This window comes from Schistocerca nitens, chromosome 12 (genome assembly GCF_023898315.1).
Source record: "Schistocerca nitens isolate TAMUIC-IGC-003100 chromosome 12, iqSchNite1.1, whole genome shotgun sequence".
Classification (NCBI taxonomy): domain Eukaryota; kingdom Metazoa; phylum Arthropoda; class Insecta; order Orthoptera; family Acrididae; genus Schistocerca; species Schistocerca nitens.
In genome coordinates, this window is record NC_064625.1 from 191,561,761 (window position 1) to 191,705,939 (window position 144,179).

Below are 144,179 nucleotides of genomic sequence, written 5' to 3' on the forward strand. Positions count from 1 at the left end.
CCAATAGATTGTGGTCAGAGTCCACATCTGCCCCTGGAAATGTCTTACAATTAAAACCTGGTTCTTAAATCTCTGTCTTACCATTATATAATCTATCCGAAATCTGTCAGTATCTCCAGGCTTCTTCCATGTATACAACTTTCTTTCATCATTCTTGAACCAAGTGGTGGCTATGATTAATTTATGATCTGTGCAAAATTATACCAGACGGCTTCCTCTTTCATTTCTTACCCCCAATCCATATTCACCTAGTATGTTTCCTTCTCTCGCTTTTCCTAAATGGAATATAAATTCACGAAAAGAACTCGCTACAATCACGTCTGATGCTCTGCATTCGCAGCAGAGCGCTCACAATGCTACTGGACGCTCATCGGCTGTCGGAACATATGTGACGAGCCTAAACTTGAGCGCCATCGTGCGTGACTCCACCCGTAACGTAGCGTGGGTGTCTTGCGACACGATATTGGGGTAAACTGTGGCTCTGTCTGGAGGAGAAACAAAACACTATTTCAGGACGTGGCCCTGTGGGGGTCATTGAGTGAAGACCGAACATAAATGTACATGCGAAAGTGAAGTATCTGAAACAGAAGACCTCTAGTGGTCACAGACTCATTAGTCTTTCGTGATAAATCGCATATACACTGTCACATCTTGTAATCAATGATGGCGTCTCGAAACTAATAGGTGCAAAGACCACGTAGCAAAGTAAAAACATTATTTCAGAGCAACTCTTAAAGCATAGTAAACGAATTCTTTTCTGTTATTTTCAAGCAGTTTTAAGTTTGAACACATTTATGTAATCAGGTGTGCATAAATGTGCACAAAGTACAGGGTGTAGACAAAGTCCGTTTACAACCTGCACCACGCAAGTAACGACCAGCCCCTTGCCCCTAGTGGCTCGCCATCACAGATTTTTTATCTTAAATATCTTTGTGACTAATGCCCTTTTGGCATATGTTTTATTTCATAAATGACATATATGTACTGCCAGTTTTTCACAATAATATCGTACTTACAATTTGTATCATACGTTTTAGTCATAATTCTATGACCATCCTTTGGTTCAAATTCTGAGGAAGACACTCCTAGCACTGTTGAAACCCGGTTAATTCGTTAAAAATTCGTGACGGAGGGCTGTTTTCTTTTAATTGTAAGAATTCTAAAACCATTCACGAGTGATGCAAATGCCCGTAACAGGAAAACGTGATGGTGAAGCCATAAAATCTGGATTGTGGGGCAATAGCGGAAAATCATGAGGCTGGATGAATCTCATTTCACACTATTTACTACTTCTGGCCGGGTTTGCGTTGTAAGAGTGAAACATCGCGTGCGTTCGGTTATTATTTTGGCGGGCATGTCGCGGTATTCCAGAGGCCTCGCGGTTACTCTGCAGGGTGGCGTTACCCCCAAGGTCTGCCCCGTGGCCCGGTGTTCGTTCCCCAATGGTGGTGCTGTTTTCCAAGAAGACAACGCCCCTGTTCGCGTTGTCCAGCACTTGTTTTATTAGCAAGAGGATGAACTGCCGCCTGTCCCCTGGCCAACGCCGCCACCTGATCTCGATAACACTCAGCTTTTGCGCTGCACTTTGAAGGGTGTGGTGCGTGGTCGTTATCCATATGCAACCTCACGTTCTGAACTTGCCACTATTTCACACGAAGTGAAACGGAACTTGTTGTACCGTTCCAATGTTTTATTACATTGCTAGCACGCAGAAATTATTAGCAAGAGTTTCTTCTCTTGCAGGTAATACCTCAGCTGGTGTCCACAAGGAGAGAATGGACTAAACAGGGTTATTTATTGAATTTTTTTCTGTTTTGTACCACGTTTCCCATTTTCCTTTCCTTTGTGCGGCCTAGACGGTATAAATGAGCGAGGGTGTGAACTAGCAGAAAGCTTTAGGCACAGATTGTAACACTGCACGAATGGTCGTTCTGGGGTAGGGTAGTACCAACCCCCCAAGCGTGAACAAGCTTAGCAGAGACCAAGTTTGCAGGTCAGGGCAAAGATGACACGTAGGCGCGCGTATTGGCTCTGTCAGGTTGGCGCGCCACCCCCACCACGTTTGTAAGCGCAACGGTCAGGCGAATTCGGTTAGAGGAGCACTTGTTCCTGGGTCGTGGTGCTGGACAGACATGGAGACGCAGCTCTCGTTTTGGTAATGTTAACATAGGTATTAGATTGCCTGAAATCTCCTCTGTAATGAAGTCCAGATGTTGAAATCAGGCGCGAAATTACCACTGAACCCCATAAGGGAATGGATTTTCTTAATTTACTCGAATTTCAGTAGACCTTGCGTTAGTGGCTTGTTCAGGCAACGCACCACGTGCCTTAAGCTCACGGTCACGTAACTGCTCTGTGATTAACGGAAATTCACTCATTCAATGTATTTTAATCTGCTCTTCCATTTAAATATTTTGGAGATTTTTATTTGTGTTCCATATGTTTTCTTTGTGAACTTGCTTTCGCGCCACGTGGTCGGTTGGAGCAACCGCCGCATTGACAAATTGTAGTTTCGCTCTGTACACGGTGAATAATCATACGATAGTGAACGAGTGTAAAATAGGGAAGGAATAATCGTGTGTGTCCATATTTTTCTGGGTTTCTGTTGGCTACTGAAACTTGGCCATGCGGGTTTAACAGCACTGAAGTGATGTTTCTTGTGCACCCCCATAACGAGTTGATTTGATGGCGATGTTGTGCGTTAAGTAAAATGCCAGTAGGAAAAGTATCGGATTTTAATGCCCATTGATTTGATAAAGATTTGCGAAATACTCTTCCACCCTGACCTAGTTTTGCTTGTAGTGTCTTTGCGGAACTTGTTCTGAGTAATCTATAGCAACTGAATGTAATAACCGTGGGTTTACGTATAATTGTGCGGTTGTATAGAATTACATTGAAGCCAGGTCTGCGCTCCTCTGTCCCATTCCATAATTACGTGGCGAAACTGAACCATCTTAACTAGAGACCGGTTTTCTACATCTACATCCATACTCCGCAAGCCATCTGACGGTGTGTGGCGGAGGGTACCTTGAGTACCTCTATCGGTTCTCCCTTCTATTCCAGTCTCGTATTGTTCGTGGAAAGAAGGATTGTCGGTATCCCTCTGTGTGGGCTCTAATCTCTCTGATTTTATCCTCACGGTCTCTTCGCGAGATATACGTAGGAGGGAGCAATATACTGCTTGACTCCTCAGTGACGGTATGTTCTCGAAACTTCCACAAAAGCCCGTACCGAGCTACTGAGCGTCTCTCCTGCAGAGTCTTCCACTGGAGTTTATCTATCATCTCCGTAACGCTTTCGCGATTACTAAATGTTCCTGTAACGAAGCGCGCTGGTCTCCGTTGGATCTTCACTATCTCTTCTATCAACCCTATCTGGTACGGATCCCACACTGCTGAGCAGTATTCAAGCAGTGGCCGAACAAGCGTACTGTAACCTACTTCCTTTGTTTTCGGATTGCATCTCCTTAGGATTCTTCCAGTGAATCTCAGTCTGGCATCTGCGTTACCGACGATCATCTTCATATGATCATTCCATTTTAAATCACTCCTAATGCGTATTCCCAGATAATTTATGGAATTAACTGCTTCCAGTTGCCGACCTGCTATTTTGTAGCTAAATGATTCCGTAGAAATATTGGAACACAAGAGGCAATACTGACCCTACGACTTATCTTAGAAAATAGATTAAGAAAGGGTAAACCTACGTTTCTAGCATTTAGACTTAGAGAAAGCTTTTGACCATGTTGACTGGAATACTCTCTTTCAAATGCTGAAGGTGGCAGGGGTAAAATACAGGGAGCAAAAGGCTATTTACAATTTTTATAGAAAGCAGATGGCAGTTATAAGAGTCGAGGGACATGAAAGGGAAGCAGTTGTTATTCAATCTGTGTACTGAGCAAGCAATAGAGGATTCAAAAGAAAAATTCGGAGTAAGTATTAAAATCCATGGAGAAGAAATAAAGACTTTAGGTTCGCCGATGACACTGTAATTCTGTCAGAGACAGCAAAGGACTTGGAAGAGCAGTTGAACGGAATGGACAGTGTCTTGAAAGGAGGATATGAGATGTACATCAACAAAAGCAAAACGAGAATAATGGAATGTAGTCGAATTCAATCGGGTGATGTTGAGGGTATTAGATTAGGAAATGAGACACTTAAAGTAGTAAAGGAGTTTTGCTATTTGGGGAGTAAAATAATTGATGATGGTCGAAGTAGAGAGGATATAAAATGTAGACTGGCAATGGCACGGAAAGCGTTTGTGAAGAAGAGAAATTTGTTAACATCGAGTATAGATTTAAGTGGCAGAAAGAGTTTCTGAAAGTAGTTGTATGGAGTGTAGCCATGTATGGAAGTGAAACAAGGACGGTAAATAGTTCGGACAATAAGAGAACAGAAGCTTTCGAAATGTGGTGCTACAGAAGAATGATGAAGATTAGATGGGCAGATCACATAACTAATGAGGAGGTATTGAACAGAATTGGGGAGAAGAGGAATTTGTGGCACAACTTGACTAGAAGAAGGGATCGGTTGGTAGGACATGTTCTGAGGCATCAAGGGATCACAAATTTAGTACTGGAGGGCAGCGTGGAGGGTAAAAATTGGAGACCAAGAGATGAATACACTAAGCAGATTCAGAAGGATGTAGGTTGCAGTAGGTACTGGGAGATGAGGAAGCTTGCACAGGATAGAGTAGCATGGAGAGCTGCATCAAACCAGTCTCTGGACTTAAGACCACAACAACAACAATGTGATTTCCGTCGCCTATATTATATGATGAAATTTCTTCCTTTTCTTTAAGCATGGCGTAAAAAAATTGTTAACTTTTAAGCATTTCTGTAAACAGTGTTGTTATCGTAAAAATTTTGTATCATAGTAATGAGTTCCTTATTATTTTCAGTGAAGAAAATGCATGTATGTGAAACGGTAAACCAAAAAGAGTATAAAACTTAAAATAACAATTCCAAACATAAAATAACTCTGCTTATAAGTACAACAAGTAATTGCAACAATAAAGAATGTTTGGATATATAAGCTAGATATGACGTAAATACTCCAACAGCACACTGTGTACAGCTTATTCAGGAAATACTAGAATTTTCGAATCACCTTCATTAGACATGGTTGTAAGTGGCTTGAAAGCTTCTTTAATTTATGTTGCGAAAACATTTTCATTTTTCAAAATTAATTAATGATTGTGTGGTATTTTTCAAAATTAAATGTTATTAGAAAATTTTTTATCTGTCATCGACCCGATGTTTCCTCTGAACCTGGTGCACCATATCACCTGGGCGCAAACAAAGAAATATTTATTGCCTTATTTTACCCCTCTACACATGCGATATGGTTCATAAAGCTCGTTTATTTACACTTGGAAATTTCCCTTGCGAATTGAAGTTGACGCTCATTTTCCCCTGTTTCCATATTGATGATAATACTGCGTACGAATATTTATTGAATATTTCTGTTTATGTAATTGATTTTATGATGTACTGTGAATATGTATCACAGGGCTACGTATGAATAAAACCATTGAGAGCCTATATAGCTACTTGACTGTATTTCTGGCTGGAGTCCGCTAATGACCCTGTCGTTTAGCACACTAACATTATTTTACAGCCGCACTTCTAAGAGTTGAAGAGAAGGGAATGTGACAAAGTGCTTGAATGAACTTTATTAAGCTCTCTGAGTTCATGCAGAAAATTATCTGTCAAAATAGTAACTGCTCGTTATTTAACGGAGGCGCTTTCTGGATTTTCGAGGAAAAGCTTTTCTGCAGGACCTTCGACGGCAATCTGTGTCGGCGTCCTCTTTCTATGCATTCGCACTTGTGTACATTGAGATTCAATTGCCATTCCCTGCACCGTGCGTCAATTCGCTGCAGATCCTCCTGCATTTCAGTACAATTTTCCATTGTTACAACCTCTCGACATACCACGCCATCATCCGCAAAAAGCCTCAGGGAACTTCCGATGTCATCCACAAGGTCATTTATGTATATTGTGAATAGCAACGGTCCTACGACACTCCCCTGCGGCACACCTGAAATCACTCTTACTTCGGAAGACTTCTCTCCATTGAGAATGATATGCTGCGTTCTGTTATCTAGGAACTCTTCAATCCAATCACACACTTGGTCTGATAGTCCATATGCTCTTACTTTGTTCATTAAACGACTGTGGGGAACTGTATCGAAGTCAAGAAACACGGCATCTACCTGTGAACCCGTGTCTATGGCCCTCTGAGTCTCGTGGACGAATAGCGCGAGCTGGGTTTCACACGACCGTCTTTTTCGAAACCCGTGCTGATTCCTACAGAGTAAATTTCTAGTCTCCAGAAAAGTCATTATACTCGAACATAATACGTGTTCCAAAATTCTACAACTGATCGACGTTATAGATATAGCTCTATAGTTCTGCACATCTGTTCGACGTCCCTTCTTGAAAACGGGGATGACCTGTGCCCTTTTCCAATCCTTTGGAACGCTACGCTCTTCTAGAGACCTACGGTACACCGCTGCAAGAAGGGGGCGCAAGTCTCTTCGCGTACTCTGTGTAAAATCGAACTGGTATCCCATCAGGTCCAGCGGCCTTTCCTCTTTTGAGCGAGTTTAATTGTTTCTCTATCCCTCTGTCGTCTATTTCGATATCTACCATTTTGTCATCTGTGCGACAATCTAGAGAAGGAACTACAGTGCAGTCTTCCTTTGTGAAACAGCTTTGGAAAAAGACATTTAGTATTTCGGCCTTTAGTCTGTCATCCTCTGTTTCAGTACCATTTTGGTCACAGAGTGTCTGGGCACTTTGTTTTGATCCACCTACCGCTTTGACATAAGACCAAAATTTCTTAGGATTTTCTGCCAAGTTTTGATGATGTACATTGCAAGAGAAACACGACTAGTTATTGAAATACCATCGGTATTGAATAAATATCAATTAATCTGTACCCCCGACTGATTATTTACGCCGTCCATCATAAGGAATTGGTGGCAGTCAGTACCACAGTCGAATTCTTGTCATGAAAGAAAATAAAAGCTATATACTGCCTATTAAGCCCTGTATAGGTGCCTTCTGTAGTGGTTCAATAAAAAATGCGTTATCCGTTGCGTTCAAATTTTTACCGGTTCGTTAAAACCCTCCGCTAGAAATTATTAATACCCAGCAATAACTCGCAGGGGCCAGTAATGTCGTGGACCACACGGATTTGAGAAACCATTTACTACAGACGGTAGCTTGCAGGAGCGGTGGGACATGTCAAAGCGACGGTGATCTACCAACTTAGGTAGACTTTTACCACCACCAGTACTGGAAGGCTACGTTGCAGAAGAATGATACGAAATTCCGTTGAAAATCATGCATGACCTGAATTTGTTCATTCCGAGCCGACTGGAAGCTGTTTTGAGTGCTACCGTTGTTTCCTGCAGCGCATTAGGCACGTTAATGAGCAACGTTTTTGGTGTTTTCATACTTCTCTCTCCTCCTTGTATTTCTCGCACTAATAGCACGTTATTGCGAGAACCGAAACGAAATCGTGCGCCAGAAGCGTACGTAGAGTGTCTAAAATCATCACAAAACAAATGCCCACAACCGGTCATAATTTGACAAAATAAAGAGCAACCTACGCGTTTGACTGTTTTTTTCAAAATTGTTCAAACGTGTGTGAAATCTTATGGGACTTAACTGCTGAGGTCATCAGTCCCTAAGCTTACACACTACTTAACCTAAATTATCCTAAGGACAAACACACACACCCATGCCCGAGGGAGGACTCGAACCTCCGCCGGGATCAGGCGCACAGTGACTGGTTTAATCTTCCTCTACAAACTCCCGAGAAAAATGTATGTGTGTGTGTGTGTGTGTGTGTGTGTGTGTGTGTGTGTGTGTGTGTGTGCGTGCGCGCGCGCGCTTGTGTGCGTTGAGTGTGGGGTGGTGCGGGTGAAGGGGTAGGTGGGGTGACCGTCTTCTTATTACTATCGAGCTTATAATTAATGGCGACGGAATGCGCCAGATGTTACATCAGAATGTATCACGTAAGGATCGTGAGGTAGAAAGGAGGGGGAGAAAGAATTGTAGGCGTGACCATCGCACTCGTAACACGGTCGTAAATTAACTAGCGTTCATAAGGCAGACGCCTCGCATCGGACGGAATATTCTATTGCTGCTCAACGATTTACACTGTCCTCCATTCCTGCGCAACGCACAGGCGTGACGCACGCTTAATTAATGCGTATTGTAATCAGCTTAGCCAAGTAATTAAAAATGACGCGTGCCTACTTAAGCTACTTTCGTTCACCGGTCAGTCCTTTTGGTAGGACATGGTAACTGTAGGACGACATCAGACCGATAAACGATAAGGAGGCCACGTCTTAGATAGCGAGCTGTGCTCCGGTAGCAGGTAGGAATCTGCGTTTCAGCTCCGGAGTTCAGTCCTGAGACGTGGGGCATTCTGAGATTCCAGGGCAACCACTGCCCGTGCTCACCCTCGATGCTTTAGTACAGAACACCTTCAAAAGCTGACTCCTTTACAATTAAGTCAATGTGTCAAACATTTCACTATAAGCCCGTAAACGGGAAGAAGTTTAGGAAAGCTTCGAAAGAACGCCTCAAGTTTGAGCGCTACTGCTAGGTAGCTGCTCGAGTTAGTAGCGTTTTTGTTTTGCATGGCCGGCCGGTGTAGCCGAGCTGTTCCAGGCGCTTCAGTCTGGACCCGCCCGACCGCTACCGTCGCAGCTTCGAATCCTGCCTCGGGCATGGATGTGTGTGATGTCCTTAGATTAGTTAGGTTTAAGTAGTTCGAAGTTCTAGGGGACTGATGACCACAGAAGTTGAGTCCCATAGTGCTCAGAGCCATTTGAACCATTTTTGTGTTTGTTTACGTTGTAAGGTGGCATCATTTTGAGACACATTACAACTACCACTCTGGAAAGAGGACCCTTTAATAGTATAAACATCGAGACAGGAAACCATTAACGATACTGACATCGGGTAGGGATGTTAATTTGTAGCAGAATATCTGCACGTTGTGCGATAGTGAAGCGGACGGAGACGGGAGGCTGGCAGGAGAACGGGACTGACACGAGCGTGGCAGGCAGGCCTGAGAGCTGAAGGCAGCAGCGAACGTGAGCTCCTGGAAAACCCAGGCGGGTGGACCGCGGCTTAGCGGGAGCCACGTGGCCGAGGACAAGAAGACACGGGGGAGCGCTCACAAAACGCGTGGCGGTGTGTAGGTGGTTTTCCCAACAGCCGGAGCGGAAGCTTCTGGAACAGTCTGGAAGCTTCTAGAAGCTTCGGTCCGTTGCAAAACTGAGATCTACATCTACATCCATACTCCGCAAACCACCTGACGGTGTGTGGCGGAGGGTACCCTGAGTACCTCTATCGCTTCTCCCTTCTATTCCAGTCTCGTATTGTTCGTAGAAAGAAGGATTGTCGGTATGCCTCTGTGTGGGCTCTAATCTCTCTGATTTTATCCTCACGGTCTCTTCGCGAAATATACGTAGGAGGGAGCAATATACTGCTTGACTCTTCGGTGAAGGTGTGTTCTCGAAACTTTAACAAAAGCCCGTACCGAGCTACTGAGCGTCTCTCCTGCAGAGTCTTCCACTGGAGTTTATCTGTCATCTCCGTAACGCTTTCGCGATTACTAAATGATCCTGTAACGAAGCGCGCTGCTCTCCGTTGGATCTTCTCTATATCTTCTATCAACCCTATCTGGTACGGATCCCACACTGCTGAGCAGTATTCAAGCAGTGGGCGAACAAGCGTACTGTAACCTACTTCCTTTGTTTTCGGATTGCATTTCCTTAGGATTCTTCCTATGAATCTCAGTCTGGCATCCGCTTTACCGACGATCAACTTTATATGATCATTCCATTTTAAATCACTCCAAATGCGTACTCCCAGATAATTTACGGAATTAACTGCTTCCAGTTCCTGACCTGCTATTTTATAGCTAAATGATAAGGGATCTATCTTTCTATGTATTCGCAGCACATTACACTTGTCTACATTGAGATTCAATTGCCATTCCCTGCACCGTGCGTCAATTCGCTGCAGATCCTCCTGCATTTCAGTGCAATTTTCCATTGTTACTACCTCTCGATACACCACAGCATCATCTGCAAAAAGCCTGAGTGAACTTCCGATGTAATCCACCAGGTCATTTATGTATATTGTGAATAGCAACGGTCCTATGCCACTCCCCTGCGGCACACCTGAAATCACTCTTACTTCGGAAGACTTCTCTCCATTGAGAATGACATGCTGCGTTCTGTTATCTAGGAACTCTTCAATCCAATCACACAATTGATCTGACAGTCCATATGCTCTTACTCTGTTCATTAAACGACTGTGGGGAACTGTATCGAAGTCAAGAAACACGGCATCTACCTGTGAACCCGTGTCTATGGCCCTCTGAGTCTCGTGGACGAATAGCGCGAGCTGGGTTTCACACGACCGTCTTTTTCGAAACCCATGCTGATTCCTACAGAGTAGATTTCTAGTCTCCAGAAAAGTCATTATACTCGAACATAATACGTCTTCCAAAATTCTACAACTGATCGACGTTAGAGATATAGGTCTATAGTTCTGCACATCTGTTCGACGTCCCTTCTTGAAAACGGGCATGACCTGTGGCCTTTTCCAATCCTTTGGAACGCTACGCTCTTCTAGAGACCTACGGTACACCGCTGCAAGAAGGGGGGCAAGTTCCTTCGCGTACGCTGTGTAAAATCGAACTGGTATCCCATCAGGTCCAGCGGCCTTTCCTGTTTTGAGCGATTTTAATTGTTTCTCTATCCCTCTGTCGTCTATTTCGATATCTACCATTTTGTCATCTGTACGACAATCTAGAGAAGGAACTACAGTGCAGTCTTCCTTTGTGAAACAGCTTTGGAAAAAGACATTTAGTATTTCGGCCTTTAGTCTGTCATTCTCTGTTTCAGTACCATGTTGGTCACAGAGTGTCTGGACATTTTGTTTTGATCAACCTACCGCTTTGTCATAAGACCAAATTTTCTTAGGATTTTCTGCCAAGTCAGTACATAGAACTATACTTTCGAATTCATTGTACGCCTCTCGCATAGCCCTCCTCACACTACATTTCGCTTCGCGTAATTTTTGTTTGTCTGCAAGGCTTTGGCTATGTTTATGTTTGCTGTGAAGTTCCCTTTGCTTCCGCAGCAGTTTTCTAACTCGGTTGTTGTACCACGGTGGCTCTTTTCCATCTCTTACGATCTTGCTTGGCACATACTCATCTAACGAATATTGTACGATGGTTTTGAACTTTGTCCACTGATCCTCAACACTATCTGTACTTGAGACAAAACTTTTGTGTTGAGCCGTCAGGTACTCTGTAATCTGCTTTTTGTCACTTTTTCTAAACAGAAAAATCTTCCTACCTTTTTTAATATTTCTATTTACGACTGAAATCATCGATGCCGTAACCGCTTTATGATCGCTGATTCCCTGTTCTGCGTTAACTGTTTCAAATAGTTCGGCTCTGTTTGTCACCACAAGGTCTAATATGTTATCGCCACGAGTCGGTTCTCTGTTTAACTGCTCAAGGTAGTTTTCAGATAAAGCACTTTAAAAAATTTCACTGGATTCTTTGTCCGTGCCACCCGTTATGAACGTTTGAGTCTCCCAGTCTATATGCGGCAAATTAAAATCTCCACCCAGAACTATAACATGGCGGGGAAATCTACTCGAAATATTTTCCAAATTATCCTTCAGGTGCTCAGCCACAACAGCTGCTGAGCCAGGGGGCCAATAGACACATCCAATTACCATGTCTGAGCCTGCTTTAACCGTGACCTTCACCCAAATCATTTCACATTTCGGATCTCCGTCAATTTCCTTCGATACTATTGCACTTCTTATCACGCCACCCCCTTCACTGTCCAGCCTGTCTCTGCGGTACACATTACAATCTGAGTTTAGGATTTCATTACTGTTTACGTCTGGTTTCAGCCAACTTTCTGTCCCTAGTACTATATGGGCGTTGTGGCCGTTTATTAATGAGAGCAGTTCTTGGACCTTTCTATAGACGCTCCTGCAGTTTACTATTAGCACATTAATATTGTTATTCCCTGTTGCATTTTGCCTACTCCTACCTTGCTGCGTCTCAGGAGGCGTCTTGTCGGGCCTAGGGAGGGAATTCTCTAACCTAAAAAACCCCCATGTGCACTCCACACGTACTCCGCTACCCTTGTAGCCGCTTCCGGCGTGTAGTGCACGCCTGACCTATTCAGGGGGACCCTACATTTCTCCACCCGATAGCGGAGGTCGAGAAATTTGCACCCCAGATCTCCGTAGAATCGTCTGAGCCTCTGGTTTAAGCCTTCCACTCGGCTCCAAATCAGAGGACCGCGATCGGTTCTGGGAACGATACTACAAATAGTTAGCTCTGATTCCACCCCGCGAGCGAGGCTTTCCGCCAATTCCGCCAACCGCCTGTACGAACTGAGGATGACCTCTGAACCCAGACGGCAGGAGTCATTGGTGCCGACATGAGCAACAATTTGCAGTCGGGTGCACCCAGTGCTCTCTATCGCCGCCGGCAGCGCCTCCTCCACACCTCGGATGAGACCCCCCGGCAAGCAGACAGAGTGAACACTGGCCTTCTTCCCCGACCTTTCCGCTATTCCCCTAACGGGCTCCATCACCCGCCTAACGTCGGAGCTCCCAATAACTAATAAACCCCTCCCCCCGTGTGCCTGCTCGGACCTTGCTGAAGGAGCAGCCACATGTCCACTCACAGGCAGAGCGGGCGATGCCACACGGCCAGCCTCCACAATTACCCTCCGCCTCGTGCGCCGCGAACACCGCTGAACCCGCCACTCCCCTTGGGGAGAGGGTGGCCCAACCGCGCCCGGTACCCGCGAAGATGTCTCGAGAGCAGGGAAAGTGGGTGAAGCATGTAACACCTGGGGTGTACCTTGCGACGCACCATACGCCCCACTGCCGCTACAGTCCGAGGCAGCAGCCTGAAGACGGCTGACTGCGGCCAGATTGGTCGGCGCTCGGAAACGAACGCCTTCCAGCAACACGATTGGCCACGCATATTGAAGGGGGGAAGAAAAAAGGAACAGGAGCTACGAAAAAGCGTAGCGACTGTGAAACACTTGTTCCTGGGGCGTGGAGGATAGAGGTTGGTCCTGGCGAGGTGTGCGACCTCGTTACTGGGACAGAGGACTCGTAGCGAGAGCCTGGGGATCGTTTGGTGCCCACGGAAGCTTTTGGTGAGGTAGAGTTTACGTCATCTCGCTGAGGCGACGACCTTTGCAGCGATAAGCGTTAGATCACTGTAGTGGTCGTGCGTTCGCAACGGTGGTGAGGGAAGTAAAGTAAATTGCCGATCACGTGTCTTTTTCGTTCTAAGCTGAGGCTTCACGTTGCTAGTCGCGAGTATAGTTCTAAATATAATTGCAATTGCCATAGCTGATGTCAGTATTCCGCGCTCGAATTAACGACCGCGAATATATCACAGGACAGAGGAATATATCACAGACAGAGCGATTAGCAAATGTGAATAGGCAGAACTAAAATGTTGCTCGTACTGTGTAATCTTGTATAGAGTAATCTGCAGAAGAGTAAAGAATTTAACGCTACTGGATGTATCATTTGATGGCTAGTACTTTACTTGGTCATTTTATTATCTCCTTATTTGTGTATTTCATGTTTGCAACCACCTGGTGGAGGCAGTGTTTGTAGGTCAGCACATCTGAACATTCTAGCATCTACTGAGGATATGGCTAGAAACCAACAAGACTTGCATACGACTAGTTGACGTCACAGATAGAGCAGAGGATAAGCTTACCCTCCTGGAGAGCGTATAAGTGTCAGGGCGACAAATTAGCGGTATAAAATACGTTGTGCAAAATTTTTCACTTACACGTTCGGCTCGGAGGCTTACTCATCAGCAGAAAAGAGCAAAACAGAAGCGGTAGCTCACAATGTCTGGCTCGGTGTTACGATGAAAGGAGTAGGAGTAGAGTTCCCACTGTGAAAGCAGGCAGGCGCTGGCGTGTGGCGCCCTCGTCTTCTTCTTCTTCTTGTGTTACGGCGTCTATAGGACCATGGGTAGCCCCTTCGTGGACTGCATGTCCCTCTTCTTCTCCCAGAACCTCTTCATTCTTTCTCTTCTTCTCTCCCGCTCTTCTTCCGAGATCTTCAGTTTCCGTTTCTTCTGTCGGCTCCACTGGTAACACTCTAATCTTTTCCTGTATTCCTCTCTGTCATTGATCTCCGGTATATTTGTCGGTGTATATTTGTTCCTCCAATTTTCCTTTCCTTCGACCTCGATCCCCAATTCCAACCAGTCCTTCCGAAGTTCAACAACCCACTCGGTTCCTGTCTTTCCCCTCGTCCTCCCTGTTGTTTCCCACACTATCTTCGTCATTCTGTCCATACTCATCCTAACTACACGCCCAGCAAACCTCGCCCTTTTGAGTCCGATTTCCCCGGATATTGTTCTCATGTTCCGGTACAATCCTTCCCAAGGTCTTCGCATCCACCTCTTTTGTGACCTAGTATTTTTCTCAGCATTTTTCTCTCTTCTTTCTCTAGTTGTTCTGCCCCATTTCTTCCTAGTGTCATCGTCTCAGCAGCGTACAATACTGCATTCCTCACGGTTGCCTTGTAGTGGCTTATCTTTGCGTCTGTGGACATATTCTTTTTACTGTGTACCTCTCTCGTCATGCAGAAGGCGTCTGTGTGTGTACCGCGGAGCGCCGGCGGACGCAGCAGCAGCCCGGCAGCAGCAGGCAGGACAGCGGCCACGCCAGCACGTGCCGCGTGCGGGGGCGGATGTCCACGGCGGACTGCCGCCGACTCCCCCTGCTGCCGCATCCCGAGCGTCGCCGCCTCTGACGCCTCCTGACGCCTCACAGACGTTAAACGTGGCGGCGCGGCGCGGTGGCTAAAAATGACTCCCTCTTCTCCCTGCGCGTCCGTCGCTGTCCGCCGAGTCCCGCTCGGCGATTTACGATCCTCCGGTAGCGCTGCGCGGGCTAGCGTGTGTGCGTGTGTGTGTCACGTATGACGGGCCTGGGCCGCATAAGTGATGGCCGCGCCGTTCGGGGAACAAAACACACACACACGGTAGCCGGGAGTACTATGAAGCTGCAGAGACCCGGTACACTACAGTACAGTGTAGGGTTGTCATAATTTCTGTCTGACAAACCGGAACGGTTCTCTTAACGACTAAAAATGTGCGTAGTTTGGGTAACACGAGCCGCGACTAACAGGGACACTTCTCTTACGCTTAAGACGCCAGTTAACTAACGTGAACATTTTCTCGTCTTGCTAAAAAAACACTACCGTCCACACGAGACCTTCGAAAGATCACCTCATACACCACCGGCAACTAAAATAGCTGCACCGAGAAGAAATGCAAATGATAAACAGGAATTCATTGGACAAATATATTGTAGAACTGACATGTGATAACATTTTCACGCAATTTGGGTGCATAGATCCTGAGAAATCAGTACCCAGACCAACCACTTCTGCCCGTAATGACGGCCTCGATACGCCTGGGCATTGAGTCAAACAGACCTTGGATGTCGTGTACAGGTACACCTGCCCATGCAGCTTGAACAAGATACCACAGTTCATCAAGAGTAGTGACTGCCGTATTGTGACGAGGCAGTTGCTCGGACACCATTGACCAGACGTTTTCAGTTGGTGATAGATCTGGAGAATGTGCTGGCCAGGGCAGCAGTCGAACATTTCCTGTATCCAGAAAGGCCCGTACAGGACCTGCAACATGTGGTCGTCCATTATCCTGCCGAAATGTAGGGTTTCGCAGGGATCGAATGAAGGGTAGAGCCACGGGTCGTAACGCATCTGAAATGTAACGTCCACTGTTCAAAGTGCCGTTAATGCGAACAAGAGGTGACCGATATTTGTAACCAATGGCACCGCATACCATCACGCCAGGTGATACGCCAGTATGACGATGACGAATACACGCTTCCAACGTGCGTTCACTGCGATGTCGCCAAACACGGATGCGACCATCATGATGCTGTAAACAGAACCTGGATTCATCCGAAAAAATGTTTTGCCATTCTGTACCCAGGATCGTCGTTGAGTACACCGTCGCAGGCGCTCCTGTCTGTGATGCAGCGTCAAGGGTAACCGCAGCCGTGGTCTCCGAGCTGATAGTCCATGCAGCTGCAGACGTCGTCGAACTGTTCGTGCAGATGGTTGATGTCTTGCAAACGTCCCCATCTGTTGACTCAGGGATCGAGACGTGGCTGCACGATCCGTTACAGCCATGCGGATAAGATGCCTGTCATCTCGACTGCTAGTGATACGAGGCCGTTGGGATCCAGCACGGCGTTCCGTATTACCAACCCACAGATTCCATATTCTGCTAACAGTCATTGGATGTCGACCAACGCGAGCAGCAATGTCGCGATACGATAAACCGCAATCGCGATAGGCTACAATCCGACCTTTATCAAAGTCGGAAACGTGATGGTACGCATTTCTCCTCCTTACACGAGGCATCACAACAACGTTTCACCAGACAATGCCGGTCAACTGCTGTTTGTGTGTGAGTTGGAAACTTTCCTCATGTCAGCACGTTGTAGGTGTCGCTCCCAGGGACAACCTTGTGTGAATGCTCTGAAAAGCTAATCATTTGCATATCACAGCATCTTCTTCCTGTCGGTTAAATTTCGCGTCTGTAGCACGTGATCTCTCGTGGTGTAGCAATTTTAATGGGCAGTAGTGTGTTTGATACTGTCACTGTTCATTTTGTTCTGCCCAACGTGACATTATTTCGCACCTTCGGATTCTTTAAAAGCTCAGAGCTTAGCTCGGAAGTAGAATCCACAGCACTGATTTCAAGGACATTTAATTCTTAATGGTGTGTCAGCACATAGCTGCTGCTGCTGCTGCTGCTACTGTGCCGGCGGAAGCTGTCGGTGTGGTCGGCGAAGACGTAGCGCGGAGAGCGATCGGTAGGTGCTGGATTGGGCGCGCCTATCGCGAGAGAGGCCAGAGACACACCGACAAGCAACGCGCCGCCAACGCCCTCTGGACAGCATGTGTGTAGGCCGCCGCCGGTGATCGGGGAGCGCGCGCTCTGACTCTACTCCCTACTCCAGGTTGGCGTCTGTCATTCACTCGCCAAGCGGGATAGTTCACCACAGGCTACGCCAGTACATAGCATACAGCTTCATGTCTACTGCACGATTACCGATATTGTCTGCAAGAGGAGTATTACTGATGAGCTTGTACCACAAAACATGGACTCTGTTCCAGTTAAGTAAACAGTTACAGTAGACTATATTGTAACAAATAAGCCCTCGGTCACAAATATTAACTCAAAATTGACCTGGTTTCGACGCTACTATGAGCGTCGTCTTCAGAATTAGAGTAACTGTACTAAACATTAGGTATATAGTACATTAATAAAATTAAAGTTTGTACTGACTCGAAAAGATGCATCTTTTTTTCTCAGAACTTACTTATTGGTAAGAGTCAGAATTTGATGACAATACATATCGAGATGTCTTGTCCATGCCCTTTTTTTCTACATAGTACCCATCACGTTGTGTGGCCATGCGCCTGCGTTGTGGAAGAGTATGCACTTCTTGCTGGCAGAACCTCTTGTCTTGTACGCGTAGCCATATTTCCGGCGTCTAAAGTGGTGCTCCAAGCTTTCGTCCCCCTTAACGACCCGTGACACAAACGCCTCTCCGTCGGTCGCAAAACGCTCCAACAATACAGATGAAATGGCCTTTCTTTGAACCTCGTGGTCCGCTGTGAGCATTCCTGGAACCCACCGTGAGCACCTCTCGATCAATGCAGACGTACACTTCTGATGCTGACCGACAACTGTAGGGCCAGCTGCCGAGCTGTGATGCGCCGGTCGGCACGGATAACGGCAGCCGCACGACTCGGCACGCCTGGAGCAGTGGCTGTGGCAGGCAGGGCGTGCCGAGCGTGGCTGGCCGCGGAGCTCTGCTTCTGCGTTCCTGGCGCTGTGACTTTCTCTACCCGACGTCCAACTGTACTCCTACCAACTGCAGCATCAACATACACTGTAAACAGACGTTTATGTATGTTCGCCACGTTTTGTTTTTCTGCGTACAACAATTCAATGAAAGTAGGCTGGATGTAGCGAGAGTCGTATGTAGACGCCATTTTGATGCTGTACTACGACTGTGCCATCTGCCAGAAAGATTCGAACTTCACCGGCGCACACAACAACCATCAGACGTTAATCAGCAACAAGGACATTTGTCTATGTATATTAATGGCTTTAAAAAAAATTGGGGCATTACTTACTGAACGACCCTAGTAGTCGATGTGTGCATTTGTGATGTAGAAAGAGGACAGCCATCACCCATGACAACATCCTCTCCCTTGCTTCCTTGCAGACGATGCAGGTGGGGTTTGCCTTACATGTGCACTGCAATGGACTTGAGCGCTCGGCATCTTTGACATTCGGCGTGGTGATTTCATGTAATTCAAGAATGCCGTTAAGCGGCAAAGACGCCATTATGAACACCTCACTGAGTTTGAACAAGGTCGTGTAATGGGGCTAGCAGAAGCTGGGTGTACCTTCTGCAGTACTACATCTACATCTACATACATACCCTGCAATCCACCATACGGTGCGTGGCGGAGGGTACCTCGTCCCACAATTAGCATCTTCTCTCCCTGTTCCACTCCCAAACAGAACGAGGGAAAAATGACTGCCTATATGCCTCTGTACGAGCCCTAATCTCTCTTATGTTTGTGGTCTTTCCGCGAAATGTAAGTTGGCTGTAGTAAAAATGTACTGCAGTCAAATGCTGGTTCTCTAAATTTCCTCAGTACCGATTCACGAAAGTAACGCCTCCTTTCCTCCAGAGACTCCCACCCGACTTCCTGAAGCATTTCCGTAACACTCCCGTGATGACCAACATGGCACTACCGGGAGTAGATGGCTCTGACAAATTGTACCGCATTTACAGAAGCAATTTCAGCAGCAGTTGCCGCGAACTGTTACAAATTGGTTGCTTCGACGAGAGCTTTCAGCCAGACGCCCTGTATAGTGCATTCCACTGGCCACATACGACCGCCATTTGCGACTTCGCTGGTGTCACGCGAGAGCTAATTAGAAGGCAGCCCGCAGGTTTGTTGTGTTTTCTGATGAAAGTTGGTTCGTTAGGAGGGCAGTTGGGGGCCTGCGACCAACTTCCCTGTGTGCTGGGCGCACTGGAGCCACGGCCTGGGAGGCGACTTCGTGTGATGGCAGGAGCGCTCTGGTGGTCACCCCACGTAGCCCCAGTGCGAGACTCTTGTGCTGCCAATCAGGAGCGGCACTGCAGCTGACGTTTTCCAACAGGATAACGCTCGACAGCCTACCGCTGCTCTAACACACTCTACAGAGTGACGACATGTCGCCTTGGCCTGCTCCATCAACAGGTAGGTTTCACGTCGAGACCATCAGACGACAACTCCTGCGTCATCCCCACACACACACACATTATATATATATATATATATATATATATATATATATATATATATAGGGTGTTACAAAAAGGTACGGCCAAACTTTCAGGAAACATTCCTCACACACAAAGAAAGAAAATATGTTATGTGGACATGTGTCCGGAAACGCTTACTTCCCATGTAAGAGCTCATTTTATTACTTCTCTTCAAATCTCATATTACTCATGGAATGGAAACACACAGCAACAGAACGTACCAGCGTGACTTCAAACACTGTGTTACAGGAAATGTTCAAAATGTCCTCCGTTAGCGAGGATACATGCGTCCACCCTCCGTCGGACGGAATCCCTGATGCGCTGATGCAGCCCTGGAGAATAGCGTATTGTATCACAGCCGTCCACAATACGAGCACGAAGAGTCTCTACATTTGGTATCGGGGTTGCGTAGACAAGAGCTTTCAAATGCCCCCCATAAATGAAAGTCAAGAGGGTTGAGGTCAGGAGAGCGTGGAGGTCACGGAATTGGCCCGTTCCGTGCTCCCTAAGACGCCGATCAATTGCTTGGAACGTCTTCCTGTCGGGTCACCTCCGTTCTGGAAATCTGTCTCGATACAAACGTACCGCGCCACGGCTATTGCCCCGTGCTAATCCGTACATCAAATGGGCATCTGCCAACTCCGCATTTGTAAACATTGCACTGACTGCAAAACCACGTTCGTGATGAACACTAACCTGTTGCTGCTACGTACTGATGTGCTTGATGCTAGTACTGTAGAGCAATGAGTCGCATGTCAACACAAGCACCGAAGTCAACATTACCTTCCTTCAATTGGGCCAACTGGCGGTGAATCGAGGAAGTACAGTACATACTGACGAAACTAAAATGAGCTCTAACATGGAAATTAAGCGTTTCCAGACACATGTCCACATAACATCTTTTCTTTATTTGTGTGTCAGGAATGTTTCCTGAAAGTTTGGCCGTACCTTTTTGTAGCACCCTGTATATGCGGTAACCGTTCCATCTGCAGGGAGAGGGAGGACACACTAGACTAGAGCAGAACGTACCTTTACCAAAATTTCTGTCTGACAGAACTGGGTTATTTCTCTTAACTGACTGAAAATGACGTAGTTTGGGAAGCAGAAAGCGGAACAAACCGGTCACTTCCCGTAAAAACTGATTCAATTAATGAAACTATTTTCTCGGCTTTGTAAATACTACTGTCCGTAGCTGTACCAAAATAACGGGCTTTTGAAAAATCATCGGACACTCTTCTGGCAATCTCGTCCGCTAGCACATATTTCAGAACGAATCTATGAAAATCGCGCCCAGTGAGGTTCGCGCGCAACACCAGCTCCCTTTGTGCCGGGCTGTCCTAATCACCCTAAACTACCTGCTCACCTGCTCACCTGCTCCTCGGACACAGGGACCTGCCCCCCTCCGCCGGTACTGGGCACAGCCGCCGACTGTCTGATACACAAACACAGCCGTACTGCCGCTCTGCCTGTGGCTGTCGAAGACTTTAGACACAGTAGTTCAGATGTGTAATGTTCAACTACTAATCACGGTAAGCCATGTTGCCACTACGAAGAGAACTAGAGAAGATGGAACAGTAACGTGGCGCTGTTCAAAACAGAGAGCAAACCACTGCCGGGGAAAGCTGAAAACGAAGGATTCGACAGTGCTTTCTTCATTCGAGCATCAATGTGGACCTCCGGATGTCGCTCGGTTGGAAGTAAGGAAGACTTTGAACCACGCAAAGAAGGGGGCGAGAGACGAAGAGACGTCTATTTCAAAAATACATTCACAGCAGCTGGGTTGCCTGCATAATCGAGGCTATGATTTTGTCACTGAAATGCCACAGCAGCAAACGACGAAGAGAGCTTTGTACTACCAGCAGCAAAATCACAGGGAAACGAGAGAGATCCACCGACAAGAGAAGAAATTGACGTAAAGGCAGATTTACTAGCTATGAACGACGGCAGCAGTTTTCTGTTGAGCGACGACAAACTAGGAGAGAGGATAATAGTTTTAAGCGGAAGGGCAGGAAGAGAGGCTCTAAGGAGTAAACATGACTTCTTATGGATGGTACGTTCAAGTGCTGCAGCAAACAGTATCGCAAATATACACCATTCACGCCGACTTTGGGAGTACAAATAATGAGACAAACATCTATCCAGTTGCCTTTGCACTACAGCCAAACAAAAGAAAAGAGACGAACGTCCGTCTTTTCCGAAATTTGATGGAAAAAAATTCCAGAATGGAAACCTGCAAACGTGACCGTAGACTTCGAATCAGCTGCGATTTCAGCAATTGAAGTTGTATTTCCGACAGCTGAAGTGCACGGATGTTATTTCCATATGAAAAAGTGTCTCTGGAGAAAAGTTCAAGAGCTAAGACTTACTCGTGAATACGAACAAAACGAAGAAGTGAGACAACATGTTCGCACGTGTGCTGCGCTGGCGTTTCTACGGCCAGAAGATGTATGTGATGGTCGGCTGGAGATACATTCACATGCACCGGACATCCCCAAACACTCTGAATTTTTTTGACTACTTCGTAGATAGCTGGTTGGAGAATGAAGAAACCCCTTCCAACCTCTGGAGGTGCTACAAACGGCGCCACCCAACAACCGACGCTCTAGAAGGTTGGAACCACGAAATTAATAACAAGCTTGCTAAACCGAATCCGAAAATTAATGAACTTCGAAATCATTCTCGCCACAGCTGCATTAGTCAACGGACCTTTACCCGTTCGAATTCCCTTCCTATGGCGATAGAATTGTAACGCTGAACTAGCACATTCGCCATTCTCATAATACAGCTTCACTAAAAGCGCCTTTTCAGGTAACGTCAACATGCTACGACTGCTGGCGCATCTGATTCTCTCTCTCATTACAGCTCCTCTTATACACGATTGTCATGCGCAGTCACTGACGTTTTGCTGTCCAGCGCCATCTGTCGGACGTTTTGTGAACTTTGATTATTTTTTTTTTGTGCTAATAAAACCCCATGTCATTCCAAGCATGTGTGTAAATTTTTACCTCTCTATCTACATTATTCCGTGCTTTGTTAAGTTTTCAAATTTATACTGACTTTTTGATCACCCGGTATATTGACAGCGTAAGATCTAGTTTTACGCTTCCTTGACGCACGCCTGCCCTTGCTTTCGTTTCTGCGGAGCGTTCACCGTCCAGCACAACGTACTGCTTTCTGTTGGTCAATTATCCATCAAGTCAGTCACATAATTTTGCAACAACATTGATTGTATCTTGCTTTGTAGTCGATAATGTAGTACGATGTCTAACTCCTGTAGGAAATCTACCAAGTCAGACTGTGTAGTATTCCACTTTTGATAGTTACTATCCGAAAGTTCTGACACTGTAATGCCCTGAAGAAGTGCTATGTTGCCTTCCTGAGTCGATGATTAATTGATTAATATTACCAGCTGTGCTTATAGTCAAGAGAATTACGCAATAGCCGGCCGGGGTGGCAGCGCGGTTCTAGGTGCTACAGTCTGGAACCACTCCACCGCTACGGTCGCACGTTCGAATCCTGCCTCGGGCATGTATGTGTGTGATGTCCTTAGGTTAGTTAGGTTTAAGTAGTTCTAAGTTGTAGGGGACTGATGACCTCAGCAGTTGAGTCCCATAGTGCTCAGAGCCATTTGAACCATTTGAATTACGCAATAACAGCCACGATAACAAATGTTTAGTACATGTTTTGAATGCCATTTCTCTTCTACTCATTCCGATCCACACTGAAGCGCCAAAGAAACGGATACAGGCATACGCACTCAAATACACACGTATGTAAACAGGCAGAATACGGCGCTGCGGTCGGTAACACAAGTGTCTGGCGCAGTTGTTAGATCGGTTACTGCTGCTGCAATGGCAGGTCATCAAGATTTAAGTGAGTTTGAACGTGGTGTTACAGCGATGAGACACAGCATCTCCGAGATAGCGATGAAATAAGGATTCTCCGGTACGACCATTTCACGGGTGTATGTACCGTGATTATCAAGAATCCGGTGAAACACCACATCTCCGACAGTGCTGTGGCCGGAGAAAGATCCTGCAAGAACGGGAGCGACGACGACTAAGGAGAGTCGTCCGACGTGACAGAAGTGCGACCCTTCCGCAACTCTGACAGCTGGTCCTGTCCGATCACCTGCACCCAGCGTGCATTCTGACGGACAGTGCGACACACCACACGTCCAGAATTTTTCCAGGAATGCTCTCCTGACTTTAAACACTTCCGCTGCCCATCAAGTTCCCCAGATGTGAATATTATTGACCATATCTGGGGCGTCTTGCAACGTGGTGTTCAGAAGAGATTCGCACCCCTTCGTACTCTTACGGAATTACGGACAGCCCTGCAGGATTAATGGTGCCAATTGCCTGCAGCAGTACTTCGGACATTACTCTGTACCACTTTCCTTGGCTCTTCAGTGCATCACACATTACTTGCTGCAAATAAATGCCGCTTGCGAAAGTGACCGTCTCTACAATGCACAGTCCACGGATCTATGTGCCTTTCCTGCCAAAATTTATACTGCAACTACTGATAGGTACGAGAAACGCACCCTGTGACTTCTCAGTTCTGTACGACAAACAGTAAAACATCCCTCCTCTCACTTCCTCTAAGCCCGCAGTGGGTGGTTACTCAACTCTCTGCTCGTAAGATCGCGGCCGAATTCACTAACGTCAACTAAAATTATGAACGTCTTACATTAAAGTGTCTGTAAGTACTTTTCCACTCTTCAGAAGCTATTAGCCTTAGCAGATGTTTTTGGATTCGGCTGCAAGTTGCTGTATGCAAATTATCTCTTAACGCACAAAGTGTGGTCTCTCAGACCGTGCGAAAATTTTCGATCTCGCTTTGCAATGTCAGTTCTAGCGGAATGCTTCTATACTCCTGCCACCCCGTTAAACAGCCAACCTTATAATGTTTTGCTGTCGGTTGCTGTATGGCCTTCTTTGTTCCTTGCTGACAAGTGTTACTGGCACGTGATCGGATCTCCTAGGCCACCCCTCGTGCACTACGTATCTGCTTTCTTCAGTATGGTACAGAATACGTTCGCAGTAACGTGACGTTCTAATCATCCCAAGTTTGGTGAAAGAGTCAGTCGGTGGATGAAAAAGATGTCAGTCCGTAGATCAAATGGTTCAAATGGCTCTGAGCACTATGGGACTTAACATCTGAGGTCATCAGTCCCCTACAACTTAGAACTACTTAAACCTAACTAACCTTGGGACATCAGACACATCCATGCCCGAGGCAGGATTCGAACCTGCGACCGTAGCGGTCGAGTGGTTCCAGACTGTAGCACCTACAAACGCTCGGCCACAGCGGCCGGCACCGCACAGTGGAACGAGACGTATTGCCACGGAATGTGCGATCAGCCAGACGACAGAATTTCAATCGCTGTCATCTGTCACACAATCAGGCACTCGGCGAGCATGATTTAGAACGTCGTACAGAATTTTGTCGGTTTGACCTTCAGCAGCTGAGAGATGACTCCACGTTTTTCCAGTAAGTGTTCTTCACCGATGAAGTAGCGTTTACCAAACTTGCAGTAATGGGCAGCTAACTCTAAATGTAGATATATGTAAATTAATGCAGATGAATAGGAAAAAGAATCCCGTAATGTCTCAGTACAACATTACTAGTGTAGCGCTTGAGACAGTCACGACGATTATATATTTGGGCGTAACATTGAGGAGCGATATGAAGTGGGACAAGCATGTAATGGCAGTTGTGGGGAAGGCGGATGGTCGTCTTCGGTTCATTGGTTGAATTTTGGGAAGATGTGGTTCATCTGTAAAGGAGACCGCTTATAAAACACTAATACGACCTATTGCTGAGTACTGCTCGGGCGTTTGGGATCCCTCTCAGGTCGGATTGAGGGAGGACATGGAAGCAGTTCAGAGGCGGGCAGCTAGATTTGTTACTGGTAGGTTTGATCATCACGCGAGTGTTACCGAAGTGCTTCAGGAACTCGGGTGGGAGTCTCTAGAGGAAAGGAGGCGTTCTTTTCGTGAATCGCTACTGAGGAAGTTTAGAAAACATTTCAGGCTGATTGCAGTACAATTCTACTGCCGCCAATTTACATTTCGCGGAAAGACCACAAAGATAACATAAGAGAGATTAGGGCTCGTACAGAGGCATAGAGGCAGTCATTTTTCCCTCGTTCTGTTTGTGGGTGGAACAGGGAGAGAAGATGCTAGTTGTGGTACGAGGCACCCTCCGCCACGCACCGTATGGTGGATTGCGGAGTATGTAGATGTAGATGTAGATGAAATCTGTTGACACAGCGTAGCACGAGACCTCTGCTTGGCGATGTTTGCACCGCCGATGCGTTCTGCCCACTAGGTCTCTTATTAATTTGTCGATATCAGTTCATTAAAATATCGACGCATATATAAAATAATCGATGTATCAATGTAAAATCGATTTGTTACTATCGAAATAGCTATATTTTTATTTCATATTACATTTTTTTCGCAGTTTGCGGTAAATACCTGCTTTTTTCAAATGTTAGTGGAACACAATTTTACTTTCATTGTGTGAAGCAGTGTTACTACTTGTTGAGCTTTCATCACGTGCAGTCTCTGGCTGCGACTGTGTGAAGCAGGTACAGGCAGCACAGAGGACAATTCCGACTCCACTAGGGGGTGGCGGTGGGAATGTGAAGAAACGCAGCTAGTGTGTTATTTCTTCATATCGGCATTCTTCAAAAACAGTTGCTAAAAATGAACGAAGATCTAAATGACGATATTCGTCTTTGCGGTGCGCGGAGACGTGTGAGAGGAAATGCGGCGCTACCTACACAAATTGCAGCGTTCAGCTTCACCACGCAATTTAGACACTACAGCTGCTAGGTCGCTGGCATTTGCAGAAATAAAAAAAAAAAACAGCCAAGTCGACATGAAGTGTTCCGGACTAACCTAAGGACATCACTCACATCCATGCCCGAGGCAGCGTTCGAATCTGCGACCGTAACGGCCCGCGGTTCCATAATGAAGCGCCTAGAACCGCTCGGCCACAGCGGCCGGTAAGAAAATTCACAATAATGTTAGTTCTGAGATACTGATCGATGACTGGATACTGGCAAACGTGAATACCAAGATAAACATGTAATCTGTTAATTATTTTACTGCAAACCTGCACTACAAATGCAATGAATATCCCATAACAATGGAACATGGGTGCCGAATGTATTACGATTTCCTACAACGTGTGGCAAAGGGCTCTGTACCACTTACAATAATGGTATCGATTCCTTTTCACCTGATGCATCAAGCCACACGGTCGCCTTGGACAATTACGTAATTGGAGAGAGTAGTACATCAGTAAAAATAGAAGATTAAACATTCTGTTTTCAGTAAGTACTGGTCTAAAACCAATTTATGGATAGTGTGACAAAGAGTCAGCAGTAGCACATTATTTTCTTATTATATATCGGGCAAATTTACATGTACAACTACGGAGAACAACCATCAAATTAATTGCACGCATAAAGGGAAATGCGTATGACCGCCATTACTTTGTTTTATACAATACAACAAATTTTGCTGTGTCGCAAAAGCACTTTACCAACTTCAAATTCAAAATAATTCGAAATTACATCTCTATTATCGTGGGCACATTTATTCTTCAAATGGTCCAAATGGCTCTGAGCACTATGGGACTCAACTGCTATGGTCATAAGTCCCCTAGAACTTAGAACTACTTAAACCTAACTAACCTAAGGACATCACACACATTCATCCCCGAGGTAGGATTCGAACCTGCGACCGTAGCGGTCGTGCGGTTCCAGACTGTAGCGCAGGGCTTCACAACATACGTGCTCGGGGAGCAAGCTGTGAGCAGCAAGGCGTGAGCACGGAGCAGAGCGGAGAGTGGGGAGAGTCAGGTGGGGCACACAACAGCTGCCGCCAGTCGATGTAAATCCGCGGCCACCTGCATGGATATCACTCACGAATTATTACTGCGACAAATAAAACAAATAAAGGAGAATGTACACATGCCACATAATTTTATTAGCTTAGTGTATGCCTCTAAATTCGCATTAATTTGTGAACTGTTACACAATAAAAGGTGTCACTGAAGTGTGGGATTCTCGGTTAACTTGTACTTTTTGCCCTTTACAATTGTGTGTATGTTCGGAGTAATTGTTCCTGTGCATTTTAAGCGCAGCGTGCAGTTTAAATTTCGATCAGACTATGCGTTTCTCAGGCGCGTCTTGTTACATTTCATTGCAGAGAACAGTTGTTCACAAACATACGTGGAACCGAACATTGATATTATTGTAGCAGCCAGTTTGCGCAAACGAGGAAATCTATCCTGAGGGAAGTGTCTGTAGAATTCCAAAATTTTTTTCTTGTTCTGAAATTTGTCTCTGTATTCTCTGTCACACTGCAGGTCAATAATTTCTTGCTGCAGCTCAGGACGAATCTCTTAAATATTCGCTGATCAACTAAACTATGTGAATGACGTTCACAGTATTTTTGAACATCTTGCATGGATGATAATTTAGGAAAATGAGCTAGGTTTCCTGTTTCCTGCTGACTCACCCAAAGTGTCAATTTCATTTTAAAAGCTCGTATTCGATCTATGAAATGAGTAATTAGCAGATCTTTACCTTGTAGTAAAATGTTCAAAGCATTCAGATGGCTAGTTAAATCTGCTAAGAACGCGAGATCACATTCAAACGTGCGCGCGGATTTCCCCTCCCTCCCTACTCCGCGACCTTGCACCTGCTCGCGAGCACGTGCATGAGCAGACGCGAGTACTCGCGCTCGAAACCGGCCAGTTGTTAAGCCCTGCTGTAGCGCCTTTAACCGCTCGGCCACTCCGGCCGGCATTTATTCTTCTTTTAGCCAAGTTAGTGCCAGAGTCAAATCCTTTCACAGTAAATGCGTCCTCAGTTTGATACCCATGCAGAACAAAACAAAGTTTTGTTATGTCGATAGCAAAATAGAATTTCGCGTTCACTGATAGCTGAAACACGCGGCGTTTATTTGAAAACATATCCGAAGTAACATGAACGGGCCATTGACAAACGGTAGATGAAGTTCTTTTCTCACGCGACAATGTGATCGTAGAACGTGCTCTGAGGCCAAATGGTTCCTCACCAACGTACTCATTCGGCGTAACTAACTGACTGGCATTTGACAAGCCCCTGGTTTTATAACATGTAATTTCGTTCAGACGGTTCCACAACACAGTCTCAATCTTCTGCATACGTGCCAATGTCGAGGAAAATAAATTTGTAATCTGAATTGGCCAGTGCTGGAAAAACAGTGGAGAAGGAGTCCTTTTTTTTCCTGTCATGAGTCTTCTGACGGTTTCATGCAGCCGGGCAGGAATTCCTCTCCCGTGCCAACCTCTTTTCTCAGAGTAGCACTTGCAACCTACGTCCTGTATTATCTGCCGGATGTATTCCAGCTGCTGTCTTCCTCTACAGTTTTTATCCTGTAGTACAGTGGAAGTTATTCCACGTTGTCTTAACAGCTGTTCAACCATCCTGTTCTCCTTGTCAGTGTTTTCCACATACCGTACAGCTTTCCTCGCCGATTCCGCGCAAAATCTCCTCATTCCTTACCTTATCAGTCCACCTAATTTTCAACGTTCATCCACCTCATCTGAAACATTTCGAAGCTCTTCTGTTGCGGTTTTCCCCATAGTCCATGTTTCAGTACCATACAATGCTGTGCCCCAAACGTACATCCTCAGAAATGTCTTCCTCCAATTCAGGCCTATGTTTGGTACTGGTAGACTTCTCTTGGCCGGGAATGCTAGTCTGCTCCTGATATCGTCCTTTCTCCGACTGTCACTGGTTATTTTGCTGCCTCGATAGCAGAATTCCTTAATTTCATGTGCTTCGGCATTACCAATCCTTATGTTAAATTTCACACTGTTCTCACTTCTGCTACATCTCATTTGTTCTTACTCCATATTCTGTACTCATTAGACTCTCCATTCCATTCAACATATCCTCTAATTGTTCTTCAGTGTCACTGAGGACAGCAGCTTCGTCAGCGAATCTTATAATTAATAACAACGCTTCACCTTGAATTTTAATGGTACTCTTCAACTTTTCTTTTATTTCCGTCATTGTTTTTTTGATGCAAGGATTGAACAGAAGCGGAAAAAGATTACATCCGTATCTTACACCCTTTTTAAAGAGAGCACTTCGTTCGTGGTTTTGTACTCTGTAGTGTTTCCTTTCCTCGGGGTTCTGCCGTGAAAATACAAAATAGAAAATCTGATGGTGTGGTGTCACCGCTAGACACCACACTTGCTAGGTGGTAACTTAAATCGGCCGCGGTCCTGTAGTACATGTCGGACCCGCGTGTCGCCACTGTGTATTCGCAAACGTAGCGCCACCACAGGGCAGGTCACAAGACACGGACATGACCTCGCCCAGTTGTACGGACGACATAGCTTGCGACTAGACCTACCAAGTATTCCTCTCAATTGCCGAGAGACAGATGAAATAGCCTTCAGCTAGTCTATCGCTACTACCTAGCAAGGCGCCATGTGTATCATTGCTAATTGCTGACTACTATGCAAAAGATGTATTTCAACAAGAACAAGACTACATTAAAGTTAAGTAGATGACAATCTCTCTTCTTTCTTTATAGTTTTTCATCCAGTCTCCTGTTTCAGAATTTACGCCCGTCTGCGTTAGTTTCGCGTGCACCTAGCCACTCATTGTGTCGAGACCTTAGGGAATCGACACAACAGATGGGGGTTTGAATTTTGATGCAGTAAGTTACGGATAAGGCGCACTTCGTATTACTGATTGAGATAGTGCTGTAATTTGAACGTGAATGACAGACCGGGTCGGCAACACTACAAAAAGCGACTGTAAGGAAATAGCATCAGAAATAAGTTGTAATTTACCTTATAATTCTGTCAGAAACGTAGTATCTATTATAATATAGTCGGCGTGGCTACATTTGGAATATTTCTTTATTTTCTTGTAGGATGTCCTTTTTATTGGGGCCGGCCGTTGTGGCCGTGCGGTTCTAGGAGCTTCAGTCTGGAGCCGCGTGACCGCTACGGTCGCAGGTTCCAATCCTGCCTGGGGCATGGATGTGTCTGATGTCCTTAGGTTAGTTAGGTTTAAGTAGTTCAAAGTTCTAGGCGACTGACGACCTCGGAAGTTAAGTCGCATAGTGCTCAGAGCCATTTGAATCTTTTTTTTTTTTTTTTTTTTTTTTTTTTATTGTTCGCTGGTCCTCTTGTTCTCCGTCTGATGAAAATTTCTTGAAGTTCTCACTGTCTGGATTAATTTATAAATTTGGCGATAACCATTGCGAATCACTACTGAAATAACTTGAAGACGCCGTGTGTTAGTTTCATAATATAGTTTTAATTTCCACTTAAAATCATTCTTTAACATCAGCGCCAAAAAATACTCGTTTTAAACGTATGAAGACAAGATAACAAGAGAGTAATGAACTAGCTGTTGAAACAAGCACCTACGCAAAAGTAAAAGAAGATCAAAATTACTTATGTAAATCTGTTGCTGGCGCAGCGCTCTTCGCCATGCGCGGTCGTAAACCACACCTTTGCTCTGGAGGAGGGTCGGCACTCACACCAAAGTGCCCTTACAGCTCTTACTGCCCCTCGTACATATTGTATGTACATTACCCGTCTTTCCCTACAGCGTACTCCGAAATTTCTCAGCATTTCGAACATCTAGCACCATTTTACGTCGTAAAATCCTGCGATCGGTCTTGATTTTTATGTAATCTTGTTCCCATTCTCAACGGCTAGGTCCTAACTGCCTGTCTGGTGACTTTATCTTTCCTAGAGTGAAACCGATCGTCATCTAACACATCCTGATTTCGATTTTCCTTATAATTGTAAATCAGTGAGCCACTTGTCTTTGGGTTCAGCAGCCGTATTCGATTAGTGCTACGCAGTTCGTGACATTTGCTGGGTTTGGAATGCGTCTGGAATGTCGGCTGTGGCAGACACTTTCCACGCCTACAGTCAGAATCGCACAGCACACAGTTCCCACTCTCTCACTGTTAACTTACCATTTCTCTACGTACTGTGCAGCTCAGCCAAGTAAGGACAAGTAGCCAAATAAGAGAGATATAAAAATATTATTAGCCATTAATTATGTAAAAGATTTCGAAGTTAATTTCAATTTTCTGCTTCGGTTTTTTTTTCCTCTCTTGTAGGGCAGACAGCTGACCGAAAGTGGAAAGCATTAGTAAATAATGTCGGAATTTGAGAAACAAAGTGAAAATACTTGGTACAGAAGCAGTGTAAAGATTAAAGTACGTGCATACTGTCTAACTGCGGTTGTTTTAGAAGCAAGAGATTGAGTTAGAAAGGCGGAATAAAAGACGGGGTACGGCTTTTGGAATGATCTCTGCCAGAAGCCAACACCGACAATCAAGTAACTTCAAAAAAATTGCTCTGAGCACTATGGGACTTAACTGCTGAGGTCATCAGTCCCCTAGAACTTAGAATTACTTAAGCCTAACTAACCTAAGGACAGCACATATATCCATGCCCGAAGCAGGATTCGAACCTGCGACCGGAGCGGTCGTGCGGTTCCAGACTGTAGCGCCTAGAACCGCTCGGCCACTCCGGCCGGCCCACTTTTTGGATCTGACTACAAGGTAATGCAGATTAGTACAGCCATTCACCCTCGTGGGACCCCACCTGGCAGTAACTGACGAAAAACCGATTTTGGAATTCTGTATGACACTCAACAGCGTTACAAAAAAGTCCCGCTGCATAGCGTGGATATGTGGTATAATTGGTAGGATAACGTATTCACATGTAGCAGGTTGCGGGTTCAAACCCTGTCAGGAGTACTTAACTTTTTCATTTTTAAATCTTTATCGAAATTACTTCGATCATTACTTTAATGAGTAAATTGCTCTAAACGAAATTTCTATTTCTATTCCTGTGTCACATCATTTTAATCACCATACGAACTTTTTCATTTGCTTCATTTTTCTTTATGTCATTCTTTTGCCAATCGCGATTTTTGTAAATATGGATTTAATTGTATTCACCTATTATATTATTCAGTCATTTGAAAATTCCGATCTACGAGATAAAAAAACAAAAAACGAAGTAATCTATTTATATTCATTATGCACTTGTGTGAAAAACGTATTTTTCCTTGCCTGATATGCAATTTTTTGCACAGTAATCGTCATTTAAAAAATAACCTAAATACACGTTGCACTAGGGACAAAAATAACGGCCCGCCGGAGTGGCCGAGCGGTTCTAGGCGCTACAGTGTGGAACCACGCGACCGCTACGGTCGCAGGTTCGAATCCTGCCTCGGGCATGGATCGGTGTGATGTCCTTAGGTTAGTTAGGTTTAAGTAGTTCTGAGTTCTAGGGGACTGATGACCTCAGAAGTTAATTCCCATAGTGCTCAGAGCCATTTGAACCAAAAATAACGCAGATGAAATTTTAAATGAAAGACAGGGTTCTAAGTAAAACGAAATTGAAGCAAAATGAGAAATAGATATAACGAGCGCAATAATGTGGACGAAAAAAAAAACAGGCTGATAAGACAAGATAAATTAAATCGAAATTAATACCTAAAATTAATTAAAAACACGTGAACTAAGATTTCGGGTGGAGAAACAAAATCATGGGAAGAAAAATGAGGGCAAACGATGAAGTTAGGATTATGATTAAAATTATGTGACAAAGGAATGGAATTAAAAAAAATAGATTTAAATCAATTATTTTTGGACAACGAGGTTGTGGAGAGAAGCAGCGATTAGTATGATTAATCAATAATTCAAGAACAGTCTTAATCTCATTTATTATTGTTGTAATACCGCGAACCGGTTTCAACCCGACGTAGGGGTCATTATCAAAGTATCGTCGTTTCGTGCCGTTATGTAGACAGGAGTGGCACCACCAGCAGTCGAACAGTGGTGTAAACGCCCATAAGATGACCCCCACGTCGGGTTGAAAGCGGTTGGGGGTATTGTAACAATAATAAATGCGATTAAGACTGTTCTCGAATTATTGATTAAATCAATTAGTTGAATACAAATGATGATCAAAGTCTTTTTGGTAAAGACCTGAAAATAAAAAATACGTGACTGCACCTAACTAGATTCGAGCGCACAACTCCCTGCACGCCAAAATGTTATCCTATCCATAATAGCGTGCAACCGGGCTGCATAATCCCGTTTCTATTGTCGCTATTGAGTGTCATACAAAACTCCAAACATTTTTTTCGTCAATTACTCTCAAACGAGGGTCGACCCGTGATTTAACCTACATCACCGTGCAGACAGCTTCAGAAAGTCGACCTTTCCGTGGCTGGGGGGGGGGGGGGGGCAAGGGGGCGAGGGGGGTGGCGGGCGTCCCTGTCTCTCGTTAGGCCGGTTTTACACTATCAAATTTGTTTGTCAAATATCTTTGTCCAAAACCTTTGTCCAAAATCTTTGTCAAAGATATTTGATGGTGTAATAGGAACTGTCAAGTGTCGTCCAATATTTGATCGAATCTAGGGCCTCGCTGTAGATTTGATCAAAGAAGTCGCTTGTCTTCTGTTCACTGCAGTGTGACATGTTACCACGTGGAGCGAGCGTTAGCATCGCCGCAGCGTTCTGCCGTCTGTAGTGTTTTTATAAACATTGCCGGTAAATACAATTGGTGTGTGCCGACAAGTACAAAATTAATAGAGATGTATGTAGCTGATGAGGCGCTTTACAACGTGGGGCACCGTGAATACAAAAATAGATTAAGAAGATTGGAGACCTGACCTAACCCAACCCTCTCCTGTAGCAAGGAATCGGAGTGTTACAGTGAGCCTGTCTTCTGAAGATGTAGCAGTTCTTAAGTGAACATTGTGCTTTGTGATATGGGGATACACTTCACTGAGCACATACAGGAATGTATGCTCATCCATTCCTAAGTAATTGATGTACGACTTGACGTCTTCCACTGTAAGCTGACGTAACAAGTATTGTCGAATGCTTTTATCGTGTCGTCGTAAAACCCACGGCTTCACCCAGATTAGATTAGTTTTTCGTTCCATAGATCCGTGCTGAGGAGATCCTCGTGAATGTGGAACATGTCAATTTTTTTTAAGCTGAAATAACAATACTAATCGTATGAATAAATACAATACATCATTTGTTTCTATTAAAAATTTCGTCAATGGAGTACAAGGAGTTGGCCACTAGTAAGTCTTTCAGGCTCCTTTAAAACTGATCTTTATTTGTAACTAAAATTTTTTATGTTTGCTGGCAAATTATTGAAAATAAGTGTTCCTGAGTAGTGGACCCCTTTTTGAACTAAAGTAAATGCTTTTAAGTCCTTGTGCAGATCATTTTTGTTCCTGGTATTGTATGTATGAACTGAGTTGTTTGTTGGAAAAAGAGATATATTATTTAGGACAAATTTCATTAAGGAGTAAATATACTGAGAGGCAGTAGTTAGTATACCCAGTTCTTTGAAGAGGTTTCTGCAGGACGTCCGTGAATTTACTCCACAAATAATACGTATTACACGCTTTTGGACTCTGAAAACTTTTGTTTGACTTGAAGAGTTACCCCAAAATATTATACCATATGGCATAATGGTATGAAAGTAGGCAAAGTATGCAAGCTTTTTCATTTTTATGTTGTCTATGTCTGCTAACACTCGAATTGCAAATACAGATTTGTTAAGGCGTTTCTGAAGTTCTGTGGTGTGCTCCTCCCAACTGAATTTATTATCAAGTTGTAATCCCAGGAATTTAAGACTGTCAACCTCGTATGTATGGTTCCTTTTTTTCCCCACTTCTTTTCCGCATGTGCACGCAATGCAATTGCGGTACGTGCAACTGCTGCGGTTAATAACAAGTTGTTGTCAGCCATCTTGAACTTTGACGAAAAATTTGATGACAGAGCTACGTCAAAGATCTTTGTCAAATATATTTGACGGAATATTTGATCACATCTTTGATCAAATCTCTGACAAAGAAATTTGATAGTGTAATACCGGCCTAACACCGGCCTTATCAACGCCTCGCCGCCCACCGCCGACACACTCCCCTTTAGCGTGCCACCCCCCCCCCCCCTCAGCCACGCTTCCCACACCGCCGCACCCGCGCGAACACCTGCGCCAGCATCGGTGGTCCCCATTCGACCAGTGCACTGCCCTCGTCCCTGTCTATGAAACACTCGCCACCACACTGCGAGCTGCGAGCAAAACTACTCTGCAGCCGACAGTTCGCCGAGCGGCCGCTGCAGTGCCGATCGTAACTTAAGCTGGGCCGGTGGGAAGCAGCACAGAAACACCGCTGCTTACGGTTACATTTTCGTCTTGTGCCATGAATTTCGTAACAAATCATAAAACTCAAAATACCCAGACAACGAAACCACCACCAAAAGATACAAATTTTGTTGCAGCTTACCCATCACTCTGCGTGTTCTGCGTCCGACAGCTGGGAAACGCCGCTTGTACCTCTGTCGCTGGAACTTTCAGATGACTTCGCAACGGCAGTAATTCGGAAACTCTGTCTTCCAATACGCATTCGTTCTTCCACGCTCTCTGAATAACACCTCGCGTATGTGCTACAATACTGCTCCCGTTTTCCACAGTTACTTCGGAAACAGCTTAATGAAACGTCCTTCCACTTGTGAGAGCTTGTACTTCTTGTTTTCATGTGCTATGTGCCCCTAGATTTGGGCCCATACGAGCTCTAGAGCATTAAAATGACAATGGCAGGGCGGTAAATTTAACTACAAAATGTCGACGCTTGTTGGCAACTTGGCCCACGACGTACGCCGACTGTCGTGGCTCATATCGTGCCGGAACTTCTGATAGTTCCACTTTCTTCATCTATTCATCGAATTTCGTATTCTTTCGTCGTAACAACTGTGTGATTTCTTCTTCCTTTGAAGATGTCGTTGTGGCTTCGTGCGGTATGGCGCATTCTCAACAATAATGTACGACGGTTTCTCCAAATTCGGTAACACCAAATTTTCAAACCACAGTAAATAGGTGGTAAGGTTCACTTTCTGATGAAAATCCTATGTTTCCTTTGACCAGAAAACGTGTAAACAGCCAGAAGCAAGCCAAAGGGCTGCACCTGCATGAACAATAATTCTGCTTTTTTGCCAAAAGGTATTGCCATTCCTTCTTGTGATCCGTCAGACCAACCGGTCTTCAGCATATGACCGAAATTCACAAAATCATACAAATCAATGTCCTTGACCTGCCGCAAAATTCGGCACCACCATGCACCAATATCGTGTCGTTCCAACAGTACCTTACGACCAGATACTTTTTCGTAATTAAACACCAGGATCCGTAATAGACGGTTCGAATCCTGCCTCGAGCATGGATGTGTGTGATGCCCTTAGGTTGGTTAGGTTTAACTAGTTCTGAGTTCTAGGGGACTAATGACCACAGAAGTTAAGTCTCATAGTGCTCAGAGCCATTTGAACCATTTCTTGATCAAGGAATACCAGCCTAAGAGATGACTTAGAGCCAATAAAAAGACCAGCTTCTTTCACCGGTACACGCAGCTTTCGTAACGTTTGATGCTCTCTACGGTGAAAATATGCATACAAATGTCTGCGAATCGCACGCTGTTCAAAAGAAGCCAGATTTGGCACACGTTTCTCGACGCATCTTTTTTTCCGGAGTTGCCAGACATAAGATTTGATGGTCCGATTCAGTTTTTCTCTTCGTTCCTTGCCTGCATTTATAACGGCTGCTTCTCACTCTTAATGTCGCCGACTTCCTCACTAATGCAAATAAGAGGCCCTACATCCTCTCTTTGCATCTGAAAATATCATCTTACGTTGCAGACGTATTCACGCGATTGTCCTCCCAACGGATTGCCTTGTCAGGCTTTCTTCAAAGCTGACTTCGGACTGCGGATTCCAAGACGAACCCGCGTTTTATTTTCGGACACGTCACACACACGCAACGGAAACAGACGAAAAGTACACGCTACGATAACGAAGTTCACACCACACGACGCGCACGGAACCAGGGGTTAGCAGCTACTGTCTGCTAAGCTGCGTGAGGGGTGCTGAAACCCAGCGTGTGATTGGCCAGCGCTTTCTCAAGGTCACGCGTTCGGGTAGCTGGCGAGTGCAAAGTAGCTCTAATCGCACTACACAGTACGCTTGCCAACGCCACACACACACACACACACACACACACACACACACACACACACACGAAAATTTGGACGACAAGTTTGGACGACAAATTCCATCAACATTAAACGAATACGGCTCTATTTACACTGCTGTTTGGAAATACTAAAGCACCAAGAACGAAAGATGTGATCGCAATGAAATTCATTCCACATAAATGATTTTCGGTACAGACCTGTGACTGGAAACTCAGTACGGGGCAGCGCCAGCCACTGCATGCCGCAACACATCAGGACGTGGAATCAAAGAGTGGCTGAATACGCTGCGGGGGAAGGCGGTTAGGGCGCGTCCAGAGAGCGAGGACCCGAACGAGCAAGTTGCCGATCGGCCAGATGTCACACATGTTGGATGCGCGACATGTCAGGCGAACGGGCGGCCCGGGACAGCGGCGGCACTAGAGATGGGCAAACTCGTTCATCCTTAGGAACTAGTTCACTGCTGATCGTTCTTTTTTGGGAACCGTTCATTTTTACTCGTTCACCGTTCATTTGTGCACGGTATATGGTTCTTATGAAAAGCTGAAAACTAGTAGTGTAGGTGACTGAAGGACGGAGGGCACCAAGAGGGGGCACTTGCCTCCCCCCTGGAGTATAGAGTTTTTATTCATTACAGAATTCTTACACACTTTTAGACGTAATTTCTGCGATTCTGCAGAACCTTTTGTTTAGTCAACCGTAGCCTTGTGTGGCTGATCGCAGGGAAATAATATAGGGTGGCGCACGGAAAACAGGCCCCGAGTACAGACTGCTCACCAATTACGGACGATGTGTTGCCCGTTACGAGTAGATACAACAAACAGACAAACATGTAACAATTTAAGGCAGTGAAGAAATAAGCTAATGCAAGCAACAATGGCGAAACAATCGATGACGATGTGTAGAGAGCTGGAGAAGGCAACATGAAAATCTCACGCGACGCGCATGGGCTATAGCTCATGTAGTCTTGTAAAGCTGTTGGTGGCTGTTTCCCAACTTAACAGACCACAAGTGTCTTGTATAAAATTCTTCGTTTCGACTTACACTACATAGCTATGCTACGTTGTAAACAATAATCGTTTACACCCTGTATATACTTCACGTTGTCTCTGAGTTGGTAGGCGAAGTAGAGACTTTATGGAAGCATAAAATAAAATGTGGTTTTCTCATACTTGCGTCACACGCTTAGTAAAAATTAGGTTTTTATGTTGCATTATTAAAGTTAATGCAGCAGTAATAATAATAACTAAGTTCGCTGTAATAAAGTTTTTGGTTTGAAATCTCCTTCTGAACAAATGTTTTTGAGATAATAAGTAAATACGATATTATGGCAATCTATGTCTTTTCAAATGGAGAGGCACCGCTTTTCCTACTGAGCCAAAATGACCCACAACCCACTGTTTTTTTTTCAAAGAAACCAAACTAGCACGCATTGCAAATTGGAAACAACGAAACTTAAAAATTAGAGCCTTCCTAAATGTAATGTCTTGTATATGAAAGATACACGAAAATCGTTTTATATGAATTTTCTTACACTAACAATTAAGCAAATTATTGAAAGTTAGCTGCAAAATCAAGTCGATAAAACCAAAAAATATATGAATAACAAAAAAAAATCTTGCCTTGTTATAAGTATGTCTTCTGCTGTTTTTCGATATAATGAAGTGAACTGATATGCCCTTTTGTTACCTGAAAAGACGTACCTATTACAAACAACGTAATTTTTATGTAATTTACGTAACTATAAAATACTTTTTGATTACCGGTCGTGGACGAAAGTATAAGAACAGTTTGGAACACATGTAAAATGGCCGAGCGCAGTGAACGAAACGAACAACTGGATTCTGAACTAACTAGGAGCAGTCGGCAGTGGAACTGAGACAGGTGGTCATGCGAAGAACGACGAGTGCGGCCGAGGGAGGCCGAGACTGAGAGGAGCACGCGACCGAGGCTGGAACGAGAACCGCCGCGATCGAAGTGAACTATTGAACTATGAACCTATCGTTCCTCGTTCCCGGGAACTATAAGTAGACCGCCGCAACCGAAGTGAACTATGAACCCATTGTTACTTGGAATTCGTTCCTCGTTCCTTTCGTTCATCTTGGTGAACCGTTCCTTTGGACCCGTTCGTTCGCGAACTACCCATGTCTAGGCGGTACCCGTCGTCGAAGAGGGCTCGTACATCGTTCGCCACATACGGCCGGGAGTTGTCCTGCTGAAAGATGGCGTGTGGGACAGCCTGCAGGGGGAGCAGTGCCTCGGGCTGTGGAACGTCCCTGACGTAGCGGCAGCTATTCAGACTGCCCTCAACACGTCGCAGGCGAGATCCCGTGTTACAGGCAATGACGTCCCAAACCGTCACAGTTGGCTAATGGGCGGTGGTTCACGTATGAAACTTTCTCCTAAAGTTTCCTCTTCGACTGCAGGGGACGTCTTCAGAGGTAAAGTGACGAACTGCAACCAGAACCCGAGGGAGCGCCGAATATATGGCCAGTGTAGAGGGCACCACTGTCCATTACGTGACGTCGGCTACGAGATTATCTCCGGTCAAGCCAACATTTTCGATTGACAGTAATCATTCTTATGTTGCAATGTTCACTCGCAATTTTTATCTAATGTAACATCTTCCTCTTTCCTGTTAAATTTATTAAGGTGTTAATACATCTCAATAGCCTCTCTGTACATACGTGCACGATAATGCGATGTTTTCGATGTGATAATCAATTTCATTTCGTGATCGCCCTCTTGGTAAAGATGTTCCGCTGCAGCCGATTTATCCCAGGCGGCGATTCCTCTCGCGTTCAGCGACAAGCGTTTTAACACCTCTTTTTTGCGGTACCATTACAAACCAGTCCACAATTACGACAAATTTCATATACATCCGTTGTAGCCAAAGGATGTAGTATATTTTTCGCCGACCATAAACATTATTGTTTCTTCCATACCCGCTCATCACTTCCCCAGTGAGGTCTGCAGCCGTACAGATCAACAGAAGGAGAACTTTCCCTTTGGGCGGACGACGTTCGTCGTTGATCCTGATTCTCTTCCTACGGCCAAGTGCTCGGTCTATCTCCTTATTCAAATAACCATTCTTGTTGCATGTCGATAGTAGTCGTTCAAGCTCATATTTGAAATAAGTCGGTTCACAAATTTTGTGCTCCCTATCCACCAAGCTTTCAATCACACCTCATTCTTGTCTGGGCTGATGGTTACATTCTTTGTGCAAGTAACGGTTACTATGTCTGACTTTTCTGTATACCCTATGACCGAACGTCCCGCCCCCTCGCTTTATGACAGACACATGCAAGAATTTCAGTTGGTCGTTATTCTTCGTCTCGACAATACCAGGTGTACCGGTATGAAATGAGCGTTAAGATACAAATATGTCGATAGGGAACATTTGTTGTGAACGAGCCTTAATTTTTTTTTGTTTCGTTCGTATGACATACTTCAAAGATAATTAGTGTACATCAAGTCTTGGCACAAACAACATCATGTTTTCATCGTGTTAACAATGTCGAATTTTGTACCAAAAATTGATGATTTGCGGAAAGCATTAATTATTTGTTTTCATTCGAAAAAAAGTGCTGCAGAGTCGCATCGAATGCTTGTTGAGACATATGGTGATCATGCTCTATCAGAAGCAACATGCAGAAGATGGTTTCAAACGGTTCAGAAATGATGATTTTGATGACCACCAAAAAAGTTCGAAGACGCCGAATTGCAAGCAATATTGGATCAAGATGATGGTTTGACTCACAAGCAAATGGCAGAAATGCTAAATGTTGCACAACAAACAATTTCTGGCCGTTTGAAAACTATGGGTAAGATCCAAAAGTGTGGAAAATGGGAGCCACACGAAATGAATGAAAGAGATATGGAAAACCCAAAAACCATTTCTCAAATTTTGCATCAAAGACATGAAAGAAAATCAATTTTGCATCGAATTGCTACTGGCGATGAAAAATGGATTTATTTTAAAAATCTTAACCGGGAAAAATCATGGGTTAATCCGGGACAACCATCAACATCGACTGCAAAACCAGATCGATTCGGCAAGAAGACAATTCTCTGTGTTCGGTGGGATGAGAAAGGTGTGGTGTATCATGAGCTTCTAAAACCCGATGAAACTGTGAAAACTAATCGCTACAGACAACGAATGATCAATTTGAACTATGCATTGATCGAAAAAAAACCAGAATGGGTCAGAAGACATAGCAAAGTAATTTTTTTTACACGACAATGCACCTGCACATGAAGCAAAACTGGTTCAGGATACAATAAAAACACTTGGCTGGGAGCTGCTACCCCACCCGCCGTATTCACCAGACTTGGCCCCTTCTGACTACGATTTGTTTTCATCAGTGGGACACGCATTGGCTGAGGAACACTTCGATTCCTATGAAGAAGTCGAAAATTAGGTGTCTGATTGGTTTGCTTCAAAAGGCGAACATTTCTATTGGCGTGGTGTCCACAGATTGCCAGAAAGGCGGTCAAAATGTATAGAAAGCAATAGTCAGTGCTTTGAATAAAATGTTATTACTTTTCAATTCAAAATTAGTGTTTCATTTTCACAAAAAAACGCTCGCTTCATACCGGTGCACCTGGTAAATTGTACTTTCGGACTGATACTGTGGAGGTGCATTCAGTTGGTGTGCACCGTGTGATAGCGGTACCAGCTGGCTGTAAGGCCCGTTGTTGAACAAACTGGTCACAGCCTGAGTACGAGGCCTGACCGAGGCCGGCCCACCCCGTCTATCTATTCATAAAAACCAGTACTGTATTGAACACAGGTCTCCGTGAGGCAGTGTCTGGGTAATTCCACAATGTTGTTGTTGTGGTCTTCAGTCGAAAGATTGGTTTGATGCAGCTCTCCATGCTACTCGATCCCGTGCGAGCCTCTTCATCTCCCAGTACCTACTGCAACCTACATCCTTCTGAATCTGCCTACTGTATTGATCATTCAGTCTCCCTCCACGGTTTTTACCCCCACGCTTCCCTCCAGTACTAAGCTGCTGATTCCTTGATGCCTTGAGAACGTGTCCTACCAATCGATCCCTTCTTTTACTCAGGTTGCGCCACAAATTCCTCCTCCCCAAATCTGTTCAGTACCTCCTCATTAGTTACGTGATCCGCCCCTCTAATCTTCAGCATTCTTCTGTAGCACCACATTTCGTAAGCTTCTATTCTCTTCTTGTCTAAACTATTTATCGTCCACGTTTCACTTCAATACAAATACTTTCAGAAATGACTTCCTCACACTTAAATCTTTACTCGATGTTAACAAATTTCTCTTCTTCAGAAACGCTTTCCTTGCCATTGCCAGTCTACATTTTATATCCTCTCTACTTCGACCATGATCAGTTATTTTGCTCCCCAAATAGCAAAACTCCTTTACTGCTTTAAGTGTCTCATTTCCTAATCTAAATCCCTCAGCATCACCCGACTTCATTCGACTACGTTCCATTAACCTCGTTTTGCTTTTGTTGATGTTCATCTTGTATCCTCCTTTCAAGACACTGTCCATACCATTCAACTGCTCTTCCAAGTCCTTTGCTGCCTCTGACAGAATTACAATTTCATCGGCGAACCTTAAAGTTTTTATTTTTTCTCCATGGATTTTAATGCCTACTCCGAACTTTTCTTTTGTTTCCTTTACTGCTTGCTCAATATATAGATTGAATAGCATCGGGGAGAGGCTACAACCCTGTCTCACTCCCTTCCCAACCACTGCTTCCGTTTCGTGCCCCTCGACTCTTATAACTGCCACCTGGTTTCTGTACAAACTGTAAGTAGCCTTTCGCTCCCCGTATTTTACACCTCGCACCATCAGAATTTGAAAGAGAGTATGCCAGTCAACATTGTCAAAAGCTTTCTCTAGGTCTACGAATGCTATAAACGTAAGTTTGTCTTCCCTTACCCGCGAATTTCTATGAGAAATAGTAGTGTCAGTATTGCGTCGCGTGTTCCTACATTTCCCCGGAATCCAAATTAATCTTCCCCAAGGTCGGCATTACCACTTTTTCCATTCGTCTGTAAGAGATTCGTGATAGTATTTTGCAGCGGTGACTTAATGAACTGACAGTTCGGTAATTTTCACATCCGTCTGCACTTGGTGTCTTTGGAATTGGGATTATTATATTCCTCTCGAAGTTTGAAGGTATTTTGCCTCTCTGATACATCTTGCTGCTGGAAAAATAACCACTGTACATGAGATAGTTTCGTTCACTGGAATCAACGTAAATAACGACACGAAATCAAAACGTATGGAATATCGTCTCAGTTATGTGACTGGATTCGTGGTTTCCTTTCTGAGAGGTCACGGTTCGTAGTAGTCCACGGAAAGTCATCGAGTTAAACAGCGGTGATTTCTGCGTTCCCCAAGGTAGTGTTACGGGTCCTATGCTGCTGCTTGTGTACATAAACGATTTCGGAGACAATCTGAGCAGCCGTCTTAGGTTGTCTGCAGATGACGCTGCCCTTTATCGTCTAGTAAAATCATCAGAAGTTCAGAATAAATTACCAGTTAAAAATGATACCTGTATGGTGCGCTTGCTCCTAAAGAATGGTGGTGGTGGTGGTTAGTGTTTAACGTCCCGTTGACAACGAGGTCATTAGAGACGGAGCGCAAGCTCGGGTTAGGGAAGGATTGGGAAGGAAATCGGCCGTGCCCTTTCAAAGGAACCATCCCGGCATTTGCCTGAAATGATTTAGCGAAATCACGGAAAACCTAAATCAGGATGGCCGGAGACGGGACTGAACCGTCGTCCTCCCGAATGCGAGTCTCCTAAAGAACAAAAGTGTGAGGTCCTCCACATGAGTGCTAAAAGGAATCTGTTAAACTTCGGTTACACGATAAATGAGTCAAATCTAAAGGCCGTAAATTCAACTAAATACCTAGGAATTACAATTAGGAACTACATAAATTGGAAGGAGCACATAGAAAATTGTGTGTGGAACGCTAACGAAAGACTGCGTTTTATTGGCAGGAGACTTAGGAAATGTAACAGACCTATTAAGGAGACTGCCTGCTCTACGCTTGTCCGTCCTGTTTTTAGAATACTGCTGCGCGGTGTCGGATCCTTACCAGATGGGATTGGCGGAGTACATCGAAAAAGTTCAAAGAAGGGCTGCACGTTTCGTATTGCCGCGAAAGAGGTGGGAGAGTGTCACTGACATGATACAGGATTTTGGGTGGACTTTATTAAAACAAAGGCGTTTTTCTTTGCTTTCTCCTCCCAATACGAAAATATTTTGTTGATGCCGACCTATATAGGAAGAAAGGATCATCGAAATAATATAAGGGAAATCAGAGATCGTCCGGAAAGATAGAGGAATTCGTTTTTTCCGCGCCCTATGCGACACTGGAATAATAGGGAATTGTTGTGCAGGTGGTTCGAAAATGTTTAAAATGTGTGTCAAATATTATGGGGCTTAACTGCTAAGGTCTCAGTCCCTAAGCTTACACACTACTTAACCTTAGAAATTATCCTAAGGACGAACACACACACCCATGCCCGAGGGATCGAACATCCGCCGGGATCAGCCGCACAGTCCTACTGCAGCGCCTGACACCGCTCGGCTAATCCCGCGCGGCTCAGGTGGTTCGATGAAGTCTCTACCAGGCCGTTAAATGTGATTTGCAGAGTATCCATGTAGATGTAGATGTTGATTCCGCCACGTTTGAACACAGAGGCCGGTATTCCAGGCCGGTATGTCGCCGTGGCAGAGTGGCGCCCAGTTAGAGGTTACCCCATTTGGTACGACGGCAAGGCACACGACTCAGCCGTGCGTAAAAGTGTCTCCGAAAGCGACAGAAGCAGTCTACATTGCGGTCACTGTGGTAGAGCGTGATCCTAAGTGCGGCCTAATAGCCTGTATGGAAATTATGAACGTCCTCCAGCTTGAGACAGGATGAGGATATTCCACAAGCAGGCGAAAACCGAAAGGCGTACCGAGCGGACAGAGCAGCGGATAGGAGGTACTCGCTAAGAAGCCCGCAGCTCCACCACGGCCATCGCGAACGCGGAGGAGGACCACCTGTTGCCTCTGGAAGGACTGCCGCGTGATCCAGGTATCGCTGACGACAAAAAAAAGTTAACCCAGAATTTAGACGCGTTTACCTCGAAAAATTTCTTCCATATTGGCGGGAAACGTAACTTGAGAAGTGCGAAACTCAGCTTGCGCTTTTCTCACATGATTTACTGCGAACTATGCAGGAAGGCCAACAGACGGACGCAATATGGCTGTTGTTGTTGTGGTCTTCAGTCCTGAGACTGGTTTGATGCAGCTCTCCATGCTACTCTATCCTGCGCAAGCTTCTTCATCTCCCAGCACCTATTGCAACCTACATCCTTCTGAATCTGCTTAGTGTATTCATCTCTTGGTCTCCCTCTGCGATTTTTACCCTCCACGCTGCCCTCCAATGCTAAATTTGTGATCCCTTGATGCCTCAGAACATGTCCTACCAACCGATCCCTTCTTCTAGTCAACTGGTGCTACAAACTCCTCTTCTCCCCAATTCTATTCAATACCTCCTCATTAGTTATGTGATCTACCCATCTAATCTTCAGCATTCTTCTGTAGCACCACATTTCGAAAGCTTCTATTCTCTTCTTGCCTAAACTATTTATCGTCCACGTTTCACTTCCATACATGGCTACACTCCATACAAATACTTTCAGAAACAACTTTCTGACACTTAAATCTATACTCGATGTTAACAAATTTCTCTTGTTCAGAAACGCTTTCCTTGCCATTGCCAGTCTACATTTTATATCCTCTCTACTTCGACCATGAGCAGTTATTTTGCTCCCCAAATAGCAGAACTCCTTTACTACTTTAAGTGTCTCATTTCCTAATCTAATTGCCTCAGCATCACCCGACTTAATTCGACTACATTCCATTATCCTCGTTTTGCTTTTGTTGATGTTCATCTTATATCTTCCTTTCAAGACACTGTCCATTCCGTTCAACTGGTCTTCCAAGTCCTTTGATGCCTCTGACAGAATTACAATTTCATCGGCGAACCTTAAAGTTTTTATTTTTTCTCCATGGATTTTAATGCCTACTCCGAACTTTTCTTTTGTTTCCTTTACTGCTTGCTCAATATATAGATTGAATAACATCGGGGAGAGGCTACAACCCTGTCTCACTCCCTTCCCAACCACTGCTTCCCTTTCATGTCCCTCGACTCTTATAACTGCCATCTGGTTTCTGTACAAATTGTAAATAGCCTTTAGCTCCCTGTATTTTACTCCTGACACCTTTCTCTAAGTCTACAAATGCTAGAAACGTAGGTTTGCGTTTCCTTAACCTTTCTTCTAAGGTAAGTCGTATGGTCAGTATTGCCTCACGTGTTCCAACATTTCTACGGAATCCAAACTGATCTTCCCCGAGGTCAGCTTCTACCAGTTTTTCCATTCGTCTGTAAAGAATTCGACTTAGTTTTTTGTCGCTGTGACTTATTAAACTGATAGTTCGATAATTTTCACATCTGTCAACACCTGCTTTCTTTGGGATTGGAATTATTGTATTCTTCTTGAAGTGTGAGGGTGTTTCGCCTGTCTCATATATCTTGCTCACCAGATGGTAGAGTTTTGGCAGGTCTGGCTCTCCCAAGGCTGCCAGTAGTTCTAATGGAATGTTGTCAACTCCCAGGGCCTTGTATCGACTCAGGTCTTTCACTGCTCTGTCAAAACCTTCACGCAGTATCATATCTCCCATTTCATCTTCATCTACCTCCTCTTCCATTTCCATAATATGGTCCTCAAGAACATCGCCCCTGTATAGACCCTCTATATACTCCTTCCACCTTTCTGCTTTCCCTTCTTTGCTTAGAACTGGGTTTCCATCGGAGCTCTTGATATTCATACAAGTAGTTATGTTTTCTCCAAAGATCTCTTTAATTTTCCTGTAGGCAGTATCTATCTTACCCCTCGTGAGATAAGCATCTACATCCTTACATTTGTCCTCTAGCCATCCCTGCTTAGCCATTTTGCACTTCCTGTCGATCTCATTTTTGACACTTTTGTACTCCTTTTTGCCTGCTTCACTTACTGCATTTTTTTTATTTTCGCCTTTCATCAATTAAATTCATTGTTTACCATTAGTAGAAATTCAGATTCTGCAGTAGTAGTCTAATCATAAAGGAATAATCCTTGAATACAATTTTTCTGTTTGCTAACGTTTTACTACCGGTATTGTGTATTTTATGTATATATTTAAATATTAAACGTATATAGTATATATGCGTCTAAACGTTTATTGCACTAACGTATAAAAATTTGAAGTAAATCGGAAGGTACATTTTGAAATTTTTGGTAAAATTAGGTATCTGAAAGCACGCCCTATTAGAATTCAACGTTGTGTCAAAATTTCAAAGCAGTGGGTATGACTTCTTGCTGTCACTATCAATAAGAATGTCTCAGACCGCTACATCCCTTGTTTTCTCAGAAATTAAGACTCTCTCAAAATGCTACACCTCTTCTTTTCATCAAAATAATAAGCAACTTTCTGAGATAACGATTTTGAACGAACGAACATTTATATTTTTATTTACACAGATTTCAAACCTTTTACTGAACTGTTTCTCGCTTACGACCCCTACAAAATGATCAAAGGAAAAAATGGGTATCCGTCAGTACTTTTCCGCTGTTCCTGCAATTAATGAGGCATGGCACTGTGATTTGTTAGTGGCAGACGGCTACTGACTGGTGTGAATACAACCGAACCTTCAGTTTGGTAAGTCGTGGTTACTGTACTCTGACATGAATGGAAGAAAGTGGAAGAAGCCAATCTTGGCAAAGAACGGTTGGAGTCGTGGAAAAATGTGGGAACACACGAGGCAATACTGAAAGCAAGGCTTATCCCAGAAGGTAGGTTGAAGAAATGCAGATATGCGCTTACTTTACTTATGGAGTTAGAGAAATCTTCTGTAATGTTGACAGAAATAACACTGTTTGACGTTTCGAAAGGAGCAGGGGTAAAACACAGGGAGCGAAAGGCTATTTACAGTTTTTACACAGACCAGACGGCAGTTATAATAGTCGAGGGGCATGAAAGGAATGCAGTGCTTGAGAAGGAAATTAGACAGTTGTAGCCTATCCAGGATGTTGTTCAGCCTGTACATTGACCAAGCAGCAAAGGAACTGGAAGAAAAATTTGGAGAAGGAATTCACGGAGAAGAAATGAAAGTTTTGAGTTTTGCCTGCGACAGAGTTACTCTGTCACAGACGACAAGGAACTAAGAGAAGCAGGGAAACGTAACGGATAGTGTCTTGAAAACTGGTTACAACACGGACATCAAAAAGTACAACTAGGATAATGGAATCCTTTCTTTCCCCCACATTGCTCTCATTTTATCTACTTGGGCTGTGCTCCTTTCCTCGGTCCATTTCTTGCCTGCTTTCTTCGGAGCTTCGGCCTCTGACTTTTGTCAACTTTCTGCTTAAATACCTTTCTGTCTAAAATATCTGAATAATTTATCCCAGCGTTTTGTAGGTCCTTTTTGACTTCTTGTATCCAGGGTATAATTTTCAATCCTATATATTTAAGAATTTTGTGCGTGAGTCTTGTTTTCGGAAGCCTAGAGGAGTGCCCATAAAATTTTAATAGTCTTTTTCTAATGTCTGCTGCAGGGTTGGACAATTTCTCAGTTCTTTGTAGCGTATAGCCCTCTTCTGTTTTCTTTGGCCCTAGTATCTTTCTGACGATTTTACGTTCTTCCTTCAATAAATCGTGACAGTCCACATAAAAGGTGACCCACATATATTCTTTCAATTCTTGCTACTGTCTTGTTGATGTACAGAACATCTAGTAATAAATCAGTACTTAAACATACAGATCTAAAGCTAATAGTAAATTTACAATATGCAGCCGATACTGTTATACGCCAGTACGTCGAGATTTCTATATCTACATCTGCATACATAGTCCGCAATCCACCATACGGTGCGTGGCGGAGTGCACCTCGTACCACAACTAGCATCTTCTCTCCCTGTTCCACTCCCAAACAGACCGAGGGAAAAATGACTGCCTATATGCCTCTGTACGAGCCCTAATCTCTCTTATCTTATCTTTATGGTTGGCGATGGTAAAATTGTACTGCAGTCAGCCTCAAATGCTGCTTCTCTAAATTTCCTCAGTAGCGATTCACGAAAAGAACGCCTCCTTTCCTCTAGAGACTCCCACCCGAGTTCCTGAAGCATTTACGTAACACTCGCGTGATGATCAAACCTACCAGTAACAAATCTAGCAGCCCGCCTCTGAATTGCTTCTATGTCCTCCCTCAATCCGTCCTGATAGGGATCCCAAACGCTAGAGCAGTACTCAAGAATAGGTCGTATTAGTGTTTTATAAGCGGTCTCCTTTACAGATGAACCACATCTTCCCAAAATTCTACCAATGAACCGAAGACGACTATCCGCCTTCGCCACAACTGCCATTACATGCTTGTCCCACTTCATATCGCTCCTCAATGTTACGCCCAAATATTTAATCGACGTGACTGTGTCAAGCGCTACACTACTAATAAAGTATTCAAACATTACCGGATTCTTTTTCCTATTCATCTGCATTAGTTTACATTTATCTGTATTTAGAGTTAGCTGCCGACGATGTATCGATGTATCTAAACGTTGTCGACAAATCGTGTGCTGATAATCATACTTGTTGAAACCTGTCTAGTTAAATGTGGGGTGTCTAGGAAAGCTGCTTTCTGGGATAGCTAGACAAACAGCTCAAACAAATCGTATTAATGAGTTTTATTGCGAAAAATAAATGACAATACTTAACTCTGAGAATTACGCAGATGTGTCGCAAGCAAAGGGCTACATAAACAACAAGCAAGTTTGTTCGGTACGGACGATTCTACACAGTACACGCGAAGTGGCTGGTGTGGAAGCCGCGGCCAGCCTCTTCGCATAGGGGCCACTGCCGTCGCTTTGTCGTCCTGGAGAGGGGTCGGTCATCGTGCTATTGGCTGACGTTATCTTCACAGCCTTCTCTTTCCGATCGGCGTTCTGGCTCTCTACTTCACGCCTTAGCAATACTTTTTTTTTTTAAATATCCACAGTCCCAGGTGGAACCAGCGAGGTTGTTTACACCCTCAGTTCCGTGCGCAGGTGTCAACAGCTCGCGCTACCTGACCTGGAGTCGTGTGAAGTTAGCACCCCTTTTTCGAGAAATATACTTTTTTCACAGTTCTTGTTAGATGTGCCATAGTTCTAGAGTTCTTTGCACAAAATTTCGTTAGTTCTGCAAAATGTAACGAAGAAAACAACAATACTCGAAAAAATTTTCGTATCGAAAACATTCTCTGACAATTTCCGCAAAATGTAAACAAGTACAAGAGTTCTGAGCACAGTTCGGAACAGAGCTCCAAGAGCTCTTTCGAAAACCCAAGTAACATTTTTTTGTGCAGCTAATAGTTTACGAGATAATTGCAATTTAAGGAGAAAATCTTTTCACTTACTGTGAAGTTGGCACCCTTTTTTTCAGAAATGTATATTATTTTCAGAGTTCTTGATAGATATGCCATAGTTCTAGAGTTCTTTGTACAAAATTATAATAGTTCTGCAGAATTTAGCGACGAAAACAATATTCGAAAAAATTTTCGTATCGAAAACATTCTTCGTCAATTTTCGCAAATTGTAAATAAGTACAACAGTTCTGAGCACAGTTCTGAACAGAACTCCAAGAGTTCTATCGAAAACACAAGTAACATTTTTTTGTGCAGCTAATAGTTTACGAGGTAATTGCAATTTAACGAGAAAATCTTTTCACTTACTGTGTAGTTGGCACCCTTTTTTTCAGAAATGTATATTTCTTTCACAGTTCTTGACAGGTATGCCATAGTTCTAGAGTTCTTTGTACAAAATTTCAATAGTTCTGCAGAATTTAGCGAAGAAAACAACAATACTCGAAAAAATGTTTCTATCGAAAACATTTTTTGTCAATTTTCGCAAAAATTAAACTTGTACAACAGTTCTGAGGACAGTTCTGAACAGAACCCCAAGAGCTCTATCGAAAATCCTAATAACATTTTTCTATGGCGATAATAGTTTGTGATAAATTGATTTAATGTGGGACACACTTTCTCTACAGAAAATATAAATATATTCGTACAACAGTTCTGATGACAGTTCTGGACACCACGTGAAGAGTTCTATCGAAATTCCTAGTAGTAATTTTTAGTGCAGGTAATAGTTTAAGAGGTAATTGCAACTTAATTAAGAACCCCATAAGAGCTCCTACTGTGAAGCTGGCACCCTTTTTTTCAGAAATATATATTTTTTTCAGAGTTCTTGATAGATAAGTCATAGTTATAAAGTTCTCTGTACAAAATTTCAATAGTTATGCAGAATTTAACGAAGAAAACAACATTGTATAACATAGCTGATTCAGGAACCCTTTCCTTCTGATACAATTCTTACTGTTGCCACAATAAATCACTTGTGGATAGATTCCAACTGTACTGATCATTACAAAAATACAACCATTGACCAGCGGCGCACATTTCTTGCACCGTTGTACAAAGCATTCGGCTAATGAGCTGTGAAAATACCACACTTAACGCTATTTTAAAATTTACGGTGGATGGCTTACGTTTATCTACAATGTCAGCATCTATCGAATTATCTTCATGCAAACGTGATGCCTGGATCACTCACGTCCCCTTTTTAGGTACGGAGGAAACTAGAGTTCAGTATTGTGGAAGCCAAAAAAGGAAATGTGGGCAGCCCTTCTTTTACTGATAGCAAACTCTAGAGGAATCTCACGCTTGTTTTTCTTCGTCATACCAACAAAAGAAAAATTCTCCCTTCATAGCTCTATTATCATTCCAGTACTAGTAAACCAGTTGTCCGCTTTCACATTTCGACCTGACTGATATATATAGGTTTACACAGTCACGGAACAACATCAAAATGTTTATTGTTCAGTTGGCAAATCCTTCTGGTTGCAACACAGCGTATATTTCCAAATTGTACAGGTAAATAACTTAAGAATCCACACTTAAGAATCCATACTCGTTTGTATTGATTGATACATATTGGCGAAAACTGTACCTTCCACAGAATCCTTCCACCTTCTTGTCTACTGTAACATTTTCTCCAAGGGTGTAAGATCTGTGGTAGTTGCGTACAAACACAGTAAATATTTCCCGAATAGCTGTTAGCTTGTCTAATTGTCTCCTTTCATCAGGAATAGCGCGACTGTAAAATCTAAGGCTCTCCAGAATAAATTTGAAACGTTTTATGTTCATTTGCGGGGAGAAATTTTTCAATGCCATCACCATCAGTTCCACACAGATCTTCCAGGCTTTATCTGTTACTTTTGTTAACAACAATTAAAAACAAGAGACTGATGAAGGCTTTCAATTCAATATCATCTATTGATTTTACCCCTCTCTCACGCTGAAATGAGGCTTTGATGCTCTCAAAATTCTGATTGGAATACAAAACTACAATAGACAAATATCGTTATCTATGAGGTAATTACAGCATCACAAATGCTGCTTTGGCTGCACCTATTAATACAGGTAAATTTCGAATAATATTATGCTCTTCGAACAATATGCTTTGGATTTCTTCAACATTATCTAGTACTTCCCACTTACAATAATAAAGTTCCTATAAAATAACGCAACCAGGCGCAGTGTATTAATCTGAAATTTGACGTTCAGACAGCGGACACTGACTATTAAACAGTTCAAACAGAATTTAAGTGCAGTTTACATTCTGGATTAGCTTTGTACTACTTACTACGTTGATAAACAAATAAATTAATCGCTGAAATGAAATACGAAAGGGCACAGTGGATAAAAACGAGCAATCGGCTCATATTTCATCAAGAGAGCATTAGTGTCGATACTGAATCATACAACAATGAAAGGCACACATGAAGTGTATATTTTTAGAATCAGGAAGAACCAGATGAATTTTATTCCGTAAAACAGTAATTGTTTTGAGCTCTCATGACATCCAGGACCCACTAACAGCTAAAAATATGCCCAGGACCCTCATGGATGAAAGTTATGAGGCAACATCACCAGCCGCTAGGATACATAAAAACATGTGCTGTGTGTAACGAATAAATTTGAAATTGCTGTCGTTAATATTGTTGCAAACATTTGTTCTAGTTAGAAAGGAAGTGTGAAAGTTTGATGAGTTACACTACAGCGAGAGTTAAAAGTCTTTACAATGTATAGAAATGTAAGTATATTTACTGAATATATCGTACAAACGAACTAAGTAGTATGTTTAAATCCACCACAGCTCATTGTACCTCTGGTGCGATTCTCGACAGGTGTGACACCATCTGGTTAGTGGCGCGTGTGAATGTATCTGCTCTCTCAGCCATCTGTTTGTTTTGCACTGACGAGCCTTCTCTCCTTGAATCATCTAAGCGTGCACATCCCACGCTTCCACCTACAGTTACTACAGTCAGTCTTAAGAAGGTGTACTGGCATTTGTATAGTGCTGAACATTTAGACTTTTTGTATTTAGTAGAATATACATCCGGGTTTTCGATTTTCGGTTTTCCAAAATAAAAGTGAGAATTTACGATCGTACTCATAGCTGTACTTCCAGCAGTACTTTATCTCCTGCGTTCCCAATTTCGAAGAAGTTGTCCTACGAAAATTGCAGAAGAAGCACTCCTGGACGAAAGGATATTGTGACGATATTCTTTCGTCACAGCCTGGGGTTAGAGACCCGGTCCGGCACACTCTTTTTATCTGCCAGTAAGTTTCACATCGGCGCACACCCACTGCAGACTGAACACACAATCTATTTCATAATCTACTGGCACCATAAAACTGTTGCGAGGGTTTTTAAAAGAACTCTTTCGGTGCTATCCAGAACTGTCAGCAAAAGGGTTGTGCCAATTTATTATAATGTAGACCAAGTGGGTCTCTCGAAAATGCTATTATCTCATTAACTGTTATCCCCACAAAAAATGTTATTACAGTTGTCGGTAGAACTCTTAGGGTCGTATTAAGAAATGCCATCAGATCTTTTGTACGAGTTAATTGCTTTTACATGACAAAAGTGAGTCCCACATTAATTATCTCATATAATGTCATCGTCACAAATAATGTTATTATAGTTTTTGGTAGAACTCTGTGGGTGATATTCAGAACTGTCATCAGAACTATTCTACGAATTTTGCTATATTAGATAAAGTGAGTATCAGATTAAAACAATTATTGTATAAACTATTATCGCCACAAAAATGTTCTTATCATTTTCAATGCAACTCTTCCGGTGCTATCCAGAACTGCCAACAGAACTGTTATAAAAATTTATTTTTTCCAAACTGACAAATAATTTTTTACCATACCAAAATTTTGCCGGGTTGTTGTTTTCTTCCCGAAATTCTGTAGAACTATTCGTGTTTTGAGCAGGGAAATCTAGAACTATTGCATATATATCAAGAACTGTGAAAAAAATTTATATTTATCGTAAAAGGGCTTCAAACTTCACGGGAAATGCTCATAAGCATTCCTTAATAAAGGCAGTTACTATGTAAACAATTACCTGCACAGAATATGTTACTAGTATTTTCGATAGAACTCTTACAATGCTATCCAGAGCTGGCATCAGAGCATACGAACATACATAATTTTTTTTTTTTTTTTGAGTAAGAGTGCCCCACAATTAATCAATTACCATACAAACTATTATAACCACAAAAAATGTTATTATGATTATCGACAGAAGTCTTGAGGTGTTAACCAGAACTGTTCATCAAAACTGTTGAACGAATTTACTTTTTCTGTGGAGAAAGTGGGTCTAACATCAAAGCAGTTACCGTATAAACTATCATCGCCACAAAAAGATATTATTAGGATTTTCGATAGAGCTCTTGGTGCTCTGTTCAGAACTGTTGTACGAATTTACTTTTTGCGAAAATTGACAAAGAATGTATTCGATACGCAAAATTTTTCGAGTATTATTGTTTTTTTCGCTAAATTCTGCAGGACTATTCAAATTTTGTACAAATAACTCTAGAACTATGACATTTCTATCAAGAACTCTGAAAAAATATATATTTCTGAAGAAAAGGATTCCAACTTCACAGTAAATTGCAATTATCTCGTAACGTGTTAGCTGCACAAAAAATTGTAATTAGGATATTCGATAGAACTATTGGGGGTTCTGTTCAGAACTGCCCTCAGAACTGTTGTCCGAATTTACTTTTTGCGAAAATTAATAACGAATGTTTGCTATACGAAATTTTTTTCGAGTATTGTTGTTTTCTTCTTTAAATTCTGCAGAACTATTCAAATTTTGTACAAAGAACTCTAGAACTATGCCATATCTATCAAGAACTCTGAAAAAAATATATATTTCTGAAAAAAATGGTGCCAACTTCACAGTAAGTGAAAAGATTTTCTCATTAAAATGCAATCATCTCGTAAAATATTAGCTGCAGTAAAAAATGTTACTTGGATTTTCGAAAGAACTCTTGAAGCTCTGTTCAGAACTGTGCTCAGAACTCTTGTACTTATTTACATTTTGCGGAAATTGCCAAGGAACGTTCTAATTACGAAAATTTTTTCGAGTATTGTTGTATTCGTCGCTAAATTCTGCAGAACTATTGAAATTTTGTACAAAGAACTCTAGAAGTATGCTACATCTATCAAGAACTGTGAAAAAAATGTATATTTCTCGAGAAAGGGGTGCTAACTCCACACGACTCTGACCTGGCCGTCCCGTGCCCATAAACACGTCTTCGTTCCCAGCAGCGGGGCGTGTCCACCCCGAGGGGCAGTCAGCTGGGCTGTCAGCTCCGTCTATCAGCAGAGGCGTCTTCTCAGCCATTCACGTAATTTCTTCATGTGCGGGTTACAACGAATGTGTACCGCAGGGACTTGTGTTGAATAGTAGATTACGATAACAACCGCGATTCACGACATTTACAATTCCATTCCATTCCTTTTTTTTTTTTTTTTTTTTTTTCAACTTCGCTTTTTCGAAAAATACAGATACTTATGTTCAAAAAGGAAGCCTTTGGGATCGATCAATTATATCAGCACATTTTTTCATTTTCATTTTTTCCAAGTTTTATGTAATATTTTCGAAATCCCTTTTTAGGTTTCCTTGCCTCAAATTACAAAAATGAAGCCTGTGTAGGATCGCATTGTTGTCCGTACGTTTGTCTACCTGTCAGACTGCTAAAAACGCTTTTCCTCAGCTTCAGGTTCAAATGGCTCTGAGCACTATGGGACTAAACATCTGAGGTCATCAGTCCCCAAGAACTTAGAACTACTTATACCTAACTAACCTAAGGACATCACTCACTCACACACACACACACACACACACACACACACACACACACGCACACACACACACACACACACACACACACACACACACACACACACACACACACACACATGCCCGAGGTAGGATTCGAACCTGCGACGTAGCGGCCGCGCGGTTCCACACTGTAACGCCTAGAGCCGCTCGTCTACACCGGCCGGCTCAGCAGCAGGCAGACGTGTCGAGTAGAGATGGGCAAAACTGTTCTTTTCACAGATTGGATCAGAACTGTTCACTCCCTGAAATGAATTAGCTCTTTTTCATGACTCGCCACTCATTTACAATAGAAAATAAATGGAAGGCACATTGCCCTTTAAACTTGGTTTATTCCAGTACTATACCTGTATTTTGATCTTATTTGATATTATTTTGAAGTAACACACATAATGAGTAAGAATTTTGTATTGTTTATTGAAATTTCCACGATATGACAAAGTTTTTGATTATTGATGTATTTTGCACTATCGTGCTTTTTGGGTGATCGGAAAATGTTGTAACTTGAGATTTACATTAACAATATATTTGGCTATAATGTATTAAAATTTCATTAACCTCATACAAATACATCGCAAGCCATATATTTTTAAAGTGAACGTTTCCTTCCGAAGACGCCTAAAATCGCAAAATCCGTACCAGAATAAGAAAAAAAAATATAAATTTGACTGTAAAACGAAAGTGCTGCATATAGCCTTACGCAGAATAAAACAAGGAAAATATTGGTGTATCACATTTTGCGATACGTTTATCGGTTCGCTCGTAATTAAAGCGTAAATTCGAGTGTCCATAATAAAAATCCTATGGTAAGAGGAGTCATCAGGAACCTAATCTAATCAGTTTAAACAAATAAAAATAAAATAAAAACGATTGATGTATACATAACATAATAATGTAATATACATAGCGGTATTACTACGAAGAACAATATCCAGTGGGGACGAACTCCGATGCAGAGGCGCTGAGTCGAGCAGGTCGAGCCGCGAGCTGTATTACTGCGTGAGCTGAGACCGCAGAGACCAGAGTGACACCAGAGTCGCTTTGCTCAACGCTCTGGCTAGAGTCGAGACGGTGGGGTGAGCGTTGAGCGGGCGAGTTCCGAGGCTGGGGGAAGCGGTGAACTCACCCGCTCGGAGCCAAATCGTCCATTCCCTTGCGAGCAGGTTTTTGCAAGTAGTTCCTATGTTATCCGCTAGGTGGCTCTCTGTCCTGTTGCTCGCATCAACTGCCCAGAGGGCAGGACGTGCGACTGAAACGATCGCCGACAGAGTGCGATGCGAAGTTAACCTGCGCCAGACACTGCACACGGCAGACGACGCACAGAGACGGCACGGCATATGTGAAACACAAAATCCAATGGGGCACTGCACAATGCAGGCAGCCAAGGTAGAAGCAGGGCAGAGGCCGGCGCTGGCTGTGTTGTGTGGCGTGCACTGTGCTCTGACCAGCAGAGGCGCTGCTGATATGCTCCGTCTCTCTCTCTCTCTCTCTCTCTCTCTCTCTCTCTCTGCCGTGGGAAACGTTTGGAGCTACCGTTCTTTTTTTCTGAATCACTGATTGTTCATTCCTTTGAAAGATTCAACTCTATGAATTAGTTCAAGAGCGGATCCCCCATCTCTAGTGTCGAGTGGAAATTTATATCAAAAACAGAGTTCTATGCGGTGTACAACATTGAAGCTTCTAAGTCAGTGCTTCTAAAAGATATGGCCACCTTCGTCACATACTTTGATACTAACGAACACTCTCATCGAACCGGCTGGTGTGACCGCGCGGTTCTAGGCGCATCAGTCTGGAACCGTGCGACCGCTAAGGTCGCAGGTTCGAATCCTGCCTCTGGCATGGATGTGTGTGATGTCCTTAGGTTAGTTAGGTTTAAGTAGTTCTAAGTCTAGGGGTCTGCTGACCTCAGATGTTAACTCCCATAGTGCTCAGAGCCATTTGAACAATTTTTTTGAACTTTCATCTAAATGTATAAGCCAGTTCCCGTTGATCAACAGTAACGAAATTTGCTAAGAAGTAAGGTTTCACGGTACAAATAAAGATCCGAAGATCATTAATTTGTAATTATATCACACGAAAAAATATTTCTTTTATCATTTATCGTCGATGCCAAACTTGAAATGAAAATAGTCACAAATTCCGCATTCAGGCTGATTGGGTGGCGGCCGACTTCATTGCTCATATGACACAACAGTCTGCGAATGTTTTGCTTCACGTACAACCTGGAATGCGATATCTACGTGCAGTAATCGCTCCTCGATATGTGATGATGGATACATTCCGAAACGCGTCATATGAGCAATAAAGCCATTCCTTGCCTGATCTCTGGAGAACTACTGATCATTATACGTAATAATGGTCGCCTGCCTCCCGCACGACTTTATGTCACAGCTATATTACCGAGAGTAATACATTCTTGAAAATCTAGAAATACCAGCGACCGACACGTAGCCAGTAGCAGTGTCGGAAACAGGCGAAATGGACGAGTTCGTCGATTCCCGGAACGGACGAACTGTCTGTAGGCACAGTCACGTTTGAACGGAACCCCTCACTCCCACTAGCACGTGGCCAAATTTTTTTATCTCTCACTCTAAAGAAGCTAATTGTCCTGTAAATTCCATTTGTTTTCTTTCGTCCATCGCCGGCAGGTATCTCGTGTTCTGCAATGTCTGGTCACGGAAATTCCATTTCATAGAGAAAAAAACAAAAACATGTACGTCTACATGATTTATTTATTTATTTATTGATTTATTTAACCTGGCAAGATTAGGGCCATCAGGCCCTCTCTTACATCTAACCAGGCATTCTACTTATTTTACATTCATATGTTTTAGTAGGCATGTTAAACTACATCTAGTACAAAAAGTGAAATAAACAATTTGAAAGGTACACCTGGAAAAATACATACATATAGAGTTTATAATCTTGGATCACAAGTACTGTTATAATTAGACATTATTGAACAGACAGATTTGAGATAGGAGTGCTGGCAGCAGGGAGTATGAGGGAGACTCATGGTGAAGGGAGGAGAAGAATAGAGAGACATGATGAAACATAATTAAGGAAATATAAAGGAAAAGAATATTGCGTGGCTAATAGAGATAGATGAAGAGGAAGGCATCTCAGGAGCAACATAGGAGACGCTAGCTTTGCTATTTGACAGATGAGGGGATTGTCCTTGTACATTAATTTTGTGGAGAACTTTATGAGGATGATAGTAGGAAATGCTTCAACTTCTTCTTAAAAGCAGCAGGAGATTGAATTTTGCGCAAGGTAAGGGGCAGTTTGTTCCAGAGGCGGACAGCGGCAACTGAGAAGGAGTTTGCAAAAGTTTTTGTTTTGTGAGTGGGCACAGTTAGGATACCAAATAAGAGTGACCTCGTGTTTCGATTGTGATGACATGACAGGTTTTTAATCTCTGAAGCAAGGTACTGGGGTGTTTGCGCCTCGAGGAGTCGGTGGAGTAGACATATAGTGTGGTAGTCGCGCAATTTGTCCGGCCGCAGCCACCCTAGCTGGGAGTATGAAGCACTAACATGATCGTATCGGCGAATGTTGCAGGTGTAACGCACACAGGCATTCATGGTTAGCTCTAGCCGTCTTTTGTTTTCACTGCTCATGCCTTGTTGAATCACATCACAATAGTGGAGGTTCGGTAGAACGAGTGCTTGCACGAGCTGGCGTTTCAAGTCCTGTGGAAATATGTTCCGAAACTTTTTGAGAGCATAGAGACAAGCAGACGTCTTTCGGCACACTGCGACTGTATTCTCCGCCCAGTTGAGATGCTCATCCAAAGTTACACCCAAGTTCTTCACTGTTTTCTGATATGGTATTGGAGTACCGTCGAGCAGAATAGGAGGTAGCCGTTCGCGGAAATCTGAACTTATTAATTTCTGATGGGCTATTAAGATTACTTGCGTCTTTTTTGCATTTAGTTTAAGCCCCAGGTTTTTCGCCCATGTCACTACTGAAGACAGATCATCGTTCATCTGAGCGATTGCAGTGTTTACATCTTCAGGTCTGACGCTTAGGTAGAGCTGGAGGTCGTCGGCATAGAAATGATATTTACAGGAGGACAGAACCGATGAAATATCGTTGACATATAAAGAAAACAAAAGTGGTCCTAAAACTGATCCTTGTGGCACTCCCGAGGAAACATGTTTCCAGGAAGATTTTTCATTTACGCAGACAACACATTGCTGTCTGTCTTTTAAGTAGCTTTCAAACCATCTCATTGCACTTTCAGAGAAATTAAGCTGTTGCATTTTGCTTACACGATAGTTTTGGAAAGATACAGACATTAACGCCGTAAAAATGTATCGCTGGTGCGTTGCAACGCAGCGTTGTCGTATGTTCGCAAAGTTTTTTGTGTAATAGACTCTTTCTGCAGCTTTCCGGGAGAACAATTTACTGTTGACGAACTCTGTGTGTGCCGCGCGGGATTAGCCGAGCAGTCTGAGGCGCTGCAGTCGTGGACTGTGCGGCTGGTCCCGGCGGAGCTTCGAGTCCACCCTCGGGCATGGGTGTGTGTGTTTGTCCTTAGGATAATTGAGGTTAAGTAGTGTGTGAGCTTAGGTACTGATGAGCTTGGCAGTTAAGTCCCATAAGATTTCACACACAATTGAACATTTCTGAATTCTGTGTGTAAAGTGTATGTAATTCTACAACTACAAATGAATGATGGAAGTGAAGCACTATGCAGTCTCGAATTATGAATCACTTTTTATTTCACTGTGACACTCCATAGCGAAGTTCATGAAGCTGAAAACGTGAAGTTAATTCTTGGAGGTATGTACCATTTACGCGGCCAGTTGAAGGCAGTTTATTGCCATACGTGTTTCGCTTGATTTATTTGCTAACCATTATCAGTGACCTGTAATACATGTCTCCTTTTTTTATATACAGTAAACGTATTATGTGGTAGATATGCTGCTATATTACATTTTGTCGTGTCTCTGGCATGTTTTTAGATTAAAATGAACTTTTGTAGCACAAACTTCGTAATGTGAACTCATCGTACGGTGTTACTTACACAGACACATGAGTTAACAGCGCTAGAAATCGTAAGTAACACCGGATGATAACGTCACTTTGCGAACTTTGTGCTACAAAAGTTCATTTTCACCTAAAAAACTAGAGAAAGACACGACAAAATGTAATATAGCAGCGAATTATGTCTACCACATAATACGTTTATTGTATATAAAAAAAGGAAACATGTATAAAAGGCCACTGATGATGCTTCGCTGCCTTCAATTGGTTCCATAGACGGTACAAACCACCAAGAATTTAAAGCAACTAAGGGAATGATGGAAAACAGAAAAAAAACTGTAGTTAATTAGTTGAAATGTTGGATTCTGAAACAAACCGTGATGTCATTACGTACACCGGATTTAATGTCTTCACTGATTCTTTAAGAAACTCAGATTTAAATAATCGTCCTTTAAGATACATCAAGAAGGCGAGGTGAGATGCAAGTACTTCCAAAAATCAAGATGAGCAGTAAAAATCTTTTTGGACAGTGCAACAACAATTATTGGAACTGAGATTCGACAGTGCTGTTTCCCATCTAATTCCATTCAGCATTTACAAATCAGGCAGTTCTGATATCAAAGTGCTAGGTATTTCTTTTACGTTGTGCAAAATAGTCTTGCTGATTGGACCTAGAGAACGGTACAGTTGAACGGTAGACAGCGTTAGTGTACCGTCTAAACGAGGGAGTCATCTTAACGACCGTAGGCTGTCAGTTTTATTCCCATAATGGAGCATCCATATACGAGGGTTGGAACTGAAATAGCGGCAACTATTTATTCACAACCGATACAAAAGAGTTACACGTTTGCACCTGTTAGGCCGGCCGTAGTGGTCGAGCGGTTCTAGGCGCTTCAGTGTCGAAGCGCGCGACCACTGCGGTCGCAGGTTCGAATCCTGCCTCGGGCATGGATATGTGTGTCGTCCTTAGGTTGGTTAGGTTTAAGTAGCTCTAAGTTCTAGGAGACTGATGACCTCAGATGTTAAGTCCCATAGTGCTCAGAGCCATTTTAACCATTTGCCCCTGTTACTGTCCTTCAAGGTAGTCACCAGCGTTGTGTAGAACCCGTTGCCAGCGATGTGGAGGGCGTAGTATACCGTTAGCAGAGCCTGTTCTGTTGATGGTGCGAATGGAGCGGTCTAAAGTTACGGTGATTCTCGTGTACGACTGTGATGGTGTTATCGTAACGCATTACGTTCCTCCACGGCAGACCGTCAATGCACAGTATTACTGTTCGTTTATGGAGCATCACCTGCGACCAGCTCTGCGAAAGAAGCGGCGACACTTTCTGCGCAACCCACCCATCATTTTGCACGACAACGCGCGGGCGCGTACAGCGCAAGCTGTGGCTGCTCTGTTCGGTCGATAGGACTGGCAAGTACTGTACCATCCACCGTACTCCCCGGGCTTAAGTCCTTTGTGACTTTGATTTGATTTCGAAGACGAAGGAACCACTTCGTGGCATTCGCTTCAGAACTGTTCCAGAGATTCGACAGGCAGTAGACCGCTCCATTCGCACCGTCATGCTAACGGTATATCCTCGTAAATTACATTAGTGGCCAATTTCGGATTACACAATTATGAGACGTCTGCAGCATAATACCAAAGGTACAGAAAACAGGTAAGGCACGTTAGTCAACAACATTATACTTCCGTGTTACCAATGTTATTTGAATTACTTACATGATGTTGGTGATGTGCGTGTCACATTTAAAAACTTATTTCGCGTTATGTCGGGATAGCCATTGGTTCCCAAACATACGAGGGCTGTTCAAAAAATTCCGGAACATTCGTAATTTCGAGCCACTGGTGTGGCATTCCTGCACACGCCTTTGTTTTACATGCAACAGGCGGAAGGTTCAATGTCGTATGTCAGTTATTGTTCAGTGCTGTATTGAGGAGAAGTTTGCGAATTTCGAGATGGCAGAATTAAAGTAGCAACGCGTCTGCATTAAATTTTGCGTGAAACTCGAGAAACGCTTTATAGAGACACACAGAACGATGCAGGAAGTCTACGGCGATGAGCGCTTAAGCCGCACTCGGTGCCACGAGCGGTTCACGCGGTTTAGAAGTGGCCGGACGGAAGCTGGAGGCGACCCTCGTCCAGGCCGCCCTCCTACGTCCACCGACGACGGCCACGCCAGGAGCAACAAAATCGTGCGGGCCGATCGCCACTGGCACTCACAGTGCCAGCCCTCCTCCCGACACGAGGTCTGTTCACAAAGTAACCGAACTGCGTTCTCTAAAGCTCACTTCGAGAGTACTCCCTCCCCTGTTCTTTCTACTTAGCGAAGCAGTCGACGGTAGCTTCATTTGGGACGGACTGCGATGAATTTGTTTTGACTTCATCACTACTCTGAAACCGGCGTCCTTTCAGCACCGATCTTAATTTCGCAAGCCAGAAGAAACGGCAAACAGCCACGTGTAGCGCGTAAGGAGGCTGCGACAGAACAGACACCTCACTTCTGGCTGAACTCGCGGGCACGTTGTCGTGCTGAAACATCTCTCGCCACATTTCTTCATTAGTTTTTTTTTTCGCAAAACAGTTACAAAACCTCTGAATAGTTCACGCAGTATCCTGTTTCGTCTCGAGACAGGAATCCAAAATGGACGATTGCACTGAATAATTCGAAAAAAAAAAAAACAGTAAGCGTCATGGGATTGAGACTGGCGTCCTCTCCTGCGGCGTGACGATGCCCTGCCAATCGACTGTGGTGACTCAGCTTTTGCCTGAATGTCGCAGCCGTGAACCCAGCTTTCGTCTCCCGTTACGATCCTTTGCACGAATGTTTCAAAAAATGTTCAAAATGTGTGTGAAATCTTATGGGACTTAGCTGCTAAGGTCATCAGTCCCTAAGCTTACTCACTACTTGACCTACATTATCCTAAGGACAAACACACACACACACACACACACACACATGCCCGAGGGAGGACTGAAACCTCCGCCGGGACCAGCCGCACAGCCCATGACTGCAGCGCCTCAGACCGCTCTGCTAATCCCGCGCGGCACGCATGTTTCACCGTCGCTGGCTCGGTCAGGCAGTTCCCGACAAACGTCCACTTGATCTTCTTTCCGTTGTTCTGTCATCGGACGAGGAATAACTTTTGCCGCAACTACACGCACGGTCAGTTCCTCCGTGAAAATTTAGTGGCACGACTCAGTTGATGTGGTAGCCTGTTCTGAAATTTTTCTGAGTTCCTGAACTGAGAGATGTTAGCTGTAAAGCGGAAGGCTATCGTGGTCGAGCATCATCTTCAACTGACCGGCGACCACTTTCAAATCGCGAAAACCGCATTCAACAGTGCGTACGACCCAGAGCATCGTCTCTGCAAGGTTGTACAAAAGCTGAATGTCCAATTGCATTCTTCTGATCGCTTTTATGTACAAATACAATGGATCTGAAGACTGGAATTTTCCACGGTTTGACGCAAAATTTTTACTTTGCTCTAGAAAATGAAACGTTTCAAAAACCGCCACTAACAGAGACACACGTTGTACTATAAGTTTATCACGAAAACTAAAAGAGGTACAGGGTGATAATTGTTGAAGTGTATGAAATGAAATCGTCAAATTCTGAACGGTTTGCTTGGGGACGCTCAGGCTGCACGGTTGGCCGCGGGGCATGACGGGAAATAGCCTGCACGTGGTCTCGCACCTCTCTGCTGTCAGCCACTTTCTTTCGGACGGGTCCGCGAGTAAACAAAATGGGAGCATTTGCCGGGCTGAGAATCCGCATTTCGCGATCCAGAAGTCTCTTCACTCTCAACGGCTGACTGTGTGGTGTGCAGTGTGCAGTGACGGAATAACCGGTTCAAAAAATGGTTCAAATGGCTCTGAGCACTACGGGACAACATCTACGGTCATCAGTCCCCTAGAACTTAAGAGCTACTTAAACGTAACTAACCTAAGGACAGCACACAGCACCCAGTCATCACGAGGGGAATAACCGGTCCGATATTCCTCGATGGCACGGTCGCTACCGAACGGTACGTGAAGGTTTTCGTGGACGATTTCATTCCCGTCATCCGAGTGACCGCGATTTCCGCAAGACGCGCTTCATGCTGCGTCGAAGCAGGAGAGTGTGTGAGGACTTTGGTTCTGGGGTAGCCAGAGGCCACAGGCGTGGGCCCCGACGGGTCGCCATATTCTCCGGATCTGACCACATGCGGCTCCTTTCAGGAGGTCACCGGCAGCATCGCTGTCCCGACACCTCAGCGCGTCGTGCAGAATGTCGGCGTTGGACTGCGGCACATCATCGCCAGTGAGGGCAGGCGTATCGAACCTGTCACAGCCTGCATCCGAATAGCTGTGCTGACTTTAACATGCTGAACAAAGTGTGTGCACGCCGTAGTTTGTAGCTAATGTATGGTTTATTTTCATATACAGGGTGTGCGAAAAGTCTTTTCCTGATTACGTAAATTGATAACTCGGGCTAGAAGTAACATACAAATATGAAACTTGTGTCGAATTGTTTACAACTATCAAAGTTTATTCTCGTTTAGGTTCGCAGTACGTAAGTAGTGGACGAGGTGCAGTGCCCAAGAAGCCGTGTTAACCAATCAGGAGAAGGCACGGTATGTACCACGAGACACAATCACCAACCACAGTGCAGAGACACTTCCAGACCACATTTGGAAGGAATCCATCTGATGTCGAGAGCATTGAAGCCCGGTATGAGAAGTTCAAGAACACAGGATCGGTTGCTGACCTTCCGAGGTCTGGTCGACCGAGAACCTCAGCAGACAGGGTGGAAGCTGTAAGGCAGTCTTTCCTGCCGAGTCCGAAGAAATCGGTGCGCAGGGCCTCACGTGAATTACAGATCGCAAAAAGCGCTCTCCATGACATTTCAGACAAAGTTTTATTGTTTCGTGCATACAAAGTGCAAATCGTTCAGGCCTTGTTGCCCAACGACAGTACACGTCGATATGACTTTGAGGACGAAGTGCTGTCACGTATTGAGGACGATGATGGTTATCTCAGACGAATTGCCTTTTCCGACGAAGCGACCTTTTTTGTCAGTGGAGTAGTGAATCGCCATGATGTGCGCATTTGGGGTTCACAACCCCCTGGCGAGGTGACGGAGTGCACCAGTGGCAGTCCAAAGGTGAACGTTTGGTGTGCGCTATTGCACGATCGAATTATCGGGCCATTCTTCTTCGCTCAGGCTATCGTCACACCTGCAGTGTATCTGGACATGTTGCAACTGTACGCTGTTCCTCAGCTGCTTCAGTATCACCCCGATGTCTTGTTTCAGCAAGACGGTGCACGCCTCATTGGGGTTTGGACCTTTCCTGGGCGACGGATTGGTCGTGATGGGCCATCGGTTTGGCCTCCACGCTCTCCTGACATAACCCCATTAGACTTCTTTTTATGGGGGTCATGTGAAGGACGAGGTCTACCGAACACGTGTACAACATCTTGAAACCCTGCGGCAACGGATAACCACAGTCGTCGAATCGATCCGTCCAGTGATGTTGGCTAATGTGTGGGCGGAAATTGAATATCGCCTAGATGTGCTACGTGCTACCGAGGGTGCTCATGTGGAAGTTTACTCATGTGTGAAAAAACTTTGATAGTTTGTAAACAATTAGACACCAGTTTCATATTTGTATCTTACTTCTTGCCCGAGTTATCAATTTATGTAATCAGAGAAAGACTTTTCGGATACGCTGTAGTTCAGTATTTGCCACCCTATATCACCCCTCCGGAAGCACGTGGCTGCAGAGGACGTAATGTGCAAGGAGTCGCTGCCGGCCGCGTGGGAGAACGAACGAAATGTGCGGCGCTGTGCTGAAACTTCGTAGCTCCGTCAGCAGAGCACTTGGCCGCGAAAGACAAAGGTCTCGAGGTTCGAATCTCGGTCGACAAGCTGTTTCACTCCGCCAGGAATTTTCAACCCCATACCAGTCAACGTCTCCGATGGCGTGTAACCGAAAACGTTCGATATTATTTTCTGAAGGAAGGTCGCAGCGGCGGGCGTAGATGGCGGTGCTTCCGGCTCCAAGGCCGGCGTCTTCTGCACCTCCCCCCCCCCTCTCTCTCTCTCTCTCTCTTTCAGTAGGCCGTGAAAGCAGCGTCCGCCAGCGTCGCAGCTCTGGTCACCTCTACGCGCCGTCGCTGTGAATACAGATGACCCCACGCGGCCAGCATCGGAAGCAGCCGCGTATTAACATCCACACCGCAACCGCCACAACGCCACGCTGGACAACATATTCTCGTAAACGTCTCGCTAAGGCGGCAGGCGAGCCAAGACGGCAGCCTTAAGTAAACAAGCGTGCCGTGTGTGTGTGTGTGTGTGCGTCCTCCAGAAACCGACCACGCGCCGCGCCTCTCCACGAGCAGAGACGCCTGGTGGGAGCGGTTGCACTCACAGGCGCTCTTCAGCGTGTCCGAGGAGCCGTGGTCAGTACAGGGACTGTCATCCGAACCAGAAACCTCCAGCAAACACGGGCTTTAGGGTAGGTAGGGGTAAAGCCTTGTGTGGGGTAAAGCCTTGTGTGGCGTAAAAACCCCACCAGACTGCTATTGACTCACAAGGTAGCGGGCTAGTGTCATTATGAGTCCCGGCTCGTCACTCCAGACGTGACAAAATAAGGGCAGCCTGTTTTTTTACTACTTACATCTGCATGTCAAGAGCTCAGATGGAAACCCAGTTCTAAGCAAAGAAGGAAAAGCAGAAACGTGGAAGGAGTATATAGAGGGTCTATACAGGGGCGATGCACTTGAGGACAATATAATGGAAATGGAAGAGGAGGTAGATGAAGATGAAATAGGAGATGCAGATGTGCGTGAAGAGTTTGACAGAGCACTGGAAGGCCTGAATCGAAACAAGGCCCCGGCAGTAGATAACATTCCATTAGAAATACTGACGGCCGTCGGAGAGCCAGTCCTGACAAAACTCTACCATCTGGTGAAATGATTCAAACGACTCTGAGCTCTATTTGAGGTCATCAGTCGCCTAGAACGTAGAAATAATTAAACCTAACTAACCTAAGGACATCACACACATCCATGCTCGAGGCAGGATTCGAACCTGCGACCGTAGCGGTCGCTCGGCACCAGACTGTAGCGCCTCCATCTGGTGGGCAAGATGTACGAGACAGATGAAATACCCTCAGACTTCAAGAAGAATATAATAATTCCAATCCCAAAGAAAGCAGGTGTTGACAAATGTGAAAATTACCGAACTATCAGTTTAATAAGCCACGGCTGCAAAATACTAACGCGAATTCTTTACAGACGACTGCAAAAACTGATAGAAGCCGACCTCGGGGAAGATCAGTTTGGAGTCCGTGGAAATGTTGGAACACGTGAGCCAATACTGACCCTACGACTTATCTTAGAAGAAAGATTAAGGAATTTGTAGACTTAGAGAAAGCTTTTGACAATGACGACTGGAATACTCTCTTTCAAATTCTGAAGATGACAGGGGTAAAATACAGGGATCGAAAGACTATTTACAATTTGTACAAAAACCAGATGGCAGTTATAAGAGTCGAAGGCCATGAAAGGGAAACGGTGGTTGGGAAGGGAGTGAGACAGGGCTGTAGGCGCTCCCCGATGTTATTCAATCTCTATATTGAGCAGGCAGTGAAGGAAAGAAAAGAAAAATTCGGAGTAGGTATTAAAATGCATGGAGAAGAAATAAAAACTTTGTGGTTCGCCAATGACATTGTAATTCTGCCAGAGACAGCAAAGGACTTGGAAGACCAGTTGAACGGAATGGACAGTGTCTTGAAAGGAGGATATAAGATGAACATCAACAAAACCAAAACGTGGATAATGGAATGTAGTCGAATTAACTCGGGTGATGCTGAGGGTATTAGATTAGGAAATGAGACACTTAAAGTAGTAAAGGAGTTTTGCTATTTGGGGAGCAAAATAACATGATGTTCGAAGTAGAGAGGATATAAAATGTAGACTGGCAATGTCAAGGAAAGCGTTTCTGAAGAAGAGAAATTTGTTAACATCGAGTATAGATTTTAGTGTCAGCAAGTCGTTCCTGGAAGTATTTGTATGGACTGTAGCCATGTATGGAAACGAAACATGGACGACAAATAGTTTAGACAAGGAGAGAATAGAAGCTTTCGAAATGTGGTGTTACAGAAGAATGCTGAAGATTAGATGGGTAGATCACATAATTAATGAGGATGTATTTAGTAGAATTGGGAAGAAGAGAAGTTTGTGGCACAACTTCAGTAGAAGAAGGAATCTGTTGGTAGGACTTGTTCTGAGGCATCAAGGGATCACCAATTTAGTATTGGAGTGCAGCGTGGAGGGTAAAAATTGTAGAGGGAGACCAAGAGATGAATACACCAATCAGATGCAGAAGGATGTAGGCTGCAGTAGGTACTGGGAGATGAAGAAGCTTGCACAGGATAGGGTAGCATGGAGAGCTGCATCAAACCAGTCTCAGGACTGAAGACCACAACAACAACAACAACAACAACAACAACATCTGCATTGCATAATGTAGGGTCCCAAAAGAAGAATCGACGAATTACTCGTTGACACTGCTGCATTTAAGCTTCACTTTTGCGTGGAAAAATTTGTTTCAGTCGATCCCCAAAGCCAACAATTTCGCATTTGTCAGAGAATGAGGCAACGATGTATCTTCGATTGGCTTGTTAACCATTTGTAACTTTCACAGGAGCCTCATCAGTCGCGAATTTTGAGTAAAACCTACACGTTTCTCTGGTTGCCGTCTCAAAATTTGCAGACACAATTGCGAGAGAATTCTGAAAGAGCGGTTTGTTAAGGGAGGTATTGAGGAAAAGTGAAGTCAGTAGCTTATGAAAAAGCACATCAAATGGCTCTAGGAATGACGGGACTTAACATCTGATGTCATCAGTCCCCTAGACTTAGAACTACTTACAGCTAACTAACCTAAGGACATCACACACATCCATGCCCGAGGCAGGATCCGAACCTGCGACCGTAGCGGTCGCGTGGCGCCACACTGAAGCGCCTAGAACCGCTCGCCCAAAAAGGAAATCGGCACTACAAAAAAAAGTGTAACGTCTTCATAGACATTGTTCCAAATCCCATAGCATTTCTCGTTTTACCAGCTATCGATGGCCCTTAACAATTATACTTTCATCGAAAAAGTCTGTAGTTAGTGAAATAACACAGTACGTAATGAATTTTTGCATGGGAAAAAACTTTCCTCTTTGCGCGCTACCATTTGCCAAAATCTCATTTGGACGTCTCAAACCGTTTATGAAATAGGAGGAATAGTGCGGGTATTCATTCTGGCTTTACCGCTGCCATGGCGCCATCGAAAATGATTGCGCTACATCAGGTCAATTTTCTCTAGGCTGGTGATTTCCACCAAAGTCTAAAGAAAAATTCAATGTGTTAGCTGAATTTCATACGCAGCAATATGTAATATGCACATGGAACAAAATCATAGCGACCCCTAGTTTTCATTGCAAACTTTTTCGAATTTCTTCCTTCCATGTATTTATCACGATAAAAAAATGGCTCTGAGCACTATGGGACTTAACATCTATGGTCATCAGTCCCCTAGAACTTAGAACTACTTAAACAGCACACAACACCCAGTCGTCATTATCACGATAACTATGACCATTGAAATGATGGACCTGACATATAAAGCTACAAGAAACGCAAAAATGAAATTTTTCAACGAGTAGTTTCTGTGTAATTGTTAGTGCAAGATTGCAGTGTGCGCGCCTGCCCTTCCAAGCAAACGAATGACGTCGGCCATCGCTTTGGACGGAAACTGTCCGCTGCGCATCGCCCACCGAACCCTGCACAAGCTGTACATTCATACCTATCAGAGCTGAGGTGAGTTTGAGGAATAAATTTCAATATTTGAGAGCTCTACTTTGTCATGGAATATAAATACAGGGCGTTCACTTTATCGGAAGGAACTTAAATATCTCGAGAAGCACACGTCCGATCCAAACAACTGACAGTTGTTCGACTTGGAGGGGAGGACATCAAATAATAAAGTCAACCGCCCTCCCAAACCATGTGTGAGGGGGGGAGGGGGACAACTCTGAAATCCTAAATGGGAACCTCCATTTCTTATGCAGATTTGAAGTCTATACACAAAAATACATGTTTCGCCTGAAAAAAAATATTTTTTTTTTAGTTTCGCGAGAGATGACACTGTATTCGGAAATATCAAAATGGGTAGAAAACTGTACGTTTCAAAATGCTATCCAATTTCACTTTCATTAAGCGCTACATCCAAGTTGCGAGGGTAGGACAGGCAATTATTTCGCAACTTGTAATGAAGAACCGCATTCTCAACGCTGTACTCCTCTGACAAAAAGAAAAGGGGACTGGTGTGGCCGAGTAGCCAACTACGACCTACTCTAACGGGTACTGCAGTCGCATTAACAGTTATGAAGTAACTGCTTGTCCGGACGTCACACAGTGGATGTGGCGGTTCATTCAAGTGTCACGGGTTAGCACTTTCAAACATACCGTTTTCCACCTACCGTGATTTTTCCTATTACAGCCCCATCTGTCATGTAACGAAAAAAAATGTTTCAGACCACATTTATGTACACTACTGGCCATTAAAATTGCTACACCAAGAAGAAATGCAGATGATAAACGGGTATTAATTGGACAAATATATGATACTAGAACTGACATGTGATTACATTTTCACGCAGTTAGGGTGCATAGATCCTGAGAAATCAGTACCCAGAACAACCATCTCTGGCCGTAATAACGGCCTCGACACGCTTCGGCATTGAGTCAAACAGAGCTTGGATGGCTTGTACAGGTACAGCTGCCCATGCAGCTTCAACACGATACCACAGTTCATCAAGAGTAGTGACTGGCGTATTGTGACGAGCCAGTTGCTCGACCAGCAATGACCATACGTTTTCAATTGGTCAGAGATCTGGAGAATGTGCTGGCCAGGGCAGCAGTCGAACATTTTCTGTATCCCGAAAGGCCCGTACAGGACCTGCGACATGCGGTCGTGCATTATCCTGTTGAAATGTAGCGTTCCGCAGGGATCGAATGAAGGGTAGAGCCACGGGTCGTAACACATCTGAAATGTCCACTGTTCAAAGTGCCGTCAATGCGAGTAAGAGGTGACCGAGACGTGTAACCAGTGGCACCCCATACCATATCGCCGGGTGATACGCCAGTATGGCGATGACGAATACACGTTTCCAATTTGCGTTCACCGCGATGTCGCCAAACACGGATGCGACCATCATGATGCTGTAAACAGAACCTGGATTCATCCGAAAAAATGACGTTTTGCCATTCGTGCACCCAGGTTCGTCGCTGAGTACACCATCGCAGGCGCTCCTGTCTGTGATGCAGCGTCAAGGGTAGCCGCAGCCACGGTCTCCGAGCTGATAGTCCATGCTGCTGTAAACGCCGTCGAACTGTTCGTGCAGATGGTTGTTGTTGCCTTGCGAACGTCCCCATCTTTTGATTCAGGGATCGAGACGTGGCTGCACGATCCGTTACAGCCATGCGGATAAGATGCCTGTCATCTCGACTGCTAGTGATACGAGGCCGTTGGGATCCAGCACCGCGTTCGGTATTACCCTCCTGAACCCACAGATTCCATATTCTGCTGAGAGTCATTGGATCTCGACGAACGCGAGCAGAAATGTTGCGATACGATAAACCGCAATCGCGATAGTCTACAATCCGTCCTTTATCAAAGTCGGAAACATGATGGTACGCATTTCTTCTCCTTACACGAGGCATCACAACAACGTTTCACGAGGCAACGCCGGTCAAGTGCTGTTTGTGTACGAGAAATCGGTTGGAAACTTTCCTCATGTCAGCACGTTGTAGGTGTCGCCACCGGCGCCAACCTTGTGTGAATGCTCTGGACAGCTAATCATTTGCGTATCACAGAATATTCTTCCTGTCGATGTCGCGTCTGTAGCACATCTTCGTGGTGTAGCAATTTTAATGGCCAGTAGTGTATTTTTCCATAGAATCCGAATCTGCGATAAAAAGGGGGCTTTCTGTTCAAGATTCTACAGTTGCACCCCACACAGGGTGGTGTGGCGTGTTGAGTTTGGTATCGTTGCATGTCCGTCTTCGAGACGAACAAATTTTAACTGTACATTTTTTTGGATCCAATGTGATGTTTTCGAGATATTTCAGTGTCTTCCGTTAAAATGAAATCCCTCTACGCATGAGGCGAAGACGGGTCCGTGACGGAAATGACAACGACAGTGTATGACTTCTCCTAGTCGTCATTCTAAAAGTCTACACGGGAATCACGACACGCACGAGCGCGGGCGAATGAAATAACAAGCTGGGAGAAGACACAGGCAGATGTGTGACATGTGGGGGGGGGGGGGGGGGAGATTGGGTCCGTCCGAGGAGCTTGTTCGGGTGGCACTGGTGGTAGGACGACCTCTGCCGATAACCTGGAAGTCGGGGTTCGAGTCCTGGTGCGACAAAAAAATTCTCATGTGTCACTTTAGATGGTACACCTACAGCTAATGCAGTTAAGCTGAAGTTAACGAATAAAGGTGACGTAATTCCTTGGCAGCAATGCGCCCCTGCAGAGTAGCCATGGGGCGCACAGAGTACCCAGGTGTGGCTGGCTGCCAAAGGCACCGCCGAACCCTCGCCATGTTCCACTCTTGGGACGCAAAACTCGGCAAGGAGGCGGAAGCAGTGCGCTATTAGACTCTTCCATCCCTCATCAGTCCAGGATTTACGCTACGTCACCACCTTTCCCTGTTACGGTCATCTGCTTCAATGATCACACGTTTCGGAATTCCAGCTACCTCCCTACGGAGCTCCCTTATTTATTTATTTATTTCTCAGCTCGAGTGAAGACCTGCTGCCCGTTCTTATATAGCAGGTCTACAGTGTTTGATTTTACAGTTATATCATACACATTCGGCTTTATTACTAGTACTTTTTACGAGAATTTACAAAAGGTTAAAAAAGTGTGTGTGTTACAAAACGACAAAAAGATTATAACAAATGAAAAATACGTAAAAAAAGTACTACAAAAGGCTAAGAAGTGTGTGTGTTACAAAAGGATAAAAAGATTATAACAAATGAATAATATGTAAAAAGTATATATACACACACACTTTCTTCTTTTTTACATATCTCTTATGTGTTATAATCTTTTTATTCTTTTGTAACACACACACACACACACACACACACACATATATATATATATATATATAAACCATGGACCTTGCCGTTTGTGGGGAGGCTTGCGTGCCTCAACGATACAGATGGCCGTACCGTAGGTGCAACCACAACGGAGGGGTATCTGTTGAGAGGCCAGACAAACGTGTGGTTCCTGAAGAGGGGCAGCAGCCTTTTCAGTAGTTGCAGGGACAACAGTCTGGATGATTGACTGATCTGGCCTTGTAACATTAACCAAAACAGCCTTGCTGTGCTGGTACAGCGAACGGCTGAAAGCAAGGGGAAACTACAGCCGTAATTTTTCCCGAGGACATGCAGCTTTACTGTATGATTAAATGATGATGGCGTCCTCTTGGGTAAAATATTCCGGAGGTAAAATAGTCCCCCATTCGGATCTCCGGGCGGGGACTACACAAGAGGACGTCGTTATCAGGAGAAAGAAAACTGGCATCTACGGATCGGAGTGTGGAATGTCAGATCCCTTAATCGGGCAGGTACGTTAGAAAATTTGGAAAGGGAAATGGATAGGTTAAAGTTAGATATAGTGGGAATTAGTGAAGTTCGGTGGCAGGAGGAACAAGACTTTTGGTCAGGTGATTACAGGGTTATAAATACAAAATCAAATAGGGGTAATGCAGGAGTGGGTTTAATAATGAATAAAAAAATAGGAGTGCGGGTTAGCTACTACAAACAGCATAGTGAACGCATTATTGTGGCCAAGATAGACACAAAGCCCATGCATACTACAGTAGTACAAGTTCATATAACAACTGGCTCTGCAGTTGATGAACAAATTGATGAAATGTATGACGAGATAAAAGAAATTATTCAGGTAGTGAAGGGAGACGAAAATTTAATAGTCATAGGTGACTGGAATTCGTCAGTAGGAAAAGGGAGAGAAGGAAACATAGTAGGTGAATATGGATTGGGGGAAAGAAATGAAAGAGGAGGCCGCCTTGTAGAATTTTGCACAGAGCATAACTTAATCATAGCTAACACTTGGTTCAAGAATCATAAAAGAAGGTTGTATACCTGGAAGAATCCTGGAGATACTAATAGGTATCAGATAGATTATATAATGGTAAGACAGAGATTTAGGAACCAGGTTTTAAATTGTAAGACATTTCCAGGGGCAGATGTGGATTCTGACCACAATCTATTGGTTATGAACTGCAGATTGAAACTGAAGAAACTGCAAAAAGGTGGGAATTTAAGGAGATGGGACCTGGATAAACTGAAAGAACCAGAGGTTGTAGAGAGTTTCAGGGAGAGCATAAGGGAACAATTGACAGGAATGGGGGAAAGAAATACAGTAGAAGAAGAATGGGTAGCTCTGAGGGATGAAGTAGTGAAGGCAGCAGAGGATCAAGTAGGTAAAAAGACGAGGGCTAATAGAAATTCTTGGGTAACAGAAGAAATATTGAATTTAATTGATGAATGGAGAAAATATAAAAATGCAGTAAATGGAGCAGGCAAAAGGGAATACAAACGTCTCAAAAATGCGATCGACAGAAAGTGCAAAATGGCTAAGCAGGGATGGCTAGAGGACAAATGTAAAGATGTAGAGGCTTGTCTCACTAGGGGTAAGATAGATACTGCCTACAGGAAAATTAAAGAGACCTTTGGAGAGAAGAGAACCGCTTGTATGAATATCAAGAGCTCAGGTGGCAACCCAGTTCTAAGCAAAGAAGGGAAGGCAGAAAGGTGGAAGGAGTATATAGAGGGTCTATACAAGGGCGATGTACTTGAGGACAATATTATGGAAATGGAAGAGGATGTAGATGAAGATGAAATGGGAGATAAGGTACTGCGTGAAGAGTTTGACAGAGCAGTGAAAGACCTGAGTCGAAACAAGGCCCCGGGAGTAGACAACATTCCATTAGAACTACTGATGGCCTTGGGAGAGCCAGTCATGACAAAACTCTACCATCTGGTGAGCAAGATGTATGAGACAGGCGAAATACCCACAGACTTCAAGAAGAATATAATAACTCCAATCCCAAAGAAAGCAGGTGTTGACAGATGTGAAAATTACCGAACTATCAGTTTAATAAGTCACAGCTGCAAAATACTAACGCGAATTCTTTACAGATGAATGGAAAAACTGGTAGATGCGGACCTCGGGGAAGATCAGTTTGGATTCCGTAGAAATGTTGGAACACGTGAGGCAATACTGACCTTACGGCTTATCTTAGAAGAAAGATTAAGGAAAGGCAAATCTACGTTTCTAGCATTTGTAGACTTAGAGAAAGCTTTTGACAATGTTGACTGGAATACTCTCTTTCAAATTCTAAAGGTGGCAGGGGTAAAATACAGGGAGCGAAAGGCTATTTACAATTTGTACAGAAACCAGATGGCAGTTATAAGAGTCGAGGGACATGAAAGGGAAGCAGTGGTTGCGAAGGGAGTAAGACAGGGTTGTAGCCTCTCCCCGATGTTATTCAATCTGTATATTGAGCAAGCACTAAAGGAAACAAAAGAAAAATTCGGAGTAGGTATTAAAATCCATGGAGAAGAAGTAAAAACTTTGAGGTACGCCGATGACATTGTAATTCTGTCAGAGACAGCAAAGGACTTGGAAGAGCAGTTGAACGGAATGGAAAGTGTCTTGAAAGGAGGATATAAGATGAACATCAACAAAAGCAAAACGAGGATAATGGAATGTAGTCAAATTAAATCGGGTGATGCTGAGGGGATTAGATTAGGAAATGAGACACTTAAAGTAGTAAAGGAGTTTTGCTATTTAGGGAGTAAAATAACTGATGATGGTCGAAGTAGAGAGGATATAAAATGTACAGTGGCAATGGCAAGGAAATCGTTTCTGATGAAGAGAAATTTGTTAACATCGAGTATAGATTTAAGTGTCAGGAAGTCGTTTCCGAAAGTACTTGTACTGCGTGTAGCGATGTATGGAAGTTAAACATGGACGACAAATAGTTTGGACAAGAAGAGAATAGAAGCTTTCGAAAATGTGGTGCTACAGAAGAATGCTGAAGATAAGGTGGGTAGATCACGTAACTAATGAGGAGGTATTGAATAGGATTGGGGAGAAGAGAAGTTTGTGGCACAACTTGACTAGAAGAAGGGATCGGTTGGTAGGACATGTTTTGAGGCATCAAGGGATCACAAATTTAGCATTGGAGGGCAGCGTGGAGGGTAAAAATCGTAGAGGGAGACCAAGAGATCAATAACCTAAGCAGATTCAGAAGGATGTAGGTTGCAGTAGGTACTGGGAGATGAAGAAGCTTGCACAGGATAGAGTAGCATGGAGAGCTGCATCAAACCAGTCTCAGAACTGAAGAGCACAAATATATATATATATATATATATATATATATATATATATATATATATATATATATATATATATATATATGTGTGTGTGTGTGTGTGTGTGTGTGTGTGTGTGTGCGCGCGCTTTTTTTACGTATTTTTGTTATGTTTTTTATTCATTTTGTAAAATTCTCAAAACATCTACTAGCAGTAAAAGAGTTCGTTCGATATAACACGTAAAATCACACATTGTAGACCTCCTATATAGCAACAGCCAGTAGGTCTTTAGTTGACAAATAAATAAATATTAAATAAATAAATGTACTCTTAGTATCGTACTTGAACGGCGTTTAGCTGTCAGTAGTGTCGGAGAGGGTGGACGCCCCTGGGCCCATGTTACTGTGTTCTTTGCGCACCCCCCCCTCTCCCCCGCCCCCCTCTCCGGCAGAACACGCCCACTCTCACGTGCGTCTGTCCCGGGCGACACGTGTTCGAAACCCGACGGCTCGGCCGCGGAAGGCGCGCCGGCCGCCGTCTTTTTCCGGGCGCGGACGGATATTCTGGGACGCATTTACGGCTCGTATTTACGTCAGCCGGAGAGATAAATTCTCCTCGCTTTGTCAGAGACAGCGCCCTCTTGTCCCTCTCACCGGAGACTGCCGGCCAGAGATATTATTTCCGTGGGACCGCCCCGCTACATCGTAATAAAAAGGAGGCGAGAGACTATCGCGGGTGCCCTTTGTCTCCAGATACTGATAGTTTGATTTATGTGCGCGACGCCGCCAGGCCTCTCGTGTACTTTTCCTTTTTCGAGGCGGACGCGCTCATACGAGCGAGATGACGCAGTAAATGAGGGCGCGGGTATTCACGGACGTGGTGGGGCATAAGCCGAAATAACGGCCGCTCAGTCGCTACTGGGCGCGCCTCGCTGCAGCGGTGGCGGCCTTCCGCAATGAGACGGAGGGAGGGAGGGAGGGAGAGAACAGCCCACTGCGCGGTGTAAGCGTAAGCGGTGCGGCGATGAAAGCGGTGGACGCGAATGGTCAGCGGACGCAGTCTGTGGCGGGGAGAAACGAGAAAAGCACGCTCTTTACCTGCTGGGTCGACGTCGACTACGCCGACAAAACACTGGAGGTTCTCCTGGGATACTTCCCGAGAACTTTGTTTTAGGTGACCAGTCGTTTGCAGTGGCTCCTTACAGAGCAGTAGTGCAACTACGACAGTTACTGTTTTCCTCACTTGTTCCACAGATCGTATTCACTGTAAACACAGTGATGTTTCTATGTGAAACACATTCTCAAAATTCTTTCTGCCACATTTTTTCAGTGCGGGTGCCTACATCAGGGGCAGAAATGCAAACCTACTGTTCTCAGGGGTAGAAATGCACTCAGGGGCAAACCTATTGTTCTCCTTTAATTGACAGGTACTTAACCTATTGTTCTCCTGTGACTGACAGCTGCTTAACCTATTGTTCTGTTAAGTGCTTTTCCATGTCACCCCACTTCCTTTTGACTAACAGGCACTTAACCTTACATCGCCCCACCCCCTCCCCCTCTCCAACCCCCTCCCCCCTCGCTGCTACAGGTACACTTTCAGGTCTGAGTTACTGAAATGGGCCGTCCTCTCACTCTTATCAATTTGATTGACTACTTAATTAAATTCATCAATTAATTAACCAATCTTGTGGGAAACAACCCCCCCTGGCAGGAAGTTCAAATTCCATCAGGACAATACAACCCTAACAAAATGGCAGGAAAATAGGTCACTAACCTAAATCATCCGACCGCCACCTCACCCTAGGAACTGGTGGGAGTTTGAATTTTCGAGAGAAGATGGGTCGATTCGACTATCTCTACTAACCTAAGAAAATGGCGGGAAAGAAAGGGCACTTGGGCTACCTCCTCTTAACCTAACCCATCTGACCACCGCCTCTTCCTACGAAATGGTGGCAAGAGGATCTGTGCTGGACATAAGTCTTAATTTTGCAAGCACTATTTATTTAAACAAACAGAGGCATAACCTCCATTCAGTGTGTTAGTCAAGAGGGCAGAAGTCCAACTGATCTAGTACAAAGTACTGCCACCAGAGGGTGCTGTCGTCCCTTCCGTGACGTAATCCGATATGGCGGTCAGGTGGGGGAGAGGAAGGGTCTCGTAACAGGAAATTGAAGGGTATACTGTTTATTTATAAAAAAATCAGTTTGTGGAGGTTGGACATTTCTTGCTCATCATTCTCTTCTGTTTGGAAACATGTAGGTCTTGTAACAAGTAGTTACATGGAGCAAACATGTCGCATAACCTAATGTTCAGAACTGTATCTTGGGTGCTTATGCTAATGTTTGGCCCTTTGTCGGCACTTAACCTATTGTTCTGTTAAGCGGTTTTCCACATAATCCACATTTCCTCAAACTATTCTACCGCCTTTAATACCAAATTAAGTAATTAGTTATGTCCTCCCACCATTTCCTGGTACGCTTTTCGATTTTCACATGCTTTTTAACGCCATTTATTCTTTCTTCTTTGTCACCCAAATCCTTAAACTATTGCACTGCGTTTTACATAAAAATTATGCATATTAACCTAGTGTTCTGTGCTTAACCTGCTGTTCTGGTCCATGTCACTCACTCACACACACACTCCCCTTGTACCGCAAACACCAGGTAGATATAAAAAATTTATACAAATTAATTAAGTCGATATTTTTCACATGTATGGGGGAGTTTTTTCAATTCACATCATCCTTTTGGTCGGTGAAATCGACAGAACACAGTTTAAACAAAAGATAGCTACTAAAAAACACATCCCTGCACTCGACGCCCAATGCCGCCGCCACCCCCGCCGCTGCCCCCCGGACTCGGCCCTAGCCCGGCTGCGGCAGTCACAGAATCGCTCTGGCGTCCACGGGACGCCCTCCCTCAGGCTAGCAGGTTAGGGCTGCAGCAACCAGGCTGATCGCAGCAGTCCGATTCTGCAGCGTCCCCTCCTCCGCCGTCACGTCCTCCACATCACACGAGCTACAGCACACACCCCTGTCCACCTCGCCACAGAACTCAGAGGCGCGCTCACACCCATCCCATTCACAAAACGCCTCTGGGCAGCACGTGTGTTTACCGTTGCTGATGCTATACCTGTGGACACTGATGTCACACATTGCGGTATAGAAATCTGTTCCAGAATAGCACAGGCTGCCTTCTGCCTAGCTATGCGAACAGGACATACAAGCTGCGTCCAGCCACGCTTACCTATCCCAGTGCGACTGACGCTGTGACGCGTTACGTCTGCATGGCAACTCACCATCAAAAAGGTTCTCAATATTATATTGACGTCACATGGCTATGTAAAATAAGAGCCAAGTCGACCTCTCGGAAATCGTATACTGTCCCAGAAATACTTAATGGTCACTTTTGTAGGAGCTTTTATGATGTCTCAATTTGTCCGCATGGAAATTCTTGTCCTAACAGAGCCTGTTTACGAAAATAACGCGGAATAACGCCGAATGCATTCTTCCTGATGGTCCTAACATGGCACCCCATCCATCACGCCTTACCCTTCATGCTTTCAACATACACAAACGTTCACACTGCTGTGTAGAGACTCCTACATCCCAGCACAAAGGATGTCTTGGGAATGAATGGGGACTATGATTGGTTCTTATCGAATTTACCTGCCGAATTACTGATGCTGCCAGTGTGGAAGAATGGTCCGCCTATTTCCCTTCTGTCTGCAGACGAGACTATCAGACACAAAATCTATATTATACAGATAACCATAATGCACCCACAATTAATCCTTGCAAAGTACCCTACATTTCGTCAAATATGGAAATACTCTTACTTAATTACACTGCACTCCCACCAAGGACAGGAGCTCGAATATTAGAACTTGAAACCGATCTCCGACCCATGAATAATCACCATGTACCGTGTCGATCTACTAAACATACAATGCGTATCCTGCGCCATATGAAATCAGGCCTTTTACATCATCCGTACACTTACCGCAGAGACAGACAGCACTGTATACACTCCAACCGGCACTACATATTTCACTGCGAGGTCAGCGGTCATCCACACCCGGTGGGTGACCGGAGCACCCTCAGTGAATGGAAGTCACTCTCAGAACAGTCCTACAAATTCAGTTCTTGCTTGCTTTTCTACACCCATCTCCAGACTCTGGGATTACAAGAACACGTGTATTGTCGCATGGTCTACCATAATATTATCCGATTTTCGCGCTGCTTCTCGACACCAAGCGCACATCAGTATCATATGGATCGCTGCATAATTCCGAAGATATAGACTGGAAATTATTTCTCTACAAACCTAAAACTTTAGCTAAGTGCGGTGTGCTGTAAATCACTAACTAGAAACTTGTCATTCCTGTGAAGACATTTACGTGGAAACTCGGAAAGAAAAATAGAGAAAACTGATTTCCACTTGCGAATACTGATGTCAGAGATGTAGCAGATTCCAATTCATCCCTATAATTTACACGGTCAACTAAGGTGTTTCGCATGTCTAGAGAACCACATGCTAGATGAATGCACTGCAATCGATCTTCTCTCAACTAAATAAGGCGCGAAAAGTGCAGAAGCAGTCAACAATTTACAAGGGAGGGAATAACGGTCCAGTGCAAACACACCTCCATATTCAATCTTCTCCAATTTCCACACAATCACGAAAGCTATCCAACACATACTAAGTATTAGTTCGCTATTCGGTCGTCTAGAGGACAGTACTGTTAAGTCCTACACTCCAACAGGCCTCTCCATTCGGACAGCTCCTACAGTTAACATGAAACGTGAACCATCCGCACACAGGTCACCGGCGCTGCATGCAGAGCACGTACAGGTAGAATCAATCATCCTAAGAAATCAGTCACATATATATTTTATCCCTGTACCTACAACTAAATGTTACAGTTGCGGTCTGAGTTGAACGACATTCGACAACGATCGAGGTAGCGGAAATACACCCAGTTGCCGTCTATGGCTCTGGAAATAGAAATATCAGTACCAGTCTTATGGCTTGGCATACTCTTCCCTTTGCTGTCTCAGTACTCGACGTCAAATCCATACCTTCCTTATGAATGGACATAGTCATTTCCTTTGCACATATCAGCACACAAACACACACTTTATAAGCCTGATGCTCAAGGCAAACTTATCACGCACCCCCTACTACTAAGTATAATACTCCTTGAATAACTGATCGCTGGCGATACGAGATAAAACTGACCGAAAATCAACTATGGGTGGACATGTCTGATACGTTTTTCTCGGAAATGCCACCAACGTGTCTCAGAAAGAGATGTTTAATTGTCTTACAAACCACCAGAGGTTAAAAAATCCCGATCCCAACAACTACAGGGTGTTACTCTCACAAGCCGCCTTGGTTCTATATGTGCACACAAGCACCCATGTTAAAAGCTATTCTGGCTTTATAAATGTATGTATGGCATTACCTACAAATCGTGTGCTTTTTCCAGACAAATACGGATGTGGTAATCGCCGCAGTGTATAGTATCAGACCAATACTTCGCCGATGGTGCAACCTCATGGTAAAAGTACCGCATTTTGAAAGTGGTACGGCTAAGAAGTGTGGTATGAAACCGGTATTTGCAACTACCTCACGCCACTGCCGCTAGATATTTCTCCTGTATTTGTAATGCATTCTGTCTCAACGCCATGTCAGAGTTATCAGTGAGGATTGATTGCGAAGCATCACAAACAGTAGTAGATGGTGTGATGATTGAGGTCGCAAGAAATATACACACTAGCTTTTCAGATCTGTAGTGATACACTTTCGGTAGAAGTGACGTCTATGATTTCGAATCAAGTCTTTCCATTCAATCACATACCTGAATTGGATCCTATTGAGAAGCCCATTAATGATTACAGCCACTAGTGAATCATATTTCTGGATCACTCATATGTCGAAACAAGTCACCTCTCTCGAATCCATCTGCTACAGTAAAATTCCAACATGGTTTTAGGTAGCCCCTATGCATCTTGCAACTACCCCTCAGACTCCGCGCTACCGTCCCCGCAGCTATTCGCATGTGATTTTCCAATCTAAGTCGGAACTGAGCAGAAGTCGGTGGAAGCTATATCTACCACCCTCTGCAACCCGTGTAGAAACAGGCGAAGCTCGGTTACTGCGACAGAACTGTGTTTGGACCATTCGTCAGAAACAAAAACTGCTCCTGCACCACAAGGTAATATAAAAGTAGTTTGGGAACTGGGGGAAGGATGTGGATTTTGTTACTGCATTGTGGTGCTTCTCGAAACTACGAGCAGATCCACATCCCTCAGCGTCCATTAATGTCCATCACCCCAACATTCTATCATCGTTATTCTGTACACTGCACCAGAGAAAAATTACGAACTATAAAAGCTCCGCTAACTTCATCCGATAGAGAACTCGATAAGATTTTTACCACCTCTTTGTCCTCCAATATACCAAAAACAAATACCGCATGTGTGCTGCTTCGAGCACAAGTGACAGATCCTATTAAAGATGCTGGTACTGATCCACTGCACAGGCCAGTGTAAAGTTCCATCACCCATACCTTGGGAGGATGACCATATAGCACAGACCAAGTCGCAAGAGTCGTTCCCTGTGATCCTGTGTCATTGTTTGAAACATTGCTCTCTTTCTGCTCTAACACGCTTTGTACACTTCCATTAATTTTGTTTTTCCGCCAAGAGTTCGTGGTCTGTGTCAGGTTCTAAACTGGCATTAACACGTTCTGATCCATTGCCTCTCGCAGAAAACTAGGTGTCGCACAGTGTAAACGATGTTGTTACTGTGCCTACCATAACATTCCGCACACACTGGATTATTTAAAAAATAAAAGACAGTTACAACATTAGGAAACTGGACTACCTCTACATTTAAGTTCATGTGTCAATGTGACAGAATAGCTGATAGCTACGTGTTCCTGTTCGACTGATTCCTCATGAACGCGATCTCTGCTTCAGTTCTATCCGTCCCCAGGAGGTGTTGTCCCTCCACCAAAACTCTTTCTCCAACTCAAACAAGCGATGTCAGTCAGCCATTATGTGATAACCAACAGCGTACCAGTGGATGGATGGCATGGAAAAGGCACCCACGATGTAGTCACATAACAAGCATTGCCATGATCGTGAGAAAAATTTTACGAATTTTAAAGTAATTTCGAGACCAACCAATGATGGGACAGCATGTTTCCCAATTTCAATATCATAGCTACCTCAGCACTACCCCACTTCGCTATTATCATTGCAAACGTGGATAGATGACTGTGCAGTCTGTCCATGCATTGTTAATTCTCGAACACATGCACCGTCAAAGTATATCAGACAGCGCTCCACATATTTCTGAGACTTCGAACATAGTGCTCAATTTATGATCTATCTCTATTCTGATGGGAGTCATAGAGCATTCTCACAGTCTTGGGATAAAATTAGGTACTGAAAGGTCCCCTGGACTGTCATTGACCAACCCACCCCCCCCAGTACCGTTACCAAATTAACCTGCAATCAACCAGAAGCAGACCACGCTACATTCCACGTCTCGTGAATGAGTGGAGCTTGCCGAGTCCTTTCCCATCCAAGAGCACAAGATTTCTCGAGATGCGCCCATGTTGAGGAGGATAGCACGCCTTATCAGAGTATAGCATTAGATTTGAAAGTGTTGTGATGTAATAGCAGACAGTGAATAAGAACAAGAAAGGGGTGATTTTTATGCGCAGTGGAGCTCCAGACGGATGGAGTTCTAAGCACCGTAAATCAACGAAGCAATCAGTTTTAAAGTATTATTGCGGAGTCTAAGATCAGTGCATGGAAGGTATTGGTAAGAGAGAACATAAACACACGCACTCCTAAGGCTAAAATGTTCTGCACTTAATACGACTATAACGTAAGATCGCTTGTGTTTCCGACCTATCAGACGTATGGAATGTAGCGCTATTAATATTTCAATGTAAGAAATATATTTCAAGCACATGACATACATCCTTCTTCCCGGTTTGTGCACGATAAACTATGTTACAGAAGCGTAAAACGAAAACCCCACTTCCAGAAAACATTTGCTCTGCATTATACAAGCACAATATAGCTATCATTAATGGACTTCTCAGTAGGATCCAATGCAGGTATGTGGTTGAATAGAAAGACTTGATTCGAAATCATAGACATCACTTCTACCGAAAGTGTATCACTACAGATCTGAAAAGCTAGTGTGTATATTTCTTGCGACCTCAATCATCACACCATCTACTACTGTTTGTGATGCTTCGCAATCAATCCTCACTGATAACTCTGACATGGCGTTGAGACAGAATGCATTACAAATACAGGAGAAATATCTAGCGGCAGTGGCGTGAGGTAGTTGCAAATACCGGTTTCATACCACACTTCTTAGCCGTACCACTTTCAAAATGCGGTACTTTTACCATGAGGTTGCACCATCGGCGAAGTATTGGTCTGATACTATACACTGCGGCGATTACCACATCCGTATTTGTCTGGAAAAAGCACACGATTTGTAGGTAATGCCATACATACATTTATAAAGCCAGAATAGCTTTTAACATGGGTGCTTGTGTGCACATATAGAACCAAGGCGGCTTGTGAGAGTAACACCCTGTAGTTGTTGGGATCGGGATTTTTTAACCTCTGGTGGTTTGTAAGACAATTAAACATCTCTTTCTGAGACACGTTGGTGGCATTTCCGAGAAAAACGTATCAGACATGTCCACCCATAGTTGATTTTCGGTCAGTTTTATCTCGTATCGCCAGCGATCAGTTATTCAAGGAGTATTATACTTAGTAGTAGGGGGTGCGTGATAAGTTTGCCTTGAGCATCAGGCTTATAAAGTGTGTGTTTGTGTGCTGATATGTGCAAAGGAAATGACTATGTCCATTCATAAGGAAGGTATGGATTTGACGTCGAGTACTGAGACAGCAAAGGGAAGAGTATGCCAAGCCATAAGACTGGTACTGATATTTCTATTTCCAGAGCCATAGACGGCAACTGGGTGTATTTCCGCTACCTCGATCGTTGTCGAATGTCGTTCAACTCAGACCGCAACTGTAACATTTAGTTGTAGGTACAAGGATAAAATATATATGTGACTGATTTCTTAGGATGATTGATTCTACCTGTACGTGCTCTGCATGCAGCGCCGGTGACCTGTGTGCGGATGGTTCACGTTTCATGTTAACTGTAGGAGCTGTCCGAATGGAGAGGCCTGTTGGAGTGTAGGACTTAACAGTACTGTCCTCTAGACGACCGAATAGCGAACTAATACTTAGTATGTGTTAGGTAGCTTTCGTGATTGTGTGGAAATTGGAGAAGATTGAATATGGAGGTGTGTTTGCACTGGACTGTTATTCCCTCCCATGTAAATTGTTCAGTTGACTGCTTCTGCATATTTCGTGTCTTTATTTAATTGAGAGAAGATCGATTGTGGTGCGTGCATCTAGCATATGGAAGACACATTTGCTGGTTCTCTAGTCATGAGAAACACCTTAGTTGACCTTGTAAATTATGGGGATGATTTGGAATCTGTTACATCTCTGACATCGGTATTCGCGTGTGGAAATCAGTTCTCTCTATTCTTTTCGAGTTTCCACGTCAATGTCTTCACAGGTGTGACAAGTTTCTAGTTAGTCAGTGATTTACAGCACACCGCACTTAGCTAAAGTTTTAGGTTTGTAGAGAAATAATTTCCAGTCTGTCTCTTCGGAATTGTGCAGCGATCCATATGATACTGGTGTGTGCTTAATACCGAGAATTAGTGCGAAACTGGTATAATATTATGGTAAACCATGTGACAATATATGTGTTCTTGTAATCCCAGAGGCTGGAGATGGGTGTAGAAAAGCAAGTAATTTGTAGAACAGTTCTGAGAGTGACTTCCATTCGCTGAGGGTGCTCTGGTCACCCATTGGGTGTGGATGACCACCGAACTCGCAGTGAAATATCTAGTGCCGGTAGGAGTGTATACAGTGCTGTCTGTCTTTGCAGTAAGTGTACGAATGATGTAAAAGGCCTAATTTTATATGGTCTAGGATACACATTGTATGTTTAGTAGAACGGCATGCTACACGGTGGTTATTCATGGGTCGGAGATCGGTCTCACGTTCTAATATTCGAGCTCCTGTCCTTGGAGGGAGGGCAGTGTAATTAAGTAGGAGTCTTTCCGTATTTTACAATATGCAGGGTACTTTGGACAGTTTAATTGTGGGCGCAATATGGCTATCTCTACAAAAACGTTTTTTGTGTCTGAAAGGTCTGCAGAGAGAAAAGAAAACGGCAGACCATGCTTTCACACTGGCAGGGTCAATAATTCAGCGAGTAAATTCAATAAGAACCAATAATAATCCCCATTCATTCCCAAGACATCCTTTGTGCTGGGATGTAGGAGTCTCTACACAGCAGTGTGAACGTTTGTGTATGTTGAAAGCATGAAGGGTAAGGCGTGATGAATGGGGTGCCACATTAGGGCCATCAGGAGGAATGCATTCGGCGTTATTCCGCATTATTTTCGTAAACAGGCTCTGTTAGGACAAGAATTTCCATGCGGACAAATTGAGACATCATAAAAGCTCCTACAAAAGTGACCGTTAACTATTTCTGGGACAGTGTACAATTTCCGAGAGGTCGACTTGGCTCTTATTTTACATAGTCATGTGACGTCAATATAATATTGAGGACCTTTTAGATGGTTAGTCGCCACGTATACATATCACAGTGATGCGTCATTCACACTGGGGCAGGTAAGCACAGCTGGACACAGCTAGTAAGTCCCATTAGGACAGCTAGGGAGAAGGCAGCCTGTGCTATTCTGGAACAGATTTCTACACCGCAATGTGTGACGTCAGAAGCAACAGGTATAACGTCAGCAACGGTAAACACACGTGCTACCCAGAGGCATTTCGCATATGGGATCGGTGTGAATGCGCCTTGCAGTTCTGTGGCGAGGTGGACAGGGGTGTGTGCTGTACCTCATGTGACGGGGAGGACGTAACGGCGAAGGGGGAGACGCTGCAGAATCGGGCTGCTGCAGCCCTACCGTGCTGGCCTGAGGGAGGGCGACCTATGGACGCCGGAGTGATTCTGTGGCTGCCGCAGTTGGGGTGGGGTCGAGTCTGGAGGCAGCGGCGGGGCTGGCGGCGGCATTGTGCGTCGAGTGGCGGGATGTGTTTTGGCAGGATGTGTTTTTTAGTAGCGATCTTTTGTTTACACTGTGTTCGTCGATTTCACCGACCAATAGGATGATGTGAATTGAAAAATCTCCCCCATACATGTGAAAAATATCGACTTAATTTGCATATTTTTTTATATCAACGTGGTGTTAGCGGCACAAGGGGTGTGTGTGTGTGAGTGAGTGACATGGAGCAGAACAGGAGGTTAAGCACAGAACACTAGGATAATTTGCATAATTTTTATGTAAAACGCAGTACAACAGTTTAAGGGTGTGGGTGACAAAGAAGAGAATGCGCCAGAAATGGCGTTCAAAAGCATGTGAAAATCGAAAAGTGTACCAGAAAATGGTGGGAGAACTGGCCGGCCGCTGGTGGCCGAGCGGTTCTGGCGCTACAGTCTAGAACCACGCGACCGCTACGGTCGCAGGTTCGAATCCTGCCTCGGGCATTGATGTGTGTGTTGTCCTTAGGTTAGTTAGGTTTAAGTAGTTCTAAGTTATAGGGGACTTATGACCTCAGCAGTTGAGTCCCATAGTGCTCAGAGCCATTTGAACCATTTGGTGGGAGAACTAATTACTTAATTTGGTATTAAAGGCGGTAGAATAGTTTAAGATAATCGGGATGATGTGGAAAACCACTTAACAGAACAACAGGTTAAGTGTCAACAAAGGGCCAAACATCAGGTTAAGGCACCCGGGGTACAGTGCTGAACATTAGGTTATGCAACATGTTTGCTCCATGTAACTACTTCTTACAATACCTACATGTTTCCAAACAGCAGAGAGTGATGAGCAAGAAATGTCCAACCCTCACACACTGATGTTTTTATGAATAAACAATATACCCGTGAATTTCCTGTTACGAGACCCTTCCTCTCCCCCACCTGACCGCCATCTTGGATTACGTCACGGAAAGGACGACAGCACCCTCTGGTGGTGATACTGTGTACTAGGTGAGTTGGACTCCGGGTCCCATGGCGACCACACTGTTTACCACCATTTTCCCTACCATCTCGGATTACGTCACAGAACAGACGGCAGCAGTCTCTGGTGGCAGTAGTTTGTACTAGGTCAGTCAAACTCCAGACCTCTTGGTTAACGCACTGCATGGAGGTACTGCCTCTATTTGTTTAAATAAATAGTGCATGCAAAATGAAGACTTATGTCCAGCACAGGTAGAGTGCTATTACAACTGTTTCCTGGGAAGAGTGGCGGTCGGATGGCTTAGGTTAGAGGAGGTAGCCCAAGTGCCCTTTATTTCCCACCATTTTCTTAGGTTAGCAGAGATAGTCGAATTGATTTATCTGCCCACCAAAATTCAAACTTCCCGCCAGTTCCTAGGGAGAGGTGGCGGTCGGATGACTCAGGTTAGTGGAGGTAGCCCAAGTCAGGTACCTTCCCGCCTTTTTGTTAGATTAGTAGAGGTCGCATTGTCCTGATGGAATTTGATCTGCACGCCAGGTTAGCCTGCAGGAGGGCATGGCACTTTCCCACCACAGAGGCTAATTAATTGATCAATTTAATTAAGTTCAAAATTGGCTCTGAGCACTATGGGACTTAACATCTGAGGTCATCAGTCCCCTAGAACTTAGAAATACTTAAACCTAACTAACCTAAGGACATCACACACATCCGTGCCCGAAGCAGGATTCGAACCTGCGACCGTAGCGGTCGCGAGGTTGCAAACTGAAGCGCCTACAATTGCTCAGCCACACTGGCCGGCTTTAATTAAGTAGTCAATCAAATTGATAAGAGTGAGAGGAAGGCCTATTCCAGTAACTTAGACCTGAAAGTGTACCTGTAGCAGCGAGGGGGGAGGGGGTTTGGGGAGGGAGAGGGGGCGGTGGGGACAATAGGTTAAGTGCCTGTCAATCGAAAGGAAATGGGGGTGACATGGAAAAGCACTGAACAGAACAATAGGTTAAGTACCTGTCAATCAGAGGAGAACAATAGGTTTGCCCCTGAGTGCATACCTGCCCCTGATGTAGGCAACGCACACTGACAGAATGTGCCAGAGAGAAGGTAGCCCCCCTGCTAGAGCAGAGCGCCCCTCTCACCAGCTGTTTGGCAGGCCTCTGGGCGTCTCAGCGAGGCAGGCACCCTCGCACCTCAGAAGACTGACAGTGGAAGACCCCGCACGGTCCGTACGCCTAACACGGAGAGGTGTGTGCAGCTATTGGCAGCAGCAGAAGGCATGTCTCTCAGTCTCATCTGTGCATGTGCTTCCGCGTGGGGGGGGGGGGGCAGTACTTCATGAACAGTTGCTGTACCCATATCATCTGCAGTGCGATCAGGCTAAGGCCACAGTATCATCATGGCAAACAGCAGATTTGTCAATGGCTGTTACAGAATTCTGCTGCAGACCCATTGTCCACATCGAAGAGTTTATTTACTAATGAGGCAGGTTTCACAAGATATGGAGTGAATTTCCGTAACCAGTATTTATGGGCAGATGTAAATCCCTAAGCAACTCACGAAAGAGGGCATCAAAACCGATTCACAATCAACGTATGGGAGGGCGTACTTCCTGATAAATTAGAAGTGTCGTACGTGCTACCACAAACGTTAACTGTGGCGCGTTATCTGGAATTTCTCATTGATGTACTGGCTGGAGACTGTGGTTCTCGCACGATGGGGCTCCAGCACACTTTCGTCACAATGTGCGCGAAAACCTGACACAGACAGTTCAGGACTGCTGGACTGGTCGGGGGCCCCCCCCCCATACCTTGGCCTGCTAGTACCCCAGACCTCAGTCCCCTAGACTTCTGGTTATGGGGACACTTGAAGGAATTTATCTACGCCACACCAGTCAGCGGTTTGTGGACACTATAGGGTTGCGTGTTCAATGTGTGCCATCAGGTACAACAATAGCTGGTTATATGTCCAAGGGTGCTTCATTCCTTACATTGGATGGGCAGGAGGGTGTATTGTTATGAATGGGCGCCACGTTGAACACCTCCTGTAAAGACCTGTTTATCGCAGAAAGTATGGACTTTTGTCAGCAAGTATGCATCTGCAGACCTCTGTTTATTGGGCTTGATTTTCTTGTCTCAATGAGTACTGCCACATCTCAAAGTACTCGACATTTTTTTGTTGAAAACCCCGTATAATTTTGCACAAATATTGTGTACACAATAACATACTGTTTTGTTTTCTTCTCCGCAGTCTGCTTAAGAGGAAATAGGTAAGTTGTATTTGTCGTTAACTTCGTAATACTATCCCTTCATAGGGATTTGAATTCGCATTTAAAATTTCCTTTGCAATAACAATATACAAAGCTCACGATCAGAGAGAGAGAGAGAGAGAGAGAGAGAGAGAGAGACTGAAGATATAGACAGAGAGGGGAGCAGGAAATGGAGAGGGGAAAGGAGGATGTGAACAGAGAGAGGGGCAGCAGATGGAGTGACGGTAGGGAGGAGGGGGGTGGGAGGAGGTGATGGACAGAGACAGGGTAGGAGAAGGTGACTAAAACGTGTACACACTTAGCAGTTATCGGGCATTGCTGGGCTCGTTAGTTTCAATAAAACTTCACGAGATATATGCTAATTAACAGATATATAACTGCAATTTTAATGAAATGCGTATCTTCTTATTTATAATTGCGTATTGCACAAAAAATCCATTTTTCACAGCAAATACAAGTTCTTAATTACCAATTTTTTATAGAAGATTATTAATAAAGAGACACGAAGTGCAAATTGGCTAAGCAGGGATAGCTAGAGGACAAATGTAAGGACGTAGAGGCTTATCTCACTAGGGGTAAGATAGATACTGCCTACAGGAAAATTATAGAGACCTTTGGAGAAAACAGAACTACTTGTATGAACATCAAGAGCTCCAATGGAAACCCAGTTCTAAGCAAAGAGGGGAAAGCAGAAAGGTGAAAGGAGTATATAGAGGGCCTATACAAGGGCGATGTAGTTGAGGACAATATTATGGAAATGGAACCGGATGTAGATGAACATGAAATGGGAGATACGATACTGCGTGAAGAGATTGACAGAGCACTGAAAGACCTGATTCGAAACAAGGCCCCGGCAGTAGACAACATTCCATTAGAACTACTGACGGCCTTGGGAGAGCCAGTCCTGACATAATGCTACCATCTGGTGAGCAAGATGTATGAAACAGGCGAAATACCCTCAGACTTCAAGAAGAATATAATAATTCCAATCCCAAAGAAGGCAGGTGTTGACAGATGTGAGAATTACCGAACAATCAGTTTAATAAGCCACAGCTGCAAAATACGAATTCTTTACAGACGAATGGAAAAACTAGTAGAAGCCGACCTCGGGGAAGATCAGTTTGGATTCCGTAGAAATACTGGAACACGTGAGGCAATACTGACTCTACGACTTATCTTAGAAGAAAGATTAAGGGAAGGCAAACGTAAGTTTCTAGCATTTGTAGACTTAGAGAAAGCTTATGACAATATTTACTGGAATACTCTCTTTCAAATTCTAAAGGTGGCAGGGGTAAAATACAGGGAGCGAAAGGCTATTTACAATTTGTACAGAAACCAGATGGCAGTTATAAGAGTCGAGGGGCACGAAAGGGAAGCAGTGGTTGGGAAGGGAGCGAGACAGGATTGTAGCCGCTCCCCGATGTTATTCAATCTGTACATTGACCAAACAGTAAAGGAAACAAAAGAAAAATTTGGAATAGGTATTAAAATCCATGGAGAAGAAATAAAAACTTTGAGGTTCGCTGATGACATTGTAATTCTGTCAGAGACAGCAAAGGACTTGGAAGAACAGTTGAACGGAATGGACAGTGTCCTGAGAGGAGGATAAAAGATGAAAATCAACAAAAGCAAAACGAGGATAATGGAACGTAGTCAAATTAAATCGGGTGATGCTGAGGGGATTAGATTAGGAAATGAGACACTTAAACTAGTAAAAGAGTTTTGCTGTTTGGGGAGCAAAATACTGACGACGGTCGAAGCAGAGAGCATATAAAATGTAGGCTCGCAATGGCAAGTAAAGCGTTTCTGAAGAAGAGAAATTTGTTAACATCGAGTATAGATTTAAGTGTCAGAAAGTTGTTTGTGAAAGTATTTGTATGGAGTGTAGCCATGTATGGAAGTGAAACATGGACGATAAACAGTTTGGACAAGAAGAGAATAGAAGCTTTCGAAATGTGGTGCTACAGAAGAATGCTGTAGATGGGTAGATCACATAACTAATGAGGAAGTATTGAATAGAATTGGGGAGAAGAGGAGTTTGTGGTACAACTTGACTAGAAGTAGGGACCAGTTGGTAAGACATGATCTGAGACATCAAGGGATCACAAATTTAGCATTGGAGATCAGCACAGAGGGTAAAAATCGTAGAGGGAGACCGAGAAATGATTACACTAAGGAGATTCAGAAGGATGTAGGTTGCAGTAGGTACTGGGAGATGAAGAAGCTTGCACAGGATAGAGTAGCATGGAGAGCTGCATCAAACCAGTCTCAGGACTGAAGACGACCACAACAACAACAACACAGAAATGCCCGCAGAACAGCTACCTTCATTCAAAAATTTATTACAGTCTGGAGTCGATCCCCTGACACCGCCACGGTAGCCACGTATTGTACCACAGATACACGTGGCCTTTCGGAAAAATGCAAACGTACTTTAGGATTTTGAAGACTCTCGGAAAACTTGAAACTTGATTTTTCTATGTGAGACTGATGTTTGAGTTCCGAACTTCGCGTACCATCTGTATATACAAAAGGCAGCGTCCCGACTGACTGGATGACCCATCAGCGCCCAGACCAAACCGCTAAAGACAGAAACTTGAACTTTGGAGAAGGTGTGGATCTTTTAATGGAGCCGTCGTTTACGAAGGTATTTTTCGAAATTCCAACCCCAACGGGATGAAATAGGAATGATAGTTCTTTTTAATGTCACTATTAAGGGAATTTTGACGCTAGAACTACGAAAACTAGTATTTGGTTACTCGGTCAGAAAAAAAAAGGTGGTTCAAATGGCTCTGAGCACTATGGAACTCAACTGCTGAGGTCATCAGTCCCCTAGAACTTAGAACTACTTAAACCTAACTAACCTAAGGACATCACACACATCCATGCCCGAGGCAGCATTCGAACCTGCGACCGTAGCGGTCTTGCGGTTCCAGACTGCAGCGCCTTTAACCGCACGGCCACTTCGGCCGGCGGTATCCAATCGCTAATGGGTTAAAATACTGGGTGAACGTGTGTTTTTTTAATTAAATAATAAACAACTACTAAAGGAATTTTAAGGCTACATCTGGTATTTGCCTTCTTAGTTAGAAACAAAAATATCTGTTCCAGTGTTTCTGGAGTTCAGCCCTTAAGGTAGTGCAATAGGGGATAAATAATTTTAAGAAACTATTCCGTTACATTAAAAAAATTTTGAAGCTAGATTTACAAAAATTAGATTCCACATCTTTGTTTAATATAAAGAAATAGTCGTTAGGGGACGAAAGTTGCCATGGAAATATGTCCATAAGAACGCGAAAGGCATGAGTAACGAAAACTTTGGACTCCAGCTACCAGAATCCCTTTTTGGTCAGGAGAACATGCGGAAAAGATCACGCTTATGTGGCCTTAATTAGCGTGAGAAGCTTAGAAGATGTTGCAGTTTTGAACAACGGAAAAATTCGATTAAATAAAAACAAAACAATCTCTGCAGGTCATACAGTCTACGCGAGCGAAGCAGCAGGTGCTAAACTAGCATACACCGAAGAGCCAGAGAAACCGGTACGTATACCTGGCTAATACCGTGCAAGGCCGCCACGAGCAACACGACGTGGCACGGACTCGACTGATGTCTGAAGTACCGCTGGAGGGAACTGACACCACGAATCATGCAGGGCTGTCCACCAATCCGTAAGCGTACGAGGGGGTGGAGATCTCTTCTGAACAGCTTGTCTGAAGGCATTCCAGATATACAGGGGAGTTTGGTAGCCAGCGGAGGTGTTTAAGCTCAGGAGAGGCTTCCTGGAGCCATTCCGGACGTGTGGGGTGTCGCATTGTCCTGCTGGAATTGCCGGAGTCCGTCGGAATACACAACAGACGTGAATAGATGCAGGTGATCAGACAGGATGCCTACGTACGTGTCACCTGTCAGAGACATATGTAGACGTATCAGGGGTCCCACATCACTATAACTGCACACGCCGCACACCATTACAGAGCCTCCACCAGTTTGAACAGTCCTCTGCTGACAGGTAGGGTTCGTGGATTCATGCGGTTGTCTCCATACCTGTAGACGTCCATCCGCTCGACGGAATTTGAAAGGAGACTCATCTGACCAGGCAATGGGTTTCCAGTCATCGACAATCCAATCTCGGTGCTGACAGGCCGAGGCGAGGGATAACGTTTTGTGTTGTGCAGTCATCAAGAGTCCACGAGTGGGCCTTCGGCTCTGAAAGCCCTTATCAATGACGTCTCGTTGAATGGTTCGCACGCTGAGACTTTTTGATGGCCCAGCAATGAAATACGCAGCAATTTGCGTAAGGGTGTCAATTCAGTCACACTGAACGATTCTCCTCAGTTATCTTTGGTCCTGTTCTTGCAGGATCTTTTTCTGGCCACAGTATTAGAGATTTGATGTTTTACTGGATTCCTGATATTCACGGTACATTCTTGAAATGATTGCACGGGAAAATCCCCACTTCATCGCTACCTCGGAGATCGCTCGTGAGCCGACTATGACGCCATGTTCAAACTCACTTAAATCTTGATAACCTGCCACTGTAGCAGCAGTAACCGATCTAACAACTGCGCCAGACACCTTGTTGTTTTATACAGGCGTTTCCCACCGCAGCGCCCTATTCTGCCTGTTTACGTATCTCTCTGTTTGACGATGTATGGCTTTGGCGGTTCAGTATATATACCGGGTAATCAAAAAGGCAGTGTAAATTTGAAAACTGAATAAATCACAGAATAATGTAGATAGAGAGGTACAAATTGACACACATGCTTGGAATGACATGGGGTTTTATTAGAACCAAAAAAATACAATAGTTCAAAAATTCTAATAAAACCCCATGTCATTCCAAGTGTGTGTGTCAATTTTTACCTCTCTATCTACATTATTCCGTGGTTTATTCAGTTTTGAAATTTAGACTGACTTTTTGATCACCCGGTACTTAAGCTCCAAAGGAACTGGTACGTACACACACACACACACACACACACACACACACACACACACACACACATCGTGCACTCGCAGAACCGCAGCGAGGGGGCAGGGCAGTGACGTAACGGCGGCGCCTTGACGCCTGGTGTATGCAGCCCCCGACACAGCACTCCTAGTCTTGCTTAGCCCGGTGCCTCTGCTCCCCGGGTCTGCAGGCCTGCTGAGCAGTGTTAGGGACAGAGGGTCAGGCCGCTGTTCAACTCCACAGCTCAGCTCCTCGTAAACAACGGCGGACCCTCGCCCGTTTTTATTATAATTTTAATTTTTTCTCGGCTCTGATTGGTCGCACGTGTCGCCGCCGGGCGGTGATAAGCAGCCGTTCTGATTTATCGCCGGAACGCTGCGCCCGAAAACAAAACAGCTGCCTTTCGTTTTTTTTTCTGTTCTCTCTTCTGACTGGCTGCGTCGCTTACACAGCGCTTCTGATATCCTGTGACATCAGCCCTGTGAAGAAGTCGTCGATGAGCGCTGACGGGTCAGCGCTGCCGAGCGACGGCCACGGACCGCACTGTTGAGATCTCTCTCAGTTTCTTCACTTCGTTCCCATTTACTGCAATTTCGCCTTCCAGTTTGCTTCCAAAGGGGACCTCACACGCTCAATATTTGTTGCGCAATGGCGTCGCTTATCGTCTACTCAAGTCATCAGCAGATCAAAAGCAATTGCAAAACAATTTAGATAAGATACTTGTATGGTGCAGATATTATTAGCAATACACTCGAAATGATGAAAAGGGGTTGGGTTGTTTTGGGGAAGTAGGCCACATAGCGAGGTCACGAGTCTCATCGGATTAGGGAAGGATGGGGAAGGAAGTCGGCCGTGCCCTTTGAAAGGAACCATCCCAGCATTTGCCTGGAGCGATTTAGGGAAAGCACGGAGAACCTAAACCGGGATGGCCGGACGCGGGATTGAACCGTCGTCCTCCCGAATGCGAGTCCAGTGTCTAACCACAGCGCCACCTCGCTCGGTAATGAAAAGGAGGTCATGGCCATGAGTGCTAAAAGGAATCCATTAAACTTCAGTTACACGATAAATCAATCAAATCTAAGAACCATAAATTCAACTACATACCTAGGAACTACAATAACAAACAACTTAAGTTGGAAACAACACACAGAAAATGCTGTGAGGAAGGTGAACCAAAGATGGCCATTAATCGGCAGGACAGGTCTAGTAAAGATACTGCCTACACTACGCTTGCCCATCCTCTTCTGGAGTGCTGCTAATAACCATCATCATAATAAAACAAGGAATATTCGAGCACACACAGAAACGTATGTGTGTTCGTTTTATCCGCGCTGATGTAACTATGTTTTCCCTGTGCGGTGAGCCTATGGAGACTTTGCTGCTTTACATGGCTGCGAGCGGCCTCACGCAATGGGAATGCAACGCACGAAAGAACAACAGCTGACGTTACCTGCTACCAAGGCTCCGTGCGAGAACAGCTATGAGCGCGGGAATCTTATTTTAAAAGGAGATTTTAAAACCGGTCAATTTCTGCAAAAAATTTTCAGATCGACAATGTTCTTTCGTAAACCGCTTTTTTCGATCCCCTCAAGTTATTGGGTACCGTTGTTTGTTTGTACATTTGAAAGTTTTTAGTGTCCGGTTCCGGTAGTTGAATCGGTAGGTCATAGGTGCCTTGTCGCTGGTTCAAAGCTACGAACTGACTGCTTTTTTTTCTCTTTCATTTGTGAAGCTGAAACCGGCTCCAAAGTGGCTTCGTTGAGAAAAACCCATCAGCGGTACTACGAAATTTAACCGTCGAATACTATGCACTTCCCACTCATTTTTCTTTAAAATATTTCTAAGAGGTGGGAGCAGTTTGTTGTTTGAGCGCCCAGGCACTCTTTCGGCAGGTAGGGACCTACCCACTAGCAGGTGCAAACCAGTTTGATGAAAAATTCACAGTAAAATATGGGAAGATTCTCAGTATATGATATATACGGGACAGTTTCATTCGCGTCTTCTTTTAAATATCCCTCGGAAACCAGAGTGCCATGTGGAATAGACTGCAAGTCAATTTAGAAAGGGCCGTACAACTCCGGAAAGCGCACAGAATAACACGGAACCACTGCAACGAACGACTGACAGACATATTTCACCGTTTTGTTTTGGCTGAAGCATTACACGCGAGAGAAACTCTGTCTTTAGGAGGCCACTCACAAATTGATGAAATTGGGAAGGAAGGACGAGCGAAAATTTTTCAGAAAAATATCCCACTAATACGAGACGCCTACGGGTTAAAAGAAAATTGAAGAGCTATACATAACAGTTCACTGGTGCAATACGCAGACGAAGCTTGAAGTTCTATGTGGTGTCACAGCCAGACACCACACTTGCTAGGTGGTAGCTTAAATCGGCCGCGGTCCATTAGTACATGTCGGACCCGCGTGTCGCCACTGGCAGTGATCGCAGACCGAGCGCCACCACACGGCAGGTCTCGAGAGACGTACTAGCACTCGCCCCAGTTGTACGACGACGTTGCTAGCGACTACACTGACGAAGCCTTTCTCTCATTTGCCGAGAGACAGTTAGAATAGCCTTCAGCTAAGTCCATAGCTACGACCTAGCAAGGCGCCATTAACCATTTGTAACGTTGCATGTACCTCAAGATAGAGTCTCACTTGTATCATCCAGAATGCTGTATACCAAAGGACAATATAAAAGTTAAGTGTTATAGTAGCTACATTCTTTTCTTTATCACATTCATTACGAATCCTGTTCCAGACTTAACGCCAGACGGCGTGAGTTGACGCGTGCCCTTTCGGCTACTTCACTGTGGACTGGCTGCCTTGTCAGTCCACTACATTCGATGCTCACGTCTGCAGAATGGACAGCAGTAGTTTAAGTAAAAAACACAATACAATAAATTCAAAGGTGTAAAAATCGCTTGTCTAGAAGAGATTAAGCTAGGATAAATCAATGCCACAGAAGATATCACGAGGGAACGGAAAGCATTTGGAATCCTAATAGCAAATTACGCAATCGTGAAAAACGTAGAAAGACCACTCGAAAACAATGAAGAGGTCTTCGTGAAGAAAAGTCAGTTGTCAGACCAAGCTAACAAGTTCAAAGGCACACTTTAACTTAGCGTCAACTAATAATAATAGTAGTGGGCCTACAATTATAAATTATACTTATTCAAGACATTACAGATTTTTATTTTATAAATCTGATCGGCTGAATACGGCGATGTACGTATTGCCTAAAGAACAGCGGCTCAAGACACTTTAGTGTGCAGAGTAAAGTGATGCTCTAGGAGCAGGCGAATGTGGAGAGCAAGATGAGTGTGGCGTTGAAGAGGATGTGGTAGTCGTCGATGAACTGGTGTCTGATGAGAAGAACGTGACGTTGCACCTCCACAAACCACCCCAGAAGACGACAACGCTCTGTTTGTCCCAGTAATGACGGGAGGGGGAGGGGCAACGGTTAGGTGTAATTAACGTAACCGATTTATTTACTGCTCACGTAAAGATCTGTGTAAATTATCACGTGAAAAATTATTTTACTACTCGTTGAGTTGTTTATAATAATTTACTAGCGATAAGAAATGAATTTCTATACTAGAATAGTTGTTTTATTTATGTTTACAACTCGGTTACGAAATTCCCCAACATAGGTATCTCGGATAATGCGCTGGTCCACTGCGTTGACATTTCATCAAAAAATTGTTCAAATGTGCGTGAAATCTTATGAAACTTAACTGCTAAGGTCATCAGTCCCTAACCTTACACACTACTTAACGTAAATTATCCTAAGGACAAACACACATGCCCGAGGGAGGACTCGAACCTCCGCCGGGATCAGCCGCACAGTCCATGACTCCAGCGCCTTAGACCGCTTTTTTTTTTAATACGAATCTACGCCCTTCGTCACGGCAATATTTTTTTATTCCACAAAAACAGTAACAAAAATGGCTACAATGAAATGACATAAATAACGTGACAGATAATTGCAGTCATAAATTACAGCAATCAAAGAATGAGTCTTCGGCTAATCCCGCGCGGCGACATTTCATCCAAGACGTTTCATTGCGTATATAGTTTGCGTATATTATTTGTTAAATCAAACGCCTACATTAAAACCTCGAATGAAATAAAACCATATGGGGATAGTCGCTATTTACAGGATGCAGAAAAGAAATGAGATTCAAATTCCGAACAATTCATTGCTACATGAAACGGGCGCATGGATCTGTTATTTATTTGTTGGTTTTTGTTTTTATCGCCACATACCCAATCATAGGTTATACATCAGTAACAACTGTCACTTTTGAGTATCATCTATGAAGAGATTTAAATCCATTCACAGCAAAAGAAGTAAAATTTTTATGAAAGTGGAGTGTTTACATTACGATTATTTATATGGAAAATTTAAATTAAAGTCAGTTACAACAAAACGTGTATTATTGTTAACAAAATAGATATGTAGAAGCACGCTACACGTTATGTGCGTAGAAAAGCCACTGCCCTTTCTGGTTGCTGGGCAGACGCGGAGTGCAAATGGCGACAGCGAATTGGTGAGTCTTGTGAAGATGACGCCTGATGCTCGAGAAACATTTTTTTAAAGTTTATTACAGATATTCTACAGTGCTAGCTTTCTTTGAGCAGAAGTTGAATAATTGTGCAAAATTCTGCAGAGAAACCGAAAGTAGTTGGGAAAATTTTACTCCTGTAGGAAAATATATTTGCCAGTTTGAGAAAAACAATTATGATCGCAATTCTGAACAGCTTTCCAGGAAACCTACAGAAAAACCTTACCGATATTTTTCGTGCAAGTAACAGTTTATGAGGTAGTTTTAGTTAAGAGGGACACACTTCTACTACTCAAAAAAATTTCGCACAACACTTCTGAACAGTGCCCCAAGAGTTCTATTGAAAACGGTCAGTTAAGCCCTTACTCGAAGTCGGGAAAGTTTCTTCTCAGATAGCAGGGTGACTCTGGTCCAACCTACTCGTTAACCATCTGCGGAAGACTATACGGACTTCGCAGTCTAATATGAGTCAGCGGTTTAAAGTAAAATCGTGGCAGAGGTAGATTTTGCAATGCTTTTTTAAAGATTGCGGTAGCGTACATTTAATTTGCAGTGCAAAGCGTTGTAGATTCTGAAGTACTACGGAGATACTGTGGTGTTCTCTTAATTCATTTACTGGAGGTAGCGCAAACTAATTTTGACGTCTGGAAGGCGATCGTGACCAAGAACCAGTTCCAGAATATTTATTGAACAGAGAAATGTCTTGGAGTTCTGTTAAGAGGAAGTAGCTAACAACTAGACAACAAAGGAGTACGTTATTAACTATGGAGTGTATAAGGAGTACAGGCAACAGCTCGCTTGAACAGTGTGGTTATGGTCGTTCGGTTGGGTGGGGCTGCCATGCAGTCGCCGCTATAGCTTAACCGATGTTTAAGAACCGTAACTGTCATAAAAATATACAATCTACCGGGATTGAAACTTCTCGGATTGGAAGAATTCGACGACAGAGACATTACCTTCACTCCGTCTCATCCCGTTGCTGTCATCGCAACTCCACTGCGAGTTTGTTTCGTGTAGTAAAAGCGGGTCCCTCATTATTGCGATTACCTCATAAACCAGTTGTTGTTGTTGTTGTTGTTGTTGTGGTCTTCAGTCCTGAGACTGGTTTGCTGCAGCTCTCTATGCTACTCTATCCTGTGCAGGCTTCTTCATCTCCTAGTACCTGCTGCAGCCTACATTCTTCTGAATCTGTTTAGTGTAGTCATCTCTTGGTCTCCCTCTACGATTTTTACCCTCCACGCTGCCCTCCAATATTAAACCGGTCATCCCTCGATGCCTCAGAATGTGTCCTGCCAACCGATTCCTTCTTCTAGTCAAGTTGTGCCACAAACTACTCTTCTCCCCAATCCTTTCAATACTTCCTCATTAGTTATGTGATCTACCCATCTAATCTTAAGCATTCTTCTGTAGCACCACATTTCGAAAGCTTATATGCTCTTCTCGCCCAAACTATTTATAGTCCATGTTTCACTTCCATACATGGCTACACTCCATACAAATACTTTCAGAAATGACTTCCTGACACTTACATCTATACTCGATGTTAACAAATTTCTCTGCTTCAGAAACGCTTTCCTTGCCATTGCCAGTCTACATTTTATATCCTGTCTACTCCGACCATCATCAGTTATTTTGCTCCCCAAATAGCAAAACTCCTTTACTACTTTAAGTGTGTCATTTCCTAATCTAATTCCCTCAGCATCACCAGACTTAATTCGACTACATTCAATTATCCGGGTTTTGGTTTTTCATGTCCCTCGACTGTTATAACTGCCATCTGGTTTCTGTACAAATTGTAAACAGTCTTTCGCTCCCTGTATTTGACCCCTGCCACCTTCAGAATTTGAAAGAGAGTATTCCAGTCAACATTGTCAGAAGCTTCATAAACCAGTATCTGCAAAAAAAAAAAAATGTCATTATGGTTTTCGGCAGACGCCTCGAGGCGCTATTCAGAATTGTGATTTTTTTTCGAAAATTGCGAAATAAGTTTATTGTTACAGACTTAAAATTTCCCAGAAGTGAGGAACGTAACGAGAGTAACGAAACGCGATGCTTGCCAGTTACTCGTCTCCGGGCAGTGAGTGTTAGGAGCAGGTGCAATACGAAAAGTTAACTATTCGACGGGTATCGGGTACGAATTTACCCGCTACGAGACGTTGGGGGGAGTTGTTGACTGACGAATACGTATGCTTAGCAGCGGGCTTTCCGCGCACTGAACGAAACGAAGACACGCGCCAGCCTAGACGAACGCGCTTTCTTCCTCACAGTCCGGACTGATTCAGGTTGCACCTCTGGTCAGAGTGAAAACGTGTGGCCACCAGTGAGGCGACAGCCGACTGTTTTAAACAGTCGATTAGCCAGTCGAATCTCTTCTCGTTCAGTCGGTGCTATCGGTGGAATGAAACAACAGAATGAATCTAGTCTCTCTGCCCACCAACTGTACGAACGTTATTTGACTGACTCTGCGTTTTAGTGTTTTCACGAAAGTGCTCGTACACACTCTTCGGGTGTATATGAGCCATGACTAGGACTGCCGACTTTTTCCCAGACAAATAACGTACTCTATTTTGAGGAGTGCTAAATAAAAAGTATAGTTTACGTATTTTAAAAATGTATGTTTTTATCTACTTGAGACGAACTTTTCGTACTTCTGGAGTTAAATATCAGTATTTGGTTCTTTTGCAAGTGTAATTAGTGGTGCTGCACTGTAAAAATATCTTTAAATAAATGAAGAATTAATTTTAGGATTCCGGGGCTCAAAATGTAAAACGGAAGCCTTATAGGATCGCTTCGTTATGAGTCTATCAGACTGTAAAGAATCATTTTTCGTAGGAACAACCGGACGAATCACACTCAGATTTATATCACGTATTCGAAAGAACATCATCGCCTTAACTGTGGTCGGGCTTGGAGCGGATCCAGGATCTCTGTCAGGTGTCAGGTGAATGGGGGGGGGGGGGGGGGGGAGAGCAAATTTTTTGGTACCTGCCTTCCAAACAATTAATTCCAAATAAAACCATTAATACTCTATACGCGCGCGCACACACACACACACACACACACACACACACACATATATATATATATATATATATATATATATATATATATATATATATATATAAATTGTGTATCGCTATGTGTTAAGTGTGTTTAATGAAATAACTTACTGCATTACCTAAAAAATATTCTTCAAATACCACAAGTGCACTTGAAAAACTCTGTGTTTGTCTGCTAATGTAAAATAATCTGTAAAATGCTAATGTTCATTCGTTTCCATTCTTAAATCTTCGAAATTGTTTCACCAATTGCTTTCATTTGACAGAATGTTGCCATCGAATTCGCGCGTGTGATTATACGCAGCAATGACGATACGACTGCGAAAAGTTATAATAGGGTATTTGACTGTGTTCAGGAAATCATCTTATACTGTTAATTACGTCATTTTATGCTCATAATAAGCTGTTTTTCCTCATGAATGTAAATATTAACAATAAGAAATTTCTTTCTTTCTTCATGTAAAACAAAATAAAAATAAAATAAGAAATAAAATAAAAATGTAAAAGTATAAATAAAATGAAATTTAATATTAAATATGTGTTACGCGTACTGTAAGACCTTCGGTACACACACCATCAGATTATTTGACTCGTCCCTCTAACGAAGTAGGCGACTGTCAGCAATATGTCTCGTGGTCTTATCGTGGCGTGTTTATCTTCTGCAGTTAGGTCAGACGATAGAAATGCCACTTGCACGCTTAGAGTAGCAGATTGACGGTGACCAACTTTAAACAGAACTTGATTAATTTTCACACACATTTATTAAAATAATAAAAATCATAGATATTACGTAACTTGATTCTGGATGCTGTTTACAATTGACAAGTTCCTTTGGTCTTGGTACGTTAATCTTATTCTCACATATCTCAGATACTTAACAAAATTGTCTATACATTTATCTTCATGGCTATGTACAGGAGTATGGTAATCTTATTAGGCGCAGACTGAAACTTGACTACAGACTAATGCAGACTGACTAATCGGAGGTCTGTACACTCGTTATAATACCTCGCGCGTTCAGGTATCACTGCGCGAGTGTGATCCGCGAGAAGAAAAGGTTCTACGTTAGCAGCAATCTCATTGGCTGCGTTTTATATTAATACGCGGATCGGCGGAAGCAGAATTTGGTCCATCTCTAAGGCAGCGCCATCTCGTAGAGCGGAGACGGACGAGCGCTGCGCCTGCGCTGTTGTGCTTAGCGGGGCGCGCTCTAGTGGGAAAGTTGTGTACGTGCTGACTACGCGGAACTATGTACACAACAAAATATATATATTCACAATACTGCTCTGATTTTTATATTCTAATCTCCTTCTACGCCCACTTTTTGAAAATATTGTAATTATTTTTTCTACGTCTACAGGAATCTGGTAATGAATATGCATAAGTGCAAGACCAATGGGGTAGTTTTCATTCATCGATGTTCTTAAATACGTTTTCAGGCGCCGCAACGACGAAAACGATCTTTCAGCAGATGCAGTTGTCACTGGAAGCGTTGCCAGGACCAATAAAAGCTGACGTATTATAGGATATGCATCGATCTCCGGCGGTACTCCGCAAGGTTACCGCCCTTCGATTGTGCCATTCCAGCACTAATCGAAGTGCTAGGTTTTACAGGTGCCAGCCAGCCAGACAGCCAGCCAGCCAGCGGTCCAGCAGCAGCAGCAGTAGCAGCAGCAGCAGCAGCAGTCGTCCCGGCCAGCAGCAGCGGTCCAGCCGACGGCAGCCAACCCGCCCTCCGGCAGCAGCAGCAAGCCCAGCCCTCTCGCTGTAGCAGCGGTCCAACCAGCAGGCCTTCCAGCAGCAGCAGCAGCAGCGGCCCCGGCCCCGTCCGCGGCGGCGGCGGCAGCAGCAGCAGCATTCCTGCCACCCGTCGTCGAGTCAGCGCCAGCAGCGTGGGACTCTGGTCTTCGTCCATCTTCGTCTTCCTCCGTCTTCGTCTTCATCATCTGTCCCCAGTTTGTGTCCTTTCTTTTTCGTTCTGTGCGTTTTTTCTCCCTGTCGTCATGTCCGCCCCCACCACCACTACCACCACAGCCATCGTTTATACTTCTCCCTCCGCCGCCACCACCACTATAACATGGTGTGCCCAGTCACACCCCTCTTTCCATCCCACCTCTTCTTCATTCTCCCTTCGCCCTCGCTCTTTGTCGCCCCCTCTCCAGCTTCTTCCTCCCGCTCCTCTCCCTCTGATCCTTTCCCCCCACTCCCCCGGCCTGTCACTGCAGCTCCAGCTAGGGTGGTGGCCCGTCGGGCCAATGTCCACGCCCAACTCTCCCCATCGCCTTCGCCATCACCGCCATCACCGCCGCCACCGTCGCCGTCGCCGTCGCCTGCACCGTCACCATCTCCGGCGCCGACTGCTGCGTCCACGCTGGGACCTGTTCCCTTCCCACCACCTCCCTATTGCTCCCGTCCCTTATATCACCACCCGCCCTTCTGCCGCCGTTACACGCCCTAGTGGCACCACCACCTCCTCTGCTCCCAAAAAGGCCCCGCCCCGTCCTCCTTCCCCCCCCCCAAGTTGCCATGGATGTCTCCCCACCGGGCCCTGCTCCCTCCACCACCTCCTCCTCCTCCTCCTCCCCCCCTCTTTATACAAATACCTCCTCTCCCGTTCCGATCCTTCCCTTCTCGAGGCCCGCAATCTCTCCCTCCTCCTCCGCTAACACTTCCCTGGTGCCCCCATCTCTCTCCTCACTCCCAGACGGGATTCCGTTCTCATCTCCTCCCCCAGCCCAACCCTCCATGCTGACATCCTCTCCCACCTCCCCATCACCCGTTTTGGCCCCAACGCCTCCCTCACCCCTGCTCCGTCTCCTACCCGCCAACCCCAACCCCCGCATCGCCCGCTGACCCTCACCGCCGTGATCACACGGCTCAGTCCGTCGGTCACGGAGGAGGAGGTGTTGGCGGAGCTCAAGGCGCATCCCACGCTGGAGGTGCAGGCAGTCCGCCGCATTTTCAACTCGTCCGGCCCCACCCGCGTTATGCGGGTTTTCTCCGAGGACACCCCCTCCATTGACCGTCTCCTGAAGCAGGGTGCCCTCCTCTTCAAACAGCGCTACAAAGTCGACCCCTCCCGTTCCCCTCCTCAATCCCTGCACTGCCAGAGGTGTCTGCGCTATAATGCACACCCAACAGCTGAGTGCCGCGAGGAACCCACCTGCCCCCATTGTAGGGAAGTGCGCTTCCTACGGCTGTGCCCTAACCTTCAATCCCCTCCCTCCTGCAATACCTGCAATCTCCCCCATCCCAACTACTCCCAAACGTGTAAAGCCCGACCCCCTCTGACCACTCCTGAACTCACCGTCCCTGTCCCTCCGCTGGACGCCCCCACCCCTCCTAGCAATTCCCTTCGTCCCCCCCCCCCACCGCTGAGGACATCATCAGGTTCCTCACCATCGTCCTTCAGAATGTTCATCCCTTTCAGCGCCCCCACACCCTCAAACAGATACCCCTCGCCGCCCGTTCCATTTTCCAACTCAAAATGTACGCCACCTACTCCAACAACCAGGCCCATTTCACCTTCTCCCGTCTTGACACCCTCGTCTAAATCCCTGTCATGGCGCAACAGCAACGTATCCTTTTCAACTGAAACCTTCCTCCAACCCCACCACTCCATCCACACTTCGCCCTATCTCCTCCACCGCTCCGATAATCCCCTCCCAATTGCGCGTGGCGGAGTTGCCATTGGTCACCACCGCCAGATCCCCGTTCGGCTCCAACCTCTCCTTCCCGACCCCACCGAACACCTGATCCTTAGTCTCTTCTTCCCCGGCCTTACCATTACCTGCGCCACCATCTATGTCCGCCCCAACGCCCCTATTCCCTTCGACTTCCTCTCCCACATCGACCGTACCTTCTCCTCCTACGTGATCGCCGCCGACCTCAACATCCATAGTCGTTCCGCTGCCCAGTTACGGCGGTGGCATCGATTCCTCTCCTCCCTTCAAGGCGACCTCATCCTCATCCCCCAGCACACCCGTCCCGAATCCAACTCCACTCCCGATGTTATCCTCTCCTCCCCCAACCTCCTTGGTCGCATAACGGTGGATGTCCTGGAGCCTATTGGTAGCGACCATCTCCCTGTCCTCCTCACCGTTTCAGACGGTCGTCGCCCCCGCCCCGACCCTCGTAATGACCCTCCCCCTAAGTACGTCCATGACTACTCCCGTGCCAACTGGAATGCCTACCGGGATACCCTCTCCACCCTGGTCGATAGCCACCCTTTCACCTACCACCACCCCGACGATGTCACCCATGCCGCTTCCTTTCTTCAGCAGACCTTGTCTGAGGCCGTGGAGGCCCACGTCCCTATTGTCGCCATCCAGCCCCACCGTCCTACCTTACCCCCACAGGCCGTCCTCCTCCTCTGTGAATCCCGCCGTCTCTACCGTGCCTTCCCCCGCACGTGTGACCTGGACACACTGCGACGCCACCGGAAACTCCAGCGACACATTCGTAATTTGCTTGCGGCTAAGAAACGCCGGGACTGGCGACAGACATGCACCCGTTTAAATGCTACCCTCCCTATCAACTCGTCCAAGTTCTGGTCAGCCTTCCGTCGCCTTACCAGAACTAACCCTCCCCCTACTATCCTCTTCTCCATGATGATCACCCCTTCCCTGACACCCCAAGTAAGGCCAACCACTTTGCCTCCTACCTCTCCGACGTATTTTGCATCCCCGATGATCCCCAGTTCGATTACTCCCTCTTCCTGAATATCTGCAATCGAACTGACACCTCTGTCCCTCCCCTCGCTCCTGGTTTCCAGTACTTGGACAACATTGCCCAGACAGAACTCAATGCCCCTATCACTACACAGGATCTCATTGCTACACTCCGCACCAAACGCAACACCGCTCCTGGTCACGATCGTGTCACCTACAGTCACCTTCGTGAAGCTCCTGTCTCTTTCCTCTCCACCCTGGCCAGGCTCTACAATGTAGTCCTGTCCACTGGTTACTACCCCGACCTGTGGAAGACCTCCGATATCCTCATGTTCCTTAAACCTGGCAAACCGCCGTCCGCCATCTCCTCCTACCGTCCCATCAGCCTTACCTCAGTCTTCAGCGAGGTCCTGGAATCTATCCTCACCCGACGCATCCACCAGCATCTCTGCCAGCAACGCCTCCTTCCCGTTACGCAGTGTGGCTTTCTCAGCCGTCCTTCTCTTCCGACGACCTTCTCCTTCACCTCACCCATCTCCTTTCTGAAATCCTTGAACGCCATGCTCTCCGCCTCGCCTATCGCATCCGTCTCCCCTCCCCCACGCGGATCCTGTACGATCTCATCCCCTTCCCCCACCTCCTCCTTTTCCTCGAAAGGATACGTATCCTGTACACCTCCCGTAAACTCGATCCTCCTCACCCACTAGTCTCCCCGATCCTCTCCCGCCCCCGCCCGCTGCCGCGCCTGTATTCCCACATCCCACCCGGTCTCCATCTCTCCACCCTCCTTACCCTCTCCCAAGGTGGCTTCCGTCAGCTCCCCCTCCCTGATGATGTCCTCCTCCCCTCCATCTACCCCTCCTATCAACTTTGACCCTGCCCCACCCCCCACTTCCGGTGTCCTTTCCTTTAGGCACCCTCCCTCCCTTCTCTTCCCTTCCCTTCTCTTTCCTTTTCCCCCGTCCCCTCCCTCCACACCTCTTCCCCCGGGCTTCCCCTCCCCCTTCCTCCCTCCCCCTATCTCCCCTGCCCGTGGCATCTCTGCTCTCCCCTCTCGCTCTCCCACTCCCCTTCCTCCTCCTCCCCTCTTGGCAGGTCCCCGGACTCGCACACGCATAGTGAACATTCGCGCGCCGGAGATCATCGCCATCAGTGTCTCGTGTGTGTGCCTTTGTTTTGTGTTTAGCGTTCTTTCGCAGTTACACCTCCACTGTTCACATGTGCCGTCGCCGTCCTCCGTGTTCTGTGCGCCGTGTCAACAAGTGTTAGTGCTTTTATCGTCCAGCGTGAACGGATTCATGTTTATTGTTTTTTTGGCTCTACCTTTTTTGCCCGCCATTTTCATTGTATTGTCTGTGTCACCTATTTGTCAAATGATTGTACCACTTAAGGCTGAAGAGCGGCGTAATATGCTGCTGACAGCCCGCCTGTATGAGGTGCTTAAAATTACAATAAAGAAAAAAAAATAGGATATGCATCCTCATCACATGTCAAGGGCGGTGGTTGGAAGCTCTTTTTGTCGTTCCTTTCCTTGATTCCATTTCTCTCGCCACAACGACATTGCATCCCGTAACGTAACAGAAGCAATGACTCTGTCCACGTCACCTTATTGTAGCTTAATCTACAGACATCACCAACACCGATACCCAAGGTGGGACACGAACCCAGTCTTCGCGTACGCGCGACTCATGACAACGCCTAAAGCTGTTCCGCTACAGCGACCGAGAACCATTGGGTTTTCAGAGTCCTGTGAAATACTTATGAACTGGTGGCGAAATATATATTATCAATAAAATCATGTGGGAGGAAATCAAGTGGGGAATGATGGCATTATAGGATTCCGAAACAGGACGTAAACAATAAAAATTCATTAAGTAGTAACAGGAGCTCATTTTTTCTTTAAATACAGTTATGACAGTTTAGCAAGCTCGAGAGCAGATTCTTCCTTCTACTACGGCAGTTTCCTTGGCCATTTGCAAACAACCAGTTTGTTTCTTCAAGATTTGACTTCCGAAATAAGCAAACAGTTTAGAGCAAAGCCACAACTCTAAGTTCTAACACTGTTATGAAATTCATGCTTTTTTTCAGATTGCGGTAGTACCTAAGAATAAATTATATTGACGAGTAAAACGCATCTTCCTCAGTCTTTGTCAGAGTTGCCGTCTGCACTTTGGAGTAAGAGAAATGAATCTGAGTTTTCTAGATTTCAGTATCTGTTTGAATCTCCTGACTGTAACATTTATATTCTTACTGTACGAGAGAATGGATTGTGAATGATTCCACAGACGTTATTTTCGTGTACTTTATTACATTTGGCTAATTAATGTTTGTTCACATTCCGCATCAAAAGTGAGAAGAAAGCCAAAATGGGGGAGAAGCGTTCATCCAGATCGAAAACGTGCAATTGCAGAATAAAAGGGACTGTCGCAACGTTCTAACTATTTGCAAATAATGAGAATATTTTCAAGTATTCCTTCGGTGTTCATCGCTTAATTATCAACACCATCTCTTTGCAAATTGCCACTAGAAACAAAATGTTACATACGCGATGCAGGGAAAGTGCTAAAAAAGGGAGACAGATCGCTCATGCCTCAGCGATTATCATCATTTTATTCGTAAGTACAGTTGTTTCTTCTGTAGTTTCTTCGCTAAATGGAAGAGGCTTCAAGGTCTCTTTTTGAATTGGCTAACGGTTCAAATGGCTTTGAGCAATATGAGACTTAACATCTGAGGTCATCAGTCCCCTAGAACTCAGAACCACTTAAACGTAACTAACCTAAGGACATCACACTTATCCATGCCCGAGGCAGGATTCGAACCTGCGACCGTAGCGGTTGCGCGGTTCCAGACTGAAGCGCCTAGAACCGCTCGGTCACTCTTTTTGAATTGTTACATCAAACTGCGTGCCATTGTTTACATCTTCGCCTTGAAGTAAAACATACTACACAGGCCGACGTAATCAGCCCCTACAGCAGTCGGAAAAAAAAGATCGGTCACGCACCAAGGGGGGGGGGGGGGAGCAATGGCCTCCATTGCCTCCTCCCCCCCCCCCCTTGGATCCGCCCCTGGGTCGGGCCCACATGTGGCCAAGGTTCTCTGCACTATGATGCAGAAGTTTCGCACGGAAGTCGTTACACATCCTCCATAGAGTGCCCATCTCTCCCCACGCGATTTCCACTTTTCTGGAGCCCCGAAGAAAAGCATTCGTGGCCGTCCATTTGCTTCGGAAGAAGAGATGCACGCCTGGGCGCAATCGTGGTTGCATAGGCAACCGCTAACTTTTCCATGAAGGCATTCACTCTCTTGTGTCACTCACAGTGGGATAAATGTATTATAAGGAGAGCGATTCTAAGCAATTGTTGTAAGACGAGGTCTGTCTGCGAGAATAAAATTACGGTAGTGTTGGTCGAGAGCTAGAGAGAGACAGAAGACGTGTGGCGCTTCACATCGGTGACGGCACATCTTAGCACGCTCGAGGCCTGATTTCATTTCCATGGCCAGGAGAGATTTAGATAGCTTAACTACGCTTGAAGATGGAATTCAAGGAAAATTGCAGGGTTAGGCTCGTGATTCTTAGTCCGAGTTTACAATAATGCCATGGTTTGCTTGACAGTTAAAGAAGCCTCCTTATCCTATGCTGCGGTTATCAAATATTAATGTAAATTTGAAGTTGAAATAATTTGTTAATCTGGCACTCAGCCATTATTGGTACTTATAAGGTCATTGTCAGGCATTTCGCCATTATTAATACTTGTTAGACTATTACTGGTCATGATTTCTGAAGTTTTTAAATAGGCTTAGTTTATGAAAGCAAAGGACTTGGAAGAGCAGTTGAACGGAATGGACAGTGTCGTGAAAGGAGGATAAAAGATGAACATCAACAAAAGCAAAACGAGGATAATGGAATGTAGTCGAATGAAGTCGGGTGATGCTGAGGGAATTAGATTAGGAAATGAGACACTTAAAGTAGTAAAGGAGTTTTGCTATTTGGGGAGCAAAATAACTGATGATGGTCGAAGTAGAGAGGATATAAAATGTAGACTGGCAATGGCTAGGAAAGCGTTTCTGAAGAAGAGAAATTTGTTAACATCGAGTATAGATTTAAGCATCAGGAAGACATTTCTGAAAGTATTTGTATGGAGTGTAGCCATGTATGGAAGTGAAACATGGACGATAAATAGTTTAGACAAGAAGAGAATAGAAGCTTTCGAAATGTGGTGCTACAGAAGAATGCTGAAGATTAGATGGGTAGATCACATAACTAATGAGGAGGTATTGAATAGGATTGGGGATAAGAGGAGTTTGTGGCACAACTTGACTAGAAGAAGGGATCGGTCAGTAGGACATGTTCTGAGGCATCAAGGGATCGCCAATTTAGTATTGGAGGGCAGCGTGGAGGGTAAAAATCATAGAGGGAGACCAAGAGATGAATACACTAAGCAGATTCAGAAGGATGTAGGTTTCAGTAGGTACTGGAGGATGAAGAAGCTTGCACAGGATAGAGTAGCATGGAGAGCTGCATCAAACCAGTCTCAGGACTGAAGACCACAACAACAACATAATTTATGAAGTCCCTTCTTACAAGTTATTTAGTAGTTAACAGTACCCCAGCAAACTCGTGCTAATTAAATTCATTGTTAGTGACAATAAGCTATAGCCCGTGCTGGTGCATGCTGCTGCGAATTGCTGTAAACGACGTGGAAAAGGCAGTCGTCTAAAGAGGCGAGTGCAAAACTTAGCGCCAAAACAGAGACACTCACACGCCACAACATGTCATGTACTCTAGTCCAATAAATTCCGTTGCACAAGCCACATTCTGTATCACTTGTAGATTATTATTCAAATACGCATTCAGATAGCTTATGGAAATATTAGTTTTAAGTTTTTCGTGTAACGATCTGTTGAGGGCTTAAATGACAGTGAAACTGAGACTCATTCAACACGCACATAGTGCTGTGAAGGTCAGATTCCGGTTACTGATGGCTCAGGCCGCTTACGGAGTCCATTTTAAGAGTGGCCTCGCGGTCGCGAACTCGCTTCCCGAGCGCGGTGTCCCGGGTTCGATTACCGGCAGGGTCGGGGATTTTCACCTGCCTCGAGATGAGTGGGTGTGTGTTGTCCTCATCATTTCATCATCATTCATGGAAGTGTCGAGATGGCACTGAGCAGAGGTTGGCACTTTGTACGGGCGCTGGTAACCGCGCAGTTGAGCGCCCCACAAACCAAACATCATCATCATCATCATCCATTTTAAGAGACGAACATAGGCTTGTTGTACGTACGATACAGTGTTAATAGTTATGGCGACTGTAATAAACAGTTTAATTACTTTTTTCCGCTGCCTCGTTTTCATTTGACTGCGCCTTATAGCAGAGGAATGGGACTTGCGATCACCTGCTGGAATGCTTCCAGTTACAGTTTACGTTGGGTAGGCTACCGAGTCGGCTCTTTTCCTAGTCCACATTTATCGAGAACCAGGGAACAGACCTGTATGGCAGAAAAATATCTTCGTTCACTCTTTTGTATGGAAAGAGTATAAAAACTGCATGCATAAAATTATCGTACAATGCGACTGACTCACGCCTGTTGCAACAATCCTTGATCATATTCTGAGCTCAGACAGACATCAAAGCGTTCCTCCAGGAAAACCACACACGGACAAACAGCGCTGATTCAGCGAGAAAATAAGGAAAAAAAGCCGCTCGTGTGGAACGCAGTTCGCTGTACTGACGTACCACATCTCGAAGTGCGAGTGGACGCAACGTGAACAGCCAGATTTCTGTAAGGCGTTCCAGGCTGCGCAACATCGTCGAGTACTCGACAAGATACTATCGTAAGGAGCAACTTTGCGTGCACGTGGGTGACCCGAGGAATATCTGACTTGCTGCTCGCAGTACCTTGTACTGAACGGCCAATGTACCATAGAAACCATAGATGGCAACCGGTGTGCTCCAAGGAAGCGAAGTAAGACGTGGAACGTCGACAGTAGACGGGAACGACTAATCAGACAGTTTCAGCAGCTCTGTCATATTGTTCGCTGGCGCAGTTACGGGCACGCAGTGGCCTTAGTTGCACAATCGTAAAGAACTGAGGAAAGACTTGGAAAAAATTTCCACTTGGTGAGAATGAATGGCAACTCTCTTCAGATGTGGATGAATGTAAGGTAATGCCTATGAGGGAGACGAGGAATCTGATTAGGTAGTTGGTGGTGAACGTTTTGAGCACGTCACGTCGTGTAATTATTTACAGCTAGGCTCTAAGAGGCGATGTGGAATGGAATGATTCGCCTTAAAATGCCGCTTCCGGGATACGAGGCGGCCAGCCTACGCAATATCGAATCCGCCTCGCGGACTTAACGATGAGGCGAACCGGCCAGTCTGCACGTGGTTTTTAGGCGGTTCTCCGCGGGAATACTGGACTGATTCCAACACTGCGCTTAGGACCTTTTAGTTTAACAAATCATTAACGCAGGAAAATCGTACGAACGTACTGTCATTTGATCGTCTGGAGGACATAGTAAAAGGCATCCCTGGCGAAAAGAAGCAACTGAAAGACTTGGAAACAAGTAAGTCTCAGGTCCGGATGGAATCCGAAGAATAATACTCTACAGCACTGGTCCCTTACTTAGCTTGCATGTATCGCAAATCTCTTACCCAGGCCAAACTCCTAACACTGGGTAAAAAACCGCATGTGGCTACTGTACATAACAAGAGTAAGAGAACGAAACTGAAAATTGCAAACCGACATCCTTAACGTCGGTTTGATGCAGAATTCTTCAACGTATTTTTAGTTCCAATATAAATAAAAGTCCTTGAGACTGAGGAGCTTAGTCCATTAATCAACAGGGTTTAAGAAAGCATCGCTGCTGCGAAACTCAGCTCACAGATACTTCAAACCATGGATGGAACAGCAATAGGAAAGCATTTGAAACGGTGCCCCACCGCACAAATTTCTGAGCATACGGAATAACATCACAGATCTGTGAGTGGTTCGAGGACTTGTTAAGTAATACAACGCAGTACAGTGACCTCGACAGCGAGTGTTCGTCAGGGACAAGCGTAGCGTGAGGAGTGCCCTAGGCAAGTGTGGCGTTGTACTCTGTACAGGGTGTTACAAAAAGGTAAGGCCAAACTTTCAGGAAACATTCCTCACACACGAATAAAGAAAAGATGTTATGTGGGCATGTGTCCGGAAACGCTTAATTTCCATGTTAGACCTCATTTTAGTTTCGTCAGTATGTACTGTACTCCCTCGATTCACCGCCAGTTGGCCCAATTGAAGGAAGGTAATGTTCACTTCGGCGCTCGTGTTGACATGCGACTCATTGCTCTACAGTACTAGCATCAAGCACATCAGTACGTAGCATCAACAGGTTAGTGTTCATCACGAACGTGGTTTTGCAGTCAGTGCAATGTTTACATATGCGGAGTTGGCAGATGCCCATTTGATGTGCACGGCGCAATAGCCGTGGCGCGGTACGTTTGTATCGAGACAGATTTGCAGAACGAAGGTATCCCGACAGGAAGACGTTCGAAGCAATTGATCGGCGTCTTAGGGAGCACGGAACGTTCCAGCGACTGGGGAAGACCTAGAACGACGAGGACACCTGCAATGGACGAGGCAATTCTTCGTGCAGTTGACGATAACCCTAATGTCAGCGTCAGAGAAGTTGCTGCTGTACAAGGTAACGTTGACCACGTCACTGTATGGAGAGTGCTACGGGAGAACCAGTTGTTTCCGTACCGTGTACAGCGTGTGCAGGCACTATCAGCAGCTGATTGGCCTCCACGGGTACACTTCTGCGAATGGTTCATCCGACAATGTGTGAATCCTCATTTCAGTGCAAATGTTCTCTTTACGGATGAGGCTTCATTCCAACGGGATCAAATTGTAAATTTTCACAATCAACATGTGTGGGCTGACGAGAATCCGCACGCAATTGTGCAATCACGTCATCGACACAGATTTTCTGTGAACGTTTGGGCAGGCATTGTTGGTGATGTCTCGATAGGGCCCCATGTTCTTCCACCTACGCTCAATCGAGCACGTTATCACGATTTCATACGGGATACTCTACCTGTGCTGCTAGAACATGTGCCTTTACAAGTACGACACAACGTGTGGTTCGTGCACGATGGAGCTCCTGCACATTTCAGTCGAAGTGTTCGTACGCTTCTCAACAACAGATTCGGTGACCGATGGATTGGTAGAGGCGGACCAATTCCATGGCCTCCACGCTCTCCTGACCTCAACCCTCTCGACTTTCACTTATGGGGGCATTTGAAAGCTCTTGTCTACGCAACCCCGGTACCAAATGTAGAGACTCTTCCTGAAAGTTTGGCCTTACCTTTTTGTAACACCCTGTATACGCAAATGATGTGGCCGACAAATTGGCAGTCTGGAGCCGCGTGACCGCTACGGTCGCAGGTTCGAATCCTGCCTCGGGCATGGATGTGTGTGATGTCCTTAGGTTAGTTAGGTTTAACTAGTTCTAAGTTCTAAGGGACTAATGACCTCAGCAGTTGAGTCTCATAGTGCTCAGAGCCATTTGAACCATTTTTTGTGACAGGACAAGCATACAGCTGCTGGTGTCGAAGCTGTCCAAGGGCGGGCTGCTAGGTTTGTTACCGGTGGGTTCGAACAACAGGCAAGTGCTACAGAGATACTTCGGGAGCTCAAGTGGGAAATTCCTGGAGGCAAGGCGATGCTCAGAAGATTTAAAGAGCATGCATCTGAAGCCTATTGCCGAACTATTTTACTGCTGCCAACACACATTTCGCGTAAGAATCACCAAGGTGTATTTCCGAGTGCAACACGCAAGAAAATGACCGGTGTTGGTATACCGTACCCTCCGCCACGCACCGTGCGGTGGCTTGCTGAAGAGTAATGTGTACAGACACCCTACGCAAATATTTACACTGAAGCGTCAAAGAAACTGGTATAGCCATGCGTATTCAAATAGCGAGATGAGTAAACAGGCAGAATACGGCGCAGCGGTCGGCAACGCCTATATAAGACAATTGTTAGATCGGTTACTGCTGCTTAAATGGCAGTTTATCAAGATTTAAGTGACTTTGAACGTGGTGTTATAGTCGGCGCAAGAGCAATAGGACACAGCATCTCCGAGGTAGCGCTGAAGTGGGGACCGGAAAAAGATCCTGCAAGAACGGGACCGACGACGACTCAAGAGAATCGTTCGACGTGAAAGAAGTGCGACCCTTACGCACATTGCTGCAGATTTCAATGCTGGACCACCAACAAGTGTCAGCATGTGAACCATTCAACGAAACATCATCGATATGGGCTTTCGGAGCCGAAGGCCCAGTCGTGTACCCTTGATGACTGCACGACACAGAGTTTTACGCCTTGCCTGGGCCCGTCAACGCCGACATTGGACTGTTTATGACTGGAAACATGTTGCCTGGTCGGACGAGTCTAGATACAACTCTGACAGTTGACACATACGTAATCAAATTTGGTAAACATTTTTTTGGAACAGTGATCAATAGAATATTATATTTTAACTAAAGTTCAGCCTTGATCACAACACTTATGTCTCAATAACATACGTGACCGGTTTCGGTTATATATAACCATCTTCAGACCTGTGAATTAATTTTAGAAAATACTAGAGACCAATCTTAAAATAAAATGAAAAGTGTCTAATGACGACAAAATTTTTTAACAGGATAAAATAAAACTTATTATACCCACGGCTTCCTTGGAGGATGGCAGGCGGAGCTCTCCTCAGCTGCTACAAACTCAACTGATGGTTATGAGTGCTGAGCATGAGCTTAAATATACAGAGGCTCCGCCTACTTCACCTCACACTACTTCTCAACTGCCAATCAGCGTTCATAATATGACGCTATCGTCAAAGTATAAAAATACGAAATACACTAACAACATAAAACTGATTGATTTAAAATGTCTGATTAACAGATAGTATGTGTAAAACTTACTTATATTTTAGATAGAAACGGTAAACTACGATGTGTAATAGCTGTGCCCTCTATGGACAACCTTAATACTATTAGAGTGTCAGTTAAATCAAAGATGTAAAAGTCCTTGGTGTTGTGGTATGTATCGATTATACCGAGTCGCCTACATCACAATTGCATCTTCGATGGATGTTGCAGAATCGTCTTACTTTAACTGTAGTTTTCATAGTGACATTCTTTATAAAAATAGGGTAGCGGCAAAGAGTACGTTCGGCATTATGTATGTCTGAATAACTGATGAGACCGCTGATTAAATATTTAAAACTCATCGATCTCATAGTTTTTATAATAATCAATCTCAATGTAATAAAAATTTTATATGTTGTATAGCATATACTTCATACATAACTTTTGCCATGGGTATAACTAATCTTATATTTCTAAACAAAAGAGTAGGTGCATCTTTATTATAAAATTTCGTCAGAAAGGTCAAAAAACCATTTTTCGCGAAAATCTAATTTGGTTATCAAATGAGCATATATCTGGATTTCTTCTAAGATATTCATAAGTAAGCCTTTATTTGCATAATGAAGAACTTGTAGATCCTGCTCTACTGTCTCCTGAGCATGGTTATTAAATGTTATGTGATGGCCGAATACAGATTTTGTTCGTGAGGTACCCGACCTATGTTCTTTGTACCTCAATGCAAAACTGCGAACTATTTGGCCGATATATATTTTCTCACAGTCTCTACATTGGATCTTATACACTCCTGATCTGGTAAATTTTTCGTTATCTTTACTTATGCTATGTCTTAATTTTTTGTTATAAAGCATTATCAGTTGTGAATGCTATTGTTATTCCAGAATTTTTGAATAAATTAGTAATTCTATCTGATATGTTTCCCATATATGTCATCTTCATATATTTTGGATTACCTATTAGTGGAGTACTTCGTGATTGTTGCACTTTATTAAAAATGATATCTACCTGTCGTGTGTCGAAAGAGTTGGTTTTCGCAATTTGTTTCAAGATGGTCATTTCCTTTTTGAACTCCAGCGGTAATTTCTGTTTATTTTAAGATTGGTCTAAAGTTAATTCACACGTCTGAAGATGGTTATATTAATATAACCGAAACCGGTCACCTATGTTATTGAGACATAAGTGTTGTGATGAAGACTGAACTTTAGTTAAAATATAACATACCTAATCATCCTGTCTGATCACCTGCATCCATTCGTGTCCATTGTGCATCCCGACCGACTTGGACAATTCCAGCAGGACAATGCGACGCCCCACACGTCCAGAATTGCTACAGAGTGGCCCCAGGAACACTCTTCTGAGTTTAAACGCTTGCGATGGCCACCCAACTCCCCAGAGGTGAATATTATTGAGCATTTCTGGGATGCCTTGCAACATGCTATTCAGAGATCTCCACCCCTCGTTGTTGTTGTTGCTGTTGTTGCCTTCAGTCCTGAGACTGGTTTGATGGAGCTCTCCATGCTACTCTATCCCGTGCAAGCTCCTTCATCTCCCAGTACGTACTGCAACCTACATCCTTCTGAATCTGCTTAGTGTATTCATCTCTTGGTCTCCCTCTACGATTTTTACCCTCCACGCTGCCCTCCAATACTAAATCCCTTGATGCCTCAGAACATGTCCTACCAACCGGTCCCTTCTTCTTGTCAAGTTGTGCCAAAAACTTCTCTTCTCCCCAATCCTATTCAATACCTCGTCATTAGTTATGTGATCTACCCATCTAATCTTCAGCATTCTTCTGTAGCACCACATTTCGAAAGCTTCTATTCTCTTCTGGTCCAAACTATTTATCGTCCATGTTTCACTTCCATACATGGCTACACTCCATACAAATACTTCCAGAAACGACTTCCTGACACTTAAATCTATACTCGATGTTAACAAATTTCTCTTCTTCAGAAACGCTTTCCTTGCCATTGCAAGTCTACATTTTATATCCTCTCTACTTCGACCATCATCAGTTTTTTGCTCCCGAAATAGCGAAACTCCTTTACTGCTTTAAGTGTCTCATTTCCTAATCTAATTCCCTCAGCATCACCCGACTTAATTCGACTACATTCCATTATCCTCGTTTTGCTTTTGTTGATGTTCATCTTATACCGTCCTTTCAAGACACTGTCCATTCTGTTCAGCTGCTCTTCCAAGTCCTTTGCTGTCTCTGACAGAATTACAATGTCATCGGCGAACCTCAAAGTTTTTATTTCTGCTCCATGGATTTTATTTCCTACTCCGAATTTTTCTTTTGTTTCCTTTACTGCTTGCTCAATATAAAGATTGAATAACATCGGGGAAAGGCTACAATCCTGTCTCACTCCCTTCCCAACCACTGCTTCCCTTTCATGTCCCTCGACTCATAACTGCCATCTGGTTTCTGTACAAATTGTAAATAGCCTTTCGTTCCCTGTATTTTTACCCCTGCCACCTTTAGAATTTGAAAGAGAGTATTCCAGTCAACATTGTCAAAAGCTTTCTCTAAGTCTACAAATGCTAGAAACGTAGGTTTGCCTTTTCTTAATCTATTTTCTAAGATAAGTCGTAAGGTCGGTATAGCCACACGTGTTCCAACATTTCTACGGAATCCAAACTGATCTCCCCCGAGGTCGGCTTCCCCTCGTAGTCTTACGGATTTACGGACAGCCCTCCAGCATTCATGGCCTCAAACCCCTCCAGCAGTGGTTCAGACAGTAGTCGAGTCCCAGCCGCGTCGTGTTGCGTCATTTCTGCGTCCTCGCGAGTGTGTTAGTTTCTTTGACTCTTCAGTATAGAAAACGGTCTCAGACATGCGATCTACTGCAAAAAATGGTTCAAACGGCTCTGAGCACTATGGGACTTAACGTCTGAGGTCATCAATGCCCTAGAACTGAGAACTACTTAAACCTAACTAACCTAAGGACATCACACACATCCATGCCCGAGGCAGGATTCGAACCTGTGACCGTAGCGGTCGTCCGGTTCCGGACTGAAGCGCCTAGAACCGCTCGGCCACGGTCTACTGCAGACGGAAACAGGTGGGCTACACAGATTCCGTCGCGGTAGTGAGTGAGAAGAGCCCACCCACTGCCACAAACAATGCCGACCCCGTAGAGAAAGGCGAAAAGGGAAGTGGAGGCTACGTGCGGTCGCAGTGGCGTGCGGCGTCATTCCGACTCTCCTGCGTCTGTCCGCACCGTGCACCGTGGGACCTCTTCTGGACAGTGCGGTGCTGGTCCAGTGGACTCCAGGTGGACAAACGATCGGTACTCGCACAACGCTTCATTCAGCACTGGACACAAGGTGGACAATATTTAGTGGGGTTCATTTTGGACACGCTCTGCTGTGTCAGATTCTGGCGGTAGGAGCGAAAAGTGTCGTACAACTTGTATAGAAAGCAGACGGCTGTTAACGAGAGTCGTAGGACATGTAAGACACGCTGTGTCCGAAAGCGTAGAGATCGGAAAAACTGACCGGTTAAAAGCGATACCGCTAGTTCAGTTCTGAATAACAGGTATTTTTCGGCATTTGTTGGGTCTCGGTTATAACAGTTGTTGTTTATTTACCAACAAATAGAAAAAAAATTGTAATGTCAATTAGCTGTATTACGGGCTGTAAGATGTTTCGTCTTAAATTTAAAAAGAAAGGAGTAATTTTTACTCGTATCGGTTTCAACTACTACGTTATTATACAGAATGGGGAAAAGCGATGAGTGCTATTTTACAACAGTGCAGACAGAAACGACCGACCAACACATGGCACGGCGCTGCTGAGGTAGCTCTGTGGCAGTCTCCGCCGAGTATGCGTCGCACTGCAGAAAGGTGCCAACCCTAACCCGGAAATATTTTTACAAAGTGACCTAGCAACGAAGCGCAACACTTCATTTGGTTTAAGAGATTAAAGATTTGTCTGCCATTTCTGTGAAATAATAAAAGAGGATGGAAAATACGATAGCAGTAACGAATTAAAAACTGTAGCTTACAACAGTTCATTCGTAGTACGCAATAAAAATAGAAAATAGTTCATGTGTTGCCTGTGTCTACATAATATGCCTGTATCTACTTCTAGACCTTATAAACGGAAGTGTTAACACGAAAAACAGAGTTCGTCAGCCTCAATTTTTCCACTTTACCACTGAATATTCGCAACGCCGAAATGATGCTATAATCACCGATTACAACATGATTTTTGAGCAGCGCTTCAAAAAATTAGAATCAATAATTACACCAGTGATTTCTGTAGAATTGAGCCACTTATCACATTTCGAGGAAAGCAGCGAACGGTGCACGGACAAAGTTATCTTTCATTTACCAACCGTATCTAATGTAATATTTTGATACTACGTATCTTGAGACTCAGCCAAATTTTTTTGAGTCTTTCTTAGATTTCTACGATTATTACAGGAAATAATAAGGACAAAAAATACAAAAATCGGTTATTTTGCAAACCATTAATTTTGGGCGATTTTAACAGTCACATTAAACTGGCATCGAAAAAAAAATCATATAAGCGAAAACTGGTGGTTTCAGCGATAGCCTCTATCCCTACTGAGAAGGGAGTAAGACAGGATTGTAGCTTCTCATCAATTTTATTCGATCTGCGCATTGAGCAAGCAGTAAACGAAGCCAAGGAGAAAATTGGGATCTCCATTAAAGTTGAGCGAGCCGATTATGTGAAGGGACAGCAGTGGACTTACAAGAGCAGTTGAAGAGAACGCATAGTCTTCAAAAGAGGTTATAACGATTATCAATCACAGTAAAACAAAGATGATGGAAAGTAGTCGAATTAAAAGCAGCGATGGAGAGGGAATACGCAAGGAAAAGGAATTCCAAAAGTAGTTGATGAGTGTGGCTATTTGGATGGCAGAGTAGCTGACAATGGCGGAAGCAGAGATAGTACAGAATGCAGGCTGGAAATAGCAAGAAAATCGTTTCTGAAGACGAGAAAGTTGTTCACATCGAATACAAGTTTAAGTGTTACGAAGTCTTTTCTGAAAGTACTTGTATGGAGTATAGCCATGTATGGAAGCTAAGCATGTACGATAAATAGTTTAGACAAGAAGAGAATAGAAGCTTTTGCAACGTCGTGCTACAGAAGAATGCTGAAGATTAGATGTGTCGACCTCGTAACTAATGAGTAGGTACTGAATAGAATTGGGGAGAAGAGGAATTTGTAATAGGGATCGATTGGTAGGACAGATTCTGAAGCATTAAGGGGTCACCAGTTTACTACTGGAGGGGAGCGTGAGGGGTAAAAATCGTAGAGGGAGACCAGGAGATGAATACAATAAGCAGATTCAGAAGGATTTAGGTATGAGCAGTTACTCAGAGACGGAGAGAGCTGCACAGGGCACAGTAGCACGGACAGCTGGATCACACCAGTTTCTGGCCTGAACATGACAACAGGCTTAAAACAGACAGAAAAGAAAAATTCAGCGATACGTCCCTAATCTTTAGACTCAAGTTGATAGGTTTCCCTGTCTCAAACGTCTAGGCGCTCCCGAGTTCCTCGCAGTACTAGTGACCGTTTCTCCGCAGTCAGTTTTCAGTAAAAATTCTCTCAATTGTTTTCCTCTTTCATTAACCCGTCTGTCCCTCGAATATAAATTTTCTAATGAGCATTCTGCGAACACGGTGCTCATTCGTTCCGTGGCGAAGAAGACTAGATTCGCGTGTTGGCACGAACCTGACAAACAGGTAATTAAGTTAGGTATCACAGTAAGCCTTCAGAGTCAACTTACAACAGTTCTAACATGTTTACAAAACACCAGTTAGTTGCTTCTGGAAAGTTAGTTTAGTCTGCTGTATTGAGCCATTACGAATGCTGCACATTACGTAGCAGGCTATTATCCACGATTACGCTGCGTTCATATTGCCCATTTGGCCTCAACTAACCTAGTATGTGTCTTATCAAGCTCTCCATAAGATTAGTTTCCAAGCAGACTTTCCATCCCGATAAAAATCTGCCGTATGCCTTTTAAGATTGCTGTATCCCCTACAAAATGCAATATGTAGCTTTATCGCAGACGATGGTCAACAAATTACAAGTCCCACAGAAAAAAAAACAGACTGTCTGTAAAGATTGACTTGATAGTTTGTGTAGACAACGCATTCCTGTCAAGATTGCAGCAGCACCACCGTCAGGAAGTAAAGGTACGAAGTGCAAATATGAAAAAAAAAAAAAAAAATTGCTATGTTTGGTCACCAGTACGAACGCGTACGGTATTTTTAAGAAATGGACTTAAAAGAAGAAATAAGTCACTAGCGGCCAACTGTTCAGTTACTTTTGTCAGCCGTGCGGGATTAGCCGAGCGGTCTCAGGCGCTGAAGTCATGTAGACTGTGCGGCTGGTCCCGGCGGAGGTTCGAGTCCTCCCTCGGGCATTGGTGTGTGTGTTTGTCCTCAGGACGATTTAGGGGATGACCTTATCAGTTAAGTCCCATAAGATTTCACACACATTTGAACATAATTTTGTCATAATACTTCCAGGCTTACGCTTACAATCGCACTGTATTCTTACAACTATAATTAATTTTGCTTTATAATTAAGTGAGAAGTATAGCCTGAAAGTAGCAATTCGAAATGTATTCGACATTTCACCAGTAATATGATGATACTCAGTAGGAGATGAAATTTTGTCATTCTAAAAATTTGTAAGAGTAAGTACGTTTGTATGGGAAAACATACCTGCTATTTTATAAAACAAACAGTATAATCATTTAAAATGTCATAGAAACGTGAGTAGAAAAGTAAAAGTAAATATTTACGATCCTTTTTCGTTAGTCTCTCTCGAGACGGTCTTCTCGCTTGTTGTAGCGAATGCGTGAGCCGAGCGAAACTCCTGACTTGTATGGAAAAACGGAAGGTAGTTTTATATAAGTCACATGCAAGGTATATAGTATGAAGTGAAGAAACGTCTGTGCGCTGATTGATCATTACATATACTAAGACAATTCAGTTTTAAGTCAAGACCTAGCAACGAAAATATCCGATTCGCCTCTGTTACGGCTAACAGGGGAATAACTATTGAAAGAAGCAGCGACTTAACAGGCCTCCCAAGAATTACAAGAAAACGAGGGGTAAGAAGCTGAACTTGACAGTATTTCGCACACTGGACTGCGTGCCAGCATCAGCGAACGGGCATAACAGATTTCCGTAACATAGACGATTCGGCTCACCTTCATTATAATATGTAAAAATTAACATATCAGTACGTAATTACATAACTGTCTCTCTCTCTCTCTCTCTCTCTCTCAAAAACACACACACACATCCGCCGCTTCGCTCACATATACTGTATGTTGTTCAGAAACCACCGTCTTGGCTTTTCATTCTAATTAAGACCATAGAAGCATGGTCTTATCCGAATGTAATTACAAAAAGTAGTTCTAGTAGCTGGAGTCCAACGTTTTTGTCAATCATACCTTTTGGATTCTTCTGGCAACTTTCATCCCCTAACAAATATTTCTTCACATGTGCAACCTAGAAGTGACATACCAACTTTCATAAATATAACTGTAAATTTTTTTTAATGTAACAAAATATTTTCTTAAAACTTTTATTCCCCTATTGCAATCTCTTAGGAGTTGAATTTTCAGAAACACTGAAACAGGTATTTTTTTTATTTCTAACAGAGAAATCAAATACCAGTAGCCATAGATAGACCTCGGATTTTAGATAAAAACCTATTTTGTTCCTCATTAAATAAATGCAATAAAAGTTGTACAATACGCGAATTACGCCAATTTATGATCGAAAACGCTAGTTTTATAGCACCTAAAAATACTTGATTTCCGGTTAGTACCTGATTGTACCTAAATTTTAAAATTCGAGTCAAATAAAATCTGTATGGCTAAACCTACTGTTCTGGTCTTCCCGGCTACTTAGAAAACAGTAACTGAATGATGGCTGGTTTGTTTGCGTGACAAAGACATAAGTAAAATGTTAACCTTTTATCCGCTACGCCCACTCAGAGTGGGTCTTTCCCGAGTTAATTTGGACCAGACGCATGCGAATACAAAAATATTGTTTCTAAACCCTTAATGTAGGTTAATTTTGCTAAGTAGGTCTCGTACGTAAATTCTTCCACAAAGTATTTCTCATTTCTTTTTTCTTTAGGAACGTTCAACGCCGGGAAAATTTAAAAAATAATACAACTTGAAACAAACGCTACACCAAATCCAACAAACAGAAACGAATTTCATCTTGACCTGTGTTAGGCCATTGTTACAGCAGACATACCATTCAGTGCAGTTGAAAATAGCCAGTTCAGAAGTTTTCTAGCATTTGTAGATTTAGAGAAGGCTTTTGACAATGCTGACTGGAATACTCTCTTTCAAATTCTGAAGGTGGCAGGGGTAAAATACAGGGATCGAAAGGCTATTTACAATTTGTACAGAAACCAGATGGCAGTTATAAGAGTCGAGGGGCATGAAACAGAAACAGCGGTTGGGAAGGGAGTGAGTCAGGGTTGTCGCCTCTCCCCGATGTTATTCAATCTGTATATTGAGCAAGCAGTAAAGGAAACAAAAGAAAAACTCGGAGTAGGTCTTAAAATCTACGGAGAAGAAATAAAAAATTTGAGGTTCGCCGATGACATTCATTCTGTCAGAGACACCAAAGTACTTGGAAGAGCAGTTGAACGGAATGGATAGTGTCTTGAAAGGAGGATGTAAGATGAACATCAACAAAACCAAAACGAGGATAATGGAATGTAGTCGAATTAAGTCTGGTGATGCTGAGGGAATTCGATTAGGAAATGAGACACTTAAAGTAGTAAAAGAGTTTTGCTATTTGGGGAGCAAAATAACAGATGATGGTCGAAAGAGAGGATATAAAATGTAGACTGGCAATAGCAAGGAAAGCGTTTCTGAAGAAGAGAAATTTGTTAATATCAAGTATAGATATAAGTGTCAGGAAGTCGTTTCTGAAAGTATTTATATGGAGAGTAGCCATGTATGGAAGTGAAACATGGACGATAAATAGTTTGGGGAAGAAGAGAATAGAAGCTTTCGAAATGTGGTGCTACAGAAGAATGCTGAAGATTAGATTGGTATGTCACATAACTAATGAGGAGGTATTGAATAGGATTGGGGAGAAGTTTGTGGCAAAACTCGACTAGAAGAAGGGATCGGTTGGTAGGACATGTTCTGAGCCATCAAGTGATCACCAATTGAGTATTGGAGGGCAGCGTGGAGGGCAAAAATGGTAAAGGGAGACCAAGAGATGAATACACTAAGCAGATTGAGAAGGATGAAGGTTGCAGTAGGTACTGGGAGATGAAGAAGCTTGCACAGGATAAGCATGGAGAGCTGCATCAAACGAGTCTCAGGTCTGAAGACCACAACAACAACAACAACAGTGACCGCACCATTCCATCAGTCCACGCTGACAAATAACTATTTACATACTATATATGAAGATACATTGGCAGGGTAAGGGAAGATATAGGCGATTCTTACATGTAGTTCTATGTCGATGAGGCATCTGACAGACAAGGTCGATATGTGGCTAGTTTTATTGTTGCAAAGTTAGATCCTGACACTCGATCTGTACCTCATCTGATGTGCAGCAAGTAGTTAAGAAAGACTAACCCGGAAACAGTTGTTCACTTTGTTAATAAAGCCGTCAAATTACTTTTCGCCGGCAGTCTAGATGAAAAAAGTACTTGTAATCTACACTGATGCAGCCGCATCATGATAGCTGCTGTTAAATTGTTGAATGTATTCTACCCATGCCTCGCCCACGCCATGGATCGTGTACCTGAGACGATACGTTTCGAATTTCCACATGTAAATAACGTAGTTTCAACCATCAAAGAGTTTTTAGTAAAGCACCTACACGAATCTAGTCATTTCGATAGGAACTTCCTAACGTACCACCTCCACCAGAACCCATATTTACTCGCTGGGGAACGTGGCTAGAGGCCGTGGAATATAACAGCGAGCATTTGGAAGACATTAAGAACATTGTTCTTAAATTGCGGGAGGAGGCGGTGGGCATTACTTCAGCTTAAGATTTTCTAAAGGACCCAACAGTTTCCAACGACAATACATACATAAAATCTCATTATGCATTTTCGGTCCCTATCATTAGTGTTCAGGGAAACCGGTCTACACGCACCTGAGATTGAGACGTGACAGAAGAAAATCAACTTGGTCCGTGATTCTATTGGTATGAAAGTTAGTGAGAAACTAAAGACTGTGCCAAAAAAAAAAAAAAAAAACACCACGACGACTGGCCAGCCTCTGAACAGTGGCTGACACGGTATCAGGTAAATCAACAGAGCGTGCGGTCCCAGTGCGCCCAATACCGTCACGGCGACATCTGTTGGCGTGGAACGCTCATTCTCGGCATATAAGATTCTATTAACAAACAAGAGATGCAGTTTATCAACGGAAGAGCTGCAAAAAGTCTTAGTTATTTACTGTGACTGTAATTATGGACATGGACAATAATATAATGTGGATTTTTGTCAATCTATTTATCTTTCTAGACAATAAAATGTCAGAGTTTGGTCACCTATTTCGTCATTTTTGTAACCAATTTTTGTAAGTAATAGAACCTATTTTAGATAACTACTTTAACATTTTCAGAACCTAAAAGTCCGAGGTCTAGTCGTAGATGCAGCCTTAAAATTCCTTTAGTAATTGTTTATTATTTATTTTCAAAAAAGCTTTCACCCACTACTATACCTTTCGTAAAACACCCCAACAATGATGATGATCGTATGGCATTATTGGCCGGGGCAGTTCGGCCGCCGTATTACAAGTCCTTATTAGGTGACGCCACTTTGGCGACTTGCTTCGTCAACGATGATGAAATGGTGACGAATGACACACAACACCCAGTCATCTCGAGGCAGAGAAAATCCCTGACCCCGCCGGGAATCGAACCCGGGGCCTCGTGCGCGGGAAGCGAGAGCGCTACCACAAGACCACGAGCGGCGGACACTATAAAATCCACATCCTCTCCAAATTTCAAGTTTCTGTCCTTCGCGGTCAGCGTCCAAATCGAACTACGTGCTTTAAACACGCGATGAAATATTTTGAGTTTTAACATCGTGCACCAACCGTGGTACTGTGTTTTATTTCTACATCCCAAAATGGCCTCCTACAGCAGACGAAATGGTTGTCACAGTTTAATAAATAAATGTGTTCTGCACTCTTTTTCGAATAACTATAAAACGATCAGTATCAACGTCCAAAGACAAACTCTTCCGAACTTTTTTTTCCTATACAGTAAAATGTCGGTAACTGGGGTGGTATTACACAAGAGAAATTCGAAAACATCTTTAGGCAGTGGTGTACAGTTTCAACGTGTGTACCGTGCGGCATCACAAATGCGCGAGAAGCTTCTGTAACAGTACTCATCCACGGAGAACTGGTTCTGGCCGGGACACCATCTTCGACACACGGACTGACGCTACAGTTCATCCAAGTTTCCGTGGCGCCCTACGCATGAGTACTCGTTCGTTCTTACAATAGAGTAAAAATAGCAACCAAACACAGCTTTCGTAAGAATTAACGTGTATTTCCACACAGCCAGCGTCCGACCATGTCCATGTTCGACAAAAGAGCGCAAACGAGTAACTCTTTTTGTGTTGCAACGTACAACACATACATGTGCGTCTATTATCTTACTCATTTTACTTGGAGATTGATAACAATATAGAGCACACCGACACGTGTGCAACAGACAACACCAGTAATCCTACCGATAACAGCGCCACTAAACCGGACTTACTGAAAACTGTTTTCCGAAAATCGCTCACCAAAGGAGATGTAGTAAATATTTCAGAATTCCAATCACCAACAGCTGCCAACACGAGTAATTACGGGAGGCAATCACATTAGGAGTCTGTTTGAAGCTGATTTTTTGGGATTTTTTTTGGGTGGGAGGAATTAATTTGAATTTAATCAAATTTTGAAATCATTTCATTCAAATTTCGAACCGTTTTTGAGAATTTTTTTGAATAATTTCAGCCAAAAATGACAATCTCACTGTGATGTCCGCTGAAGGTTGTGAGAATAGAATGCAGTATAGCCATTCCGATTTTCATCTAAAATGAAAAGGCTATTGATTTTACATTAATAACTTATTATCTAAGAATATGAACCTCGAGGCAGCGAAAATAATGCAAATTAAAACTTTTGCAGGCGTTGGAACAATTTACTTCTATTTTCACGATTTTTTCTCCAATTATGCAAAGAAAAGTACCCTTGAAAGCGAGGTGACGCAGTGGTTAGACACTGGACTCGCATTCGGGAAGACGACGGTTCAATCCCGCGTCCGGCCATCCTGATTTAGGTTTTCCGTGATTTCCCTAAATCACTCCAGGCAAATGCCGGGATGGTTCCTCTGAAAGGGCACGGCCGACTTCCTTCCCCGTCCTTCCCTAATCCGATGAGACCGATGACCTCGCTGTCTGGTCTCCTTCCCCGAAAACAACCAACCAACCTTGAAATCATTATATCACCTGACAAGTTCATATAATTTGTAATTTTATAAAGGCTTGTAGTATCAATTTTGATAATGATCAGTTCTATACTTTTTGAGTTAGACTGCACGCAAATATGAAACAAGTCATTTCGAGATAAATGCGTTTGAAAAATAAATTCTCGGAAACTAGAAATTGTAGGAAGTTAATAGTAACGTAAAATGCTTGCCGATTAATCTGCGATTCCAGCACCTTCTTCTTCCTCACAGGCTTCGTTTTGCACTTCCAGCAATGCTTTCCGAGCTTTCCGACCTTCCTTCGATTCCAATGAACTACGTTGATCCTGCCGGCTCACGCGTTGGTTAGTGGTTATCCACGTGTTCGGTATAATTCAGCTCCTGCCTCGTTCGTGACCACAGAAGGGATGAATTTCCTTCATTGAATAAACCCGCTGCTAAATACGTAGCCAGTTCAACGAGTTTTAGTTCAGAGTGGAAGTGTCTAGGACCTAATCGCCAAATAGTGTGACTGAAATTTTTATTCGCGTTTTGTATGTGGCCACCTAAACATCTCGCCAGTAATTCATCCCTCGATAAATCTTTGTATATAGGAAGAATTTCCTTCTGTTGTAGGCTCATAAAATCCAAACGAATGTGAATTTCGTTTTGAAATTTTGACAGCATATGCACTCCCTGTTGTGCGCTCGTAGGTAGCACACCGGTCTCAGGGTTACACCACCAAGTCATGACACCTGAAGATGTGCTTGTAAGAGCCCGAAACCGGTCGTGTGATAATAAAAGAACTTTACAACTGGAGCGGTACTTTCAAGCCGTGGTAGTCATGAATAGTTAAGCTAACGATTTATGCAATAAAAAAATCAAATTTTTTGAACCTCCCAGTGTGGTTTACAGCTTAAGAAGTGTACTCGGGACCCCGTGCACGGGAAGCGTGAACGCTACCGCAACATCACGACCTGCGGTCTTAGGATGTTAAGAGGTTCATTAATTTAACATCAGCCTTGAGCTGTTTTTCACAGTATGCAAGAAAAAACTCACTGTTGTCATTTATGTCCGTATTCCATTTTTTCACTTACATTTCCCTTACAATTTTTTCCAAACGTATACTTGGATTTGCAGCTAACAGTGAAAATCACTGCACCTCCCGAGTCTCTCTGTGCAGACACAGCAACCTCGTAGCTTTATGATAGCGGCGCTGTGTACAGTACTGCAACGCGTTATCCAGATTTGCGCAGAATGGAGATAGCGACTAAATATTTTGATGTTTTTTTTTTTTCTATTCAGCTAGGGCCAACTTATGTCATTCAGGGACAGTTACATTTGCTGTATTGTTTATCAGCTTTAGTTATTGGATCTGTGATCAGTTTAGCAAAACTAATTATCGTAGGTTCACGCAGTTTATACTGATCGAAATTCTTGCAGTCAGACTGTTAACTTTTACAGTATGAATGAGTTCCCTTTACATTACGACAATTAATTATTGTTACAGTGCAGCCATGCCTACACATTATGACAGTACGAGTTTCTACTACGATTCATTATTACTTCTGCACAGCTCCTATTACTCTCCTAAATCGTTTGCGAAGATTGGGAACAGGGTCTACGACATTTCCACTGGAAACAGCAGGTGTGGCCTGTGTTTTGCTCGGCCACGTTCCGTCTATCACTACGAACTGTCAACTCTCCAACAGGAAGCTGCGAATCCAGTCGCACAACTGAGACGATACTCCATAGGGACGCAGTACGATTAGAAAGCTCTCGTGAGGTTGGGTGTCAAAAACTTTCTTACACCCTAGACATGTGGAATCAATTCAAGCGCTCTTTACTTCGTGCAAATTAAGAGCTAGTTGTATTTCAAAAGAACGATATTTTCAGAATCCGCACTCATTATGCGTCAATGGGTTGTTTTCGTCCATGTATTTTGTAGTGGCGTAGCAAGACAGCCACGCCACTCGGAGGTAGCCGAAAGGCACGCGTTTAAATACACGCAGACCGGCTTGTGGTCTGGAACAGGACAATGTCTTTAGAATTGCAATAAAGTACGAAAATCTTGTAATACTTAACTTTAATCCATAATCGGTGTACATCGCTCATGTACAGATATAATCTCCATTTTTATATACACTGGTAATGGCGCCTTGCTAGGTCATAGCAAATGACTATCGTCTCGGCAAATGAGAGCATAGTTTGTCAGTGATCCATCTCTGGCTAAGTCTGCTGTACAACTGGGGCGAGTGCCAGGACGTCTCTCTAGACCTGCCGTGTGGCGGCGCTCGGTCTGCAATCACTGACAGTGGCGACAAGCGGGTCCGACGTATACTAGCGCACCGCGGCCGATTTAAAGGCTACCACCTAGCAAGTGTGGTGTCTGGCGGTGACACCACGTATTTCATAACGTTTGGTTTCAGTATACGTTCAAAAATACTACACACTAACAGTGTGGGTCTACAATTCGGCGGATAAATTCAATTTTCTTTCCTGTGTATTGGTGGACACTCGAACTGCTGTAGCGAAGGAAGCATTGAGCAGAGAGAGGGGATTGTTATACGGAAAAAGTAGATAATGTATATGAAATGCAGTTGCGAATATGTTCAACCGGCAGCTGTGTAAAGGAATATGGACAATGAATAAATTCTAGACATGAACAGGGAGTACTAATTGTGAAACTGTATCTAATATATAAAAGTTTGTCCGTCTTCTATACCGTTCAAAAGCGATCAATAGTGTCATGAGTTACTGTGCGGACGCCAGCGAACTCATAGGGGTGCGGGTGGAAAGGGGTTGACATGAAAACTTAATTGTAAGCGTAGGCTTCCGCGGCCGTTGTCTTCTTCAATAAATTTCTTCAGGGTATCAGACCGCATCGTCATAATTTAAAATGCGCCAACGTTTCGGCCAGCGTTGCAGCTAGCCTTCATCAGGGCCTTACGTTAACTAGGCCCTGATGAAGGCTAGCTGCAACGCTGGCCGAAACGTTGGCGCATTTTAAATTATGACGATGCGGTCTGATACCCTGAAGAAATTTATTGAAGATGAAAACTTAAGTCAGAAACGAATGCAGCAATTTAAGTCAAATTTTACTTATACATGACTCATTATTTGTATAATAACGCTACATGAGTTCTGTACCCCAGCCACCCCTAGGAGTGGCAGTGGGGAAGTGGGGAGTGGGGGTGTAAGAAGCCACAATATGTGAAATATTCGATAACGATCGATATTTGTATCAAATTCATAATTTTCGGGATCGCCAGGCATATTGGTGAAAGTCACGATAACGTTTCACCCCTAGAACTGGGGGTAGTGTAGGTGCCAAGGCAGAGCAGTATCAGGACAAAACGTGTAACGCCCGAAAGAATTTCCAGCGATGTTTACTGCGATTCCCACTTCGTATGTGCATTAAAGTACTGCGACAGTAATAAGACACTCCAGCACACGTATGGATGAGGGTCGGGGCGGAAACCGGTACCTACGTAGAACGAGAAAGAAGCATTCTACAGCACGCCGGGCGAAGCTAGTACGTAATAAAAATGAGCAACTACAACGAAACTATTTTACGGCTCTTATCATTAGTAGTCACGGTCATGTAGAATTGTGTCATTGTTATTTTAATTACTCCCGGGTACAAATACTGCAAAAAATTGCTCTGAGCACTATGGGACTTAACATCTGAGGTCATCAGTCCCCTATACTTAGAACTACGTAAACCTAACTAACCTAAGGACATCACAAACAGCCAGGCCCGAGGCAGGATTCTAACCTGCGGCCGTAGCAGCAGCGCGGTTCCGGACCCAAGGGCCTAGGGCCTCTCGGCCACAGCGGCCGGCACGAATACTGCAATACCATTGTAGCCAATGGGAAGTGATTCTTTACTGTCCTTTCGAAATTAACGTCTCGTGAAGCGTTCCACTCTATGACCACGGCGCAGCAACTGTCATATAGTCACAAAAGGCATGGGGTCGAGATATGCACATATACAGACAGCGACAGTAACGCGTGCACGAGGGCAGTGCATTGGCGCAGCTATCATTTGTAGTCAGGTGATCCGCGTACCAGGGTTTAGACGTCATTATGGCCGCAAGAAAATACTAACGCGAATTCCTTACAGACGAATGGAAAAACTGATAGAAGCCGACCTCGGGGAAGATCAGTTTGGATTCCGTAGAAATGTTGGAACACGTGAGCCAATGCTGACCCTATGACTTATCTTAGAAGAAAGATTAAGGAAAGGCAAACCTACGTTTCTAGCATTTCTAGACTTAGAGAAAGCTTTTGACAATGTTGAATGGAATACTCTCTTTCAAATTCTGAAGGTGGCGGGGGGTAAAATACAGGGAGCGAAAGGCTATTTACGATTTGTACAGAAACCAGATGGCAGTTATAAGAGTCGAGGGGGATGAAAGGGAAGCAGTGGTTGGGAAGGGAGTGAGACAGGGTTGTAACCTCTCCCCGATGTTATTCAATCTGTGTATTGAGCAAGCAGTAAAGGAAACAAAAGAAAAATTTGGAGTAGGTATTAAAATTCATGGAGAAGAAGTAAGAACTCTGAGGTTCGCCGATGACATTGTAATTCTGTCAGAGACAGCAAAGGACTTGAAAGAGCAGTTGAACGGAATGGACAGTGTCGTGAAAGGAGGATATAAGATGAACATCAACAAAAGCAAAACGAGGATAATGAAATGTAGTCGAGTTAACTCGGGTGATGCTGAGGGAATTAGACTAGGAAATGAGACACTTAAAGTAGTAAAGGAGTTTTGCTATTTGGGGAGCAAAATAACTGATGATGGTCGAAGTAGAGAGGATATAAAATGTAGACTGGCAATGGCAAGGAAAGCGTTTGTGATGAAGAGAAATTTGTTAACATCGAGTAGGTATAGATTTAAGTGTCAGGAAGTCGTTTCTGAAAGTATTTGTATGGAGTGTAGCCATGTATGGAAGTGAAACATGGACGATAAATAGTTTCGACAAGAAGAGAATAGAAGCTTTCGAAATGTGGTGCTACTGAAGAGTGCTGAAGATTAGATGGGTAGATCACATAACTAATGAGGAGGTATTGAATAGAATTGGGGAGAAGATGAGCTTGTGGCACAACATGACTAGAAGAAGGGATCGGTTGGTAGGACATGTTCTGAGACATCGAGGGATCACCAAGGGATGAATACACTAAGCAGATTCAGAAGGATGTAGGCTGCAGTAGGTACTGGGAGATGAAGAAGCTTGCACAGGATAGAGTAGCATGGAGAGCTGCATCAAACCAGTCTCAGGACTGAAGACCACAACAACAACAACAATAACAACATGACCGCAAGACAGACTGTGAGCACAGAACGGAAGTTGGAGCTACACGCATGGGACATGCCGCCTCGGAAATCGGTAGGAAATTCAATATTCAGAGATCTAGAGTGTCAAGGGTGTGGCGAGAATAGCAAATTTCAGGCGTCGCCTCCCACCAGGGAAAACGCAGTGGCCGACGGCCTCCATTTAACGGCCGAGAGCAGCGGCGTTTGCGTAGAGTTGTCAGTGCTAACAGACAAGCAACACTGCGTGAAATAACCGCAGAAATCAATGTGAGGCGTGGGACGAATGTACACGTTAGGGCAGAGCGGCGAAATTTGACGTTAGCGGTCCTCGGCAGCAGAATAAACCGGCGCGAGAGCCTCTGCTAACAGCACGGCGTAAGCTGCAGAGCCTCTCCTGGGCTCGTGGCAATAGCAGCTGGATCCTCAAGTTCAATTCTTTTATCTTGGCGGTTCGCGCATGGCCGCCCAGACGCGGGAGATTACTGCGTTGCCAGGTGCAAACGACGCACGCGCCGAGAGAAGCAGCGCCATAGTATAGCATAGTTCGCTAACTTACCGTTTAGGAGGGAGCGCGCAGTTTATGAAGTAAAGCCACCACGGCCGCATTAACCCTTTCGCTGCTACAGAGACGTGCTCCCTGCATTCCGCGCTGTGCGATTTTGTCATCGCTGCACTGCTTGCCTTGCAGACACACGGTGTTCCGACTGCGTTGACACACTTATCATTCGATTTCACATAAACTATTTTGCTCAAAAATTTGATTTTTACACATCTTCTTGACTGATACCTTCCCCCCATAAATGAGTTAATTTGGTTTCGATGTTCAACGCAGTTATTGTGCAGCATTAAATGTAGTAAACCATTGCACGCAATTTTGAAGAGGTAAAAGTCCATAGCGTATACTTTTCGTATGGTCGATTTTTGTTGCCACAATGTTAAGAATGAAATGTGGACAAGATACCTAAATTTCATATAAAATTTACTGTATAACAATATCTCAATTTAAGTACCAGATAGGTGTCGTATCTAATATTGAGAAAAATTCCGTCTTTCGCGACCGTAATAAAAGTTTTATTTACACCGGCCGCGTTTAGCTTTATTTTAAAGCACTTCAATCAATCAAAAGGAAGTAGACAAAATACATTAAACGAAACTGTGGACTTACAAAAACATTAGGACATGAATATACTGTGTATCAGTGACGTGCTCTGAGCTATGTTAAATATAATTTTTGTGTGTGGCACACACAAACAGCATTTATTTGCTAAAACACTGATCAGCCGACACAAACGTTGAATATTCTGTTACCGTAGCACAACACTACGAAAGGTTACTTGGCAATGGAGGAGACAAAATACTGTCCACTGAAGATGCTTCAAAAGAGAAAAACGCGTCTGGTCTAAATAAGACGCTTATTACAGTTGCAGAAGGGGAATATATTTCAATACCATTGGTAAAACTGCGACTGTGGAACAAAAACAAGGAAGAGAACATGAGTATTATTGTATATACGCCTTACCTTGCATTGTTGTCAATCGCTGCGAAAAACCGAAAACTTATTATGATTATAATGAAGAGAGAAAACACTAGAAATTTCAAAAAAATTACACTCAAACGAATAAAATTCATGAAGTAAGACACTTCGATATTGTTTTTGAATAAACAAAATATTAAGCACCTAACAAGGTTTGAATCCAGAACTTTTCGCTTACCAGCCAAACACCTTAATCATTACACTAACACAGCTCGTCGTTTCAAGCTGCTAAAAAAATAATTAACACAAAATACTAACACTGTTGGTATGACTATGAATTACTCACGTTTCGTTGAAGTACAATAGGAAATAAATAATTACCGCTGTTCTTTATTGCGAAAAAGCAGTTCGTGACTATGATACAAACACCTTTCCTCGCTATCGCCTGAATTAGGAGGCTCATTGCTTGTTTGGTTTAATTAATTAATAGAATATGAAGCAATTGGTGTAAAAAATGCTTTTTCCAAACTTTGTACGAGAAAGTGAGCTATCAAGACATTGCTTTTGTTCATTTACTTTATTTATGACTGAACGTTCCTAAAACTGAAGACACTCGTCCGTGGTCTGCACTGCGGTCGAGCTCTGGCAACGCCATTCTCTGTTCATTGGCTGACTGTGTTTTGTGACGTCAGATGCGCAGAACGAACCTAAACTCGGCCGCCGACGTAAATGACGCGCACTATAGACGAGTGGAAAGCCGTGATCTGGTCAGATGCGTCCCGATTTCAGTTGACAAGAGCTGATGAGGTTCGACCGTGGCGCCGACCACACGAAGTCATGGGACCCAGGTTGTCAACAAGGCAATGTTGTGGTGGTTCGATAACGATGTGGTCTGTGTTTACATGGAATGGATTGAATCCTCTGGTCGAACTGAACCGATCATTGACTGGAAATGTTCGGCGACTTGCAGACCATCTGCAGCCACTCATGGACTTCAAGTTCCCATGATATGATTTCGCCACCCAGATTGCCCGTCAATTGAGAGGCCATTCCGAGCACAAAATCGTGCAGCGACAATCCTTTAGTAATTATACTCGACTGTAGAGGCAGTGTGGCTCAATATTTCTGCAGAGGACCCAACGACTGGTCGAGTGCATGCCTCCCTCGTTGACGTGGAACCTCACGGCTGTTGTCTGCTCAGTGTATATTTCCAGCTGGAAGGTCAGTCCAGGCTACAATGACAGCAGAAGCTCTCTGGGCACGTTTAGGAAATGCAGGTAATTTATTAAGCAAAGACTCAAAAATTTCTTGTATACAAAAGGATTTTAAAAAACCTCACGCCTAGACTAACAAAAGAAAGGCAAATTGGAACTGCGAAGAGACGAGCATTCCTACATTCGGCGGATCATGCAGCTATGCTAAGATAGGACCACACTCCTCGTCTTGAAATGTACCTATTGGAATACGTGACTAAATGACCACGTATGCACACGCTACGTAAGTGGCAGGCAGGAAGCTGTAAATGCAGAGGAGGGAAGTAAGAATAAAGTTAAATGCGTAGCTTCGTGGTGATATATGCTGATAGAATTCCCTGGAGCTTCCAGTCCTGTCAAGTGGTTTTAAAGTCCTCGGCCATTGTCCGGTGTTGGCTGTCGAATGTCACCACTCGAGAACGGCTCGTGCGTTTTAAAACCACCTGACGTGGCTGGAAGCATGCAAATGAAAGACAGATTTAAAATAGGTGACCGCAGTAGACGATTACAGAAGGAATAAAACAGGAAATACATGGCGCGTTCTGTCAGCATCAGGAGTACAGACAAGACTATATAAGAAATAGCAGATATTACTGCACTGTGCTAAACAAACTACCAGGTGATCAAAAAGTCAGTATAAATTTGAAAACTGAATAAATCACGCAATAATGTAGATAGAGAGGTACAAATTGACACACATGCTTGGAATGACATGGGGTTTTATTAGAACCAAAATAATACAAACGTTCACAAAACGTCCGACAGATGGCGCTTCATCTGATCAGAATAGCAATAATTAGCATAACAAAGTAAGACAAAGCAAAGATGATGTTCTTTACAGGAAATGCTCAACATGTCCACCATCATTCCTCAACAATAGCTGTAGTCGAGGAATAATGTTGTGAACAGCACTGTAAAGCATGTTCGGAGTTCTGGTGAGGCATTGGCGTCGGATGTTGTCTTTCAGCATCCACAGAGATGTCTGTCGATCACGATACACTTGCGACTTCAGGTAACCCCAAAGCCAATAATCGCACGGACTGAGGTCTGGGAACCTGGGAGGCCAAGCGTGACGAAAGTGGCGGCTGAGCACACGATCATCACCAAACGACGCGCGCAAGAGATCTTTCACGCGTCTAGCAATACTTTGTTTTATTTTTGGTTCTAATAAAACCCCATGTCATTCCAAGCATGTGTGTGAATTTTTACCTCTCTATCTACATTATTCTGTGGTTTATTAAATTTTCAAATTTATACTGACTTTTTGATCACCCGGTATATAGAATCTGAACTTTAGTTTCCTGTTAGAGTGCTTCTGTGATTATTCTGGTACAATCATACCGCTTCTTGCGCCAACGTTTAATGCAGAATAGGTTTCGACGCATTAACACTGATTACATAATTGGAGATGGAGCACAAACGCGGATTTTGGGGGAGGGGGATGGGGAGTAGGGGGAGGAAAGTGCGCCGTGACTCGCCACCACGCGGCAACGCTCAGCGTGCGTGGTCATCCCGGGAATTGAGAAAAAAAAATTGTAAATTTGTGGTAAGATCTTATGCGACCGAACTGTTTAGGTCATCGGTCCCTAGTCTTACACACTATGTAATCTAACTTACGCTATGGACAACACTCACACCCATGCCCGAGGGAGGACTCGAACCGCCGACGGGGCAGCCGCGCGGACCATGAACGATTCCATATTCTGCCAACAGTCATTGGATCTCGACCAACGCGAGCAGTAATGTCGCGATACGATAAACCGCAATCGCGGTACGCTACAATGCGACCTTTATCAAAGTCGGGAACGTGATGGTACGCATTTCTCCTCCTTATACGAGGCATCACAACAACGTTTCACCAGGAAACGCCGGTCAACTTAGAATTTCGCCGCGCTACACTCGTTCCCTCAGATATAAATTATACCGTCGCAGCTGTATGAGCGCTCGACGAGAGAAAATATTTATAAGAAAATGAAGGTAGAAAAATTGTAACCCATATTGTTTTCTACCCGCTATTGTCTCTTGAGAGCGGAAGCTTAAATTCACTTATTCGCTAGTCTTGGTGTCATTCAGACGTAAAAACTTCTTCGTTAATCTCGGTCTGATTAAGACGTAAAAACTTATTGATGTGCAGACATATTGTATTGTGGAAGCTTGTATGAAATTTGGAGGATGGAAGCAGCCGTAAAATACATTGCATCCAATATCAAGATGGTTTTAATTTGTAGACATTAGTAATTCCTGGAGGATGAAATTTACTGCAAGATTTTGGGCAGCTACGACTTTTTCATGCAGAAATGAAGCAGGAGATTGTTGGAGAACAAGACCTGAACGCCGCACGAGAGAAGACATATTAACTCGGTAATGAATGAACTCTTATCTACGCCATTTCCCCTGTTAATCACATTTTGTTATTCTCTATTGTCTTTCAAAGAATTTTTGTAGTGAAAATTGGTCTGACTTTTGCTCAGAAACGCCACAAGGACCACCCCAACAATAGCTTTTCCGAATCACGAAGTCCGATAGCTTTTCTGTAATACGAAGCCCGATTTGTATTTCATTCTTTCCCTTTTTCACGGTCATTAACAATTTTAAAACCCCTTTTTATTCACCATTTCTTCCCACATTTTCAACCTTTTCTTTTCTTCTCTTTTTTCTTTTTCATTAACCACTAGAAACTGCTGTCTGTATATGAGAAATTGGTTGGAAACTTCCCTCATGTCAGCACGTTGTAGGTGTCGCATCTTCTTCCTGTCGCTTAAATTTCGCGTCTGTAGCACGCCATCTTCGTGGTGTAGCAATTTTAATGTCCAGTAGTGTATACTTATGTTTAGTGTTAACGTTAATGAACATTCTTTTTTAAATTTTTTTGCAAAGTTTTTCCAGGAAAAATAGCGACCTTTACAATATTCTAATTTGTTTCAATACACACAATCGTGATCGCATGTCAGTTGTTTAATTTTACGCAGGCAAGTGGTCTACCAAGCGCTTGGTAGAGTACTTGCCCGCGAAGGCAAACGTCCCGAGTTCGAGTCTCGATCCGCCACACAGTTTTAACCTGCCATGAATTTCAGTATCGGTCCAATCACACTTCCCTGGGGTACTCCGGAAATTGCCTTTACGTGCGTCGGTTATGTTCCTTTAAGAGTCGTGTCTGCAACGAAGACCACAACGCAGTAGGACGCCCGGTAGCCTTGTGACTTCCTCTCAGGGTGCCGTTCGTTTTAGTTTGTTTTTTTATTAATTTTAATTTACCTGGGGAGAACTAGCAGCACGTACCATACGAGAGAGAAGGCATCCTGAATTCAGAGAGAACAGAGCAGAGTCGCTATGCCTGTTTGCTGGACGACGCAGCCCATTTACCCAATACGTCTGAAGACATGTCAGACACAAACTGTAGTGTTCACGTGTAATTATCTTTAGTTGAAAATAATACCCCTCCTGATACAACTGCAGTTAATTTAATTTATGCACACAGACGAGCATAGTGTATGGGTACAAATTTCATAATATTTGGATCCCTTTTGCTACAAATGGATTTCGGTGTTGTAGTGACAAGTTGAAATTATGATTGACTCTGTACCCATGATACGAAAACCCTACAAATAAAGGAAATTGCTCTTCCAAGTCCTCTGCCGTCTCTGACAAAATTACAGTGTGAAACGTCCCCTTAGAAATATTTATGAATTACTATGCTGGTTAACCCCTTACGTTATTTGAACGTACTCAGACATTTCGCATTT